Here is a 139992-nt window from a genome sequence, read left to right on the forward strand (position 1 = left end):
GCAAGCGCCAGCGCGCAAGGGGGAACGGTGACAAAAAGCGGCACTTCCCTCAGATGTGCACACATGGCTTTATCGCGCCTGGACTGACTAGCAGCAGGAGGAGGAGGAGACGCAGAGATTCCCTCCGTGTGTGCAGGAATGTCCCCAACAAAGGTTCGCGGCGCAGGTATGCGAAGCGACGGGCGCCGCAAACCCTCTCCTCCCTCCCGGATGCCCCTTCCCGCAGCTCCCCGGGACCAGCGCATCCCTCGCACGGGCAGCCCGGGGCGGCTCCCGCGGGGCAGCGGCTCCGGGAGCGCCGTTCCCACGGGGCTCAGCCGCCGCCGCCCCCGCCCGCCTCGGCGCGCGCCGCCCCCGCTTCTTCCGCCGCGCCCCGCCCCGCCCCGCCCCGGCTGCCGCCAGGGGGCGCCCGCGCCGCGGGGACTGAGGGGCGGGGACGGGGCGGGAGCGAGGCCGGGAATGGGAATGGGAATGGGAATGGGAATGGGAATGGGAATGGGAATGGGAATGGGAATGGGAATGGACCGGGATGGACTCGGGATGGGGAAATGGGGGAGCGGGGCTGAATCCGGGGATGGACCCGGGGATGCACCTGGGGATGGATCCGGGCACGGACCCGGCAATGGACCCGGGGATGGACCCGGGGTGGGGAAATGGGGGAGCAGGGCTGGACCCGGGGACTCAGGTGATGGGGGCAGTGGGAGAGCGGGTCTTCAGCCGGAGTTGGGGGTGAGCTGGGATTAGGGCTGGACCCGCGGATGGAGGCGATGAGGGCGATGGGGACTGAGGGGCTGCCCCGTGGGGGTCACGGAAGACGGGAGGCAGTGGGGATGGGAGCGGATGGCAGCAAGGGTGGGGGAGTGGAGAGTGAGGGCAGCAGGACACGTTGTGCCCCAGCGCGGTGGTGGCGGCGGTGGCAGGAACCCACAGGAGAGGACTGTGGGGCTCTCCACAGGACACGCCGCGCTGCCCTTCGCTCAGATGTGGGGTGCAGGCAGCAGATCTGGAGTGTGCCCAGCCGGATGGGAAATCCAAAACCAGCCCTGGCACCGAGGCTCACCCCAGTGAGCAGGGGAGCTTCTGGAGCAGACGGATAAGCTCACTGCCCCACGGCTCACCCCTACAGCTGCTCCTGCTGCAAAAGCCCGGGAGGAAACCTGTGTTCCCACGGAAGAGGTCTCAGGAGGACAGCAGCTGGATTCAGCCTCAAGATCCCTCCCAGTCCTCGGCTATCATTTAAAGCGTTAAAAATCCTTCAGCCCTGGCTCAGGCTCCGGAGGACTGAGAGCCCTTTGTGTGCAGTGCTGACACGGCAGCCTGGCCCGTGAAGGCAGGATTGTACCGGGTCTGGGGGAGAGAGGGGCAATGAATAAACCTCACTGTTTTCCCCCTGTAATTCTCCAGATCCCAGAGTCCCTCCCAAGCGTGGGGCTGGACAGTCAGTGCCCTAACCCCATTATGATTTTTCCAGGTATTCCAGTGTAACCCCTTGACAAGTCCCCCTCCATCTTGCACAGCTGCCAGAGCCTCCCGTTCTGCTCCAGCAGCTGCTCGTGGGCAGGCAGTTGTGTCTCACAGCCATGATGGACATTCCATGGGATTGCTCCTGGCCCACCACCCTCCCTGCAGTTCCTCACCTGCTGAGGTGGAGGCCAGACCCGCAGCATGCCCCAAAACCTCCCACATATCCAATTATGGGTGGCACTGACTAGCACTTAAGTTAAAATGATGACAAAGGCAAGCTGGGAGTTTGAGGGACAGACAGGGAACGTGACTACAACAACAAGGGTTTGCTCTCCTGAATGCAAATTCAGGAGGAATTCTGATGCTTCACCAAGAGCTGCCATTTTCAGCTCCCCTCAGCACTGAGCACTACTTATCACCCCTGACCCTGAAGTGGCTCATCCTCCACTTTGTTTCACTTGGCCTGAGCACAAGCCTCCGAGCCCCAGCGCAGGGACAGGATCCATGGCCTCCCTGGCACAGCTCTTGGGAGCAAGCAGCTCCAGCTGGCAGCTGAGGCTCAGTGGGAGAATCCAGCCAGGAAGAAGGAAGGCGTTGGTTCCCTGCTGCAGCTCTGGGGAACCTGCTGATTGAACCTCTCTCTGCTCTGACCCTGCCCTCATGGTGCACATGGACTCAGAGCATCCCACGGCAGCTCTGTTGGGGAGATAAAAGGGGTGACAGCACACACCGATGGGTCCTCTACATGATAGAGGCTGGGAGTGACTGACTCTGGATGGACAGAGCGGATTTTGCTGCTAGGAAGGTGAGGGCCAAGCTTCTCTGAGCTGCCCTGGCAAGGTGAGCTGCCTGTGCCAGCAGTGAGCGCACAGAGCAGAGCAGAAAGGGGACAGGGACAGGTGCCCCACTGTGTCCCCACACCAAATTAGCTCCTCATTATCTTCATGATCCTGTTGTTAAGCAATAAATCCTTTACGGAGGAGTTAGAAATGTGTTTCAGCATTGCTTCATCTTCATGCAGCCCTACCACACACCACCTCAGCCCCAGTTTCCCACCCAGAGAAGACCAGCAGCTGACACAGGGGTTGGAGAGCTCTGGCAAGGTTTCCTGCAGTTCTGTGGTTTCTGACCATGCCTTGCCCCTCTGCCCACGGAGTGTCTCACCCAGGTGTGGGAAGCAAGCCCCAGCTGCTGGCTGGGCAGGATGCCTGGCACAGGGCTGGGTGCACTGGAAGTGATGCCAGGTGAGGGATTAGGAGAGCTCAACAAGCTCCATAACCACGACAGAGTTTGTTGAACGGCCCCAGCAATTAGGGAAATCCTGGCACTTTGTCTGACAAAGACTGGGAGATCAGGCCCTCCCTGTGACTCCACTCAGAGTCTCACTCTGCCGTGATTTTGGTTCCACAGAGGATCCATGCACTTTTCTCAGAGAGAAAGCTTCCAGGGGCAGCAGCTCCCCAGATGCCCCACCACTCTCCAGCCAGGGAATTCTGCCAGGCAGATGTGCTGGGGACTCTGCAGTGCTCACCCCTGCTCCTCTCACGGAATTTGAACATTCTGAGGTGCCTTTTGTGTGTCTGTACCTGGTCAGTGAGGACCATGGCACTTCTTTGTCCCTCACCTTGGAGGAACTGCTGATTTCAACAGCTTTGTATTGGCTTGCTCAGAATAAATTGTGTTTTCTTGCAGTAATTTTCAGTGACATTGATAGTGGTTCAGGCATTCAGACCTCAGCTCAGCCCACACCCCAATGCCTGCCTTGCATCCTTGGTTTTACATGTTGTCCCAGATAAATGTTGCCTTTATACCAGATAACCTGCCCTGAGCTGGGGGTCCTTAGGACAAACATGCTTGAGTTGTATGTTCCAGCTTTCTCTTTTGTGATCTGGAAAGCTGGAACCCCATTAAAATGGGAGCTGAGGGTGTTTCATAGTTACAAGTGTCAGCAGCCAAGAGGTTTAAGAAAAGCAGGAGAGGGAGAGGCTTCCAACAAAATCCTCAGGGCTGGCAGCCTTGTGCCTGTGCCGCAAATAGCTTGTCCTGTGGCTCATCTGCAAACTCTTAACATCCACATGACTTGGCTTATGCCATGATTACTTTACCTGCCAGCCAGTCTCGTCTTAAAAAGAAACAGAGAAGTGCGAAGGCATTCCTGCACCAAACCCTGCAGGAATGCTCTGGGCTCCCTGTTCCCCTCTGTTGCTAATCGCCAGGGGAATGTGTACCCTCTGCCTTAGCTGCCTGCTCTCAGCAGCCCCTGGAGTATTTAAATTGCAGATGGAGTTGCGCAGCTTTTAGCAAAGTTGGTCTGACCTACAGAGCGGCCATTAAGCTCCCGAAATGCCCCTGGCTCTGGGCACGCAGTGGAACAAGAAAGGGATTTGCAGTCACCCTCCGGGTCACAGCCAGCGCTGTAATGAGGCTGGCACAGCGGCACGGCCGTGGCTCAAGGAAGGGGCAGATGCTCACCACAATCACTGGCTTCCCTGTTTTGGGTCTGTATCCAGGACCAGCTGAAGAAACGGGAATCTGTAACTCTCCTCCTGCCCTTGAGCAGCCTCTAGGCAGCTGCAGCAGTGACCGGCAGCAGGCAATTCCCGCTCCTCTCCAGCGCACGCACAGGCCACCCCTCCGGTGCCATGGTGAGCCACGGCCGTGCGGGCACAGCCCCAGCAGCCGGGCTCCCCGTGCCTGTAGGGGCACAGCAAAGCAGGATAGGGAATTCCTGCTAGTCCTGTGGCACCCAGAGCCCGGCCTCAGTCCCCAGACATGCTGTTATGTCCCTCCTGCCACCGGGCAGGAGCCTTGTGCTGCTCTGCAGCCAAACTGTGCCAGAGGCCACCCAGTCCCTGCTCGCCTCGAGAGTTCCCTCCTCTCCCGAGGTGGATGCCTGGAGCAAGATGCCATCGCAGCTGCCAGGGGCTCATGGCTGTGAAGTGGGGAACACGAAACTCCAGGAAAGGCCCTGAGGAGCTGCACACACCTCAGGGTTCCAGGCTCGGGCACCACAGGGACCCCGCAGGTCCCAGTGCATAGGATTTGGGGTCACTGTAGCTCCTGCAAGCACATTTTGTTCTGCTCTTCTATGCAAATCCTGTCCCTGCTGCCAATTTGGGGGCGCCCCAGCTGCGGCCATGAGGAGGGTGCACTTTTGTTCTGGGTGCTGTGCCACAGTGGGGCTGGTGAATCCCGTTTGCAGTGAGCATGGGCAGCGTGCCAGGGAAGCAGAGGGTGCTGGGGGGCTAGAGAGCTCCCGCACGGCTGCGGGGGAGAAGAGGGGAGGAAAAGACAAAATAGAGAAAAAGCAGCGACAGAGGAAACAGGTTTATCATCTCTCTGCAGAGCGCTGGGGCACAACCACAAGGGATTTTCTGTGGCACAATTCAAAGTTGCACTGGGCTGCTGCATGCAGCCATGAATGAGCTCTGAGAAAGCCTCGTGGCCGCGTCCAACAGCCCCTCTGGGGTGGGCACGGGGAGCAGGGACTCCCCAACTTCTGCTTTGTGCCCTGCGGTGCGTTTGTGAGCTCAGACACGAACGCAGCAGCTGGGAGCAGCCCTGAGACGCTGTGCAGGGCTCAGAGCTGTGGGCAAACCCCGGGGCTCAGCCCTGCAGGGCACCCAAAGGCTGCACAAGGCGGGGGAGAACAGGACAGGCTGGGCAGAGGAGGTGGCACGGCTGCTCCAGCGAAAGCAAAGCCGGGAATACATCTGTGCAGACGGGGCAGAGAGACTGTGCAGGAAGTGCAGGAGGGAAGCTGCGGCAGAGAAGTCAAGCCCCACCTCTCCCCAGTGCAGGACGCTCAGAGACCCTCAAAGAGCTCGGGTCTGCGGTGACCAACAGGGACAGAGTGGCGAGGGAGCCAGGGCTAGGCAGGTGCCCCCAGTCCTGCCCTGGGGCTTGCTGAGCGCTCAGGACCAGCCCAGCTGCATCACCGGGGACAGGGGAGATGGCACAGCTCAGGGGTGCTCTGGCGCAGGATGTGGCACCCACTCAGGCCAGTGGAGGAGGGTTGGTCCCACAGTCAGCTGTCCCTGGCCAGCTGCCGACCCAGCACCACACCCCCGGAAAAGCCTTCATTTTTGAGTGGCAGAAAATCAATATCCTCCTTTCCAAAAGGTCATATTCAGACAACACAGCAAAGTGTGAGGGGCAGAGGAGACCCCCCGAGCCCCTCAGCCTGGCTCTGTGGGACATCCCTCCCTGGTCCTGGTGGAATTCAGAGCCCTCCAGAGCTGTGGCAGCTCACATTGGCCACACAGGGAAGGAGAACAAGGACCACGGTGTTCAAAGGCTGAACTTCAAGCCCTGCCACCCTGGCCACTGCTGTCCAAGCACTTCTCTGGTTTTGAATGCTCTAGGCAGGTGCTGCAGGCACAACCCTCCACACCACTGGGACATTTGCACACACCTTCCAGAAACCGTCTGTGGCCAGACTGCCTTGGGGTCCCAGAGGAAAAGATGCTGGAACTGGATCTTTCTCAAAACCTACTCAAAAGTGGGGTTTACAAGTGCGAGGAGCTGCTTCAAAACAGAAGCAACTGGTGCCCAAGTCAACACAGAACCCAAAACCCTCGTGCTCCCAGAGTGGTGCCAGTGCAGAGAGCGGCCATAGCCTGTGCCAGGTGAGACCTGGTTTATACTTGACATGGTGGCTGGAGCACCCAGCCAGCTTTTGCCATCCTGCTGCACTCTTCCTCTCCACTCATGCCCCACCCTTTTTTTTTTGTTTTTCATCTGGGAACCAGCTCTGCCTGTCTGCTCTCGCTGTGTCACCCAGGAAGGAAACTCCCGTCACCCAAACCCGGCGTGCCCAGTGGTGTAAACCCCCCAGTGGGCAGGGGGGTGCACAGCCAAGCCCCTGGTACACAGGCCCTGCTCTCTGCATCAGGCACTGCTGTCCGCAACAGCACAAAGACACCCAGGGGTGCCCTGACCCGAGCTGAGGGGTGTCAGCAGCCAAAACTGACAGCTTTTGACCTCCGTGCTCACATGATGAGCAGAGCAGCTCCCAGGACACCCTGCATGAGCATCTTTTCTTTTACACTCTGCCTGTACCCCGTGCCAATATTTCCCCAGTGGCAATGGGCACACTGAGGGAGAAGGGAGAGCTCAGCTCAGCTCTGCTCTTTAAACCCACCCAAGCAGGGTCTCAGGTGCTACAGAGCCACCAGGAGCTTGCTCCCAGATCCCACTTCCCCTCTACTCCGCGTGTGCCCCACTCGGGACAAAACCCCTGGTGTCTGCCAGGCTGAGGGGGGCAGGTGCAGCAACTGGGGGATTGCCCAGCGGATAAAGGCTGTTCAAGCCTCTGGAAGCACAGGCGGACCTCAGAAACAGGAATGGAAATGGAAAAGGTGGTGGGTAGCAGGTAACAGACAAACGCCCTGAGGGAAGTGTCTCCCTCCGTCCCAGCCACAGCGGCCCGGCTGCACGGTGGGATGAGGCCGGGCAGCGCCGCCTGGTCCGGGAGCCCTGGCAGGAACATTCCCGGCTTCACGGCGAGGCTGCGGCTCTTTGGGGTGGCCAGGGCATGGCAATGAGCTGGGGGTGCCCTGAGGGGGAGCTCCCTTTGTGTCCGCAGCCCCGCTCCGCGCCCCAGCTCCGCGCAGGCACTGCCACCTGCAGGCAGAGCCTCGGGCCGGCTCCGGCCGCTGCCAGCACCGCGACCCCCGAGCCGCCAGGGACCGGCCATGGCATCCCAGGCAGGGACCGGCTACCGCGCCCCCGGCAGGGACCGGCCATGGCATCCCCGGCAGGGACCGGCCACCGCCCTCGGCAGGGACCGGCCACCGCACAGCCGGCAGGGACCGGCCATGGCATCCCAGGCAGGGACCGGCTACCGCGCCCCCGGCAGGGACCGGCCATGGCATCCCAGGCAGGGACCGGCCACCGCCCCCGGCAGGGACCGGCCATCGCATCCCAGGCAGGGACCGGCCACCGCATCCCCAGCAGGGACCGGCCACCGCACAGCCGGCAGGGACCGGCCATGGCATCCCAGGCAGGGACCGGCCATCGCATCCCCGGCAGGGACCGGCCATCGCACCCCCGGCAGGGACCGGCCATCGCATCCCCGGCAGGGACCGGCCACCGCATCCCCGGCAGCCCCTGCTGCAACGGGACCCATCCAGCCGAGAGCAGCCGTCAGGAAGCACACGGAGGGAAGGGCAGCGGCTTCTCCTCCCCTCTGCCCGAGCAGCCGGACGGGAGCTGAACTCACACTCGGCTGCGCAGGAGGCGCAGAGACCCCAGCAAAGCAAACCCCTGTCCACACCTCCCTCGCACGGAGCATCAGCAGCACCACTGCCCTGCTCGAGGGCCGAAAGGGGGCTCCGTGTTTTAAACGCAGCGAGTAATTGCTCGTAAGGTGTTCCCTGGAGGCCCAGGCTAGCCTGCGGGAGAGGAGGAATCCTGTCATCCCTCCAGGCAAGCGGCACTCGGTTCCGTGCCCTGCTCACACTGGCACAGCCCACGGGGGCTACACACCCCACTCACTCCCAGTTTGTGCTGCTTCTCACGCTGCCCCTATGAACAGTGTGGCCACAAAACTGCCCCCATAAAATTCTGCCCGTGCCGAGGAGGTTTCCTGCCAACAGGCAGGGATGTGCCAGCAGGGAGACACCCCTGCTATAACCAAAGCACACCTTCTCCAGCAGAAAGTGGTCAAGATAACATCTTTCTACTAGTTTCGCCTCCAAAAGGGAGCCCTTATCCCAGGTGGTTCCACCTATGGGGTCTTCACCCTCCTGTGTCCCTGGAAGGAAGGAAAACATCCCCCAAGGTCACAGGAACGAGACACAGGACACTCCACGCCGCAGAGGGGATTTTTCAGAAGCATTTATTTCACTGCTGACACTGGGGCTGCAGAGGGTAGCTGCTCCCTGAGCTGCCCCGTGCTGCAGAAACATCACCCCCTCAATCACAACAATCCACGGACGGCCGGTGTCTGAACGGTGAGACCTTCCAGCACCTACGTTACACAGACCTACATCACTGGGACATTCACCTGGTAGGGACACCACTTCAAAGGACTTAAAATCATTATAATAATTATAATAAAGCAACCTACAAAGTAACACTTAGAGGCATCATGCAGAAACCGGATTACTTTAGTCTATATGGCAGCTCAGAGTTGCTGGGTTCATCGGTGGACGAGTGCTTGACTGCATTCTGCCAGTCCAACAAGGTGCCCAGTTGGGCAGCATTCCCAGACAGGACAACAGCTGTGTTTCCTATCCCATGGCAGGAAACACTTCCAGGTCACAGTTTATACATCCAGAACTACACAAGGTTTTGTGCTTGTAAAAGGTGCTGGGAAGTTCTGACACTTCCTTCTGTGACACCACCTGCTTCCTCTACCAGGTGGCAGACATTTGAGTGCAGCAGACTGCCTGAGCTGCAGGGTTTCTTTTTTCTCTCCTTTTTTTTTTTTTTTTAATAAAACCAAAATCTGCTAAAATGTTATTCTTAGCACAGGTGGACCAAAAAAAAATTTAAAAAAAATCACATTACACTGGTGATAAAGAGATTGGCCCATAAGAAAGAAGAAGCTCTATACTATTGCCCCATAATGAGTTTTTCTTCACCTACAGTTTCAACTTCCCAAGTGAGGTAGGGAGAAGGTGACCACGGGTAGAAGAGGTGGTGTTTCTAAAGGATTCCACTGTTTTGAAGTTATCCTAGTCCTTCATGTAAAGTGTTCTTTACAGAAACACTGCCTTTTCTTCACAACAACAATCAGAGTTTTGGTTTTTTGGTTGTTTTGGGTGAGGAAAGAGGGAGAAAGAAAACAAGGATCCCAGAGATGAAATGCTGGCAGTTTTGACACGTTTTGGAAGGAAAGCACAGTTACAAAAAGGAAGGAAATAATGTAGTGAATCTGCAGCTAGAAGGGAAAAATAGAGAGTGCTGACATAGTTTGCACTGTGCCCGTTCCAACAGCATTGAATTACACACCCTGTTCATGTGGAAACATACTGTCACACACACAGCTGTCAGGAGAGGGAGAGTGGACACTTAGAAACCTGGAGTTTAATTTTGCAGGAACCAGTTAATACAGAAGCCTTCCACTGCCCCTCCTAGTACTGGACAGAATGTGTTTTAAGGCATAGTTTAACATCCATTTCTTCCTAAAGCAATTTAAAGTGTAACAAGCCAGGATGTCAGACACAAAACACTCAACAGGTACTCAGACAGAGGTGAAAGCTGGTTTATGTACAGTGAAATACTTGCCTGCAAACAGGGGAGTCTTGAAAAAGAAAGAAAGGAAAAGTACTGCAGACCCAGATTCTAAAAAAGCAAACATTACCAACACAAGGAATGTTCATTAGAGTCCAGTTCCCACTAGAGCTACTCAACAGGAGGATGTACAATATGATTATGCTAAACAGCACTGATTGACTGTTCCCAGAGTGCCCCGGGATGGGGAAGAACCTTGGGAGGCCAAACTCTGCAGTATCCCAGTGCAAACTGCCTCAGAGGAAAAGCCTGCAGTCAACAAGCCTTCACACCTATTGTTAGGCTCCACTAAGGGATGCAGCAGCCAGGTGTCACCTAACAACTCCAGGACACTCCTGCCAAGGTGATGGTCCTGTGTGGATTCTAATGCACATCCCCCATGAGCAGTGTCCTGCACACATCCACCTGCCAGGCTACTGGCTTTCCCTCTTCCATGGCTGGGCCAGCTCACAGCCACCAAAACCTCACATAGACAATCAGCATGATGAAGAACACGGCTACGGCCGCCAGCTTGGCGTACGTGGAGCGCATGTTCAGGTACTTGGCGTCCTGGCGGTACTTCTTGGACAAACTGGACAAGTTGTTGGCCTTGGAATCAAGAGCTGTTCAAGGGAAAGGGGAGAGGAGTTAGGATTAACTGAACGTTCCCCAAATGTTACATTAAGTGTACAAGTTTGTCTTGGCAGCATGGCCTGTGCCCCCTGCAGCGCTCCAGGGCTTGTCCTGCTGGGGTGAGAGCCCCCGACCTGGAGAGGGGCTGGGCTCTCCCACAGCAGCACCAGCACCTGCCAGCTGTTCCAGAACACAGCTGATCCAGCTGAAACACAACACCTCCTGCGTTCACTGCTTTTCTCAGGAGGGTCAAGCCTTCCCCTCAGGACGCTCTGCCCACCCAGCTGCCCGAGGAGCCAGAACTGTGTGCCAAACACTGGCCATTCCAGTACCTGACAGGGCCTCTCCTCGCTGTAAGACCTCCTCGATGTTGGCCACCATAATCCTCTGCACATCTTGAAGCTCTGTGTTGATGGAGCCCAGGTTCCTCCTTGCCCGGCTATCAATGTAGAGCTTCTTGGTTTTCTGGATGTAGGTGTCTGGAAGGAGACAGGGCTGTCAGGGGGAGTGTCACCTAGCACAGAGCCGCCTGGCTGCAGGAGTGGGAGCATTGCTGAAGACTACATGAAAATACTCACTGGAATGCGGCCAAGAAACTAAAAGCAGAAAATCTGAATCTAAGGACATGCACCATTTCCATACTTCTCTATTCTCCTGCTCAGAACACCTGTGTCTCTAGTGCCAAGAAGAATCTGAGCTGTCAATTCCATAGGACAAGCTGCAGAGAATCCCATGGCTGCTGCTCCCTCCCAGAAAGAAGTTCCCTGACTAGCCACAGGGAGAGGGACCTCACCAAATTCAATGAAGGAATAGGGCCTGGAGACTGTCGGAACCTTCTTGCCATGCTGCTCATCAAACTCTGAGTGCAAGTCTTCCAGGTATGCAAAGGCCAGTTTCTTGGGGAATCCAGCTTCACACAGGACCAGGTAACATACTCCTTTCTCGATGATGTAGCTAAAAGAATGGCAGACTGAGCATTAGTCAATCAATTTTGAACCTATCCTGTCAAATACCACCCTGCACACCTTTATTCCTATGAGGCAATGAGAACTGGGTAAAAGAACTTCTGGTTTCTGGATCAAGTGTAAACCTTTCTGCAAAGCAATGGCTTATCTTTTGTTTAGCCAAAATAAATTTTCTTGTAGCCTCAGACCCTACACCCATGCCAACAGCCTTGGGCTTTGACTTCAGCTGAACAAAAGGTGGCCTGTGAATACCATTAGCTGAACAAAATACCAGCAACAAAAGAGTAGTAATTTTGGAGTATAAAAAAGAGAACACCCTGCAGTCAGGAGGAGGGGAGCACAAGAAAGTTTGCCAGCAGAGGGGAAGGTGGCCAACATGTCTCTAACTAGCAGCACAGCCAAGTACCTGAGGCCCACGAATGGGAAGCTGAGGCACTGAGATGAGCAGGCACACACAGGAGTTTGGTCTCAGTGTGCTGGGAAGGCACCCAGTCCCTGCCAGCTGCCCCTCTCCATTTCAGAGGGCTGGACATCCCCTTCCTCACCACCAGCAGCCTTTTGGAGGGGTGCTGCTATGCACATGCATCACTACAGGGCCAGCTGGGGAGGGGTACTGCTGCTAGGTGGGTTCTGGTGACCTCATGGGCTCGCCATGGGTGGGTGTGACCGTGCCACCAGTTCCCTGGCTGCAAGGTGGGGAGCTCCAAAGCACACAGTGACACACCTGCTGCTGTGTAAAGCTGCCTGGTTTGCCCCTCAGCTGAGGACATATGGGCCCCCTTCTCACCCACCACCAACCTTGACACTATTTGGGCTTCACTATGTCACTCTGCTGTTCCACATTCCCAACTGAATTTTCCTCCTCTCTTAGACAGTGTAAAAATAAAGGCTACAATACTCCCACCAAAACCAAGGGGGTTCAGACAATAAACAGCCCTGTAAACACTTTTGAATGCTTATCTATACTCTTCAGGATGGAGTGTGAATGCTACTTTTAGGTTACCTTCCTTTGACTTTCTGCATAATGCCATTAAGCATTAGTCTGGTTAGCATAAAGATTAGCAGTGTATTAAAGAAATGATCCAGTCCTGAGGGCACTGTAGTAAAATAAGCAGCTTAAATTTTGTTAATAGACACATCAGGCTTACAGAACAACTTCACGCCACTCTGCACTGTTTTTCCAGATACCCCAGCAGGGCCATGTCCTTTAAACTAGCCATCCTCACCTTGTTCCTGGGCTCAGGAGTATCCATTTCTCTTGCTTCTATATGGCCCGTGTGTGAACCCTGGCAGCCTTCAAACAACAACAGATTTACCCCAACCAGAACAAGAAACTCCAGCTGCCATCACCCATTCCACAGCATGGCCCACGTGCCTGTGGCCTTTGGTCCTTTTTACGTTCCTCAGCTTGGACTGCATCACTTCCCTTACCCCTGGAGACCTGCTTGCCACATAGGGGTTGCTAAAGATCATTGCCCAGAGCTTGATTTAGCCACTGCCATGATGAGCAAGACTTGAGCAAATCTATTGAAATGAGGAGAACCAGTGTCAGAAGGGAATTCTGACAGCACTGCTGGAGCAGCACTCTCCAGGTGAGAGCACTCTGAGGAACATGTCCCATCAGCAGAGCTCTGTTTATCTCTGCCTGGGCCAGCTGGTCCTGCCTGGAGCTCTTCAGCTGCATTTGCCACTTGCTTCTCCCTGGAGTGATATTCAGTGTGTTGGATTTGAAGTTGGTCTGCCAGCACCACAGGGAGCAAGCTCACCTCACTCTGCCCCAGATTCAGACAATTTAGTCAACTTCAGACCAGAGTTCCTGCACAGCTGGGCCTCTCAGTTTCATACATTGTGTGCACCCCCAGGCTTCAGGACAGCACCTGCCTGCATGTCCTCACACACGGGGCAGATGTGGCCACTTGCCACGGTTAACTCTGCACAGAGTGCAGCCAGCAGGTCTCCTGTAATCATGTTGGACATTTTGAGAGAGAAAAGCTTTATCCTGCTAACAGTGGCACAGGCCAAGGGTTGCTTTTAAATGACAGGTAGGACTCACTTCAGCCATTCATCAGCCAAAGGTCACCTGCTCACTGACAGCACAGCAGAGCCGTCGGTGTTCCTGTACCTGCGCAGCCCAGTGCTGCTGCTGCAAGGGTGACACAGCTTCTGCAGCTGAAACCTTGGCACAGCCTTTGACAGAAATCACCCAAGGGCTCACAATTTAAACTTCAGGTTTCAGGAAGGCTTGGCTCTGCTTTGAACTGATGAAGCTGAAGATGTTCAACAGCACCTCAGCAAGTCCAGCAATACCCTTGGCCGTGCTGCTGCCTCCCCCCACAGAATGCTCTGTCCTGCTTTGTGCTGCCCTCAGCAGCCAGAGCTCTGATCTGGCACAAAAGATTGGTGAGCAGCATGGCCATAGGTCAGCGTTATTTTAGACTAAATCTCCAATTCCCCTGTCACCTCCCCTTCCTGCAGAGGAAAGTTTCTGACCTGAAATTGTTCTTTTCACATGGGTCCTGCTGTAATGCCCCACCTCAAAGGAGGCAGAAGCAAATGCTCTGCAGCAGCAGCTGTCAGTGGCCAGCAAAACCTATCCAGGGACTAACTCAACCCAGGAGGAGGAATACTCCTGTCCCAGCCAGGTAACCTGGCTGCTCCTTTGAGACAGCTGGCAAAACAGGCCTGCCCAAGCCCTCCCTCCTCGTCACAACTGCTGTCATTACAGCCACCACTAAGAGGCTTTGATTTCCTGGGCAAGTGTTGCCACCTTCCCAGACATCTCTCTGCTTGCATCATGGAGGTAACTCAAGAAGGGATTTACTGGGATCTACACAGGCTCTTTCTCAAGCTTCACTGCCAGGCAGAGCTACACCCATGCTGTGCCAAGGAGACACTCAGAAATGAGGCAGTTTTTAAAGCCTGTGAAGATTTAACTCGTAGAAAAAGCAAGAGGAAGGGCAGCACTTAACTCCAGCAAAAACACCCAAAATCCAAGAGGAGATAAGGATGGCCAGGCCAATCAGGGCCATCCTCTGACACTGTAACTCCCTATCAAAGGCAACCAGAAGCCCAGAGAAAAGATTTTTTAATAAATCTCGCCGAAGTTAGCAGACATAAGACAACAAGGAAAGCATCTCCAAAAAACCTCACGGCTTTTGCCAGAGATTGCCCATCCAAAAAACTCCTGTTGCCACCTCTTCGTGCCTCTGAATCTCTGAAGAAAGGGTTGGGGTGGGAGATTTTGCTCCTGTGCTAGAGCAGAGGCCCAAAGCCAACCCTGCCCTGCATGCAAAGGCCACCTGCCCCTCCGCAGCCATAAACACACACCCAGGCACAGGGAGTCACCTGGCACTGAGGGATCCTGCTGAGGTGGCACCGTGGGGATCCTGGCACACTCCTGCCACAGTGCACAGCTCTGCCTGGAGAGCTCACCTGCCACCTGAGCTCTGAGACTTCCAGCAGGCATTCCTGTCATGGCACAATTCTGATTCCTGGCAGGATCCTGACTCAGTGCTCAAGCATTATTCTGCCAGGTAATGGCACGGCACAGAAAGAGGCATTTCCCTCCTCACACACAAGCTTTCCTGCCCTCCAGGGACTGCCAGCTCCCCCTCTGTTCATCCACCTCTCCACCTGCCCTGCCTCTAAGGAGTAAGGACGTCTGACCTGTGTCAGATTTCCTTATTTCACAGCCGTGCTGCCTTGCAGGAGTACTACTGGAGAATGCCAAAAGTGCTTTTAAGATGAGAGCTCCCAAAGAGTTAAGGAAATTAATTAAACAAACCCAACAAATCCAGCAACAATAAGGCTGAATTTACTGGCTAAGAAAAAGAAATCTGTCGGGTATTAGGACAACAATAATAGAAATATTCAGAGATGCTCAATGTGCTTGTGAAGCATGAAAGCTGAGCTCTCACAGGGCACAGAGAGGACAGTCCTGGGCAGCAGGAGCTCACAGAGGCACTGCCACACTGGCTGTGCAAAGACAGACCTCTACAAAGACACAGGCTGCCCAGAAGATGCAGTGAAGGCATATCAGAGTGCAAACACACAAAAAGGCAGGGAGGGAACAGCACCTGCACTGTCTGCAGCAAAGGCACAGCCGCGAACCTGGACGAAAACCAAGGGCCAGCCACCCGTGCCAAGCACCGACAGCTCACACACTGTCCCTCTGCAGCAGGGCTGACAGGCAGCCCCGTTTCTAACAAACGCTCAGCCCGACTCAAAGAGCCCCGGGCGGCTCCCGGGGCAGCGGAGCCGCGATCCCCGCGGCGCTGCCGGTACTCACTGGAAAGCCATGGCTCCCGCCTCCAGCGTGCATCTCGTCGGGGACTGCTCGTTCAGCTTGCGGAAGAGCTGCTTCGCCTGGCTCTGGTACTGCTGCAGGTCGCGGCCTGACTGAGGAGGCACGGAGGGAGGAGAGCGGGCTGCTGGGCCGGTACCGGAGACACACCGGCGGGGCTCCGGGGCTGCCGGGACCGGCCCGACAGCACCGGCGGGCTCTGCCCGTCCCGCCCGCCACCACCGGGAGGCAAGCGCCGCTGCCAGAGCCGCCTTCCTGTGAGAAGGGACTGCGCGGCTCCCGGTAGATCGCCCCCCGCCCGCTCCTCACGGACGCACCGGCCCCTCCCCGCCCGCGCCCCGCCGGCCCCACCTGCTCGTCTTCTTGCATGGAGGCGGCGAGGGGGAGCCCGTCCGCCACGCGGGCGATCATCGTCAGCAACACCATGGTCGCGCCCGCCGCCCGCCCTGCCACGGAGCCGCCCGGAAACTGCCACCGCCGCTTCCGGTGCGCGGCCGCCGCGCCGCCGGCACTTCCGCCCGCCCGTGGGCAGCGCTGCCGCCCCGCGCGCCTGCGCCAATGTGAGGCCACGCCCCCGACGCGGCCACGCCCTCTTCGGGCGCCCCCCTTGGAGCAGACGCGGCCTCTCGCGCGGCCACGCCCACCAAGCTCTGTACGACCACGCCCCCTCAGCAGCACCGCCCCGTTCAAGTCGCGCCAAATAAGCCCCGCCCATCGCTCCTCCCCCCGCGCGGCCCCGCCCCGTGACGCGCCCCCCGCGGGCGGGGCGGGGCGGTGGCGGCCCGGCGCGGGGGGCGCGCGCCAGGGCGGCGGGCACAGCCATGGCGGCGGCGGCCGAGCGGAGCCGCCTCAGCTTCCCCGGCGGCACCGGGGCCCTGGGGCGGCCCGTGCCTATGAACCTCTTCGCCACCTGGGAGATCGACGGCTCCAGCCCCAGCTGCGTGCCCAGGTAACGGGCGGGCGAGGGCGCGGACCGCACCCCCTTTCCTCCCCAGCTTCGCGGCTGCTTCCTCGAGCCCCGTTCCCATCACCTGTGCGATCCTCCCCGCAGTCGCAGGGCTCCTTCCCACCGCTGCCGCAGTGACGGGCACGGCTCCTCCCGTCCCTTCCGCGGCGTTTGGGATGGTGGCGGTGCGGGACCCCCGGCCCTGCGGAGGGCGGGGGGCTGCTGCCGTGTGTCAGGCGTGTGCGGGGTCACCTTCGCGGTGCGGGTGCCCCGCAGCCCCCGCGGGCTGGCTGCTCCGGCACGCTGTGCCGCTCCCCCGGCCCCGCCATCCCCGCGTTAACGGCGCTTTGCCCGGGCAGTGCCCCGCAGGGATGGGCTCGGGGTGCGCATCCCTTTCTCCAGTGATGGTTCTTCGCCCTCTGCCCGTCTCCCTCTGTTTCCCGGCCTCTGCTGTGTGTAAACACGCGGCCGTGCTCCCTGCCGCCGCTGGTTTTAGCCCGCATCCAGGCATTCCTCTTAGCTTTTATAAATGTTGCGCTCTTCAAGCCTAGCTCAGAACAGAATGCCTCTGAGGATTTAAACGTGCCGGAGACAAATCTTTGAAGCGCTTCTCTTTATCTTTGTTTGTTTGTTTTGTTTTAAACAAGGGCATAGCGAGCGAGCAGAAAGGAAACAGAGTCATCAGGCTGACCTGGCAGGAACGTAAAGCTCTGCAAGCTTTACAAACCCCCCAAATCCCTCTGTCTTCTGCGCCATCCATATAGCAGGTTGGACTTGGTGGCCATGCCCCTGTATTGCAGGAGTAACTATCATAAACACTGTAGTGATCTGACATCGTGGGCAGGAAGATAGAGGGGTAAAAGCAAACCTGAGGCGTGCTATTCCAGGTAATCTGGGTTTATAGCAGTTTGTCTGTGCTAGCAGCGCCTCGGGAAGCAACTTTCTCAGCTTGTGTCTCGTTCAGCCTTTCTTTTCTGCAACGGGAGGTCTTGGAGAGGCTCTGGCACCCGCGGAAATGTGCCCTCTTCAAGGAGTCCCTTTGCTGTGGAAGTTGTCGCCTGGATGGGAATAGCTGGAGGAGCAGTTGGTGCTTTGTCATTTTTGCACTGGACAAGAAAGTGTCCCTGCTCCTGGCAGGGGGTTGGACTTAAATGATCTTTAAAAGCTCCCTTCCCACCCAAAGCATTCTGTGGTTCCAGTGCGATTGGCACTGTCCCTGCTGTGTGGAGGACATGGGGGCTCTGACAACAATTCTCTTCACTACACCCTTTGCTACAGGAAGGCAGTTGAGAACTGGCACTGTCCCTGCTGTGTGGAGGACGGGGGCTCTGACAACAATTCTCTTCACTGCACCCTTTGCTACAGGAAGGCAGTTGGGTTTCCATGCCATCCAACCTTGTAACAGTGGCTGTTAAACAAATAAAAGCCCAAATGTCCGACTGTCAAGGACTTTTCATTCTGCATTATCATTTATGCTGATACTTGCAGATCTGCAAACGAGCTCACAACATAGCCTGCTTGTTTGCAAATCTGTAGATGACCAGAAAATGCACTGTAAGGACACTGACCCTGCCTTGGTGTGGCAGGGGGTGGGGAGCACAAGGGTGGGTGCTGGAATTGTGGGGGACAACAGATTGGAGGCAGCTGGCTGAGGTGCCTGGAGGAATGTGGGGAATGCAAAGCACATGTGGATATCTGGGCAGGTGGGGCAGAACTGGGGTTTGAGGGGGAAAGTCTGGAATTGCTGAAGCAAGCTGTGAAGCAGGGGATGATGAAAGTGCTCAGATTGCCTGCCCTGAGGCAGTGATGGAAGAATTGGGGCATTGGGACCTTGTAGGAGCAAAGGTTTTGTTTGAGGGACTTTGGTGTGGTGGTTGGTCCCTCTGCTCTGGCCCTGCTGTTGCCCTTACCTTTGCTTGCTCTTCCTGGGTGCCCTTTTTCCCTCGAGCCAGGGGGATGAGCTCCATCCAGCTTCTGCATCTGCTGCTGCCAACCCTATGAACCAGTCTTTCCACAGATGGGGAGTTTTCTGCTGGACACAGAGTGCACCCACGGGCTGGGCTCAGGCTGCAGCTGTGGGTGCTGGGTGGGTTTGTTAATCCAAAGCGAGGTCAGGAGCAGCTGAGGTTGCAGGTTCTGCAGGGATCTTGGCCCTGTGGCACGGTGAGGTGTGTGCTGGGCAAACACCAAGTTCTGCAGCAGTCAGTGCTGCTGTTTCTTATCCCTGATCATCATGCTTTGCATTTCATTACGGGCTTTGCAACAGACCTTTCTGTTTGAAAGGAGTTTGAAAACCTTTAAGTTATGCCACTGTCTCTGCCTTTTAAATTTATATGGTGATGAATTTTATTATGGCACAATGACATTTAAGATTCTTTAATCTTAAAGCAAGAGGTATTAGAATGTAGTCTTCTGTGTGGGAAACCATATCCCGAGAGAGCTTGTTGTCCCAGCAAACGTCTGTTGGGACGTGAGAGGCGGATGTGGAGGAGAGTGGGCCTTGCTGTGTGGTCAGACACTGTGGAACTGCCTTCTGAGATATTCACCAGTTCCCTGCTGGGTCTCTGTTGGCAGGACAGGCTTTCCAAGTGGAGAAGAGATTTGAACTTGGCACAAAGTCAGAAGATTCACGAAGAGGAGCGCATGCTTGGGGAGGGAACGTTGCTTCCTTCCCTTTTCCTTTTGGTTCAGTAAATCTTAGCCCGTTTCTAAGGTGTTTCTCCTACTGTGGCCTGGAGCAGGAGGGGCTGGGTGGAAGCAGTGCCTGGAGTGGTCTGCGCCTGCACTGCTCTAGGTTGTGTGCGTGGGTGCTTGGTGGGTGTGTGTGTGCTTCAGCACGTTCTGGTGGGTGATTTACTGGAAGTCCACTCAGCTTGGGTGCGGTGTCAGCAAAATCTGGAAGGCTGCCTTGGTGCATCCATGGAGTTTCCTTGTGTGAGAGGGCTGTGCCTAAACTTAAGGAAGAATAGTAGGGAAGAGTCGTGGTGTGTGCAGCTGTTGCTTACTGTGAAAGATGAGGTGAGGTGGTGTTTTGCATTTGTTCTGGTTTTTCTTACTCCTCTGCCATCTGCAGAAGTGATTTTATGACTTATTCTTCAGCACACGTAGCTCCTGGGAGGTTTGACCATAGCATTTCTGAAATGCAGCTACTTTCTTTTAGTCATCCCAGAAATGTGACTCAAAATGTCTCACTATCTGGGCGTATCCACTGCATACCAGAAGGGAGAGATGCCACCTTCTCTTGCTGTTTCTTTCTTCTGTGCACTGAAAGATTTCCCTTTGAGGAAGGCTACATTATATAAAGTTCTCCCTACCACCTGTAAACGCTGAGAGTGATCTTCTTGCTGCATGGCAGCAAGATAATCAACACTTTTTCCTCACACTGAGAGAGTGGAAGTAAGAATTGTCCTGTGGGTTTTGGTGTTGGTTTCTTTACCTTCCAATCTTTTGATGAATATGTGGGTGTGAATGGCAGGATGCAGTACTGTCCCATGTTGAAGTAGTCTCATGAGGAGATGGCACCATGGGAAGGTTGTCCAGAGGAAGAGAGGTCTTTGGGGGAAAGGTCTGTTGGAAGGATTTGCTGAAGCAAGGCAAGGCAGCAATATTCCCATTTGGAGTGGGTTTTGTTTCAGGCTACTGCCTTAGCTGTCACAAACTTGTAAAAGTTGCTGCTAAGCTTTGAACTGTAAAGTGGATTGAGAGCAAGCTGGATGTGGAGCAGGTGTGAGTCCCAGGGGATAGAAGGAAGAAGTCTGTGGGACAGACCAGCGCAAGGGCGCTGCTGGAGGGCCGCTTTGCTGACGGGGCGCTGCCTGAGCATTTCCGCGCTGCCTCACCTCTGTAGCTTGCCTGCTGGGTGAGGAAATGCAGAGGGGTTCCACACACGTCCCCTGGGCCCACAGGAGGCTGGGTGTGTAGGGATGTGACTGCTCAGTGCTGTGCCATGGCCGTGTAGCCCTCGGACATTCACAGCGGCTACGGACATCCCCGGGGCAATGGAAAGCGGTGGGGTGAGATTTTGGATTCAGGCTGCTGAGTGGATCCTGACGGTGTGCTCGTGCCCCAGGCTGTGAGCTCCTCTCTCTGCCAGCTCCCATCTTCTTCCACTGGCCTCCTGTGGGCTAATGAGTTACAGAGGGCTCTGTGAGCATGGAAAGGTGACAGCGCTGCAGATGTGTGACAGGAGGGACGCAGTGAGGACTGCTGGGGCATGGAGCCACTCCAGCAATCTGCAGGTTTGCACCCATACTTAGTAATTTTCTTTGCTAGCAGAGTGTTGAGAGGCTTGTGACCTGTGTGAAGCCCACAAATCCTCCCTATGAGGATTTGCTGCAAATTCACTCAGAAGTGGAACACTTTGCCCTTTGGTGTGAAGGATGCATGTCTGCACTGGGAATGGGAACTTCTCCTGGCCAGTGAGAGCATGTTCTGACCTGGCTTGAGCAATGCCAGCTGTGCATCATATCATCAGAGAAAGGTGAACAACTTGCTAGAGTAATAATTATGATCAGGTGATGCTATGCAATTAAAAACACTTATTAATCCAGCTAGGGAGAGACATTAATGTAAGTGTATCTTAAACCTTCTATTCTGTCGGTATGCTAACACTTAGGAGAGAACTCTTCCTGGTTAGGATAACTGCTGGCACATTCATTGGGAGCTGACAATAGATTTTCAGTACATTTGGAGCTAGGAAAATGTCTAATTACTCAGATGACTAGGTACATTTCAGAAGTGCTTATTTGGAGGCTTTGTTTTGGCTTTGTTTGAATAGCATGAAATGCCTAACATTTTACCTCGAAAGGCTATTGAATACAAATGAGGGCACAGGACAGGCTTTAAAAATATCACTGAGATGATGCTGAATGTGTGAGATGCATGAGGAAAAGCATCCACGACTGAGCAGTGGAGATAAACTGCTTGGAAGAAAGTGCAGTGGCCAGAACCAACCCTTCTTCTTGGAGCTAGAACATCCTATTTCTCCTCCTTAGTCTTTGGGGAAGAGATCAAACCCGAGGGATGCCTAAGTGTTCCCCATGTAAATCCTATCACTTTGTATGATCCCGCTGAAAGTAACTTGGATGCTTGTATTATTCAGTGGAAGTGTTCTGTCTAGAGGCTGAGTGGTTTGTTGAAGTCAGAGTTCCAGTGACACCTGTTTGGAGTAATTTTTAAGGTGAAGCTTGTGCATGTCAAGAACAGCTCTGAAACAGATCTTAAAATCTCAGTGCTGCTAGCCAAAGACTCTGGATGGGATTTTACACGGTTTTCACCTGGATGCTTTGTGCATGCCCAGTGCAGAAGGGTGCTGGGAATGGAAGGAATGGGCTGCTCTTTTGCAAGGCCTCTTTCATTGCCTTCCACCAAGTGAGGGTGCCCAAAGCATCTTCCTCTCATATCCCCTGGCAGGTCTGGCCTGTGCTCCTGCAGCCCTGCTTGGCAGGAGGTGACCCTGCAGCTGCTTGTCCAGGAAATGAAAGCTCTTGTTAAATGAAGCTGTTGATGCTCCACCTTTCATCAGCTCTGAGCAGGCGGACAGTTTCTGTGGCAAGCTTGTGGCTGTATCAAATTAGCTATGAAATGATTTGCATAATAGATTAATCAACCAGCAACCAAGCATCCCTCTTTTCTGCCAAGAAAAGAAAAGCAACAACTCAGCTGTTACAAGAGGCCATTATGTTCCTCGCAACCCTTAATCTTTCTTTTTTCCAAGAGCGCTCCGTGTTTTGGCCTCACGCAGGAAGCTGGCCTGCTCACTGCCTTTATTTGCGTCACATCTTGGCAGCTTTTTCCAATTCTTTTGGGCCAAATTTTGCCACCGTTATGGTGACCTTCTAGGGAGGGTATTTCCTATGGAATTGGTGGCTGGCTGCCAGACGACTCTGTGTTGCCAGGTCCTCTATTAGCTTTGCCTTTGCGTTGAAATTCCTCTGGGCCCCTTGAGCTCCTTCAGAATTGACCCATTTCCTTGGGAAGTTGGGGAGCAAGTCACCTCAGCCCATAACTGTGAGTGGGCAGGAACTGGTCACTGTGGTTTATTTCTCCTGTGTTTCTATCTCTACATAAGCCAGCAGTATGGTACAGCAATCTGTACGGTCCTCCTGCTGCTCCAGATGTGACATCTGTGTGTCCTTGCCTGGCTGAAGGATGCCCGGTCAGTGCTGGGGGAGTTTTCAGTCCGAGTGGATCCTAACGTGCAGATGATAAGAGGTTTAACTGGCTAATTGAATGTGATAGCGTGAAGCTTCTCTCATGGTGAGGTTTAATTGGATTATGATACTGTACAGTGATGTGGAGGCTTGCAGGGCATGCAGCCAGCTTCACTAGGAGAGAGTGGATCCTTGCTAATCACTCATTTGTTTAAAATAATGAATTGCCTGGAGAGCTCTGATGGGCGTGCTCTGCTTGCTGCAGCCAGTATCCCTGGAGAAGGGATCCCTAAAAATCTAGGGGCTACCACACATGTAGACCCTGTCCTTGGGCTGGTGCAGCAGTGGTGGAGAGCCTCGAGGTGAGGAAGAGACGAGCTCCTTCTGTTGGGAAAACAGATGTGTGGGCTCTGTTTGTGTGCTGGAGTCTGGAACGCGTTTCCTCCTCTAGACCCACCTCAGCCTTTCCTGCGGCCGCTCTGTGGCTGTGTCACTTGTCACAAGCTGTGCCTTTCTTTTGAGGTGGCCTCCTTGTTCCTTCTCGCCTAGCAGCTGCCAGTCTGCAGGCCAGGCTGCCTTCCAGCACGCTTACTTGCAGGGCAATAACTATTTTTGATCAGGAGCTCAAATGCTTCCCCTGCCCCAGTGGGAAAGCAGTCTAATTTTTAAAGTATGGAGAAAAAGTAGAACTGGGAGCAGCTTTTGTGTGCTGAGAATTTTGTTTGGTGGAGGCTCTCCTGTGCATAGAGCAAAGCTGGGCTCTGCAGGCCAGCCAGTGTTCAGGTGCTCACCTGGCTCAGGGTACGTGTGTTTTGGGTGCAGTGCCTGGGGGTTGTGCGCTTTATGGAAGTCACTGAGCTGCTGTTCCTGGCAGTTTTTGCACTGAAAGTAACAATGTTTGGTTTACTGATGTTTCAAAAGGATTTGAAATGTGCATGGTTGCTCAGATCTGATTTCAGAAGAGTTGTCAAGGAAAATAGCATTTGTTCTCCTGTAAGCAGATGGATTAGCATAAAATATCAGCTTTGATGTAGTGTGAAGTGTGCTCCTCATCCCTAGCCTTTGTCCTGGTTTGGAGAGTTAACTGTTTGGCTCCTCAGGGTTTGAATGGGCTGGGAAATGCCCCGAGGATGGTGTGTGCTGCAGGGAGCAGCGCCTGGGCACTGCAAGCTTTTCATTAACTTGTCCTGTTTCTTGCTGTGGCTCATCCAGACAATCAGATTAATGTGATCACTTTGCTGTTTCTGGGAGATGGCAGCTTAGCCACTTTCCCCCCAGTGCTCTAACGTGTGGGACCTCCCTCCCCGGGCTCTAATTTGGTGTAATGATAAACCCGTTCCCCTCTCCTGCTTCTTTGCTTTTTTGGCAGTCAGGTGCTCTGGAGCCTTCAGAAGGAAAGTGAAAGGCAATAGCCAAGGGGGAATGGTGGTGTTTAACCAAAACCTACATAGCTTGCAGGTCCTTCTGGACCTCAGGGAGGTAGTTGGTTTTGATCTAAAAAGGAAAAAAAGGGAACAAACCTGGTGATCCAGGGTGATCTTTTTTAATTTTTTTTTAAAGTGTGTATTGCTGGGGAGAAGTGGAGGTTTGAAGGTGGGAGGCTGTGAAGGAGCAGGGCATAAAGGGTATGCCTGTGTGTGCAGGGTGAAACATGTTCACTGCTCAACAAAGCACTTTATTTTGCTGTTTAAAATCTGAAAAAGACACTGTCTGCTTTCATCAGATCCCTTTGCTCTGTTGAGCTCAGTTGTTCAAAATCTTTTCCTGCTCTTTTTATTTTTCTACAAAGCCATTGCTGTGCAAGGGCTTGGAGGTGCTCCTCACTGCTGGTAAATAAACATCACGTGCAGGAGAGGAATTGCTAAAGGCATCTTTACCTCTGCAGGGGACACGTGGAAGGCTGTGAATGGAGACATGGGAAAACCGTGGAGCTCATAACGTGGCTCTGGCCTGTGTTTCGGACTTTCTGGTGCAGGGCTCTCATTGATGGCTGAAACGAGCTGCAGCTTGCACATGCGCTTGTCTGGTACGCGTTTCCCAACAGGCGCTAGGCCAGATCTAGATATAGAGCAGAGAATAACCCCCGTGGGGAGATTCTTAGGAAGCCTTATCTATATATAGTCCATATAAGTCTGTATCCCCTTTCTGCTGAGAGGACAGCCTGCCCCGGGAGCGTGGTTAATGCGGACACGCCCCAGCTTCCGAGAGCCAGGCAGAGATCCACGGGATCACGTCTGCCGTGTCCTGGCTCCCACTGCGCTGGGTGGCACCGGGAATGCTCCGCTGAGAGCCCCAGCTGTGCTGTCCCGTGCTGTGGTGGCAGGCTGGTGGCACGCTCCTGTGGCCAGCTAGGCTTGTCCTGTGTGGGAGCACGCGGCAGAGGGAACAGCTGCGGGGCTGGGACACATGGTTGGTGTGGGGATGATGGTGTTTGTGCCTTCCAGCATGCTGCTCGGCTGGGTGCTCTCATGAAAGCAATGAGATTGTAGCTTGGCAGTGACTTGTCACAAAAGAGCTTATGCAGGGTTTTCGTGCCTGTGCAGTTCCCTTTCTTGCAGCTGTTTACCAGGATGTTCTGTCAGAGGGACCTGCACGGACATTCTGCTGCTTTGAGAATGAGAAGCAATTTGCAGTGCTCAGCCCACCTGCAAAAAAACTCAAACAATAAACCATGAGCAGGTGTCTTAGATCAGAAGTGGGAACACACAGTGAGGTGGACAAGGTGCCCTTTCACACAGCAGTGTGGTCTCCTATTAATTTATGTATGGCTTCACCATTAGGATGTCTGAGGCCATTCACAGCCTTCCTTTCCATTTAGTACGTGACTTTTCCAGCTGGTGCCCCACCGTGTTTCCTAGCTGTCCTGGCAGCTGCTGAGTGCCAGCCTTGGAGGAGCACAGCCTTCTTTCTACTGCAGAGAGTTTGCTGCCCGCTTAGCAGTTCTGCAGCACATCCTGAAATCACAGAAGTGAGACTCTGGGGAGCTTTGCACCAGCTTGAAATGTCAGTGAACAGCTCGCAAGGTTCTGTTGGACCAGCTGGAGATGTGGCGCTCTCTTTGGATTCATTTGGCTTTGGGATTGTGGGCCTAGGTCTTCAGAAAGCAACCCTACTTTCTACGCTGGAGAAACAAATTTCTTTCTCTTTTAGGGAGCTGGTCTGGTGGTGTAGCTCCTATGAAAGTCATAAGGTTGTTGGAGACATCTCCTCACACGATTTTACAAATATAGCAGGATCGTTTGAGGTCACTCAGTCTTGAGTTTCTTCAGGGATTGCACACTTCAGCTGAAGGCTGTGCTGGACCTCAATTTGATTGCTTCTGGAGGGGCTGTGCTGAAAATGGGTGTCTAATCTCCGTGCAGTCCTGCAGACTTCCCAGATCTTGTGTGTGCAGTGTTCACTTCAGCTTGTCGTGCATGTCCTGATTTCAGTGCTGCCTCAGCCGTGTGACCGTGGAGGTGTGTAACACAGACAGATCCTTGCTGTTCTTAGCAGAGCAGTTGTGGTCCCTGTCTCCCAGCAGCAGGGCTGTCTTCCTACTGTTCCATCTGGGCAGTGTGTGTTTGGGGGTGTAGGACACAAGCATTTACCTCTTCTGCCAGGTACAGCAAGGCTCCAGCAGTTTGCTCCCTGAGGAGCTCTCTCGGGTGTGTACAGAGCTCTTGTACTGTCCTGACACCATCCAGGTGAAGGTTAGAGGTGGCTTTTACCTGCTCCTCCAAAGCTGGTGTGTCTGGTGGCTTTTTGTAAGCTACCCACTGGGGCTGCTGCTTGCCAGCACCTTCTGTCTTGTGCCAGTGCAAGCATTTGAGAGTTCACATGGTAAAGGATCATCAGGGTGGAGGTTCCCTGGGGACAGAGGTGAGGAGGTGGGCTGTGCTCAGTTGGATCAGTTCTTTGCTGTGCCTTATGTGATGGTCCAAATGGTTGTGCAGGTACGGTCTGCAGGTGAGCATGGAGCCAGTAACTCCCTTAACCTAGCACTGCACCACCTTTCTAATTTGGTGCAGTTTCTCTTCGGGCCAAGGAAATGACTTTGAATGACTGTGGGAGGAGAAATCCAGCCCCTAGTTTAGAGGCTGGTGTTTTAGCTCTGTGCTATAAACTCTGGGTGGTCCGAAGGCTTGTTTGTGTTCTCCAGCTCGGGGCTGCTGCTGTCAGGGCTGAAGAGATGGTGGGAGTGGAGGGGCTCTGGTTTTGGCTCTGGTGGGAAGAAGGCTTTGGGAGCTGGACTCTTTGCGGTGAGATTGTCAAATAGACACTTTCTAACTTGAGTATCTGACAGAGTAACCAAAGCTACTGGAGATTGCTGGGGATGTAACTGAAGCTTTCACACCGATTCTTATGCAAATTTAAACATGCGCTCCTGGCTTCCAATGGGACACCTACAAATACAACCGGCTCCATTCAGAAATCGGCATCTGTGCCGATCTAGATCTTTAATTGCTTGTGGCTTTATAGTCAGGCTCACAGAACTGCATCTGTGGTGCTTTCTCAGTGCTGTCCTTCCCTGTACACGTGAAGTTTCCGGGTAGATTTTGCCTAAGTCACCTGTTCTGGTGGTTTGGTGTGTTTGTTGTTGACACTGCCCATTGCCACACTGCTCTGGCTCAGGAGCAAATGAGCCTGAACGTTTCAGTGCTCTTTTCCTCACTGATGTGTTGGGGTTCATTAGAGGTAAATTAAATGACCTTGAGGTCTGCAGAAAATAATTTTGGTCTATTTAACACTGAGTGCAAATCATCTTAAGTTTCTGTCCAGTAAATCATCTTAAGTTTCTATTCAGTAAATCTATAACTGTGAGTTGATGAGCCCATTAAAAAAGTATTATTTATTGGGGAAGATGGGTGTCTGCAACCTCCTGGTGTAGTTTTGAATTCAGGCTTGTTTTTTTTTCATACATGTGCCACGTGGTAATGGAGCAGTTGGTCAAAACCATGTGGACTTAATTTCTTTAAAGTACAAACAGCCTAGAAATATTTGTTTATGTACAAAATAATCTGCCAGCGACTGTAAGCATTTCCATGTTTCTGCAAGAAATGAAGGTAATTATATAATCAGCAAAGATTCATATGGCTTAACTTGTCTTCCATCTGGCATTAGTTAAATTGATGTTTTCATCTGCATGACCTTTCAGGGTGGGGAGAAATTATGAAAATGGAAAACGTGGCTGAAAAAGACCTTCCTTGCACATGTAGCCCATGTAACTGCTGGAACAGGTCCCCAGAGCAGCCCCTGACAGCTGCTGAGGGGGGCACCTCGCTCTTTCCCCTCTGCTGTGGCCCATGTTACTGAGTAGGTATTTCATGGGCTTTGAAGGGGGTGGTTTTACTTGACTTGAGGAGTTGCCTGTCCTGTGTGCAGTCCTTCCCCAGTGCATGAAAGTATGGGCAGGCTAACTAGATTAACTACAGCAGGAAGAGCTTCCTTCTTAAAAGAAAGCTATTGTTAGAGCATCACTTATCATAAATCTATAGCACTTCTAATCCTGCCCTCCTCCCATTTCCGCTCTTCCATCTGCCTGCTGGTTTACAGTTTGCAGGGTTTGCTCTGAGTTTCTGGGGGCTGTCCTGCAGCCTTTCCCCTGTGGTCTCTTCCTCTCAGATGGACAGTTTTCAGCATCAAAAGGATCCCTCCAAAACGACCTCTTTAATGAAAATATATCTGCGTTCTTTCTTGGTGGTAGAAAGATGATATGCTGCTTTCCTGATCAAGTTGCACCCACTGCCTCAAAATGAAGGATTTGCAAGGAAAGCTGAGAACTGCAAGAACTGGATCATATATATTTCATGTTGCTAGTGGCTTGTTAGGGGCTGAACTCCCTTTTATTTGCTCTTCTACCTTTTCCCTATGCTGTGCCTGAGAGTGTGCCAGAATTCAAGGTGCTCCGATTTCTTTCAGGCTGGGGGGATCAGTATCTTCTTTCTGCCATGATCCTGCTTTATTTTGCTTAATAGAGCTGAAGACCATTAGTGTAGACGTTGCCCTTGCTTCACAAATAGAGTGTCTGCAGGTACTTGGATAAGCTTTGCCTGTTCATGTTCAGTCTCAGTGAGGATTTGAGACAGCCACTGGCAGATACCAAAGCAAATCGGAGGATTTTTTTCCTCCCAGCATGTAGCATTCAGTAGCTCAAGTGTAAAGCTGCTCACTAAGACAAAACTTTGGTGGCCCCTTACCCTTGGCCCCGGGGGATGTGCCTGAGGATCGGAAGCCTGGATAGTGATTAGTTCAAGCAAACACATGGAGCTTTTTCCAGGGAGAAGGGATTTCAGAGCTGGATTTTCTCAGTTCAGCCTTCAGTCAGCATGCTCCTGATTTCTGACACCTAAATGGCAGGTCCTGCTGGGTGTCTTTAAAAAAACCATTTGTAATAAGCTTTTATTGTTCATTCAGTTGTTTCCTTGTTCCAGGATGTTCCTAAATGCCTGAGTGGCTGTTTGTGTTCCTGCTGCAATTGCATTCAAGGCCAGCTTTCTGCTGCTGGCCCCTTGCTGTGCATGTGTGGAGAGCAAAGTGCTCAGCTCTCCTCGCTCATGCTGATGCATTTGGACCACACATCTGCCTTGCCTGGCTTTGCCTGCTTAGGTACCATTGCTCTCCTGCAGTTCCAGTCGCCTGATTGCTGGTGTTTCCACCTTTGCACAGCACTTGGGATCCAGGGGATCTCTGGATTAAGAAAACAGTTGCACCCAGGTGCTGGAGCAGAGGATCTGCTCTGGAGCTGGGTTGTGGGTAGGTTTAGCCCGACTCCACCAATGTCTCAACCACGTGCTGCCTCCAGTGTTCTGTGGTATGTCCTTCTGCCCTGGCCTCTCTCAGCATTGCCACTGGCCCCTGCTGTGGCTTTCAGTCCCAAAAGCAGAGCAGAACGGACAGCAAACCTGCCTGATGAGCATCAGTGAAGTTGTACTGTTCTTCACAAGCCTTCTGAGGAGGCCTGGAAAGGTGCTTTGTATTTTGTGTACTCCTATCTTATGTAAACAGCTCTTGTCAGGAGAGCAAACAGGACTCTTGCTTTGCCCGTGCTGGACCCTGGGCAGGTGAGGCTGCCACCACAGTGAGCTCTCAAAGGTGCCTCTTGGCTCTTGGGTTTACACAACTCTGAGGTTATTTCACTGTGCTTTGATTTGCATCCACCAGGTTGTCGTATTTCACTCTGGCGGTGCTCACATTTGCTGACGGTTTGTATTTTAGCTGGGAAAAATGCCCCTTGTTGGGATTCTGGTATGTCTGTATACAGAAAAAAATGTTGAGTGGGTGGGAATAGCTTCCAGCAAAGTTGTATCAGTTTCTTGGAGCTCTTTTGTTTGGTAGGAATTCCTTTCTTTTCTCTCCCCCTTCGCCCTGACAGCCCACCTCTTTTCTTCAAGGGCTTGCTGAGGTATAATTCACAATTGAGTGATTGAAGTGAAATATGCACAGCTGCAAATACATTTTTAAAATGATGCTTCATCGTTAAAGCATCTCTCTGACCAGATTGGCAGCTTCAGTGTCTATCAGGGTGCAGTAACAAAAACGATTTTGTTGAAAACACTTGACTTTGATTTTTACCAAGCTCTGAGAATGTATTGACCACTTGCTACTTTTGAGTGCAGATAGAAAGTATCTGGAGCAGGGGAGATCTATGCTGGGGAAATAGGTTAGATGTGTCCCTGAGACAAGGGGATGTAGCTGAGTTTTCTTTTGCTCTCCCCACACATATTGTCATATATCATATGACAGCTGGGGTATGATAAAAGACAAAAGTTAGAAAAATGCTACATGCTGCAGCTTTCCTTTGCTGTCCTATTGAATGGAGAATTTTTGCAGCTCTCTTTCCCTCTTTGGATCCATCAGATGCTTTTGTGATTCCTTGCTTTTCTTGGAGTGTGACAAAGCCCAGGGAGTGGGACTGCAGGCACGCAGTATCCTGTTACAGTCACAATGGCCCAGTGCTGCCAGGATTTGTGTGGGGCTGCCTGAATCTCAAACAGACCAAGATCCAACATCTGTTTATCAATAAAGTAAAGGATTTATCAGTATCTAGGACAGCTCAAGAAGGCTTGAATCAGTTTAGTGGCAGAATTCAGTGTAGTTTAATGTAAACAATTCTGTAATATCTGGAAATTCAACATTTTGTCTTGTTTCCTGCAGTTCCTGACTCTTGAACAGTGAATTGAGGCTCCTCTAGCTTTTTTTCCTCTGTCCTCTGCCAGCAGACTGCTGCTGCTCCTGCTAAGTCTCCTGGGCCTATCTTGGTTCCAAAATTATCACCACATTTTCCAGGCTATTGCATGAGTAACCTTGGGCTTTTCTCCTGCGTGCGAATTCGCTCTCCATCAGCTCTCCAAGAGGACCTGCTCTGAGTGGAAGCTAATCCGAGTTTGAGGTGGTACATCTGCAAACAGAGGGCCCCACTGAGGATCAGTCATGGGGAGCCCTCTGTGTCTGCAGTGTTCTTCTGATTCAGCTGTGGAAACAGAATGGCTTGGTAATTTGTAATTAGATGAACATTTATGTGTGATTACTTAACAAATGATACACATAAGACACCGTGTCTTAGTGAAAGGTCATACCTGTACTACTGCTTCAGTTGCAGTGTTTCCCTTCAGCCAGTTTCAAGGTGCTTGCTGAGAGCAGACCTCTGCTTCACGGGAATGGAAATGAAGGCTCAAAATAAACACCCTGGCAGTGGTAGAAGATCTACACTGGTGCTCTAGAGAGGCTGGGCTCACCAGGATTGTGCTGGAAACATATAATGCACGTAAATACATTTCTGTTGTATGATTAGCCATAGATCCTGATGCAAAGGTTGATGTGCTTGGTATTACCTGTATTGATTACATGGTGAAAATCAGATGTGGAGTGGTCCTCTGAGTGAGGACAGCATAAAATCAAGGATAAATCCCATCCTGATGTTGTGGTACTTGGCCTTGTCTCATCCCCACTGATGATCCTCAGCTGTTTCTGTGATGGAAATGCTCTCTGACAGCCTGAGTAAGTGTGCCTAGTTCTAGATGTGCCATGCCTCATCCACGAGCACTGACCACAGAATGATGCTGATACCTATTCCTTGCTCTTAGCATCACTGTCATGTTAGCATTAGCTGATTGCATCAGCAAAGGCATTAGAGGAGAAGGTTGTCAGGGGGCTGGGACTGCTCTGGCTGTGGAGTTTGGTCTCCATGAATGATCTGATGGTGTGATCTTGTTCACAAATGGAGTAGCTGTCTCTTTCCTGTATAGGCCTCTTGGTAATCTCTCCCTGCTGTGAACCTTAATATCCTGCTGGAGAAGAGCAGCCTCTCATTCAAACTCGGCTTGTTCATGCCTCATTTACCTCAGTCTGCTTATTTTGTAGAGCATCTACAGTTTATCTTGATAAATCCAGTTTCAGTGAGAACTCACAGACCTGATGAAAGGTTCTGGAGACTGAATGGATTAAGATTGTTATAAATTGCTTTTTGTTTTATTGCTTGTATTCAACATTTTAAAAATCCTACAGGAGTCTGGAACAAGTTCTGAGCATCTTGGAGCACCCTGTGTCTTTCAATGCCCACTGTTTTGCTGGCTTACACAGGTCACACTGATGTTTTAATAAATATTCTTGGCAGATTGAACTAGCAAGTTCAGGCACTTGGTTTGCTTTGCTGCTCCCTTATTGCTTTCAGGAATGAAATATCACCAGCAATAGTGCTGAAGAACTGTAATCTCTAAATAATATTGAATCTCTGCTTGCCAGCTCAACTTCCCATGGCTGCTGAAGACGTTTAGAGTATTAAGGAAATGCAAATGTTTTTCTGGAGCAAACCACTGTATTCTGCCTGCCACTGCAAGTGTTTGGCACTGGGATTATTCTGTACTTCTTTAGTAAAAATTTTGGTTGCTTCTTTCCCTGATAAACTTGAAGGTGATGTTAGCTTTCAGAAAAGAGTGTAAACAAAGTCTGAGTTGCCAGGTTTTTTCCCTTTTTCTTGAGAAACGCAGAGAAATCTCAGTCATGAGGGGTTTTCTACAGAGAAGAAAACAAACAGAAAACCTTGTTCTGAGTTATTTCCAAACAAGTGCTTTCTTTTTCAGTACTGATTCTTTAAACTAGAGCACACAAGGTATATTTAGATGTAAAGAGACGTACTGTGGGGGAAGGCATTTTTCAGGTTTTGTTGAGAGACATTTTGAGATCACCTGGAGACTGGGATTTTCCCTAAATGAAACTGCTCTTACTGAGAGGTGATCAGAGGTGGTCTGAAAATTAGAATTATTTTCAAACCAGCTGGAATGCATGTCCTGGCTGTCCCCCAGGCCATAAAGTTGGCCTGGTGTTGCAGGTGCCTCCCCTCTCAGGGCATGGGAAGGGTGTTTCTTGCAGGCTTTGCCAGTACAAAATCTGTTGCTGCTTCAGTGTAAGGTCACCCCCATGGGTCAGCTTTAAAGCTTACAAGAGATCCCAGTTTCTGTTCGTTTGTGCACTTTGGTGGGTTCTGCAGTTTTCAGGGCTGTATTTGGAGAGCTCGTGTTGTGCTTGGCAGCAGGCTGGGCACTGCACCCTCTGTGAGCCTTTTCAGTCCAGTTCAGCTGATTTTGGAAGTTAAAATCCTGCTTCTGGTTACTGCTGAAGTTCCATGCCTGGCAGCAGTGCTGATAGTTTCACTTCAGCCATCTCATTCTTGCAGCAGCTGGGGTAATGTGTTCAGCTGTTTGGCTTTTAGACTCTCTCTAGATCCCTTATTTCTGTTCTCTGGTGATTTCCTTCCCAGCTTATCTGTGCTCTTCTGAGCAGTGTGCAGATGAGCAAGTGCTGCCCAGAATATTTGATGGAAAAAATGCAAGGGATATGTGATGGAGCACAATGTAGCTTCCATCAGAGGCATTTCCTTGCAAGGAGTTCTGAATGCTTTGTCATTTTCAGACCTTTTTTGACCACTGTTAATATTGGAAAGCTCCTCTCAGTTTGCCCCTTCTTTGCTGGGGAGACAAATCTGCAAGGGACAGTACCTTTCAGCTCCTCTACCCTCAGTGTTTTGTTCCAGTTTGAGGGCTGTTCATCAGTGTTTCCAGCAAGTTTAATGCTGAATGCTCCAGCTTTAGTGGCAGGATTTAGAGCTCTTTGTGAATTATATTTAGTGCTGATGGAGGCTGCTTTGTCGGCTGTGTGTCGTTGCCGTGTAAAAACCAGCGCTGTTCAAATAAACGTTTCTGGGAAAGAACCACCTTTCTTTTCTAACTGTTTTAATGTGTTTGATTTGGGAACAACCGTTTGAGCTGTGGCCGGAGAACAAATGGGTTGCCAGTGTTGCAGTCCCACGGTGACAGCACCTGTGCACAGGTGAGGCAGAGCCGTGGGGCTCAGAGGTCAGAGTGCACAGCTGAGGGGCTGTGAGCATTACAATGGGTGTTTGGCACAGCTGTAGCAATTTTAGAAATTGCTCTTTGTGGAGCTGGTGTTTCTCCTAACCTTCCTTCTTGACCTGCTGTTGAATACATTGGGGTTTAGAGTTTCAGTTCTCCTCCTCCTTCCCTGTAGTTCAGGTTGTTAGTTCTGTATTTTTGGACGCTGGAGAGAAATCATATTTTGAGGTGCTGAATAGTTCTCCTGTATTTTAGGCACAATGGGAATTATGCAAAACAATTAAGTTTCAAACTTTGGTAACTAATTTTGATACTTCTTTGATTGTCAGACCATTCATCTCTGGAGTCAGGGGAGAAGGGAGGCAGCATTAAACATGGGGCAATTGAAGGAATAGTGCAGACCGTTGGCTCTGAGAGGTGTTGGGGTGGCTGGCTGCACATGCCTGTCTGGAAGAAGGCCAGAATGGCAGGCTTGGACAGCCTTGCTGCAGTGGGAATGGCATTGGGGTCTGTGAAGTGTTCTCCTAGCCTGAAAGCAAGCCTGCCAGCAGCATGCTTTGCATGTTTGATTGCTGTGCTGGCTAATACCAAACGTACCATCAAAGTTCACAATGGTTTTCACTGCTGCTAGCTGCCCTGCCTTTATTCTTACAGGACACTGAGTTCTCAGTAAAGAAGCAAACAGCATTTTGGGGTCTAAATTATGGCTGTGTGGCTCTCCCAGCTTGTATATGTTGAGCCACAAGGCAAAGTTCACAAACAAAAGCCTCTTCACTGGTACTTGATACAGTTGGTTTAAATCAAGGTTACAGAAAGTGGTTAGGAATGGTCCACCTGCTCTGGCTTTGCTGCCTTGGGTCCAGATGGGTCAGCAAAGGAAAAATCAAGTTCAACCATAAAACCCATCCCCAAAATTCATTTTAAAAAACTCCTACACCAGTTTTGAGACAGTCTGTTTATTTGAAACGGTGTAATGTGGCTGTCTTCCAAAGAAGCACCAAGTCTTAAGAATTACATGACATCAGGATCTTGGCTTTGAGTGGGAGGGCCATGTGCCTGACTTGCTAGTGAGCTTGGAATTGTTCTTGGATGGCTGAGTGAGAAGTAATTTGATGTGACCCATGGTGTGAGCCAGTCTGGTCTCTGGGGTGACAGGTTGTTCAGCTCGCCTCTGTGTCAGGTGATGCTGTGGGAGCTATTCGAAGTAGAGAGAAATCAGGCAGAGAGATGGCACACTGTTCATGCCCCGAGAGCAAGTTCAACTTTGGCTACACCAAGAAGTCATCTGTTTTTTCCTTGACTGCTTTCCTAGCCGGAGGCTTCCTAGTCCTACTTTCTTCTGCTGAAGAGAGCACAGTGACGCGTAACCCAAGCAGAACCGAGCCTTCTTTACAAGCTCTTCTGACATGAGCCTGAAGTCCAGGCTCCTCTTGGAGCTTTCTCCTCTTGGTGGCTGATTTACAGACAAAGGGGAAGATCAGAATGTTTGAGGCAGAGTCCTTTTTCCCTAGGGATTTGTAGGCCCTGGGGACAGTGACTGGGAGTGTGCTGTCTCCCCAGGGTACCAGGTGGGGAACAGGAGTGCGCAGAGCGCAGCGGGCCCTTGCTGTGGGCTGTTCAGCATTGGGAACAAAAAGCAGAATGACACCAGGCATTTTGAAAGTAGAGTGCAAGAGTACTTGGAGACCTGTGCTTCCTGCTGTCAAGAGGAAAATACTAAATACTAAAGCAGACTGGCTGATGCAGGGCTTCCCTCTGAATCGGCCGGCGCTGCAGCCGCTGCCGGCCTGAGGGGAGCTGCTGGGCCGTGGCTGTTCGGAGAGCGGCCTTCTTGCCGCAGCACTCAGGGGGGCTTTGCCCTCCCTCAGGCGGCTCCGGAGGGATCGAGCAGCCACAAGCCGTCTGTCGGAGGAGCCTCTCTGTCGCACGGCTGCGGAGAAGTGCGGCTGTGACAGCCCCAGTTGCTGTGGAGATGTTCCAGCTCTGCTGTGTTTGGGGATGCTGGGCTCGGGGAGGAGAGTGAGGGTTATCCGGGCAAGGCAGGTGCTGGAGAAAACCTGTGCCTTGAGGCACTTACTTTAACCCTTTCATCTGACGGTGCCTCTAACAGCACTGGCTGCCACAGGGAGGAGTCCCTTGGGTGTGTGCTGGAACGCTGCGTGCTGGCTTTGTTCTTGCAGCGGCTGCAGCACTGGCAGCTTGGGAGGGGGATGCTGCTGCAGCAAAACGGGGCAGATGTGCTGCGGCTGCTGCAGGCTGGGGCGGTGCTGCTGCAGCAAACCCAGGCAGATGTGCTGCTCCACGCCCTGAGATGCACTGGACACACCAGGAAGCCTTTAGCTCCACTGGTCCTTCTCAGCTGCTGGTGACTTCGTGTGGCTCCTGCTAGTCCTGGAGGGCTCAGGGGCAGTGGGAAGGGCTGGGGGCAGGCAGGGAGTGCTCTGTAGTATGCCTGGAAAAGACAGTCCCGGTGGTCAGCCTGCTGTGTGACAGGCACTGCTGGCTGGGGCAGCTTGCGTAAGGGAGGCACGCAAGTGTGAGCCAGGGAGTGGAGGGCTGCTGGGTTTATTCCGGCTGCCAAGGTCTCTCCTCTTCATTCCCCACCCCCTGATTTGTTTTTTTGAGTCTCCTTTCGGTCTAGGGCGTGATTCATTTGCTCATTTGTGTATCTGTTTCTTTGCCAGTGTGTGAGGCGTGTGGTGGGAGCTGCCCTCCAGCCTGGCTGGCTCACATAAACTTTGTGAGTTGTGTCTTTGCTTCGTTGCCGACTAGCTGAGAAATGAAGCCCTAGCTACAGAAATGGCTTGTCCAGCCCACATCCTAAAGGCTCCTCCTCCCCGACAGTGGTGTTTTGGCAGAGCTCAGTAGGTGCTCAAATGGGAGATTGGCGTTTCTGGACTCTGCTGCAGTCCATGGGTGTCTCCTGCAAGCTTGTGAGACTCACAGCTGCTGCAAGCCTTTGATCTGGTGGATGTGGCTGTGCCTGGTCTGCCTCCATCTCCTTCCTTGGTGGTGCCTCTGGCTGCTCCAGCTACTACTGAATTAATACAATAAATACCAAATGTGTTAGTGTCATTTGTAATATAGAAAATGTCATCCTGATGTCTGTCAAAGGAGCCTTAACCGTGAATCAGCTTTTCATTACTTGCTGACTTTATCCTTTAAAGCTAATAAAGCATCTTCCTACTGCCTCAAAACTTTGAAAACATTGATCAAACCTAATTCACCAGTACCACAGGCACTTTGACTGATGCTCACTTTGGTATCAGGATGCTGTGCAGTCCTGTTCTAGATGCTGGGTTTGGAAGAGGCAAACCAGGAGAGATGTATTTAACTACATTTGTGCCCATGCCTGGCTTTGCAGGCAGCATGGTGTGAGCATGTATGTGAGTTTGACTGACTCCTTTATACTCCATAGCCTGTCTGAGAAACAGACTTAATCCCTGTTTTGTCATTGGTTGGGTTTTTTTCTTCCTTTAAGTCATCCTATAAAGGGATTTGAAATCATCAAGTTGAAGAGTAAGAAACAAACGTATAACAATGTGAGTGGGAACTGAGATCGACTGAGGCCAACAGATGTGTGAAGAGCTACCCCTGTATGTGTGAAGAGCTACCCCTGCTCTTGCTGAGATGATTTCCTAAAGGGAGAGAAAGCTGCTGTTTCTCAGTAGCACAGTTCAGAGCACATAGCTCTGAGCAGTTGGTGTCAGGCTGATTTCCTGCAGGTGTGACTTGGAACACGTCATGTCTTGGCCAGGTAGTCAGAACAGTTGTGTGTGACACAACTGCCACCAGAAATTCTGCTTGGCTCCCTGAAGAGTGTGTGGAGCTGTGGAGGTTTGGCTTTAACGCCTGTGTGTCTCACAAGCAGTGCTGTGTCTCAGCAGTGCCCTTTCCTTCCCAGATTACTGAAACACGAAGTGAGAAGCGCCAATGGAATATGTAAACTCTGCTTTTTGAGTCTGGGTTATTTGGCTTGCAGGTACCCTGATCTCTTTGTGCCCTTGCTGAGTCCCCTAGAGCCAGCCAGCAATGTCTTGACCTGCTGAAGGAAGACATCTCTCAGCATTTTCCAATTGTTATATTGGATTAGAGTATCTAAGCTCAGATGTGCTTTACTACTTGGTCATATTAACTTCAAGTAGCAAATGTGCCCATGTGGAGTTCTAGGATCTTGTAAATATTCTGCACATCTGCAGAATTTTAACATGCCCACCCCCTTTTGCTTGCTCAGTTTGGAGTAGGCATAATTTATTTGAAGTGAGCAGGATGGTATTTCAGCTATAAAAGGATAGTGTCTGGCTGTACATGTGTGTCCTTGTGAGGTCCTGGGTAGAACCTGTTGTGTGAGATAAGCTGCCATCCTCCTACCTGGCTGAACAAGACCTGCTTACTCCAGAATTTTTATAGATCTTAGTCTAGAATCTTCAGAGCTTAATTCTCTGTATGAATGCTGGGAAGAGGATTTCAAGATCCTTGAGAATAAGAACAATGAAAATACTGGCTCTGCGATTGTTTCCTGGCTGCTTAAACCTTACTCAAATGGATCTATAGCCAGAACAGCTGATTAAAGGTCAGCTTAGTGGGAAATGTGAATGAAGGACTATTAGGTTTCTTTGCAGGTTACTCAGGTTATGCTTCTGTCATGTCAGAGGCTGGGGTGCCTGACCTCTGCCTCCTCTTTTGATTTCACCTTTCCTGGGAGTTTCCCTGACAATGAGACCAGGATTAAATCACATTGAGGGAGTTGTCTCATTAAGCTTTGGAAAGTGAGGAATCATCTTCCTGAGGCTCCTGCTGCTGCCCTTGACCAGAGCCCAAACCTGATGTGTCAGTGACATCAGAGGACTGTACTCCTGCCCTGCTTTCTCCCCTAGCTAGCTCCTAGGCCAATACAGAGCCCTGCCTTTGGCATCTAAGTGCAGCAACAGGCTGTTCTTTTCTTCCTGAGAAGCTGCTGATGCAGCTGGCTCTTGGTGTGCTGCGGACATCCATACCTTCCTGAAGCAGCTGTCTCCCCAAAATGCTGGGCAGGGCTCTTGGCTCAGGCCCCTCCTGCACAGACACCTCCATAGCTATGTGCAGAATGGCTCTGTTTGTCTGGGCAAGCGTGTGTAGGTGGGTGTGTCCCTCCAGTTCTCCTTCCAGTGGCTCCTGGTTTATTTTGGGACTGATGTGGGTGTAAAGTGTCAGCTTGAAGCAAAACACTCAGCGTGGACGTTGAAAGCACCGGGCTAGGAGGCTGCTTGCTGTCCTGAAATGCTGAAATAACTTGGATGAGGTGAAACTGTCCAGTGGCCAAACGGAAACCAATTCCTTCCTTATAGCCATCGGCTGATTGAGGTTTTCAGACCCCAGAGGAAGGTGCTCCTGGCATGAAACACTTTCTCTAGGAACAGTTCTTCACAGCTCTTAACCTGGACAAAGGGTGTCTGTGTACTACAGTCTTCCTGCCCCAGCTCCCATCTTGTACTTGGAGTCCCCTATAACTTTGGATGCATCCTGTTATTATTCTCTACTTCTGTGGGGTTTAATTAAAATGCAGGTCTTTAATTTTTAATTTTTCCTTCCTGTTGATTCGACTGTCTCTGCTTGAACGAGGTCTCAGTGCAATTACTGTGCTCCCTGTGGAGAAACAGACATTTAATTCAGCAAAGCAGACTTTTTCTTGGAGGGGGTTTATTTTCCTGATCTTCCTACTCAGAGGGATGCAAAAGCAAAACATCCAGTGAGCAAAGAATGTGACACTTTATTTGGTTGTTCTGGACACGTTTGCTGCATCTCAGTTACCAAAATATTACGTTCCTTGCAGAGAGCTGCCTCCTTACGTAAAGGGCTTGTGATGAAGCTACTCAGCACAACTTGCATTAGCAAGGGGAATTGAAATCCTTGGGTCAGGTTGAGGTTTCTCCTCAAAATTCTGTTCTTGCAGCAGTGATGTAAAAATACAGAGTTTTATTGTAGCATTAGCTGTTTCATGATTTGTTGACCTGAGAAGAGGACCAGGCAAGTACCTGGTGGCTGCTTGCTGTGGGGGCACGTCCGTGGCCAGAGGAGACAGAGGCTCCTGCTGCTGTTTGGGACCCAGCTGAGCTCCTGGCAGGGAGATCAACTATGAACCTTTAATAAAGGGTGGAAATACTGGCTGTCAGATTCCCATTGTCCTTATTTAAGTCTGCTTCAGCTAACTTAGTGCTTTTGCTAGCTGAACTCTCCTTGAGCAACTGTAGGTCACTACTGAAACATGCAAAGACAGGATTTCTCTGCACCTCCTGAATTGCAGTCCCAGGCTTTCAAAATACTTCAGGTTCTTTCAGCTCCGGACCTGAGGCTTCCTTGTGTGTGCTAGGTTATTTTCTGTATGTTCACAGAGATCATATCTATATGTATCCAAATGTAGCCTTGTTCTTTCTCCATGTCTTTCCAGCTCCAGCCGTGTCTGTTCTGTTTGACATACCAGTGTTTAACCTAACAGGCTTGTTGATAGAAGTGGCTGGTGAGGCTGAGCCCTGTTTTGACCCCTGAGGCTTGCTGGGAGCACAGTAAAACCGTGGTGAAAGATAAGTGCACTGTTATCAGAGGCAGTTCTGGCTCACAGATCCTTGCTGTACCTGTGAGTAGTTTGGGATCCTCATGCTGGTGGCGGGGACACACTTGGCATGTGCCTTTTCCTTGTGATTTGAGTAAGGTATGGCCCCTTTCTGCCACATGTTCTGAAGATTGCTTTGATTTGTAGGCTGCCAACTTACACTGAAAGCGTGTGTTGAGGGTAAGATTTGACGGGATTTAAACTGATTTTTATCCATCCCCCACACACCCTGCCCCCCGCCGATGGAGAGGATAAACATTCCATTGTTTTTTGTGTGAAGTGCCTTTTAGTACCAGCAGCCCAGCAATGGGGGATGAAGAAAGCAGATGTGTCCCATGTCTTTTTAAACTGCTTTTGTTTTTCTGATCACTGTAAAGGAGGCTTTTAATTTTTTAATTTTTTTTTCCCCAAGCAGCAAGTGCTCCACAGGGTTTGATCAAAGCTCATAAATGATGAATTGAAGGAATGCCCGGCGGAGAACAGAACGCCCTCCTTGTGCTCTGCTCTGTGTGCTGAGAACACCATTGTTTCTTCCCGTACCTTTTCCATCCTCGGGCTCGGGGCTGGAGAGAAAAGGCCTTTGTTCCTTGCCTGTCAGCTGAGACAATGCCAGTGTGTTGTCCTACCTCTGCTCTCAGCACCTGACTGGCCCGAGCTCTGTGGCTTTTGGCAAGCTGAGCACAATTGTCCTCCAGCTACAGCGTTACAAAGAAAACAAACAGCTTCACAGCCTCCTTCCTCCTGATCCTGGCCCACGTGTGTCTGTCTGTGCCTGCTGTTTCATTTGGGATGCAGAAGGAAAGCCAGCACCCTCTCCTGTTCTCCAGGTTGAGAGATGCTGCTTCACCTGACTCCCAGCGCACACAGAGGGACAGGAGGGGACAGAGGCCCAGGCAGTCCTGGTTTTTCTACCTCTTTGTAACTTCTGCAGCATCTCTGGTTGTGCTGTCTTGTGATGCAAAGCTCTGCAAAGGAGACAGCTTGTAGTCAGTCCTCTGTTTCTCTTGGCTTTTGGGGGGTTTAGCAGGAACAAGAGCTTTGCAAATGAAGAGGGAGAGCAGATGGCATGAGCTGGGGTGGAGAAGAGGCTGGCAGGGACATGTTTGGGGAGGTGCTGGAGTGCAGACCATGAGCCTGGCTCTTCCCTGCTGCTGGCCCTGTGTCAGAGACCAGAGTTCAGGCAGAGGCACGGGTGCTTCAGGATGAGACCAGCAGTACTTGCTTCAACACCTGCCCCCACTCCTGTTGGGAAGAGCCTTTAGCTGCATCTCTGCTGCTGTTTTGCACCCAGGCTGATCCTGTCTACCCTCAGGCATTGCAGCAAATCGGTGGAAAAAGTGGTGGAGGTGCAAGTCAGCCTTGCAGTGCTGCATTGTCAGGCACCTTGCACCAGTGTGAAATACTGTAGTTCAAGTGCAGGCTTGAAACTCAGTGGCACTTGTGCCAAAATCCAGCATCAGCTCCTCTTTCATTCCCATCTACTGCTGGACTTCACCCCTCCATGAAGGGCCCTGATGTTACACTTGATCTGGGAGAAAGAGCTCGGCAGTGGGTTTGAGAAGAGTAATGCTGATGCCTGCTAGCATTCCATGCCAGAGGCCAGAGATGCCCGTGCCATGGAGTAAGGACCTGACACAAAGGCAGTGCTGGCTCCTGGCCAGCGTGACAGATGATGTCTGGTCACTACAGCCTGCCCAGCAACTTTCTCTGGCCTCTGCTATCCTCAGACTGAGCTCTCTTGGCTTCAGGTTTATCTTTGCCTGAAGTTTGTTTATGGGTATGCCTTCTGAATTCCCCCAGCTGGTGGTAACTTCTGTGAAACTGTGACAACACCAATGTTCCTGTTACCCAGAGCCTGAACTCGGCTGCAGAGGCCGAATTCCATCTGCTCCCAAGCTCCCTGTGCTGGGAGGCAGAAGTGCAAACAGCTTTAACCAGAACAATGTAGAATTGCCTGGGTGAAGAATGTGGTTTACTTGCATATGTGTGGCATGTGAGCACCAGGGCCAGAGGGCACCACTCCAGTCCTCTCCTTTCTCTTTCCTTTTTTTCTCCCCGCCCTTGCCTGAGCCACTTGCTAGCACTTTTGTTTGGGGGTGAGGAGAAGAATGTGTGGGTTGACAAGAAGAGGTGGGAGCGAGATCTTTGGGAGCCAGGAGTCTGAAACTGAAAAAGCCAACAATCTAAGAAAGCCTTGTAGACAAGTTTAAAATTAGATTGACCCTATGCTTTCATATTGCTGGAATTTAACTCCTCTGACCCTGAAGCTTTTGGTCTGACTCAAAGCAAGGGTTCCCAGGCTGTGGTCAGTGGAGGCCAGTGCTGTCTGGGGCTCTCGTGTGGCCATGGATCTGTATCAGAGGCACATGCACCTCCTGTCCACCTCCTTGTATTTATGGAAGGTTGGAGAAGTTCAGTCTTGAGAAGCCAAGAAAGCCTCATATATTTCTGCTGTCTTTGTCTGTATCAGCATGGGGCTTGTGTCTGGAACCTGTTCTCCCTCCAGCTGGGATACTGCTGCATATGAAAGCTGATCAGAGCTTTTCCTTTTTCAGACGTGATTGTAACTGTTTCTCTTCTGTTCCGTTTGCAGGTTGTGCAGCTTGACGTTAAAGAAACTGGTAGTCTTAAAGGAATTGGATAAGGAGCTTATTTCCGGGGTCATTGCTGTCAAAATGCAGGTAATTACTGCCCAGTTCTACGAATTGTGATGTTTGACTAAGAACACTGGCAGGTGCCCAAACTGAGCTTTACCCCCACGTAAGGATCCACAGACTTCTTCAACTTCTGCAACTTCCATGTTGCATCCACAGACTTTTTCCCAAGTCCATCAGGGTGTTCTGGATCTGTGTAGTCTCTTTTCTTACCCTTCTCCCACATTCCAGACTCATTTCACTGTTATAAGCGAAGAATATTGTTCACCGATGGCTCCGCATAAGCTTATCTGTATGTAAAAATGCTTTTCACAGATCACATGTCCCCTTTTCTTCCTGAGCTGGCACTAAATCCGAGCCCACATCTCTATTTACTAGTCTGAGGCTGAATATCTTGGTAACTGGGTCTCAGTTTGGGGGAGTCTGGGCCTTCCTCTGCTGCTGGGCAGCTCTGCTATTGAGTCTGTAGCCAAGCTTGTCAGCGGGTTTGCAGGGTGCCTGTACAGACTAATTGCTTTTCCTAAAATACAGCTGTCATCCTAGGTAAATAACCCACTTCACAGCAGATGTTTGTGCCATTTAATTAGGTGCCTCCATGTAGGTCACTCTGCCTGGAGGGGGGAAGGAAGGGAGCTCGGTTCCACCGTGCGTCACAGCATCGGCTGGGCTCACGTGCTCGCATCTCTGCAAACCCTAAAGTGCTTAACCAGGAAAAGCCTAGCAGACCTGTAAGTAGAACATTAACTGGGCTGAAAAGCTGCTGCTTTTCAAATGAGGAGCTAGGCAAACCCCTGCAGAGAGCTCTGGTTGTGTCAAAGCACACAAATTCTAGTTTGGAAGGTAAAATCAGGAAGGAAAACCACATAGCTGAGGATTTAATTGGTATCTCTCATCTTTGAGTGGTCCAGCTGGGATAAAAATGCGCCCCTCTAAGTCGGAGGGGGTTTGTGCACCCACAGCAGAGAGCAGAGAGGCAGGGAATTGCTTCACACACCTGGATTTGTGGAACCTCAGAAGAAGCACTGCTGTGGGTTTCCAGGCTGTCAGATACTGCTTATCAAGTCTGAAAGCTTTCCATATGTTTGTACTCCTCGACGATGAATGCATCACTGTAAGCACCTGAGGCTTGTCAGAGACTGATCTATGCCCAGAGAGTGCCAGACTTGGCTTGAAGAATTCAGAAGCTTTTATTAGAGCAAGACCTTCTTTTCCTGTCCAGATTACTGCTGCTCACACTTCCTGTAGGTGAAAACTTGCCCCAAACCCACAGATCCAAAGGGAATTTTAACACGTGGGAATTTCAGGTCCCATTTTGTGTGTGTGGTGTGGTCTGCATTGCTGCGGGTTCAGACACTGGAACCTGAGCAGTCCTCTCCACACCAGGCCCTGCTATTAAAAATCCCTTCAGAGCTTGCAGGTTATGTTGCTGATGCTAACAGGCTTTTCCAGGGATGCTTTATTTGCCAGCACTCAGGTTTCTGACATGGCTGTTGTTTGAGGCTGGTGGTACTGGATCATCAAATACATGGTCTCCGTCAAATGGCTGCTGTTGTGTGGGGAATTGCATGTGAGTTGTCAGACACCAGAGCCCTTCCAGAGGGGATGACTGAATTCAGACCTAACGAGAGCATCTTACCTGCGTCTCCCATGTTTCCTTGCAGCCTCCAGAGAAGAGATGTTCAAAGAGTTGTCAGCTGTATTTCCCGAGCCGTTGCTCTGTTTATCTGCTGCGGTCTTTTAAAAGCAACTATATTTGGTCTTTCATTAGATTTTGGTTGCGTAACCAGTAAAGCAAGATTGCTGCCATTAGGAGCTTTGCACAAATGGAGCAGCTGCCGCTGTTGCCAGCGGCCAGGCTGGCTGTGCTTCACTTGCACATGTGCTGCTTGTCCTGGGGGCAGCCCCTGGGTGCCAGGCTCTGCTCTGTCGTGTGCTGGCAGATCTGCTGGAGCTCAGGCACCCCGGTGTTCCCAGAGAGGAGCTGGAGCTGTGCAGGGCTGAGGCACCGCTGCAGATCACGGCCTTTGCTGGGGCTGCCTGAGCTGTGCCTTCGGGGAGGAGGGGATGTAGACGAGGCTCTGCTGCTGTCTCATCTTCTGATGCTCTCTGAGACCGATGGGGCAGACCACATTTCCCCCTGGATGTAGCTTGGAGGTGTTTACGCCCCTCCAGTCTGTCTCTGATTTCCCAGATGCTGCTTTTTTGAGAGCTACAGTTCTGTGCTTCTGGGAGATCAGCCCGTCTGGACAAAGCCAGATCTGCAGCCTCAGCAGAACGTTGAGCCAGAGACCTCTGAAACTTGCCACTGTGTTTGAACAATGCAGAAGGGTTTGCTAGGCACCAGTCTGTCGTGTTTTCCTGCTAGTTTTCCTTTAAACATTCCCTGAAATGAAATGCTCACACAGTAAATAGCCTGGTAACTCTGTTAGCATAAGGCAGTCCACACACAGTGTTGGTTTGGAGTTGCCCTGTGATACATTGAATCTCCAGATTCCACTGAGTTGCTTAGTGATTTTTTTCTTTAATATTCCTAGCTACTGGCAATTGTTTAAACAGGTTAAAGTCCCCATTTCCCCCAGGGAGGGTTGTGTGCACAAAAAGAAAAGCCCAGTCTGTCATGGCTAACGCAGGAGATTTAAGCATGATGCTGCAGCCTCCAGACCCAGGAGACGAACGGCCCTGTACCTACTGGCTGAAGTGAAAATAGGAGACTTGGACTCCGGGGGTGGGGGTTGACTCACAGCTTTTCAATGCTGGGGCTTGGCAGAACAAAAGCTGCATTGTTGCAGTTAAGGACAGTAAATATGCCCAAATCTTTATTAGTCAAATATCTCCCTTTCATCTCATTAATATTTCACAGAAGTACAAGGTCAGAGCCATCCGTTCACTTCTCTGTGGTAGCCCCTGACAACGTTTCCTGGTGTGCAGTAAACAGGGCTGGGATGGGATGTGAGAGGTGGCTTCGGGGCAGTTCACCCGGTGCTGGACTTTGTTTCCATGCAGGGCTCCAAGCGCATCCTGCGCTCCCACGAGATCGTGTTGCCCCCGAGTGGACACGTGGAGACGGAGCTGGCTCTGACCTTCTCGCTGCAGGTAGGCTGGCACCGGCTGCTGCTGGGCTGCCGCTGCTCCCCCGGGCTTGTTCGCAGGGGGAGGTGGTGGCTCCGAGGTGGAGCAGGGCTGGCTGCGTGGTGGCTCCCAGGTGCAGGTCCTGGTGAGCAGCAGCACAGCTTGTGTGAATGGCCTCTCAGCGCTCAGGGCTGGTTCACAGCTCCTCCACAGTGCATCCCGGAGCAGGAAGGCTTTGCAGGCTCTCCTCCTCAAGGCATAGCTGTGGCAAGAGCTGAAGCAGAGCGAGTTGGCTCCTTTTTTGCCTTTTGTTGCCTTCTTATGAGCAGGCAGTGGAGGGTGGCAGCCGTGAGGGTGGTGTGGAGTGTCAGGCTGACAGGAGGCAGTAGTAGGAATGAGTCAGGTGAGCCTCTGATTTGGAGTTGCTGAGGGAGGCACCATTTGGGGAAGCAGGAGCAGTGTGCTTATAGTTACTCCTGGCTCTGGGGTCACAGGAATAGCTGTGAATTGGAACAACTGCATTTTTTGGTTCCTTTTTCTTTAAAGTCTGCTGCCCTGGTGCTACCTCCTGAGTAGGGAAATAAGGTAAATAAGGGCTTGCTGAAAGTGAGAGAGAGGATCCTGCACACATAGAGCAGAGCCAGGCAGACCTCAGGAGCATTCATACCTGGATTACCTTTGTTTTGTGACTGTGGGTTAGATCTTGACTTCAGGACTTTGATCTGGTAAGGAGAAAGGCTCAAGTGATGATGTGAGGCTGGTTGTTACTCAGACCTGTGCAGAGCTGAAGCAGGTAAGCTTTCGTTGCAGATAGGTGATAACCCTGCAGCTGCCCAAGCAGATGGCTGGGTTTACTGCAGCATTGCATCCCCTGTTTTGTGAACAGGAATAACCAAGCTGCATGCCAGGAATATCTGCACCTGGATCCTGTGGCTGCAGTTTTCCCATGGTTGGGAGCAAAGCTGTAAGACAAGCCAGGTTTCCCTCTGCCAGTCCTGTGTCAGGAAGGAGCAAGTCTGCAGATCTTTTGGAATTCATTTGGATTATGGTGTTTTGGGTTTTTTCCTGAGGCTCAGAGCAATGCTGCAGCAGGATGCAGCCTTTAACTCTGCTTCCCTGACGGGGCTGAAAATTGAGCCAGAGCAGGGGAGAGGAGTGTCTGGGACACTGAGCCTTCAGCAGAGGTGAGTGAGCTTAAAGCAGAGAGGTGCTGCTGGTCTCTGACTGCAGGAAGGGTTGGTGGTCTTGGATGCAGTAAGGCCTGGGAAGCATTCTTGAAATGACACAGCTGGATTTTTATGGCAACTTTTACTGCTGCTTAATTGGACAATGGCTGAAAGCTACTTCTAGCTAGCAACCATAGCTTAATTCAGCTGCAATCTGAATTTATTGCCTGGGATATATTTGAGAGGGGTGGTAGGCCACAAAGTAAAAGCATGTGGGTGTCACAGAGCAGGTTTTGTTGTCTTGCAGCAGTCAGTATCTCCGTATTGCACGGTCAGTTCTCAACATCGTGTGCCTGGCTTTGTGCTGCCTGCCTGGATTTGCAGCCCCTTGTACCTTTGTGCTGCCTGCCTGCTCAGTTCCTTCTCCTGGGTGATACTCTTGTCCTTTGCATGGAGTGTTCCCTTGCCAGAGCTGAGCTAGGGGTGTTCTGCTGGCTGGTACCACAGTGAGCAGCCCCTGGTGTCTGGCAGGCCTCTGCTCAGACTGAAGGGAGGAGTTTCCTGCTGCCCTGTTGCACAGCTGAGACTGGAGTTTGTGCCCTGTGCAGTCCTGCTTCCCCTCCTAGCTGGGGCTAAAGCTGAACCAGCAGCAGCCCTTCAGGCAGGTGAGCTGACATCACCCTTCCTGCTGGAATTCCTGCTTCTCCTGACCCACACTTCTGTGGGTTTCACAGAGCCCAGGGAAATTCCCCACATGTTCCAAGCTCAAGATCACACCTCTCTGGCATTAATTAAGAGCTCTGCACTTAATTCCTGTCTTTAATCTAATAACCTTTCCAGATGGGAGAGATTACATTATTGAGGCTTCAGAAAAAGTCTTACCCTGACTCTCACTATTCTGGTGTGTGCATTTTCTCACTCCTCAGAGGTACCTTGAGGTTTTTGGTGCTCCCTCTAAAAACTTTTGAGCCAAACTGTTTTCTTCTCCATTCTCTGCCATGGACTGACAATCACTGAAAAGTTTGTGTTGAAGCAATTCTGGAGAGCTGGTAAGTCATGGCTGGTGTTAAAAAAGCTGGACTGTGCTGTGCAAATAGCTCATCTTTTCTTCTGGAGGGCATTGCTTTTGATGGAGGAGCTGAGTGGCCTGAGTCTCTCTGTTCCTTCTTTTACCACCTCTGTGAATGCTCATCAGAGGTGGCCAGGCAGTACACCTGAGAAAAACAGAAACCCGTACATCTATGGACTTGAGGTGTTTAATCCCAGAAAACTGGACACGTTCAAACTGAGCTGGCCTGGCACCAAGGGTGACTTGGGACTTCAGTTCTAGGTTTGTACTTAGGCAGCCTAGGTGTGGCTCAAATGCTGTGAACTGAGAGCAAGGAGTCCCTCTTCCCTGCTGCCCTTCCAACATGTAGAAGGGCCCCAGAAGAAGGAAATGGTAAATTTGAGTGTGAAAGGTGCCTCTGGCTTTTTGAGCCCCTCTTGCCCCTTCTCTCCAATAACTTTCTGCCATCCTTTAGGGATATGGCACATCTGTAGAGTCACAGGCTCTGTGTGTTTTGGGATTGTCTTTTAGTGGTGTGGATTGTTGCTCCTCTCTTCTGCAATGCCTCTGCCTCGGGTAATGAGCAGTAGATCTTGCCCTTGCAGGGCAATCAGCTAATTAGTATTCTTCTTGTTTGGGTGGCCGCTGCTCCCAGCTCCCTGCAGAGCAGTCAGGCTTGCTCTGGACTGCAAATTAATATCTCAGGGTTTTCTGGTGGTGTTTGCTGATTTTATCAAGTGTTTTGATGGGCAGGAAGTTAATTTTCGTAATGTTCCAAGGAAAAAAAAGTAATTCTTCTCTGCAAGAGAAGCATCCTTTGCTTCCGAATGTCCTCTTTGAGATCCCAGCAATTAGGTTCTCCTGTCTGCTGGTTATTTAGTACTATTTATGTTGTATATTTGGAGCACATGTCCCATTCTCCTCTCTTCTTGGGATGAGAACTGGCCAGGTTGCTGCTTTATCTTTCTTCCTTTGGACAGCTTCTCCTTCATGGTTATGGTTATGGTTAGCCTTATTCCCTAACAGTCTCTTCTTCACTTCACAGCTTTCTCTTCCTGGGGACTTTCTGGAGGAGGTGTATAAACAAATGTATTTTCTAGTATGGAACATGCCTTGGGAGGATTTATGTCTTTGCAACATAACCTGGCAGTAGGACAGGTTTTTTTTTCTTGACTTAATTACTTAAAATACAACCAGTTGAGAGGTGTCCTTGTGCTGGAGGGAAGGCAGTGTCCTGCCAAGAGTGTGGGGGTCTGTGGCTGTCCCTGCCACTGCCCACTGCTTGTGCAGAGCAGCCCATGCCCAGGGCAGCACTGAGGGCTCCACTTCTGGGCATCCTCTCTTTAGCTTTTGGGAAAGTGTCTCCTAGAGGCTGCTCATCTCCCTGGGCCCAGCCCTTCCCAAACTGAGCAGCTGCTCTGTGTGCCTGGATTGTGTTTTTGGAGTGCCTGGCTGAGCTGTTTGGGCAGAGTCTTTCCCAGGGTAATGAAGAATTGTGCGCTGAGTGTGAGCGAGCTGCAGGCACTTAGGAAAGCCCTGGGCTTGTTCCTTAGGAATGGAGGTTATCCATGAAGCTGGGGAGCTATTGCCAAGAAGCAAAATGAGTTTTTCCACTGTGTTTCCCACCTCAGTACCCTCACTTCTTGAAGAGAGAAGGCAACAAGCTCCAGATCATGCTGCAGCGGCGGAAGCGCTACAAGAACAGAACCATTTTAGGCTACAAGACCCTGGCTGTGGGATGCATCAACATGGCTGAGGTGAGCTGCTCTTCCAGAGTCTGCTTTCACACGTGGACACCTTCCCTTCTCTCCAAACACACTGTTGTCACTTGCCTCATTGAGAAAAACCTGACAGGATTTCAAATAGCTGTCTTAACAGCTGCAATCAATATTCACAGGGCAATATTTTAACCAGATTTTATTACTGAGTAATAATATAGAGTGTTTTCTGCCTCATCTCTTAATAGCTAAAGCTTTCACAAGGATAGCTTGTGACATTTTGAGGGCTTTGTTATTGTTTTGTGGCTTTATTAGAGTTAGGGGGTCCAGATAAAAAAGTGGAGAACAAGACAGAGTCACTTGGGCAAGCCTTCCCACCCTGAGAAGTGGTAAAGTTAAAGCAAGATTTACTGTGCCTCTCCGTGCCACAGTATGAGAGTTCAGGATTAAGTAATTTCTCTCATTTTGCTTGAAAAACCCTTGGCCATTGTTATTTCGTGGCTGTGGGTAATTTAGGTGGAGCTCTATTCATGAGAAGTAAATGATAAAATTAATGCTGGAGTCAAGTATGGATAAATTATTCACCAAGGCTTTCTGAATGGCATAGCTCCATGCTTTGTTACTTGGTGCCCTGTTTAATCTCTGCTGTTTCAGTGTCTGAGTGTTTAGAAATGGGCTTAGCAGTAGCAAGTTCAGTTTCACACCAATATTTTTCATCAGACTGCATTCTGTCAACAAATTACTTTTATCCAAAATAAGCTAGTGTTATGCTGTGGTGAGTTATTATTATATTAAATAATTCACTCTAAAGAGTGCTTCTCTTGTGTGAGTGCAGCTTCCCTCAGCCTTGCAGTGAATGGTGAGCTCCTTATTTGAATTGGCCAAGTGCATGGTGTTGCAGCTAACATTTTTCCTGTACTGTTTGATTTGTTGGACTACCAGAAAGTAAATACTGCTGTAAGGCAGAAAACATTTGGGCCCATTAATTAGAGTCACTGGTCAACTTCTAAGTGTGGGGCATTTGCTGCTGCTACATGTGGTTTTTCTTATGTCTGTTTGTAATGTCAGCTGACTGGGGTTAGGAGGTCAAAAATGTTCAAAGGTTCGCCATGTTAGGAAATAGTTGCTCCCCAGCTCATCTGGAATATTTATGAAATTGAAGTCTTCAGGAAAATGGATTTTACAAGCCCTCCCCTCCCCTTTGGAGTTTATAGGATGATGACCCCTAAACTCCACTGACTCATTTCTTTAAAAAAAAAAAAAAAAAAAAAAAAGTTCTCTTAAGCTGTTGAAACAAAACAGTGAATTGGAGTTGAGAGTGAGCTGTTTCAGAGCAGGGGGACATATGTTCCTCATCAGCTCAGATCTGTTTAGGTCCCTGTGAGGAGGGACAGGGCAGCCTGGTGTGTGTTGGAAAGCTGCTGTGCAGGTGAGGGGATGGGCTCACTCACTCTGGTGGGGCTAGAGAAGATCACAAGATTCTGGGGAGAAACCTCTGAGCTGGGAGTGGCAAAGGGAGGAGAAATCTGCACCAAGGTGTCCCTCTGCCTCCACCACTGACTTGTGTTTCATGAGCTGCTGCTGCTTCATTGTCCTGGGGTGGTGGCTGGTTCCTCTGAGATTCATGTGTCAGCTCTCCACAGCAAGGATATTTGGCTTTAGGAGGCGCTTTTTTCTCATCAAGAATTTTTGCTTTTACCGGCTCTTTTGCTTGGTTTTAAGGCACTATCAAGTTCCTTAATTTGGTGTTCAGAAGGTGGGTAACTTGATAATTCAAATCAATACTGTGCTGGGGAAGCAAATACATAGTAATGAGGTAGTCAAGTACTCTGCTTCAAGGGTGAGCTAATCAGCTGTTAGACTCAGAATGTTTTTTGTTTTCTTCCATCACTTTCATTAGCAGTAGGATAAAATCTCAGCTAGCCTTGTGGATTGCCTGCAAGTGGCTCCTGTGGTTACAAAGTCCTGGAAATGTAGAGTAACTCCATTAACATAAATAACTCTTGTAGTATGCAAATGACACAAGTTTAAATACACTTAAATGCAGATTTGTTCTGCTTAATTTCTGTCCCAGGTCATGCAGCACCCTACAGAAGGTGGCCAGGTTCTGAGCCTTTTCAGCAACATCAAAGAGGCTCCAGTGAAGGTGGCAGAAATCTGGATCTTCTCCTTGTCAAGTCAGCCAATCGACCATGAAGACAGCACAATGCAGGCCAGCCAGAAAATCAAGTCTACAGGTAAGAGTCCAACCACATTCTCTGAGGACCAGTGCCTTCCTGAACTAGCTGAAGTTGAATTACCCTACCTGGGACAAATGAGGACTGGTTTGCACAAGTTGCTATGTCTGTAAGTGATCAGTGCAAAGAAAACCCACTTTGCAAAAGTGCTGCTGAGCAAGCAGGGAGTGTGACAGGAGCAGGGCATTGAATTGTCAGAGCTTTTCCTGCATGCCACACCACACCTGAGCCATCCAGCAAGGGTTGGCTGTGTCCTCACCAGTGCTCTCCCAGCATTACTGGTGGATGTTTTGAGAGCCTGTAGCTTCTCACCTGGCTATCAGTGATGTATTCAGGAGATTCACACTTAAGCTACTCTTCCATCTTCTTTTTCCTTTGAGTATTCTACAATAAATTTCATGAACTTTAGATGAGACCTGCCAACCTGCAGCATGTTTTGCAGGGTGTGATGGCCTGGCTTAAGGAGTGTAAATCCATGATGTTGTGCACTGTATAGGGAAGTCATTGGGTTCAGGCTTGTGGTGATGTTTTTATGTGGTACCAGCCTTCTGCTCACTGCTGTAGGAGTGACCTGCTGAAGGTAGTGCACATAGGTGTTTGTGTGCTGCTGCCTGGGGCTGGGCAGCTCACCTGAAGACTCATTTCCATAAAGGTTTTGTCGTGTTTCACTTGCCCCTTTAAGTCAGTTATGCACATGTTAGGGGGAAATGTAATTTCCCTTGTGGAGAAACCTTTTTACTTGCTGCTGTCTACCAGGTGGTTGGTATTTTCCAGAGGAAGTTTCCTCCTCCTACTGAAAGGAGGAGCCTTATCTGTGTCCTGGTCCTTCTTTCTTACTGGGTGTGTTCCTCTTCATTCCTTTCCTCCAGACAATCCCTGTCTCACTGGTTCTAGCACGGATAGATGCCTGCTAGTTTGTCTTCTCCTTGTGTGCCTCCTTTCTTGATTTGTGCCTTTAGCTGGCCTTTTCTGCTCCTGAGATGAGACCGTGCCCTCACCTTGAAGGAGTTTCACAGGATCTTTCCCCTCTTTCCTTCCCTTTCAGACAACTATTCCGAGGAAGAGTACGAGAGCTTCTCTTCTGAGCAGGAGGCCAGTGATGATGCCGTGCAGGGCCAGGTACTGTTCAGGGCATGGCTTCTCCCTGAGAGGGCTCAGTGGAGCATGTGCACTCCCAGCTCCTGCTTGAAACTAAAAGCCTATTTCTGTATCTAAACCACACCAGTGTGAGACTGTTACCAAGTGTTCAGCTGCAGTGGAGAGGGCCTGCACAGTAACCCATTTCTTCTACCATGCTGTGATTTATCTGTTCACGTGTTTGGACTTGAGCTCCTTGGAAAAACATTGGCATCCTTGTGCTTCTCTGCTTAATGATCAGGGTGTCATTTGATGGCTTCTATAGTGTTTATTGGTTTCAAAGAGCCCAACTGGATCCCCAGCTGTAATTAAAGGGCCAGTGGGGTTTGAGGCAGCCTTTAGTCTTTAATACCTTTTGCACGATAGGTCCTTATGGAGAATCCCCTGACTAGATGTGAGATGCTTTTGAGTTTGGATCTTACTTGCCTTCAGACTCTGGCATCACCTGTCAGAGGGTACCGAGAGAGGGACCCACCAAAATGTGGGGCTGTGACTGTCCTTGTTCCTTGAATGTAGAGCTAGGGCTGTTTTGCTTCTCCAAGCTGTTGTTCCTGTCCCTGCAGACCTGTCTCACTTCCTTTTCCCTCTACCATCATAACTGCAATTAAGGCAAATGCTGGATGCCTGGAAGACACAGCAGCAGGTTCATCTGCATAGAAGGAACATATTTACATGCTCATGTGTCGCAGAATGACGAAGGTAACACGGGAATCCTCTTTCTGTTCAGGATTTGGATGATGATGAGTACGAGATGGGGAAGCCCAAGAAGCAGCGGAGATCGATAGTAAGAACGACGTCCATAACCAGGGTCGGTGGAAATCAGTTTTACTAACACTGATGGGGTTTGGCCAGGATGTGCAGTGCATGTGGCTTGTGGGAAACCAGACACCCTGGCCCAGCATGGAGCTTGGGGGCATGGTCACAGCATGTGAAGAGCTAGAAAAAACAGCCAGTTCAGGCAGTGGGACCATCCAAGGTGTGTGCATGTCTTGAGTGTCCCTTGGCTGCAAGGTTAAGGAGTTCCAAAAATCATGCAAGTGTATGAAATTCCATCCCCATGAAGAAACCAGTTCAGGATCCATGCTCATGTAAGTCCTGAAAGTAGCTCTAAGTGGAGGAAAGCTCTCCTATTTGTGATCTGCAAATCTGTGATGGGAGAGGCCAGTGGGAAGTTCTCAAAATGAAGTGGCTTAGTCAGGGGTTGGAGCTTGATGGATAAACTTCAGGTGGTGCATGTGGTGCTGAGGCAAAAGAAGTAGCTGGATATGATATATATAGAAGCTTTATAAAGATGCATGTGGCTGTCCACGCCTTCCCCCCCCCCCAAGCATGGATGTACCTCCAAAGCTGCACTTGTGTGGAGCAGGGACTTGCTCTTCACCACACCATGGTCTAAGGCTGTTTCTGAAATCCGTGTTTTGACGAGGTCTGAAATAAACCCTGTTTTGACCTGAATCTGTCACTATAGAGATCCTTTCTGTGAGGTCAGGAGTGTGCTAGTTTGTACCCTTGGTGTCCATATTGTTTTGAAGTGTCAGTGACAAGTCAGGACAAAATCCACCCCTTGGTGTTAAGCAAGGAACTCATAAGAGGAATGCCCTTCCAGCCCTGCCCTCTGAACCGATGCTGAAGGTCCAGCTGGTGCAAAACTGGGTTTGGTGATGCCAGTGAAGTTACCATCAGCCCAGCTCCAAACCAGATCTGCTGTCTCTGAAACCGTTCAGGCCAGCAAACAGCTCTTGCCTTGTCACCCTAGCTGCTGCTGCATTCTGAGTGTCTCCCCTCGTGGGCTGCTGAACTGATCCCAGGTGTTCTCATGGATGGGTTTGCTTGACACCCTGAGCCAAAGGAGAACTGTCACTCTTGGGAGGGCATCTCAGCCTCAGGGATGCATTGGGGACAGAAACAGGGCTGTCTTGGGACAGTGTGCTGGATTTATTTCACCTAAGCTTCAGCTGTCTGGAAGTGGCTGCAGCTGCAGGACAGGAGCTCAGAAATAAAGGGTGCAGTTTGGGGTCTGTGTGAAGTGTCTGAGGCCAGAGCTGGGAGTAGGCAGTTGGATTTGCAAGACCTCATGAGAGTCAGCAAATGAGCAACTTTCTTCACCTCAGAGTGGCCCAGTGCCAGCCATTTCCTTCTTCCCTTTCCTCCTGACACAAGGATGCCACCTCAGATGCTCTGTACCAATACTGAGACCTGGGCCCTTCTTGAGGATGTGCACATCAGGTTTGTCAGTGACAGGCAGAGAAGGGCTGGGCAAACCTCAGCTCTTTGATCCTGCAAAAGGGGGAGCACCTGGGAGTGAGCAAGCACAAAGGGAGAGCAGCAGTTTGCCTTGTGCTGTTCTGGCCTTGGTTTCTGCTGCGTCCAGGATCTGGGAGTATGACTCCAGAAACGTTTGTGTGATGGGGCAAGTGCTGAGGATAAATGCCACAGCTTTTCACCAGTGGTTCTAGTGAAATAAATGAACCTGCCTTGCAAACTCCTGCAAAAAAGCCCCCATCACATTTGTTCTTGGGGTCAGTGTGGTGCCACAGCTTTTCACCCAGTGCTTCTAGTGAAATAAATGAACCTGCCCTGCAAACTCCTGCAAAAAAGCCCCCATCACATTTGTTCTTGGGGTCAGTGTGTAGTTGTCTATGTTGGCTCGGCCTTGTTAAGAATGAGAAAAGTTGACTGTCAGGTGTTTTCCAGGAATATATCAAAAAGGCACAGGGAGGTGATCTGGCAGATAAATTGTTTTCCAATGTGTGTCCAACCAAAAGTGGAGTGCCATCTTTCAGATTTACAGTGCTCATTGGAGTGGGACCTACCATTGGTGGTAATGAAGTTACCGTAGGTGTGGAAAAGCTGATTTCAGTGTAAGGACAGCAGGGAGGTGGTCTGTGGTGCCAGATGTTGTTTGATTTTAAACAGCAGCATAGCACCAGTGTCAGATGTGTCTGGCTTCTTGCAGGCTGGGAGAAAACAGCTCACTTAATGCTTTACTTATATAAAAGTGTCTTTAATTTGCAGCAACAAAACTTCAAACAGAAGGTTGTGGCATTGCTGAAGAGGTTTAAAGTGTCTGATGAGGTGAGTGATTCCTTCTGTAAACCTGCCTGCGTTGTGTGCTGCCCTCTGCTTGGGGCATCTTGCTTTAGTCTTCAGGAACACTCCCCTGTTTCCTCCTGTTCCCTTCATTTTGTTTTCAAGTCCACAGTGGATGTGACCTTTCCTTACACCCTGGCCTTGCAGGGAGGCTTGAGGGCCAACTTCTAAAGGTCAACAAGCATTTTGTAGATTCAGTTTTATCCAAAGCAGATTTTGGCAGCTGTGTGTTTACCCATTAGTTTTGCAGATTGCTTTGAAATTATCTTTGACCCGTTCAAAGGCAAGCAGTCCAAATGTTGTGTATTGCTTGTGAAGTTAAAGCCCAGCCTGTTTGATCATCTTACTAGAACAGCCAGGCAAAACATGAAAAACTTGGATAGGGAGCTCAATCCACAAGAGTCAGCTGCTTGCTCAGAGCAGAAAAGGATGAAACAGGTCCAAACCCCAAGAAACCTGCGTAGCATTAAGTATCTAACACAAAACCAGTGAACATCTCCTTTGGCTGCGCGGCTGTGTGCCGATTCTGTGGCTTGTGGGAAAGGGTGAGTAACTCCTCGTGCTGCCTTACCCTTCCAAGCAGTCCTGTTAGCTTTGCTGGTCTTCCCAGGTCAGCTCGGCACAGCCAGCAGCCACAGCTGAGAGCTCGGGCAGCCGAGCTCTGCTTTTTTCTGGAGCTGCCAGTCCAGAAGCAGGCTCCGGGCAGGGCACAGCCCCTGTGTGCTCCGGGGTGTGTGTAAAGCAAGTTCAGAGTGAGGTTTGTTCTCCCTGCCTCGGCCGTGGCGGCGGATCCTCCTCCAGGTTTCAGGCGCCTCCTGTGGACATTTTTGGGTATCAAATCAGGAGGCGTCAGGGCAGCTTTTTCAGTAAAAACCAGTACCTGCTACACTGTTGGGAATACTGGAAATAACCAATGGCACGCTCATGGATGCCTGGTCCAATATGTAGCTCCTGCTTAACCAGGCATTGACAAGCTTGATCCAAGACAAGCATTTCTCATATGCTTGATGTTCCTTGGATATAGTATCCTAGCACCAGGAATAGAATCTTACTCCCAGGAGTGGTGTACTGCAGTCATGGGGGAGCATGGGTGATGTGGGATCGGTCTGGCTCCTAGCAGAGCTGGTGATGCCTGTTTTTGTCCTGTGTAGGTTCTGGATTCAGAGCAGGACCCAGCAGAGCACGTTCCAGAGGTAGAGGAGGATTTGGACCTTCTGTATGACACACTGGATATAGAGAACCCCAGTGACAGCGGGCCAGAAATGGAGGATGATGACAGTGTCTTGAGCACTCCAAAGCCAAAGTTAAAGTAAGTGTGAGGCAGCTTATGCTGGGTTAGAGAGAGACCATGTGCAGTGTCAGATGTTGGTTTTATTCCCACCCTTCCATGCTCCTTTTTCCCCTCCTGACATGGTGGTGTTAGAATGGGAGTGACAGCTTGTGATCCAGAGGTGTGTGGGGTCTGACTTCCCTTCAGTCCCAGTTCTTCCTTGTTCCCTTTGCAGGTGTTCTGCTGCCCTGCACGGGGAAGATAGTAGAAACAGGCAGGAAATGTGTGCTGAGGCAGGGATGAACGAGGCACACTGTCTTTCTGGAAAGACCTTTCCTGTAATAACACCCTGTGTGGAAAGAGAGTCTTTGCAGGGATTAAGGAAGCAGAGCTGCAGGAAACAAATGGATTCCTGAGGGCCCAAAGGCATTGACTGCAGCACACGTGGATGTGCTCAAGCCTGTTCTTAAAGTGCTCCTGTGGGTCAGTCCCAGCACTGTGGAGCTGAGCTGGGGGTTGCTGGCTCGGGGTCTCGAGCAGATGCAGAGCCCTGAGCTAACAGAGCTGTGTCACACTCTGCTCAGTAAAGCCTGAAAATGTGAGACTGGGCTGCGCTCCTGCTTCTGTCTGGTGTGTGGCTGCATGCTCAGGCCCTCCGTGTGTGATGGCTCTGGAACAGAGAATTACAGCACTGACCACTGCAGCTGGTCAGTACAGCATCTGCTAAATCTGCTAATTACCAGATGTCATTATGGCCTCATTAATATTGAATAACCTCGTTGGGCTAAGAGTAGATTCTGGGTGTGGAGAGAGCTGTTCCCTGTCGGTGAGCCAGGAGATGTCAAGGACAGACTGGGGCAGCAGTGGAAATGGTGGGGCTGCTAGCATGTAAAGGTGTTTGGTGCTTAACCCAAGATACCAGCCAGCTGGTTGGCCCTGCCTTGAAGGGATTTGAAACTAGATGTGTTGTGGTAAGCAGCTGCTTTGAACCAAGCCAAAATGTTCTACTCTGCACACTGGGAGTTCATATCGTGTTCCCTGGAGCTGAGGAGCAAACTGTGCTGGGATATGTGATTGCTGGAGCAATGCTAGAATAAGAACTTAATGTGTGTGGTCCTGGGGAGAGACTTTGTAGTTTCCTAGGTCCAGTTCTGGTGTTCATATCTTGAACAGGACGTGATAAATGTTGGTGGCTTTGAGGCAGGTTTTTCCCATGACAACAAAAAATCAGTTCCTTATGTTGTAATTGAGTCTTGTAGCCTGATATGATGAGCTGCCTTTTGAGTAGAAGCACAATCTGATTGTGTGTGGTACCTTATCTTAGTGAGCAAATGTGTAATTGGAGCCTAGGGCTTGCAGCCAAATCCAGATGCAAGCTGGAAACAAAATGTATATTAGCCCAAGAATCACTTACCCAGGAGCAAAGTGTTGGGGTGTGGGGGAAGCAGTAATTCTGCTTGCTGTATGTCAGTCAGAAGCTAGATTCAGGAATGCCTGGACTTTCTGGCCTCTCTTCCTGTCCTGGGCACCCTCCTCTCCTTTTAAAAGTATTTTTACTGGAACCATTGGAGAGCACTAAGTTCTTCTAACTGTTGTGCTGCTTTGCTGTGAGTGTGGTGGACTTGCCCTGTCAGTGTTTTTTGTAATAAGAAATGGGTTTTACTTTTCTTATTCAGACCTTACTTTGAAGGACTGTCACACTCCAGCTCTCAGACAGAAATTGGTAGCATCCACAGCATCAGGAGCCAGAGAGAGCCACCAAGTCCTGTAAGTCACATTTCAAGTGTTACCTCTCTGCACTCTCTCTAATTGCATGTGTAAAATAAACCTCTCACCCCCCAAAGATTTGGATGCAGAGATACAAATTTTCTGCTAAGAAAACCCTGCTAAGAAAAGTTTGGACTTTTTGGGGATTTTTTTGGCCAGTTTGGGGTTTTTGTTTTGGTTTGGTTTTTTTTTTTTTAATGCAGATATCCTGTTAACTCAAGGATGCATCTTCAGGTTATGTATTGAATACTTGCTGATGGTGTGAATAGCTTCAGATTCTCATGTGCCTGAAATGACTGCCAAGATGGAAGACGTTGCCTGGGAGTTTTAGGGACTTCCTAGCACTCTGGAGGAAGTTTTTATTTGCTGTTGTTGGACTGTTTTTCCTGATGACTGACAATGAATGGTCAGGGACAGCTCAGCTGCTTTTCCATTCCCTCCTGAATGGGCAGAAAGTGTCAGTCCCATCCCAGAGCATTTCATTGCCTCTCCTGTGTGCTGTGCATCAGCTTTGCCACATCTCACAGTGATGTGTGCAGTCCTGGTGTGAGCAGGGAGCACTGCTGGCCATACTGCAGAGCTGTGTGATGTTTAAAGGGAGAAGCCACTCTTCTGAACAGCCTGACCCAGAGAACATGGCTGGAAACTGTGCTGGTGCTAAACCTCCTGAGGATCTTTCTTCTCTCAAGCAGGTAGAAGTGCCTGAAAAGACAAAGAGTCTTGGAACCAAACATGCAGGCGACAGTGTTTCTGACACTGTCCCTTATGTAAGTTGAAAATGCACTTGTTGACCTTCCTCCTGTCAGTTTGGGTGTCAGCTGTGGGCTGCATTCTGTGGGGTGCATCTGTCTGTCCATATAGCTGCACATGCAACACAACTTCCATGGGTAACATCAGCTGCAGTGAAAATAGCACTGAGTTCTCCTCCTGGCCTTAGTCTGGAGCTTCTTGTCTTTCAGCCTTTTGCAGGTGAAATGCTCTATTTGACCTTTTGTTCAAACAGCCTGAGGAGGAAGGCTGGCCCAAAGTTTGCTACTGAGCACATAAAGGATGCTCAAGGCTGTTCCATTTTATCAGACAGAAGTATTTAAGCTGAGTTGGCAGAAATCAAGCTGGTCCTGAGGTAAAAATCCCAAAGCTCATGTTGCTCTGCTGGGAACGTGGGGTGTGTAACATTTCTCTCATGTCTTTCTCTCTTAGCTAGTTCGTTTGGGTAAGATGAATTCATCTGCATTGCATGAGGAGGCATGTCCTTGGCTTTGAGCTGTGAGAGTGCCTGTTCCAAACAGCATCTCTGAACACCTTTCCTACCTCCAGCTCCCTTGTGAGGTAGAGCTGGGAATGGGTAGCCCCAGATAGCCACTACTGGTTTCCCCCTTTTGGCACTGAGCATGATGTCTGGAAGAGGCAGGCTCTGGCCAAATTGCTCCAGCCAGAGCTAAGCTCCCATGGTGAGACAGAGGGGAGGGTTTGTTCCTGGTAACTCTGCTCGCTGTGTTTGTGCAGGAGTCTAACCAGCAAGCTGAGGTCCAGGAGGCTGAACTCCCCACTCCAGATGTGTTTGTGGAGAAGCTCCCACCCAGTGGGAAGATCACGAAGACGGAGTCCCTCATCATCCCATCCACCAGGTACAGGGCTGTGCATGCTGCAGCCTGTCAGGAGGTCATGGACAGTGTGCTAGGACTTTGTCAGGGTGGCTTTAAGGCAGTGAGCTGCAAGGACACCCTCCCTGTGTTTGGGCACTTAAGTGATCAGTCTGGAGCACTTGGTAAATGAATGCCCAGAGGACTCTGTGCTGCTCTGGGGTGTGTGACTGCAGTTTGCCTGGGTGAATCTTGTGATGCTGCTGTAGCAGCAGCAGAGAGGTGGTGTGGGTGTTAGCACGGGCTGTGGAAGTCATCCTGGGACTCCTGGGAATGTGCTGAGCTGTGAGCTGTGCTGTCAGAAGCAGGATCACCCGGGCTCAGGCTAGCTCAGGTCTCCGTGCAGAATTCCCCAGTGCTTCTGCTGGCATCACTGAGGCTGCCAGGTGGGCTCTGGGGCTCTGGGGGCTGTGTCTCACTCACAAGTGTGCCTGCCCTGGCAACGCAAGCACGTCTCTGCAGCAGGTCTGAAGGGAAGCAGACGGGGCGCCGGGGCAGAAGCACATCCCTGAAGGAGAGGCAGCCGGTGAGGCCGCAGAACGAGAGAGCCAACAGCCTGGACAACGAGCGCTCCCCGGACACCCGACACCACCTACAGGTGGGCATGACACTGCTGGCCCTCCAGCCACTCAGTTTTCCTCTTCTCCGCTGTCTCCTTTTCCTTCTGGTTCAAGCTCTGTCCCTGCTGGGAAGGAACTGGGCCCCGCAGCTTCAGGAAGGAGGGAATTTATGTCTTGGCTAAAATTTTATCTTCCATCCAGTCTGCTGGGGTTTGCCAGTTTGTAGCTTTGTCAGCCAGCTGTAAACTCAAAACACAGGACCAGATTGTTAGAATGAGAAATGAATAGGGGTGTGTTGAGGAATTACTCCTTTGAAGTAAGGCAGATTGCTAGGGACTGTCTTGTGCACAACATATGTGCCATGCTTTTGTTAGCTGTGGGACTCGCTTATTTCCCTCCTTGAAGGAGATTGTTCCTGGCTTTTATGAATCTTAAGTTTCTGGGTTGCTGTTAGTTGGTATAAAGTGATGTAAATAAAAGTGCATGGCAGAAAGAGTAGTGGCCAACAGGTCCATGGTGGCTAATGCTGAAGAAGCTGCAGAGTGTCAGCAGCCCAGTGTGCCTTTGCTGATGGGGTGACTGGCCAGCATGCACATCAATTGCAAGAGCTGGAGCTGGTGGCTTGATGGCCAGAGCTGACACCTCTTACTGTTCCTTTTCTGTGTCTTTATTTCCAGATCCCCAGGAAAACAGTGTACGATCAGCTGAATCACATCCTGGTTTCCGACGACCAGCTGCCAGAAAACATTATTCTTGTCAATACATCTGACTGGCAAGGCCAGGTAAGGGCAGGCGACATTGCCTGGAGCACAGTTCTGCTGCACTGTCCTTCCTCAGGAATGGACAGGCAGGCCTTGAGCTCTGCACTAGCCAAGCAGGTTCTGCTGCCTGCAGAGTGCTCAGTGCCCACAGGCTGGATTTCATCTGGCCAGAAGATGCTGGGATCTCATAAAGCTTTGCCACTTGAGCCTTTCCACAGAGGTGTTTCCTCCTCCAAGCAGTGACATTCCTTCTGGTTAGCAGCACACTGGGAGTATGGCTAAACCCTTGCACTCAAAAGCCTCCTAAACTGTGGTAGACTGGGACAAAGGAGGCAGGGAGGTGTGACCTTGTCCTGGCTTAGGCTGAGATTTCTGAGCACAGGTGGTGAACAGGAGAAAATATTTTGTATCAACTCTGTGGCCATTTCCGTGTGCCTGTGACTGCTGACTGCAGGAATCACCCCATCCTTGCTGAGTGATGCTTGTTTTAAGGAGAACCCTGAGCAATACTTTCTTTTGCTGACAACATGGAGTGGTTTGTTATGGGTTTGGAACAAATTTTGCTCCTTTTGGAACATTATTCTGAGAAAGCAATAAAATATGTATGGAAGAGGACCAATGAACATGTGCTGGGTGGCTGCTGCCTGGGGAACTTGTGCCAGACTTGTGGAATTACATTGTCTGGTTTGGCTTTCTGTTTCTGGAAGAACTAGGGTCTCAATGTGTGAGAGAGCAAAAATACCATCTGAGCTGCTGGTTCCACTTTCTCTATACTTGGAAGACAGAGAAATGCCTTCTAGAGATGGACAGAAGGTGTTGCAGATCATCTTCTAGGGGTTCTGGCAGCTTGTTCCTGCAGTATCAGAGAGCATGAGGGATATGGACTGGGATGTATAGATTAGTCATGGAGAAATTGAAAGTGTGAGATAATTACCGAGTGCCATAATTATGTCCATGTGTACCTGAGGTGTGTGGTGTCCCCATCAGCTGCATGGAGGGGAAACAGTCCCTCAAAAGGAACATGTGTGTGGTAGCACCCTTCCCTTTCTTCAGTGTTGAAGGGTGGGCAGAGCATTGCATTTCTTTAAAATGGATATCAGAGAGATGCAGCTGCACTGCCAGAGGCAGGCAGGTAAACAGTGTCTGCTCTTTCCCAGAGCTGTCTGCTCAGTGAATGGTCTGCTGGCCCTGCCCTCTGTGGCTGTAAAAACTGCTGCATGTTTGGGACATGGTGTTGTGTCTGTCAAGAAGATGTTGCCATTTTTATAAAAGGGGAACTTTTCTTGTCTGCTGTGCATGGAGGATGCATTTGTGAAGTAGCCATATCACCTTCAGACACAGGGAGGGTGCCCAGGAGTGGGTGTGAGAATACCCAGGAGGTTGAGGAAGGCACATTTTCTTCTTTTGACAAACTGTACTGGAAAAAGGACTAAAAAGTGTTCTGTTCTCTCCTCAGTACCTTTCAGATGTCTTGCAAAAGCACACCTTGCCAGTGGTCTGCACATGTTCCTCTGCTGATATTCAGGCAGCTTTCAGCACAATTGTCTCCAGGATACAGAGATAGTAAGTTCTCACCTTGCTTGTGTTGTCTCAGCCCTAAAAGCCTCTCAGCTCCTGTGCCCCAGGATTCAGGGAGTTAATTTCTCAACTCCTGCATGAAACCTTTCCAGTCTGCTGTTCTGAAGTCAGAATTGAATTATGTGGCTCTTCAAGAGCTGTGTGGCTCTTCAGCACTCGCCACCCCTGCAGGGGACTGCTCTTGTGCCTCGTGTGAGGCATGCAAGTCACAGCAGCATGAGCAGCTCAGAGACTGTTCTTGGAGGCTGCCTCATGGGTGCAGTGCATGCACCACTAAAGCATGCAAAACAAATAAAGGGGTTTTAAATAGTTCTTGCTCTCCCTTCCAAGCAATTCCCAGATTAATTCCTCAGTTCCTAAAGGCACTCCCTACTTATCTGCTGGGGGCTGTGGGTACCTGAGTTTGTTCTCTGACCCAGCAGTTAGTAGGTACATCCTAACCTAGATAGTTAGGAGCCAAACCCTTTAGAATGTCAAAATGTGCAAAAGAAGGAGCAGGGAGACCAATTAAGAAATTACTGAAGAATTTTGTACTTTATTAATAATGTTTTAAGCTGCTGAGAATCGTTGCAGTATTGCCTTGTGTATTGAGCAAACTCTCTTCTGCTATAATTGTTATTAACCAGTTGGGGTTTTTTTTGCTGCTTGTTCTGAAATGCGTGGTTGAAGGCACAATTACAAATATGTTTCCTCTTTTTCTGTCTAGCTGTAACTGCAATTCACAGCCTCCAAACCCAATTAAAATTGCAGTGGCAGGAGCCCAGAATTACCTCAGTGCTGTGTTGAGGCTCTTTGTAGAGCAGCTGTCTCACAAAACCCCTGACTGGCTTGGCTACATGAAATTTCTGATCATCCCTCTAGGTAAATAAGGAATGGTGTTTCTTCACAGGAAGGGGAATGGGTGAAATCTGCTGTGTTCCCTCAGGAGAAGCTTTTCTGGAGCTTTGGCTATAGGTTAAATGAGGCAAATTGTTACGTGACTGTGTAGTGCTGGTGTTGCTGCTCTTGTGGGAGTGAATTTCATCTCTAAGTTCCTGGTGCCAAAGTCTGCTTGTAAGTCTTTTGTTTGAAGCGAGGGGTTAAGTACTTCCTCCCCATACAGGGAAGCTCTTGTGCACAGAATGTTGTTCTGGAAACCCTTTTCCCTGGCTGAAATGTTAAATTCAGTGGTCACCATGTTTCCCAAAGCAATAAATGTTCTGGCCTCCCTGGGCTTGACTCAGAAAATGTTAAGAGGAGGGGTTGAAAATTTTTAAAAGGCTCTGAAACTGCTGAGAATTTGAATTATTCAAATTACATGCATCTCTTGACCTTTACTTTTTGTGCTGGTCTGCTCAGGTTTTTCCCTCAGTTTTCCAACACTTTATCTCTGCCCTTTCAGCAGCCCAGCAAGCCTGCCTGGCTGGAACATTCTCCAGCTTGGATTGCTTGTGGTGAGGGAGGTAGAGTGCACTGATAGCAGCACCAGGTTCCTGGTGTAGTCAGGAACATGAGGAATGTGGTGGTGGCAAGGCCTGGAAAGCAGGGGAGTCACTGGTGCTGTGGGCAGTGACATCTGGGCACTGCTGGTGGGGTCCAGGGCTTGACTTGTGTGGACAGAGCACTTAAGTGGTGTAAGCAGCAGAACACTTGAAAAGCACTTTTTGGCAGTGTTCTCCAGTTTTCTGGGTTTGGGAGCAGCTGATGGAAGTTCCTGTAGGAATCAGAAGCTGCTGCCCAGCACCATGAACACTGGGGTTAGGCTGTCTATTCAGTTGTGGCATTTGCAAAAGTTAAATTTAAAAAGGCAGAGGAAAAGAACTGGATCCTTCTGTAAAAAAAAAAAGCATTTAGTTTCCAAAGTGGTTGGCAGGAAGAGAAGAGAAGAGAGAGCCCTTTAGGGAGTAAAAACAAAAAAAAAATTAAATTTCTGCAAGGTTAAATGTGCTTTGAATGAGAATCTGTTTCTGAGACTTTGCTGCTCACTTGCTGACTGTCTCCTGGCCTCAGAAGAAGAGTTTTCTGTCCTGCAGTTTTTAATGAGCTGAAAATACTCTCTCTTTGGAAGTGAAACACAACATTTAGCTAGTGTTTGCATTTGGGTTGGTTTTTTAATCTTAAAACTTAGTTTTGTAATCAAAAAAGAAAAAAATTAACCAGGCACTTGGATAATGAAATGCTTTAGAACTGTGAATTCTTTTGAGATTCTACTTTAAATATAGAAACTTCTGTAACAGGATCTTTTCCACAGAAGTCTGCAGTATTTCCTGATGGGATCAAGTGCTTATTTCTGGCCAGCTCTCTGGCAGTTCATTAAAGTGATTGAGGAGCCACCTCTCATTTCTGACAATTGAAAAAGTACCAAAGACAGAATGGTGACCATGCCATAAATGTCTTAAAGGAAAAGCCTCTCTGCTGCTTGCAATACCTTTGAAGTAGGGTTGGTTGGTGGTTTTTCCATGGGTTTTTCCACAGCTACACACTCCAGTGACAGAAGGGTCAACCCTCAGTGGTTTATTAGCAATCAGAAATGCTCAGTGTCTGCAAATATATGATTTAGTCCTGCTCCATGCCACTGATTCCGTGGCTGTAAGACTCCTCTGCTGTCTAAGACACTGTATCATAGCTGAAAAGGGGAAAATAAAATGTTGAGGGGTTATTTTGGCCGTTTGGGGTATTTTAACCTTTTATATAGCTCCCATGGGTAGGACTTCTTGGGAGGCTTTGCAGTTGACTGCTTGTTTCCATGTGCAGTGTGTGGGAAAGCTTCTCCAGTACACAGTGCAGAGCTGTGATGTGTGCCCTGCTCAGAACTGCCCTGCAGGGAAATGATGGGGCCCAGTCTCTCCTGACACTGAGGGCAGCTCAGGGGGACCTCCAGCTTTCACCTCTCTTTGAAGGCTGGAAATCAGCTTGGAGGTTTGGAGCACTGAGACAGTGGGTTTATTGTTTGGGGTTTTTTTCCCCCCAGAGCTTTCCTGGACCATGGTGAGTACAGTTAAGCAACTGGGGTCATCTTGAAGGGATTTGTCAGGTTTCCAGTTACCAGCTGGTGACTCAGCTGTCTGGAAGTGTGGCTTGATGGGCAAATTTGGTGTGCAGGAAGGATGAAAATAATGTGATTAAGAGGAGCTCCGAGGCTGCTTCGTGTCTGAGTGTAAATGTACAGGGCTGGTGCTGAGCATGACTGCCAGGTGGTGGCTGGGCAGGGTGATCCTGGCACACCTTTTCTCCTGTGTTCAAAGACTGTAGAGGTAGTTGCTAGGGGGTGTTGTCTGTTTTGGGGACACAGATGGCCTGAAATGAAGGTGGCAACTTTTTGCCACCTCCCAAGGCAGATTTTGTCACTTGAACACCTTCCCTGTCCTGCTCAGTGTAAATATGCAGTCAGATCTCTATGCAGGGCTGGAGATCTGCACACACAAAGCTTCTGCAGGAGGTCTTTCCATGCTCATGGGGGAGCTGAGCCACGAGGCTCAGCCAGAGTAAGCAGGGACCTGCTGCACATGCCAGTGTTCACTGGGTACTGTAATCCTGGGGCTCTGCTTTCTGCCTCAAATTGCAGCGTATTTATTGAGCTTGTAGCCCTTCTCCACAGATTAAACAAGCCTCCCTGGGTTATTTTTCCTGCCTGGGGGCAATTGCCTCTTCTCAGTGTTGCAGAACAGCTGTGGGGTACAAATGGTGCTTGGAGGAAGGGGTCTGGCCCCTCCTGGCAGAGGTGGCCTGGCTGTGGTGCAGCCTCTGGGCAGGAAGGGCTGTTTGGGAGAGCTGCTTGCAAAACTGAGAGACATGGAGAGCTGTAGAGCCTTTGTGCCTTCCAAATAATTTATTTCCTCGGCAGATTCCCAGTCCTGTTTTCTTTGGCCTTTTAAAATTTAATTTGTTTGGGGGAAGGTGTCAAGTAAAAGACAGCAGTTTGGTGAAGCAAACAGTCTGCACTGGGAAGTCTATTTGCATGCTCTTGTAGAGATAAGCTGGACTAAATGACTTGGTTATAATTGAAGAAGTTTATTTCTGAGGTGTCAAGTGTGGTTTTGATTTTGGAGTTTAATTCCTTACAGATCAAACCACGCTTGTGTTCAGTGCTGGAGAGCACAGCTGTCATGTTTTCCTTTCTTTCTTAGGCTCTCATCCTGTGGCCAAGTATCTGGGGTCTGTAGATTATAGATACAACAACTTCTTCCAAGATCTAGCCTGGAGAGATCTGTTCAACAAACTTGAAGCACAGACCACTGGTAAGAGTCTGTGTCTGTCTGGCCTGTGTGGGATGAAAAGCTTGAGTGAGTAATTTTAGCAGAGGTCAAGTAAATACAAGAGGAAGCAGACAAGTGTTTTTGTTCCTCTTTTCTCCTCACTCCACCACATTCCCATTTCAGATGCTGACCTTTCTAAGTCGTGCCCATGGTGGTTTGCAAACAGTTATTGGCTCCCAGAGGCACTAACTAGCTCCTGTGAGTCATGCTGTTCTTACCTAGCTCTCAGCTTTGCTCTTTGATGTGGAGGTCTTGCTCCTGAGTTCAGTACATTGCTTTCCTTCAGGAACTGTGCAGCCTAAAACGTTTGGAAAACCAGAAGCTCTGGGAAGATTAACTTCTGTTAGTTGTGTGTGAGATAGATCCTGCCAGCAGACTTGAAAACATTCTTATTAAAGAAGAATTTTGTTCCTCACCAGTGTGGTAACAGTGGGAGCTGCCCTAGGTCAGACCAACAAGTTCCTGTTCTGATCTGAGTTTGTTCTAGGCCAGACTAAAGCCTTACTCCAGTTAAAGTACTGATCTGTTTAAAATGTGAATGCTTACAGTATCTTCCTCCATTTCTTCATGAATGGAAAGAAACAGGAGAAAGGAGGATTTGCCACATTCAGGGCTACGTGAAGGCTTGAGATTTGATGCAGTAGTGGGCAGCATTGCCCACACAGAAATTTCATCAGAAGGAAAAAGCTTTGGACTTTGTGCAGCACCAAGAGTGTGGGGAGGTTGCAATGTGGTTCTCCCTGTTGGAATTGCAGAGTTCTTGAGACTCCCAGGATGCTCCTGGAAGTCCTCTAGCCATGAGAGGAGGAGGGAGACCTCTTCAGGAGTACTCGCTCAGAGCTGTTTCCAGCAGATGGGAGCAGGGCTGGACAAGGCCTGGGGCAGCCTGTTCTCAAGGTGAAGTCAGCCCTGTTTGGAGCAGGAGGCTGGACTAGATATCTCCTATTGTGCTATCCAAGTTACACTTTCCCTTAATCCTGAATTCAGGGAAGAACTGGTGTATGGAACTGGTTTCCTTTAATTGCTTGGTGCACTTGAAAATGCAGAAAAATGTCAATACAGACTTGATTTTTGTGTCTGAATTAGGAATACTTCATTACCTGTAGAAATCCAGAAGGAGCCATATCTGTTCCTTAGTTGGTTGTATGAGGAAACCATCCAGCTAAAAGGAAAAATCCACCTCATTTTTGTGTAGTGCAGACTTTGTACATTCTGCATTTTGGTCTGTGGGATGGCAGCTGCACAGGAACTCCGTAATGGCACAAGGAGATCTGGCAGAGAACCATAATTCTTACCAGTTAAATGTTCAAATACAAAGAGTCTGGGTTGAAATGCCCATTTTAAAGTATGGAAGTGCCTGTTGAAGGTCACTTGTGTTCCTGGGATCTCACAGTTGAGGCTCTTTGGTTGAAACCAAAAAAAAAATATGGAAAGCATTTAAGAAATGTCCTTGTGTCAACTTGAATGAACCACAGTCTCACAAAATCACGGGATCTTTGTGCTCTTCCTACCCTTGTGTGTCCCTCTGTCTTTTTGGTCAACTCAGCAAGGCCATGAGTTCAGTAGAAACTCAGGTAACTCAGTGCTGGTGTGAGCAGAGCAGCTCACCTGGGAGACATGGCCAGGCACCTTCTTCAGCAGATACCTACAGCCAAGGTGTGAAAGAGTCTAAAGCTGACTCGGGGCAGGGGCAAAGAAAAGCTTTTAACAAATCTAAAAGACCCCAGATTCAGTCAGAAATGCTGAGTACAGATTCAGCTTTACTGTGCTCTGGGGTAGGCAGAGCTTCCTGTACAAGGTGCGGAGCTGGCTGGGCAGCACCAGCAGGTGGAGGACAGGGCTGGCAGGGGTCTGAGGGAGGACAGGGCTGGCAGGGGTCTGAGGGAGGACAGGGCTGGCAGGGGTCTGAGGGAGGACAGGGCTGGCAGGGCTCTGAGCAGTCACTTGAATGCTTTTCCATCTGTTCTCTGCAGTTTCAGAGGCCCCCGACGTCGTGTCCCGGATAACGCAGTACATAGCAGGGGCAAACTGTGCTCACCAGCTGCCCATTGCTGAAGCCATGCTGACCTACAAACAGAAGAGGTATGACCCCCTTGTCCTGCTGGCTCCCAGCAGAGCAGCTGCTTGAGAGAAAAGTGCTTTTCTCATGTCTTGCCAACAGTCTGAAAACCAAACAGCAAAGACCTTGGGAGCCTGCACCCAGTGGTGTGCCCCACTCAGTGAATCTACAGCAGCAAGATTACTTTAGGTGCAGAGATTCTGTTTTTTGAAGATCTAAGAGGTTTGGGGAAGTGCAGGCTAAACAGGATGGGGATGGACAGGTTTTATGTGCTTAGGTTCCAGAGCTCTCTCACCACAGCGACCTTAGGTGTGTAAGACTTGACCGTGGCATTCTCCCACCAAGTATCTTCTGTGAGACCTGACCTTTTTTACATTGGCATTTAAGGAACTAAGCCCCTTCCTTTTTGGAGTGTAAATAGCAGAGCTTCTTGCAGGAGAGACAAAATCCTTATTGATTGGCAGTTGCAAGCTGCCACGACTCCTGCTGAGGAGGGCTGACATTCACCAGATTTCATTTCAACTTTTCTTAAGGGATAAGCAGGCTGTAGGAGGGAGGACTGGGGCCTGAAAACAAGATTCAGGAGCAGGTAGGGCTTCCTGTGGCTATGGTCCAGGAAGAAGAGTAACTGTCACTGAGGGGTAGAGAAGCACTGTTATCAAGGGACAGAGGAGAATGATAGATTTGAACTCAGTTGATGTGAGTCTCCTCAGTTAGAGACTAACAACTCCCTATGAGACATGGATGTTGTTAATTTTTAATTACTTCTATTTGATTTTTCATTTTTGGTCCATTAACATCCCTTATTAGCATCTCCTTTGCCTAAGAATTTGAGAAATTGAGAAATTGAAAGCGTGGGTAGCGTCACTTTCCCTCCTTCTTTTTGGAAATTCTCCTCGTATATTGCTTTTGCATTCCTGTGGAATTCCTGTCTGCTCTCATATTACTGTGCAGAAATGATTCAGTGAAATTTCACCCATTCTACCTGTATTTCCTGTATTTCCAGACTGACTAGTCAAGTAAAAGAGACTAGTCTAGTCTCTTCGTGTATTTGTGGACTTCTGTTAAAGTTAACATGATAATAAGGATGAAATTTCAAGAGCTACAGAGCACTTGAAGCTCTTGCCTTCAGTTTTGCATCTTGTTTTTGGTGTGAAGGCTTACCTTGGTTACCAGCAGGGATCTCAGACACCCCAGGGCAGTGGGAATCCCTTCTGAGGCTGCCTGGTTCTTCCTCTGCACCCTTCAGGTGCTGGGTTCTGCACTGCTTTCCACTGCCTCCTCCATTCTGTTACAGCTTCATTTTTGTCATTATCACACATTTAAAGGTTTTGAGTTTCTAATGTGTCCAGAAGGTCAATTCTGCATTTGAAAAGAGCAGAAATGTATTTGAGCAACCCTTATCCCTCCCAGCAGCGTGCAGGACTGCTTTACCAGGCTGGTCTGATCCGTTTGGGTTTGACACCCTTTGGACTCTGATGCCACGCCTGAACTGTTCCTAGTTTTCATTTAGGAGGTTGTTTGGAAGAGACATTGCTGAAACTCATGCTCACACTCTGGTATAACCTGCAATCTCTCAGTATTTCTGTGTGTCTGCCTTAACTTCTCCTTTCAGGTCAGTGCCCCATGAGCAAAGGACAGTGAGTAGGAGGCTCTCAGTAGGGCATGGACAGTTGTGTCCTGTGTGCCTTCCTTTAGCAATGGGGGTCTCTGTCACTGGCAGCAACTTAGGAAGGGTGTTGTTAAAAACAACACAGTAATTGTGTCCCCATTAGCACTGTCTAAACAAATGTATCACTTTGTTACAAGTATAATAACACATTTATCTTTTTCTTTGGTTGCTTGCTGAAAAGGAAAAAGAGCTTTCATTTTGATTTTACCATAAGGTATCAGTTCTTTTTAGGTTCCCTCTCCCAGCTCCTCTCTCTTTTCCCAGTGAACTGGTGATTTGTGCCTTGTTTAACAGCTCCTGCAGGTCTGGGATGCACAGTTTGTGCTTTAGGTTTAATTCTGCTCACTGCTTTGAAACCATGGCATCTGCTGGCAGAGTGCATCGTTGAAAGTGACTGCTCTGCCTTTGGATCACACATTTGGGTTCCCAGGATGTAGATTGAGTGGGAATGAAGGAGTTGTTCAGAGAGTAGCTTAGAGCAGTACAACATGGAGAAGGTGGGGTTTTTTTCCTTGCCTTTTCCCTTAGCCATCAGAAGAGAGAGTGTAGCTCCAGAAGGATCAGGACTGAGAAAAGGCTTTTCAGTTCCCATCTCTTGGAACTGGAGTGCTGTAGGTGGCACTCAGTGCCTCAGGGTGGGGATCAGCTGTGTAGTGTCCAAGTGCAGACCAGCAAATCTCCTCCCTGTAATCAAAAATTTGAGGACTAGCCTCTTACTGGCAGAGCATCCCAAACATGTGGGACTTCTCTAAGCTTAAGAAAGAAGGCAGATGTGTGCTAGCAGTGGAGCTGTGCTGTCTGAGCTGCCTCCAAAACCCCCATGCTCTGCAGGGTCCCCTGCTTTGAATCATATGATATTGGGCATTTTTTATTTTGTATTCAGCACACAAAGTTACTGCAACTCCCTCCCCCTTGAGGCCAGAGGTGAATGGCTTCTCCAAGGCCTGCTTTCAAGGCAGTGGTCCAGGTAGAAACAAGCAGCACTACCTACAAATTCATTGCAAAAGATATCTCCCAGAATCCTGACATTTGCTCTGTTAAACAAGTCCTAGTAGTGCAAGGAAAGCCAAGCCAGTCTCTAGGATGTAGCTGTATGTGGTGAGCTGCTTTACAACTCTCTTGCCAGCTGTCCCTGTTCTGACTGACCCCGCTCTCTCCCCGTGCCCTTGTTCTGTTTGTCATGGCAAAGGTTGGCGCATGAACTGCCTGTGATGGACTGCAATGGTGCCAAAGCTTTGTCCTGGTCTTCTGGAGCATCTGCTGACCTTACCTGAAAGCAGAGGGGCTGGCTGTGAGGAAGGGGGTTCACGAAGGAAATGAAGTGCCATTGCAGCTCCTCTGAGTTACACTGGGTGACTGACTCTGTCTGTGAGCTCTGGGAGAAATCCTGGTTACTGAATTCTGAAGGAACAGTGCAATCCAGGCAACACCTGGGGAGCTGAGACTCTGGGGATGGGGTGGGCCTCTCACCAGGAGGGGCATGTCACTGATGTCTCTCTGCACTGCTTTCTTGAAAGAAGCACTGTGGCATTTGAGGTCTGAGAGTCAGCGCTCACACATTCCCAGTGCAGCTGCTTTGCTGGGCTGGTGTCACCCACTGTAATTCAGTGCCCAGCACAGCTCATGCCCTGTGGCTTCTGGACAGCCCTTGCATGAATCTGGGGAGCAGCCTGGCTGTTGGAAATGGAAGCTTTGTTCACTTGTCAGGGCAAGGGCTGGATCACTGCCTGCCTGGTTACGTGTTTACCAAAAGCTTTTGGGAGCACTTCCCAGCTCTTGCTCCCAGTTCCCTTGGATTGGAGGGCTCCTGGGCAGTAGGAAGCACAGGTTACACTGATCCTGCCTGCTGTGTGTCTCAGAGGCCCTGCAGGGCAGTGGCTGAGCAGAGTCCAGGTCATTGCTCTGGGCGCTTCTCCTCAAACACACCCTGCAGCAGCTGCTGGATGTGAATCCGGCTGGCCAAGAGGGGCCTGGTCCCTCCTCTGGCTCAGCAGAGCTCGTCTGATCTGCTGATTACTGCAGGAAACTCCTTGGGCAGCTTCTGGAATTGCAACAGGAGTACAGCAGAGGAGAGTCAAGGCTCAAGAAATTATGGATGTCCTGTTGATTATATCCAGCCCACCACAGCAAAGTGAAGAGTGCTGGAAAGGAAAGGCTGAGAGGAGATTCATCTGATGTGTCATGAGGACCTGGTGCCGCTTTGTCCCTCGTTTGGTTTGGCCCTGGTGGAAGCAGGACAGTGTTAGCCAGCAGACAGCTGGAGTTGCCCAGTGGGCAGGACAGATTTCATGTCATAGCTGAGTGAAGAGCTGGTGGTGCTGGTGCCTGGCCTGAAATGGCCCAGAGTCCTGCCAGTCCTTCAGTGACAGAAGTCCCTCTTTTCTGTTGCCTCCTTCAGGACTTGAGTGGAATAAAGGTGGTGCCTGAGACCCTTCTGGTTAGAGAGATTGTTGTAGACACATCAATAACTGCTAAAAATCACAAACTTGGGCCAGGTCTGGCTTTAAATTACAGCTGAGGTACCACAGCCTTCAGAAGCCCTGTGGGTAAAAAAAAAAAAAGCCTTGGACATGTGGGGTTAACCCTCTGCAGCCTGGGAATCTGTGCAGCTGAGGTAATGAGGGGAAGCTGCCTTTTCAGAGATGGGAGATGTTTTAGTTGCAGGGCTGTGGTAGGAGGAAGAATCAAAGCAGCTGTTACCAAGGTGAAAGGATTCTGAATTCATGTTTTGGGATCTTGAGATCCTGAAGAACAAAAATTGGGAAGAGCATGAAGGAAGAAATGAAGAACAAGCATGGTCATGTCATCTTTTCTCTCATCCACAAGAAGAGCAGCTGTTTTGATAAGCTACATTTCCAGAGACACACGTGCAAGAGCAGAGTTCCCAGGAGGACGTATAACAGGACTAAGCTAGCTGAGCTGAAATCCAGCTGGATTGCTTCAGGAACAGCCTGTGCATCGCTGTGAGCTGTGATAAACGGTGGCTGAAGCAAATGATTATTTCAGAGTTGCCCCTGAGCTCTCTGCAGTGGGAATCAGAGCTCCCAGGGGAACGAGAATGAGTTTTCTGCTGGAACTGGACGTGGTTGGTTTGTTCAGAGCTCGGAGCAAAGCCGTCCAGTAGCTGAGAGATGACTGGATGGCTGTGGTGCTTCCCTCCCTTGGTGAGTGGGACTCACTTTCTGCCAGCCTCCAAGCCCATGGAGCTGAAGGAAAGAGAAGAGAGCTGAGCCTCTGTTCTGTGCCTCTCCCAACAGCTCTGTGGTTTTCTCCTTTCACTTTGCAAACCTGGAGCTGGAAACGTCCTGTTTGTAAGAGATGTGTTTGCTGGGCCCAGCAGTTGAGTTGTGTTTGCAAAGATGGGACCTTCCTACCTTCCAGCATGGAATCAGGGACTTGGTCACTTTGTCCTGTGCTTTAGGAGGACAGCGAGGGTGCAGTGCCAGAGGGTGTGGAGGAAGGGAGCAAAGGCCCTGGCTTTGCCTTAAGGATGGATCAGCAGAGCTGAGCCAAAGCAAAAGGCTGTTTGCAAAATCATGTTCTGCTTTGGACCAGAGGGAGCTCTGGCTGAGTCATGTTCACTGCAGTTTTATGGCATCCTTTCCTTAGAGCTTAGAGGAAAGTGTCCAACCTGTGCTGATCACACAGGTTAACAACCTTTGTGCATTTGGTGCATTTCTGATTCGTGCTGGAAACAGCACAGAAACACCTGCAGTATTTATGCTACTCCAGGCTAAATTCTGGATGAAAGTAATGCTGGATGGATTTTTCTGAACACTGGGGGATGCACAGGAAGAGAAACATGAGAAGTCTCAGTGTTTGTCTGCTTCCTACCTGTTTCCTGTGCTCAGTCACTGAGAAATGTGTGTCTTGCCTGTGCAGTCACTTCCCTCTGCTGAACTGTAGTTCCTCCAAACACGTGGATGTGCTCCTGTGGTCTTCTCCTCACGCTGTGGTCCGTCTCTGATCTCTGTTGCCACTGAAGGGAGCAATGGCTCTGCAGGCCCTTCCGGCCTGCCTTCCTCCTCATTCATCTCTTCCTCCTCTTGTCTTTGCCGAATCTCCCCCTAATTCCTGCTGGGTTTGACTGTGGCCTTCATTGCCGGCCTTTCTCCACCCTCTGCTTCGTGGCGGGGCCCGGAGCAGAGCGGCGTTCCAGATGTGTGCGGTGTTGTCCCCAGCTGTTTCTGGGACTGCTGTGCCCTTTGCTGGGCTGGGTCCGGCTGTGGCTGCGTGCCCGCGGAAGCCGGCAGCAGCAGGGAGGGTGTGCGAGGGCGCGTCCGTGCCGCTGCTTCGCCAGTAACCGCGTGTCACGGCTTGTAACCCGCGGCAGGGCCGCTGCTCGGGGACGCGCAAGCGCTGGCACACGGCTCCAGGGGGGGACGCCGGAGGCCGCGGGCGGAGCGCCTCGCGTTCCAGTAAGTAACGACACCAGGTGCTCTGTGTTGTGGTGGCACAGATCGTTTCCTCGCCGTAGGAGGCCGCGTGTCTGTGGTGACTGCCATGCCATCCAAGCATGTTTCTCTGTGGAGCGCGAGGGAGGGAGGAAGAGCCTTTCCCCCAGAGACTGCTGTAGGCTGTGCTCCTCCCGCCCTGCAGGCTCCTGGTGCTGGCAGGGGGCCTCGAAGGAGCCTTGGACTGGCGCTTGCATCCTGTCCGTCCCTGCTGCATGCTGGAATGCGACCTATGGAGTGAGTATGGTGCCGGGGTGGAGGCGAGCTGCTAACAACTTTCTTCTCTTTGCCTTTAGCCCCGATGAAGAATCTTCACAGAAGTTCATTCCCTTTGTCGGGGTGAGTGTTATCGTGGCGATGCTGTCTTAAGCAAGCTGGAATTTGTTCTCAGGTGTTAACCTAAGCCTGCCAGGTTTCTGGAGTTGAGCAGAAGCCATTGGGTGCTCTAAGGCAGACGATCAGCATGACAATCTGTCCTGATGGTTGGATGCAGCTACCTGATATTTAAGCAAACCTCTAAGACACCTCAACAAACTAGAGGGTGTGTTTTACTTCTCAGACAGGAATACCATGTGTCCCTGGAAACCTGATCAGAGGGATGCTGTGCCTAGCATTGCCCTGGTTGCTTGTTTTGGCCAAATTTGCTATTCCCATGTCATTTCTCTGCATGCTTGTCACTGATGGTCTCCCATCCTCTTAGCATCCCATCTGTTCCTGGGAAGTAAAGAGTACAACCTGGCAGGAAGGCGATTTATACCACTGTTACTTATTTGGGATAGTCCCTCGTTTTTCCTCCTGCCCTTAAGTGTTCCCATCTGAGGTGCAGAGTGTCTGGACAGGGCCGTGTCTGTTCTTCTGTCACTGTATTTTGTGCACTGTGTGCTCTTTACCTTTTCTAGCTTCCTTCCCCTTATTTGATCACACTCTTCAATTCATTAAGTTTTAGGCGTAAAGTCATTGAGCTGCAGCCAGAAGAAATCCCTTGGCCGCTCTTCAGCTCTGGGATGTCCTCTTCCCAGTTCCTGCTGCTGTCTTGCCCGCTGGCCTTGCTGTGCCTGCTCGGTGTGATGCTGACAGGTTCCCTCTGTGCCCCCTCTGTGCCCCCGTGGTGCGTCAGAGCTCCTCTGAAATCCCAAGGCATTTAAAGAGCTTAGTCTCTCTTGCCCTCAGGCTGACCCTGCTTTCACTCTGGTGTCTCCTCATAGTGAGAGTGTCTCTCTGCAGTATTCCTGAGGTGACAATCTGCTTTTGTTTGCGGATGGAGAGATGCCTTCTGCAAAGGTGGAGAGACTCATCTCCCCAGTTTGTGCCCTGCTGATGAGCTTTGCTGGGAACAACTTGTATCTCCCATGAACTGCAATTTCTAGTGATGGACTGTTCTTACAAAACAGCTGTTTCACCTTTCCCAGTAACATGGAAAGCCTGCAGGACTTGGAATATCCCAGACTGTTGGTGGGCTCTGCAAGCTATTTTTCAGGACTGATTTAGTCCTGTATTTTGTGCAAGCAAATGGGGCTCAGAGTGTTTATCTAGTTTCTCTAAAATGATTGTCGTCCTGACATTAGCACTGCTTTTCCAGTCTGGATTTGATTATCTGAAAGTGGTGGAATTGCTTTGTTGGGTACATACCATTGCCAACCCCCCAAAAAACTTGCCTTGAAAGCACAGACTGACTTCCTGTGTCACTGGAGATGAGGGTCAAATCAGTCTGCTTGCTCCTGATTCTGGAGCATTCCTGACACAGTTGTGGAACACACCTGGAAAGAGTGAAAGGCCAGTTGCAGGTGTCTCACAAAGTCTGAGGCTGGACATGAGCACTGAGGCTCTTCCATTCAGCTGCAGCCTGCTCAGAGCTGTTGGACAAGGAAGAGAGGGAGCCAGTGACTTCTGGGTTTGCAACCTGATGCTGGCTGCACTCTTGGCTTTTGGGTGCAAAACCTGGTGTCCTGCAGCTGGACTGTGCAGTCTCTGACCCAGAAATGGTCAGGGCAGTGCCGTGCTGCTCAGCTGGGCTCACAGTGATGGGAGTGGAGCCTCACAAAGGGCCAGGCAGGCACAAAAGCCAGGCTCAGGCTGCCTTGGGCTGACAGCCAGTTGCCAGGAGAGTTAACAGGATGTGCCTCTTCCTGGAGGGACAGGGGCTGGCTGCTTTCCTGGATGGAGGCCTGCTGGAACTGCAGTGTTCTCATGCACCTCCCCGAGTGGAGGGAAGGGAAAGTGTTTAACCTTGTGTTCCTCCCATGTGTCTGAACTTGAGCATCTTCAGTCAGCCAGCAAGGAGGGAAAGCCAGAAGAGATTTCCTGCCTGGCTTGCAGACCAGGGTGGCTGCAGGCAGTTTTCTGTGTTGCTTGTCCCTCCCCTAACCCTGCTCCCCTTGTTCACAGCCAGTGACACTTTGTGGAACATTCTCTTGGTGTTTAACACATAAAGCACAAATGGCTGCTGCACTCCAGAGCCTAACTTGTTGCCTTTTGGGTGGAGACTGGCCAAACTGAGCTGCAGCCTCCTTCTCCCAAGCCAGTGAGCCCCCAGGAAGCCTGTGTACACACTGCTGAGTTCATGGTGGCTTTTTCAAGACCGGATCTAAATGAGAATCCACCAGAGAGCCTGACAACTCTCCAAGATCTACTGTTGAGCATAGCCCTCCAAATTCTTCTAAGAATTAACTTTTTTTTTTTTTTTTTGGACTGTGTATTACAGAAACGTGCTCCCTAGAGATGTGGTCCAGACATGGTCATGTCTGAACTTAATGACCTTCTGTTTTCAAACCACACAGCCTGTGTGACATCGTTGCTCATTCTAAAGCAGTTTTTATTGACCCAAGCTCCCTTGGCAGCTCTTTCCCATTTGTCAGCATTTGTGTAGGGTAGGCATTAGCCCTGGAGACAAGTTTCTTAAGGACCTTAAAAAGGCTCTCTTCTCTGCAGTGTTAAGAGTGGTGATCCCTGTGTACCATAGCAGATTATCACTGCAGAAGGTCTCTGTTTTTATATCACCAAGGGCCAGTTTATCTTTCTAGGCACAGTGTGTTCTTGGGAGTTTGTTTGCAGCATGTTCTGTTCCACAAGCTATTGCCAGTGACATTTATCATTAATCTTGATGTACCAGCTGGTGACTGGCCACACACGTTTGTGCCCTTATTGCAGTGTGGTCTGGATCGTTCTGACCTGTCCATGTGGTGGTTTGTCCCTGTCTGCCTCCAGAGGCTTTGGTAGGGGCTTTATCTTCTTTGTTGGACGCTTCCCCTGTTTAGAGAATAGATAACTCTGATCAGAAACTGTACTTTGTTGCTTCTGTGGTTTCCTAACAAATCCCAGCTATGCTGCACCCTGGAAGTGGCTGCTCCTGAGCAGTGGAAGCAGCATGTCTGTAATTTGCAGGTGCATCAAAGCAGTGCTGAAGGGATATTTCTGACCTTTCTCCACCCTGTAGTTGGCACAGCTTGGAGCTGGTGGGCTGTGCAGAGCTGGGCAGGTCTGTGACAGCTCTGCAGGGTCTGTGCTGTCCTTTGTGTGGGTCAGGTAAGGGCTGTGAGCTGGCACTGCCAGGACATTGCCAGGACCTGCCTGGCTCTTAGAGGACTCCTTAGTTCCTCTGACTGCAGGGACAGTGCCATGGAGAGTGCAGAGATGAGCTCAGTGCTGGGGTTTGGGTTCCTGAAGTTCAGGGGGCTCTTGTTTGATAGAGCTCTTCTGTTTTGCCTCTTTAGGTGGTGAAGGTTGGAATAGTGGAACAATCTTCTGCAACATCAGGTAAGGAACACCCTGTGTGTGCTTTCTGTGTCCTGCAGCAGCAGGAGCCTCACCTCACAGGCTGAGCAGACTCATTCATTGCTGATGCCTTGGAGCTGGGAGGTGGAGTTGGATTTTATTGGCTCCCAGTGGTTTGTCTGCAGAAAGAGAGCCCTCTCTCCTGGGAGAGGCCCTTTTTTCTTTGTTACTTTGCATGGAGCTTCAAGCCAGCTGAAATTCCCACACCTACATCCAAGGAAGCTGCACCCACGTTTGTGGAAACGCCACTAATGTTGTCAGTGGGGTGGATTCACTGTTACACTTGTTTGAGGTTCCTGCTTCAGCCTGAGGAGGCAGTTCATGAGAAGTTCATGCTGTCTCCCTGCAGTGGGCTCAGTTGCTGAATGAAATTGATCTCAGTGCCTGGGAACTTCAGGGTGGGCAAAATTTTAGACCCATTTATTTTTTATTGGAGGAGTGCAAAGCTGATATGCAGAAGGATACTGTCTGCTTACATACACAGACATGGAGTGGTGATGTTTTGTCAATGTGAACTTGCTTTTTTTCTCCTTCATATGCACAGGAATATTGTTTTCCTTGTGTTGGGATTGTTTCTTGCTTTGCTTCACTGTCAAACCCAGATTCTTGTGGCCTGGGTGACACACAGGTTTGTGCATGGAGGCAGCCCTTCTGTGGGTCACTCCTTGCTGCCGCAGTGCTCCCACCATCCCAAAGGGCCAGCAGGAAGGGGATGAAAGCTTGGTTGTGGAGGGTGGAGGCAGATGGAATGAGGAGTTCCCTGTGGTCACCCAGAGGTGCTGGATTCCAAGAGTGGTGCTGCCCTGCAGTGGTTGCAGGGGGAGATTCCCTATAGGAAGGAGATCAGGGCTGGGCTGTGTGCAGGAGGCTCAAAATCAGCTGGGAGCAAACCCTAGGAGAGCAGATGCCAAAGGAGGAGCCTCGAGGAGTGTCAGTGTCTGTGCCTGTCTCGGACCCAGACGTTCAGAGCCCCTCGGAAGCGAGGAGCCCGTCAACTGATGGGCCAGCTGACCTCAGGATTGAATCTGAACAAAAGCTGTGCAGCAGGAGCGTGGACAAGGAGATTGAGCTTTATCCCAGTGTTCTGTGCTGTGAGACAAACCCAGACAAACAGTTTGACTTCCTTTTTTTAAGGTGACTCTGATGACGCAGCTCCCTCAAGTTCCGTAGTCCTTTCTTCCACTCCGCCTTCCGTGTCTCCTGCTGTGAAAGAAGCCTCCCCCACGCCCCCTTCCTCACCATCTGTTACAGGCAGCTTCTCCCCAAGGTAAGCCATGTTTTGCCTCCTTACAGCTCCATTGGCTGGTTTATCTGGCATACACGTGGCAGAGAACTCCAGAGGAAAACCCATAGTTCTTCCTCCATTCCCTTGGAATTGTCACCGTTTCCCTTCCCTTTTGCCTCTGGAGTGACTGTGTCCTTGCTGAGGCTGCCAAGGGGCTGGGGAGGGCAGGGGGGATTTTGCACTTAGTGGGAAGGCTGCATGTCTCAAGGGCAGGATTCTCTTGGGAAGATATGTATTCAAAAAAGTACTGACTCTAAGTACACGTGGGTGCCAGGCTAATCCCTCGTGCTTGTTGTGTTTGTAATGGCAAGTGAGTGGAAGGACAGAGTGACTTTTGAAGGAGCTGATGACTTTCTCTCTGAGGGTAATGCTGGCAGTTGCAAGGTAGAACTGCAGCTCCCATTCATGTGTGTGCCTGAAAGCATATCTGAACAGCAAGGGGGCTGCACCTACAGGTAATACTAAGCCCTGGTTTAGCTGAAATTTTTGGGGGTGAAGGGAGGAAACCCTTAGAAAGCTGCCAGTAAGACTTGCCCTGGCCAGGACTCTTCATTTTGTTGTTGCACAAAACATTGGTGTAGCTAACTTTGTGTGCAGCTCTAGTACTCAGAGGCAGTTGGGTAAGTGCCCCTTGATTTTGGTAACTCCCCTGAGCCTCTAAGGGAACATAGCAGCAGTCTTGTGAGAAGGGGAAACTAGAAGCATTTGGACTCTGTAGTTTAGGAGAGCAGAGGAAAGCAATAAGCCACTCGAGGTGTGCAAAGTCAGGGGGGTTTGGGTTTGTAGAGGGTGGCAGAGCACTGGGACAGGTGCCCTGGGAGGTTGTGGAGTCTCCCTCTCTGGAGACGTCCCAAACCCACCTGGATGCATCCCTGCATCACCTGCTCCAGGTGACCCTGCCTTGGCAGGGGGTTGGACTGGCTCACCTCTAGAGGTCTCTTCCAACACCAGCAGTTCTAGGGTTCTCTGGAGCTGTGGCATGAAAGCTGCAGGCACACAGTGACACTGCAAGAGCTCAGTTAAAAGGGAGAGAGGAAGGGACCACATCTGCCCCTGCTGCTTCTGTGGCAGCAGCATCAGCAGGTCAAAGAGGGGTCAGACAGATTCATGGACAGCAGATCCATTAATGGCTACTGAAGGATGTTTCAGGGACCTCCCCTCTAGCATCCCCAGTCCTGTGATTGTCAGGCTGTGGCATGCCCTGAGGCTGAGCTTATGTGCTCTCCCAAAGTAGCATCCCCTGCTGTCCCTGTTGGAGACAGGGTGGAGACCTTTCACCCCACCCAGGGTGCCCTGCAGTGACCTTTAACCTCTGACTTCTTGAAGTGGCATAAGAGTTCCCTTTTAACAGGAGGCAGTGGAGGTGTGAAAGTGCCAGTTTAGGTGCCCAGCACTGGAAGGTGTTAGTGCCTGTTCACCTGTGCCAGGGGCCCAGTTCCCCAGGCCCCTCCTGGTGTGTGCCTGTGGTTGGATGGCAGGAGAGCCCTGTGTGCCCCAGCAGCAGCTGGCTGGCAGTGCAGAGAGGGGGGGCTGGGCAGGCTCCGGGGAGCAGAGCTGAATTCTTGTGTGTGATCTTTGTGTATGGTTTTTCCAAAGGTGGAAGTGGTTTGGAAACTGGTGCCCCCAAGAGCGTAGGGTATTAAAGCTGTGAGCCATGGATGTGATAAATCTGAAACTGACACCCCAGCTCTAGGAATGTGGTTCTTTTTGGTTACATTCTGTGTGGCAAAATCACCAAAAAATGAGGAAGTGCAGGTTCAACATTGTTCCATCTCCCCTGCTCTGTAAGTGACAGCACAGGGGGTGGAGGGTGACCCAAACTGATTGATTAAGCTGTGTGTTTAACTGGGAAGGGAACATTGGGATGCTTTGTCTTTATGACTGAGTTGAGAAATGTGATGCAAAGGAGCCTTACAACTCAAAGCAGCATCTCCAAAGCATCATCCTTAAAGAGTCTCACTTCTGAATATTGCCCTGAGAACCAAAAACCTGGTCTTAGTCATCAAAGATGAACTCTGCTTTGCGGTCTGACTTTTAGCTGAATAAATGGCAAAGAAAAGGAGATTATTTGCTGAGAGGACTGTAAGGATGGGGCGTCCTTGTTTTACCTTGAGCTCCTTATTAGGCGGGTGCTGCAGAGGGATGCATATTTCATTCAAGATCACAGATTTATCTTCCTTAACAACTGCCATTTCTCAAACTGGGGACACAGACTGGTAGATAAATTTAGGTTTTTGTCTAGTACTTGTGTATTATTCAGCGCTGTGTAGGAATAAGTATAGGCTGTCACTTGTAGGTCTGCTGAATGGTGAAGCCCTGCTCCCCTCAGGGTTATCACTGAGAGGCAGGGGCAGGAAAGGGCTGGAGCTTCCCAAACTTCTCATCTTACTTTTGCTGGCTCAAGAAAGGGCTGGCAGCATGTTTTGGTGATGCACAGCTGCTACCACATGATGCACAGGAGTTTTCAACAACAGAGCATATCCTGAAATCTGCTGTTGTTTAGCAAATGTCACAGAGCTAACAGAACATTTTTTTTCCAACGGTGGAATTCCCCAGTAAGTGGCAAGGCTTGGGAATAGGCAATTGCAAGAAGTAAGTCAGGGAGACTGGGGAGCGAGTGCCTGATGTTCAGGGACCTGCCAAGTCTTTGTTCACCCCAGCTAAGAGTTGGTTTTGGCAGTGCTGTGCCTGGACAGAGTCACTCATCAGTGCTCAGGGGACAGCAGCAAGGTGCTTACAGCCTCTTTTCCCCACTCAAAGGTGAAGTAATCTGGGCCACCTTAGGAGCTGCCTTTGCTGCTGTGTCACAGAACTCAGCACTAAGGAAAGTGCTTGTGTGCTCCCTTTCCCACTGCTCGGCCTTGTGACTGCAGCAGGTGAGCTTGTCTGGGCTCACTGAGGTTCTGTGCAGTGGGACCCAGGCTGCATCTCTCAGGGGTGACTTCTTGGGCTTCTATAATTGCTGAGTCTCACTATGAAATGTCACTGCCTGATTGCCCAAAGAGCCAGCTGTTTATCCTCTGAGCAGCAATGCAGCCACTCCGACAAAACCCTGCTGAGAGGCACACAGGAATTACCCCCTCCTCTTGTTTCCCAGCCAGGGCCTCGGTGCCGAGTTGATGGGCCTGCAGGTGGATTACTGGATTGCAGCTCCACCCGTGGACAGGAAGAGAGACCCAGAGAAGAAGGACCCCTCCACCACCAAAAACACACTGAAATGCACTTTCCGGTCCCTGCAGGTCAGCAGGTTACCTGCCAGCGGCGAGATCGCCACCACGCCAACCATGTCCATGACTGTTGTGACAAAAGAAAAGAACAAGAAAGGTGAGGTGTCCTTTTGTCCCTGTCTGCTGCTCCAGAGCTGCCTGACTTGTCAGTGCTGGGTTACAGCACCTCAGTCCTATCTTTATCCCCAAAATCCTGATCAGTTGGTGAGGGGTGACTGTGTGAAGTGATAGGGTTTGAAAGGGAGGTTCCTCTGCATGGGGTGAAAAGGGGATGTGTTCACCCTGATGGCTGAAGCCCAAAAGGGCAAAGGTGGGGACGGGACAAGGACATGCAGAAGGCCATGCCTGGACAATTTCCCTGTGTTCCTTGGGAGCCTGCTAGTGCTGTGTTGGGATATTGGATTAGATAAGAGGCAGTTTGTGCCCCAGCCACCAGTGAGGGTAAATGAGCCCCTCCTTTCTGACAGTGTGCTGAAAACTTGGGATAGCTTTACTTTCTGGAATGATATCCCCATCCTATGAGCCTTTAGCTCAAAAGAGCCACAGAGAATGAAAGAGGTGTGTAAGGGAAAACAAAAGCCCAGCAAGTGTCACAGATCCCTGTGAGGTGACAAAACAGGAGTACCCCCTGAACTGGAGTCTGGGGCCTCCCACCCTCCTCCTGCACCCATCACCCCACAAGAGCCAGTGAGGGGATTCAGAACCTGGAGCAAAGTCCTGGGAGGAGCAGCTGAACTGGGGGTGTTCAGCCTAGAGAAAAGGAGGCTCAGGGTGACCTTGTCACTCCCTACCACTACCTGAAAGGAGATTGGAGCAAGGTGGGAGTCAGTCTCTTCTCCCAGGTAATGAGAGACAGGGCATGAGGAGGTAGCCTCAAGGTTTGCCAGGGAGAGATTTAGATTAGCTATTAGGAAAAATTTCTTCACCAAAAGGGTTGTGAAGCCCTACAAGGGGCTGCCCAGGGCAGTGGCGAAGCCACCATCCCTCCGTGCTTGGAGGTATTTAAAAGATGTATAGATGTGGCACTTGGGGACATGGTTTAGGGATGCAGTTGGAAGTGTTAGATTAGCAGTTCAATGACCCGGAGATCTTTTCCAACCTCAGCAATTCCATGATTTTATAATTCTTATGCTTTTGCACAGAATGCTTTGTGGGTCAAAAGAAAGTAGAAGATAAATACTCTCCTGCTCTTAAACTCGTGTCTTTGCTTTCTCAAAACAGACTAAAAAAATGGCATTTTGAATGTTGTCACTGATTTTATATTTGCTCCTGGCCTTGGCAATGTGAAACATTTTAGAAATTGAGAACAGCTCTGAAACAAATTATTTTCAAGGAAGCACGAGGCAGTTCTGCATTTACATTTTGCCTGCCAGTAGCTGTCCTTCACAACATCCTCTGCCTGTGGGCCTGGGAGTCACTCCTGGTGGACTCTGGGAGAAAGCTGGCAGAGCCTCCTGGGCTGCAGGACATGGGTGCACAGCCCTGCAGCCAGCTCACTGCCAGGCCAGCACAGCTGTGGCCCTGCTGGTGCTGGAGCTGCCAGCCCTGGTGACACCCTTTGTAAGTGTTGTGCTGTTGGGAGAGGCAATCCTGAGACACTCCAGACGTTCTTCCCTGGGGATGACCCAGCCTGCAGCAGAGGTGTTCAACACCACCAGCTTTTGTGAAACCAGTTTGTACATCTTTGTTCATGCATTTGGACAGTTCCTGGGGAGCTGGACCTTTTTTTACTTCTCCTTATGCCTTCCCTACCCACCAGCTGCCCCCATTTTGTAATCCCTCCTGCTGTCCAGGTGTCTGTGCAGCCCAGGCTTTGCTGGGCCACAGTCAGTGCAGCAGGCCTGGCACTACAGATGCAGTGCTGCAGATGCAGCACTGTGTTCCCTGCATGGTGTCCCAACAGAGGAAGGTGCCCTTTGGGGTCAGGATTATGAGCTGGGAAGTCTTCACAAAGAGACATTTAGGAATAAGATGCTCATGTGCATCAGTGATGGTGCTCAGCACTGACAGACTCCTGCCAAAAAGGGAGGATCTTAGGAGTAAGAATTTTCAGACAGGAATGTGTAAATGCAAAAGCTCAAACAAGAATCAGTTCAGCTCCTGTGAATGGCACAGATTGACCTTGTGCTGGTTTGCTTTTCTTCCAGTGATGTTTTTGCCCAAGAAAACAAAGGACAAGGAGGTTGAGTCAAAGAGCCAGTGTATTGAAGGAATCAGCAGGCTGATTTGCACAGCGAAACATCAGCAGAACATGCTGCGTGGTGAGTGCAGCACTTGCATCCCTTTGGGTGCTGGGGCAAGGCTCACATGCTGTGATTGTCCTCCAGGCAAAGGGCTGAGCTGGTGTCCTGCCCTGTGCCCTGGAGCCAGCATGGTGGGGATATTCCTGGGGAACGGGCTTCGGTGTGTCCAGCACGGGGGAAGGCTTTAATAGGTCTGGGATGTGGGAAAACCCTCCTTTAGCTAGCTCTGAGTCAATGCTCTGGCTGAAGACAGGGGTTGGACAGGGCTCCATTCCCCTCTCTGTCATCCCCTGCTTCTCTTGCGCATCTGGTGCAAGTGTTGGTTGGTGGCAGGATGACATTGTGGCTGCTCCTCTGGGCAGGACACTGGCACATGCTCATGCCACAGCAGGAGCCATATATGCATCTTATAGACAGACCTGGAGTGTCTGTCAGTGGAGCTGGGCATCCAGGAGCAAAAACACCCTTGTAGCCTGTTCAGTTAGTAATCCCCAACAGAGAGACCTGCTTGGGTCACCTCTTTCATCTTGGCCTGATCCCTGTGAGGCTGGCAGGCATGAGGGACACAGGACATGTGTCACCTCTTTGGGAGACATGGATGTCCTGGTGAGAGTGCCAGTGAGGAGAGACTGATGTCCATCTCTGCAAGAGTGCATTTGCCCAAAAAAGAAAATGAGGTGTGCTCAGGAAATCTGAGAAGCCGGATCAGGTGACACTGAAGTCAGCAGTGTGGGGTGTGGAGTGTCAGTGAGTGATGCTGGAACAACAACTTGAGCTGTTCTCCCCAGACCTGGTGTGCTCCTCAGCCTTTCTCCCTGTGAGTGCAGCTGAGTGGGGCAGAGCAGCTGAGCATGGCCAGGCCTCCCTCTGCTGACTGCAGGGGAATTCTGGCAGAGCTGCCTCAGGCTGGCCACTTCCCCTCAGCGTTTTCTAACTCTGCTCTCTTTTTACCCTCCCCTGCAGTCCTGATCGATGGGGTGGAGTGGAACGATGTCAAGTTCTTTCAGCTGGCAGCACAGTGGTCCTCTCATGTCAAGCACTTTCCCATCTGCATATTTGGACACTCCAAATCTAACTTCTAGCTGTGCTCGGCGCAGGGACCTTCCGCCCATCCCGAGGACTGCACACCAGGAGCCAGGACCTGCGTGCCAACTCTGACTCGCGTCTCTCTGCCCTCTCCTGCAGAATTAATTACAGATGTGCTTGGATTACTTTTGAATTACTTTTTTCTATTAACTCTTAAGTTTACTACAGAGGAAGGAAACCCCTTTAAACAAAGGCAAAAAAAAAACCAAAACCAACCAACAAACCAGTCTTAAATATAGATGTGCTGACAACGTGAAGTCGTGGGGGAGTTGGCAGGAGCAGGCAACCTGCCCAAGAACACCTACCACTTAGGAGCAGATAGCTGAGTAACTGCACTGCTTATTAACCTGAGACCTCATTGGTGTGAGTGGGCTGGGGGAGCCCTGGATCAGCTCAAACAGATTTCGCAGAAGATCACGTGTGTTACGGTGCGTTTGGCCCCCGCTCTGTATTTCTAGGAGAAAAGGATGGCCAGTCTTTCTTCCTGCTGCCAAAGGATGAGAGTCTGGAGGGAGTTCAACTGTCCGGTGTGGAAAACAAAGCCACTTGCAGAGTTAGGGAGGTCTGGAGAGGAGATCCCCTTTGGAGCACGGAGCCTGCCACGGGCACAGGCAGGTGTTGGTGCTGAAGCGATGCCTGAGGAGGGTTGGGCAGGAACAGGAATTAGGGAAACACTAAGTAAGGAAACTCCCGTGTGCCAGGTCTTTGACAATGACCAAACCTGGCCACTCTCTGTGTTCTCCAGCTGGCTGTGCTGCTGAGGGGCACCACGTCAGTGGGGTCGCTGCTATTTACATACTCACACCGATTATTTACCTGTCAATAAAACCTCGTCCAGCCTCGAAAGGGAAAGGATTTTTTTCAACAGCTGCAGATTTTTTTAATGCTTTCTAAAAAAAATAAAATAAAATAAAAACAAAAAGTAACAGGAAAAATATTAATTTGCCAAAAAAAACCCCCACAAACCCGGGAAGATGAGCCGTTGTCTGTGGAGTGATGCATCACTGTAGTGGCTGGACTGGGAGCCAGCCAGGCACTCAGCGTGTCCAGCTGCCTTCCTGCCCATGTGTCACTGCACACCTGAGGTGGCACGGGCTGCTCTGTCAGGTGCTGGGTGGGATATCGGGAGCACGGTGTTGTTGCCATGTGGAAGAAGAGACATCTCTGGCATTTCAGGGTAAGGGACTGAAATTTCTGATGGGCCCTTTTGGGTCCCCCCTTGTGGGCAGGCCAGGCTCTGTGAGCATTTCCAGAAGGCACTTTCTGAGGGCAGTGATGCTTTTCAGCTGTTTTCTTTTTTTTTTTTTTATTTCCCTGATCCCTTACCCTTGGGTTACCCAAGGCTTGGGGAACCCACTTTGCGCTGCACGGCAGGTCCTGCTCTGCGTGGGGACCAGCCGGGTCCCCAGGGCAGGTGCTGGTGGTGTGCTCTGCTGGCAGGGACGTTCTGAGGTGAGAGCTGCATCTTGTGCCTGTCACAGCTTGGGCTGCTTCACCAGCTGATGTCATGAAACCCTTTTCCAGCACAAGGGCACCCTGCATGGCCAGGGACTGGGTATTCCCTTCAAACCACACGGGTAGGAGGACACTGTCCCCAGCCTGGTGGCACGCTGCTGGGCAGGACACACGTCTAGCTGCAATTCTTTGTTCTTCCTGCCTGCCTTGGGCTGGCTCCTGGCTGTGGCAGAAGCTGGGCTCTAGGGGGGTGTTGTTGTGTCCCTCAGCTGATGTTTTTGGGTGACCTGAGCTGATGCTCTGGGGCTGTACAGCGTTGCCTAGCAGCAGCAGCGTGGGAGAGGGTGTATGAGCGCATCACATCTTCATTGAGGCTGTTGCATCAAAAAAAAAGGCTTTGTAAAGGAGATTAGTCAGTGTGTGATTTCCCCCTCGAATCTCACGCTGGTGTGGCAAGGGTGATTGGGCTGGGTTCCAGCCTGGGGCAGCCTGGGCAGCTCTGGTGGTGCTGCTGCTGCAGAGGTGGGTTGGACTGATCGACTGCAATAACTTTGTTTACTGGGGGGTGAGGGGAGAACCATCACTGTGCTCCTCTTTGTATTTCAACCTACTGTAAAGAAAAAATGTGGTAGCTAGGACAGGGTTTCCAGAGTCCTGCCTATCAAATGTGTGTTGCCCTGCTGTACTCTCTCTGTGTGTGTGTGTGTGTAGGTGTGAGAGGAACACTTCTGCTCGTTGCATTTCATGTTGGTTTGTGTTTTGTTCTAACTTTATATAAGCAATTCATCGGGAGACTCTCTGTGCACCTGAGGGCTTGATTTCCCCTGTGTGGAAAGCTGTTGTTGCTCTGCACAGCGTCTTCCATGCAAGAAAACATCCCAACTCCTCGGCCTTGTTATCCCAAAGGGAGTCCAGCAGAGGCAGGCTGGGTCTGCCTGTGGGCAGCTGTGTGCCATGGGGTGGCTGTGGTGTTTCCTGGCCCTGGAGGCAAGGGCTGGCATGCAGATTTGGTGGCACAGCTCTGATCAGGTTGTTGTGCCTCTGTTTTTTCTCCTGTGGAGCCACTTTGCGCAGATGTTTCTTTCCCTGTCTGGAGTAGAAACAGGTTTCTGTCTCTTAAGAAAAATGAGTATCAAAGCACGTGGCTCAGACTGCTTTGGGAAGGAACTTTAGGTCTGGTCCCATGAATGACTGATCTCAGGTTTCCCAACTTCCCCACAGTTTCTGGGGAAGATTCTTGCCAGGAGTGAGCTCCACTGACTTGAAGGATCACCAGTGTGGGATGAGGAAAAGTTTCTGGGGCAGCAGAGGGCCTGTGCCTGCAGAGCTGTGCCAGCCCGTGGGGTTGGTGGCCGTGGCCATGTCAGCGAGTGCAGAAGGATGGCTTAGAGCAGAGACAACACTGCTCTGTGTTCAGCTCTGGAGAGTTTGGGCAGGGAAGGTACATTTCAAATGAAGAAACTCAGGGGGGCTATCTCCCTCATGCTTGCTTTGGAGCTGTGTGGTCTGACAGCAGAGGCAGGGCCTGGGGTGGGCAGCACCTGAGTGGATCCCCAGCCAGGAGGTGCTTTGAAGGTGGTGTCTCCTCTGGTGTGTCCCTTTCTCTGTGTCCCAGAGCTCACCCCAGCCCCCGCAGGGCTGGTCTCTCCTGCCCCTCTGGCTGTGGCTTCTCAGAGCTCTGGTTTCTTTCCCAGCTGCTGTGGGCAAGGCCCCCGGCTGGCTCGGGGGTGAGCTCTGGGAGCGGCTGGCTCCGCGCTGAGCTGACCTAGTTCAGCAGCTCCGGAGAGCAGATGAAAGATGGAAGGGGTTTGTGGCATCGTGTTGCACCCTGAGTGCTTCCCCGTCCTCTGGCTTGAGTTTCCTGGAGACAAAGGCTGGGCTTCAGCCCTGCCAGCGCTCAGGCAGGGCTGGCTCTGCTGTGTCAGGGACATCTCGTGTGGCTGTTCCAGCTCCGTGCTGCAGTTCCCATCCAGTTCAATGGACACTTCTCGTCGCAGCGGTGACTGCAGAGCCCTCCTGAATTACACATGAGTTGGGGACAGCCATGGGTCTCTTTGGCCGTGTTTTGCTGCTTTAGTTAAAACACAAGATAAAGCTCGTGGCTTTATCCTGCAGAGAGGGCAGGAGTAGGTGACTGGCAGGTTTCTGGGGCTGAGGAGATGTGCCTGTTTGCTTTCCATCATCACACTCAGCCAGGAACCACACTGCCCTGTGCTTAACCTGTGAGTGCAGCAAAGGCCCTGGCACATTTCTCACCAGCAGCGTGTGCTGGCAGGAGCACTGGAGAGCCAGGGCAGAGGATGTTGCACCTGGAGTCTCCAAATTTAAGAGGGAAATCATGTCAAGAGGCAGCAGAACCAGTGGTCTTTTCCCGCTACCTGGTGTGCTAAGGGATTGGGAAGCTGGGATTAGGACAGTGGGGCCATGCAGCATGCAAGTAAAGGGCTTGGGGCTCTGGAGATTTCTGGAAGTTAGGTTGGATGGGTCCCCTTCATCCGGGGGGGGTGGTCTTGATTTCAGCAGATATTTGAGTAGTGGCATTCTAATGTAACATGCCCTCTAGGCTTAACCTGGCAGGAGAAGGCCAGAAATGAGCAGCAGCATGTCCTGGAGATTTCCTGGAGCCTCTTCAATGGTATTCTCATGGGAGATGTTCCTGGCAGGGCTGGCTCCTGCAGGAAGGATCACTCTGGTGCTTTGGGACATACTGGGGCAGAAGGGGACGTGCCAACTTGTAAAGCAGCAGGTCGCTGGTTTCCTTAAGGAAGAGCGCTGTTCTGGGGCCACATCCAGTCAGCTGCTGGCTGCAGCCTTGGCTGGACAGTGGCCGGAGCGCGGCCTGCCCGGCTGCGGACGTGCCCCAGCCGTGGGGAAGCGCCTGAATCCTGGGGCTGCGTGCCACCAGGCTTGTCCAGACCGCGGCATGAGAGGGGACGTTACCACTTTGTAGATTCCCGAGCTGTCCATCTGTTTCATTGTTGTATTGTTTGGGTTCTAGGGTTGTTTTTTATGAAGACAGATTAAATGTAAATAGCCTTTTTTTTGGAACAAACTGCAACGTGCTCGACCTCGTCAACTATTTTATGGTACTAATGCAACACTAATAAAACTGGACATGAAAGCACACACCCGTCCCCTGAGTTGTCTCTCAGCAGGGGCTGCTCTGGCATGCCCGGGGCAGTTGTTTGCAGGAGGAAACAGCAGCATGGCTTTCTGCCGTGGGGGTTCTCTTCTGTTATTTATCCAGCTGCCACTTCCAGGGCAGAGCTGGTGGATTGGCACATCCTTGCCAGCACCGAGCTCTCCTGTAGTTTTTGCAGCCCTGCTGCTCTCCCGGACGCCTCCTTTCCCAGAAGGATCTGTTCACCTCCTGCAGCTCTCCTGGATGTGACAGCCCTCTCCAGCGCTCAGTCGTCACCTCTGCACAGCAGGGAAGGACCAGGCTGGTGCCTGTTTCTGATCTGGGGGCTGCGTTGGATGGACACAGTGGTGTTGGAGTACCAAGGGGGGCATCTCAGGGGGGAAGACTGAGGCTGTGGGAGCCTGAAGTTGTGTGTGCTCCTGGGAGGACTGTGGGACAGGGATGTGTGGGATTCCAGAACCTGGGCTTGGTGCTGGGGAGTCAGAAGGTGAAGAGATGAGGGAAAGAGGAGAGCTGAGCTGTTTTGAGGAAGGAAAGTGAAGAAGAAATTGTGAGAAGTGGGCCCATGGCCACGGTCCTTACAATCCAGGATGCTGGAGGCAGAAATGGGAATGCTGTGCTGGAGCAGCCTGTATCCTCATGCTGTCCTGACCCAAGGGTGAGGGATGGAGGGGTGACAGCTGGTGGAGCAACGAGCTGGGGTGAAGGGAGCCCCTCAAAGCAAGCCAGGCTGCTCTCAAGCGACACAGATCTCAGTGATAGCTCACATGCTCTACGTGGCCTGGCCAGGTGCAGATGCATTTATGGCCCAAGCCCTTTGCTGGAAGAATCCACACATGGTGGCGCAGAGCCAGGCATTGGATCATTCCAGGTAGGAGGAATGGGGGTAGCTCAGGAGAGGGCAAGCTCAGTACTCTGGAGTACAGAAACAGCACCAAAAGCCATGAAGGGGGTCTGCCTGGTGGGGAAATGGGGGGGCGGGGGGGCACCATGGGAGAGCTGGGGGGGACAAACATGTGAAGGCTGTGTTCTGGCTGTGTATTTTCTGCACAGGTTCAGCTGAAAATGAACTTGCACTGATGGCCTGGCTGTATGAAAGTCACATCCTGAGTGTCACCTTTTAGAGCCCATGGAGGAATTAGTCTCAGCAAGTGAATATGGGTGTGAGTGGAGAGGACTGGGGTGGTGGGAAGGCTTGTGTGCTGCTGGGGGAGGCAGAGGACCAGCCCCACATCAGCAGGGAGAGCACCAAACCAAGAGCCCTTGACACACTCTCCTGTTACCTGGAAGAGAGGAGAAGGAAATGAGGGCTGGGTGGAACAAGAATGACTTTGGGTCGGAGTGTACCAGGTTGCATGCAATGGGCCTGGAGAGCCTCCCTTGTTCACGTGCACTGGGACAGATGAATTTCTGCCAGGCAGCGTAGGACTGGGCTCTCAAAGCACTGGCATCTTTCTTTTGCAGTTTGGGCCTTGCTCAGACCATGTGCTCAGACCCTCACTACCATGGGACAGGTGCCAAATGCAAGTGCTGCCGTGCCAGGATGCACCAAAAGCCCTCTGGGAGGTCTGGGTTTGCACGGTGGGAGTCGGTGGCAGCCATGGGAGGGGGGTTTGGTGGTGGGAGACGGGGCATTGCAGGAGCCCGCTCCTTCCCAGGCTGAGTGTGGCAGCTCCAGCTCGCCTCCCTCAACGGCACAACACCCTGGCCCTGACCACAGCTGTTGCTTAACCTGGAAGAGGAACAGCAGGAAAGACCCAACACGTTTTTCTCGCTATCATTTAAAACACGATTTAGCATTTGGAAAAGTAATCGATGCCGTGTGACCGTCTGCTTCTCCGTGTGCAACTACCGAGTGCGCTGGGATGTGATTTGTAAATATTTGCTCTGGATAATTTTTCTGTGTCCTACTGGATTATTTTCATCTCGGCAGAGCGGCTGCAGCAGCAGCAGCAGCCTGGGAAGGCCAGCCCTCGTGTCCTGCGGTGTGCCCGGCGCCTGTGCCGGCACGCGCTTCCCTGGATGGCTCGGGAAGGAGGAAACATCACGGCGGTGCTCCCCGGCGCACTGACCTTTTTTGGCTGACCGATTTTCACCCCCAGAAGTGTTTTCCTCACTCAGCCGTGCTCCTTGTGCATATTGGGAACATAAAAGCAGAGCCCTGTGCCCTCCTGGGATGTGAGGACTGTCAGATTCGGTGATTAGGGTTGTTTTCCTAACACACAAAGGAAATTTTAACAAGAACCCTGTTCTTTCTGAAAAATATATGTATTTTGGCAGACGTCAATGTTTTGGGCGGTCTCAGGTAGGTGTTTCAGTACTTTGTGAGAAGCGTGTTCAGAGTGCAGGCAACAGCTCTGCCCAGCCCATACCCAGTAAAGGGTATGACTGTTTGGACTGTTGATCACATACTCCAGCAAAGAGTTTCCTGACAGATATTTTTTGGCCATCCTGACCTGTGTGACTGTGCGGAGAGCTCCTGGGTTGTCACCTGGTTTGGGTAACACCAGGTGACTCTCCAGCTCTGTGCTGGAGCCAAGGGTAGTCATCCTGCCTTGCCTGAGAGGCCAGGAGTGCTCCAGGTCTGCTGCTGCTGACCATCAGAGGGGTAGCTTTTCACTGAGCTTCACCATCCAGCCTTGGCCACATGCATGGAGAAGTCCTCAGGGGGATGGTCTGTCACCTTCACTGCTGCACTTTGTCAGCTCTTGCTGGGGACCCACTGTAAAGGTGGTATGTGCCACAGAATGGTGGTTTCTTGGGGTGTTTTTAGGCATCAGCCAGTTCCTGTAGGAGAGGAAGTGGCAGTGGCAAAGTGCAAGTTTTGCAGAGTGATCTGGAGCTGATAGCTGTTCAACAGCTGTGTAACTGCAGGGCTGCCGAGGAGACACCTGGAGAGGGGCTGTGCAGGGCTGAAGGGATGTACCTGCGTGGTGCAGCCCTGGTGTGCCCAGGACCAGTGACACCCACGGGTCAGTGGGCAAGGGAAAGCTAAAGCCATCATTTCACCTCTCAGGCTGACTGACACCTGAGGAGGGGAGAAGGCCCCAGCGTGGCAGTGGGAGACACAGAAGCACAGAAGGGACCCAACTGAGAGAGTGCAGGAGTGGGGAGTGTGAGCAGGAGGTGTGTGTAGGGCTGGAGGGATGTGTGTGGGAAGCACATGGATGTAGGTGTGAGCAGGAGGGGTGTGCAGCAGGAGGGCTGTGTCCGTGCAGGGACCTGCTGTTCCTGCCCGGGGTGTGCATGGCCTGTGGGTGTGTGTGAGGAAGACTCTGTGTGTGTGTGAGGACAAGTCAGCATGAGGGCCGTCCAAAACCACCAGTGGTGCCTGTACATGATGGAGGCTGTGTGTGAATACAGGCACATGAGACGGACTGTGAGCACAGGCACACATGTGTGAGCACAGGTGGTGTGTGTGTGTCAGTCTGTACCTAAGGACAGCCTGCTCTGTGTGTGTTGGGTTGCCCATGCTACGTCAGGGCTGGTGTATGAGGACAGCAGAGCCTCTGTGGGGCCTGTGTGTGTGTGAACAGGCAGTCAGTGTGTGCCGCAGGTGTGTACAGGTGGTCAGTGTGTGTGTGTATGTCACTGTGGTGTGCACAGGGAGTCAGAGTGTGTGTGTGTGTCACTGTGGCATGCACAGGCGGTCAGTGTGTGTGTGTCACTGCGGTGTGCACAAGCGGTCAGTGTGTGTGTCTGTGTCACTGCAGTGTGCACAGGCAGTCAGTGTGTGTGTGTGTCACTGTGGTGTGCACAGGCGGTCAGTGTGTGTCTGTGTCACTGCAGTGTGCACAGGCAGTCAGTGTGTGTATGTCACTGTGGTGTGCACAAGCGGTCAGTGTGTGTGTGTGTGTCACTGTGGTGTGCACAGGCGGTCAGTGTGTGTCTGTGTCACTGCAGTGTGCACAGGCAGTCAGTGTGTGTATGTCACTGTGGTGTGCACAAGCGGTCAGTGTGTGTGTGTGTGTCACTGTGGTGTGCACAGGCGGTCAGTGTGTGTGTGTGTCACTGTGGTGTGCACAGGCAGTCAGTGTGTGTGTGTGTCACTGTGGTGTGTACAGGCGGTCAGTGTGTGTGCGTGCCTGTGGTGTGTACAGGCAGTCTGTGTGTGTCACAGCGGTGTGCACTGGCGGTCAGTGTGTGTCACTGTGGTGTGCACAAGCGGTCTGTACAGGCAGTCAGTGTGTGTGCGTGACTGTGGTGTGTACAGGCAGTCTGTGCGTGTCACAGCGGTGTGCACTGGCGGTCAATGCGTGTGCAACAGGTGCACACAGGTGGTCAGTGTGTGTGCGCGCCACAGGCGTGCACAGGCGGTCAGTGTGTGTGTGTGAGGGCAGGCCGCGTGCGTGTGCAAGGAGAAGCTGTGTGTGTGTGTACAGGTGTTGTGTGTGTGTGATCAGAGCTGCTCTCTGTGTGTCTGTGTACAGGCAGTCTCTGTGTGTGTGTGTGTGTGTGCGTACAGTTGATCTCCGTGCGCGCGTGTGTGTGTGAGGAGGCCGTGCCGCCCCCAGCCCCGCTCGCTCCTGTCCCGTCCCTCCCCTCGCAGGCCGGAGCACCGCCCTCACACGCCGCGGGCGGGCGGCTCTGGCTCGTTCCCCTCCTTCCTTCCTTTCCTCCCGCCGCCGACGCCGACGCCGCCGCCGGGCCCGGGCCACCGCCACCACCGCCGCCGCCCCGCCCTCCGCCTCGCTCCCTCCCTGTCCGCCGGCGCGGCCCCTTTAATTCCCCCGCTCCCCTCCCCCGCCGCCCGCTCCAGCCTCCATTTTCCAGCGGATCCGGCACCTGGAGGCGGCGGCGGGAGCGGCCCGCTCCCCGCACCCGGCCCGGTCGCGGGCATGGCCGCCAACATGTACCGGGTCGGAGGTAAGAGCGGCCGCGGCGCCGCCGCCTGCTCCGCGCTGCTTCCCGCGCGCGAGCCCGGGAGGGGGCCGCGGGTGCGGGGCAGGGGCCTCGGGGGCTGCCCGGGGCAGGGAGGCCTGGCGCGGGGTTACACGGGGTGACGGGCTGCGGGGCCCGGCGCGGGGCGAGCTGGGGCGCCGTGCCCGGGGCTGGGTGAGCCGGGGCGGTGGGCGCAGCGGGATGGCCGAGGTGAGGGGGAGCAGCCGCGTGGGGCCCTACGGAGCACGAGGGTGCGGGGAGACGAGGCGTGTGAGGTTCCAGGTGGGGGGGCTCGGCGGCTGGGGCAGATGCGGGACTGGGGCAGGGTGGGATGGGTGAGCGGGGCTGGAGCAGAGCAGCCATGGGGCCAGGCCCCGCGATGGGGCCCGGCGTGGAGAGGCTGCTCGGATGGGGGTCATGCGAGGTTGTCGGGTTGTGGGGAGCCAGGAGGAGTTGCTGAGATAAGGAGCACAAAGATGGGCAGAGGCTGCTGGTGGACCAGGGGGCTGGTGTGAGGCACGTCCTGCAGATCTTGGCCTCCCCTTCCACTCTTGCTGTTTTGTTGTGTGCTTTCCCATTAGTCTTCTGTTCAGGGTTGTGTTCCTGTCTGATTGTCCTTTGTTTTGGCTCACGTGAAGAGAAAGGAGAGGCAGTGGGGTTTGGGCCTGTGTTTTATGGAACATAAACTGAGGGTGGTCTGGCATGAATTTGTGCTCAGCCATTTTCCTTTATAAAAGCTGTTCGGTGGAGCTTCCTTCTCCCCAGGACTATAGGCTGTACAGGAAGGTGTTTTTGTAGAGTTCCCTCCTTTTCAAAATGCCCTGTTTCTTGTGGAGTTCTGTAAAACCAAAGTAAAGTAAACAAGAGAAAAAATATAGCGAAGGTGGCCAAGCCATCCTGTCTGGCTGCTTTCCATCAACAACTACTTTCTGTTCTTTCTGCTCTTCTGGCCTGCCCTTACTTTTTGAAAAATGCAGCTTCATACTTTTTTTCTGGTTTCGCAGAGGTATAAGAGCCGAGTCTTGGCTGTCCCACCTTTGTGTCTTTGTGCCTGTAGCATTATGTTGGTTTGGGGATGCTGAGAGTAGGATGGTAGGCAAGATGAGTTGTGGAAATTCACCCTGGTGTGACTTGCAAAGGGAATTGTTTCCTGGAAATTTTTGTTCAGCATTGAATGGCTAGGTCTTATGGGGAGTATCATCTCTTAGCATTTTGTATGGCTAAATCTGTACTGTGGATCCCACAGAACGTGGGAAAGCACCTCTGGAGGTCTCTACGTTGACCTCCTGCTAGAAAATGCCCTGGTAGATCCGAGTGCTCAGGACTGTGTCCATCCCAGGCTCTAAGAATGGTGATACCACCCTTACTTTGGGCCCCATCCAGTGTTTGACCATGCTTATAGAAGATATTTGTTTCCATGTGACTAGATGGATTTTCTCTTGTTCCAGCCAGGGTCTCCCCTCCCGTTGTCCCCCATCCTATCCCTGGTTCTAAGCAGGGCTGGCTGATCCTTGAGGGATGCCATTAGTAACCAGCAGCCCACTGGAGGTTGCAACTGCTGATTGTGATCCTTTAAACCTGATGTTAGTTTTTCCCCTACCTTTATCATCCAGTTTTTCAAGCATTTTTGTTTGAAGGATGCTGTGGGAGGCTTAGCGGGGCATCTGACATGAAGTCAAGGTGTCCAACACCCCCTGCTCTCCTGTAAGCCACAGAGCCAGTCTCTTCGTCCCAGATGAGGGATTCATGTTGGCCAGGTGTGATTTGCCTTTGGAATATCCATTTTGGCTGGTCTCAGTTACCTTCTTGTCCTTCCTGCACTTGGAAATGTTGCCCAGGATTTGCTCCATAGCCTTTCTGGGCAGAGGGCAAGGCAGCTGGCTGATAGCCAGAGTTGCAGTGCTCTGTTATGGTCCATATGGATGAAGTCTTGATTTGATGTATTACCAAGACCAGCATATGGATGGATGCAGCTGTTTCCGTGCGAGAGCGCTGTTCAGCCTGAGCCCAGGAGTGTGCGGTATCGAATTGTTTCTGACCTCTGGTGCTGCTATCTCCCACTGATGGTTTTGTGCGCTGAAGTTGTGTGTGAACTCCAGGGCAGGATTAAATCTGGGATGGGATTTGTGCACAGTCATTTCATACACTTCCCACTGGAAGACAAACACTCAGCAGATAATCTCTTATTACACTTGTGACTACCGGATGTGCTGCGTGAACTCCAGACCTAACAGCTGCCAAAAGCAGCTTGCTCACGACGGATCAATACTGCTCCTGGAAGCCTATGTTCACTCAGAAAGGATGGTCACTGCTTTAGGTCTGGGCGTGAAACACCATGAATTTTTGTTTTCAGAAGCCAGTGGTGGGTTGACAACAAGTGGACATGAAGTGCGTTGTTCTCTTTGTGTGTTCCTGGGGAGAGGAGCTGAGGAGCCTGTGCTGATGGGGCTGGAGTCTTCCCCTGTGTGTTGAGAGTGACTGTGCTGCCCCTTGAATGCTTGTCAGGCTCTGTGGATAAGTTGGCTGGTGGCATCCAGCTGTTTGGAGAGAGCAGCTGGTTCTGCTGGATCCTGCTAAGTTTCTCCTCGTGGGAATTGTTTTCCAATACAAATGGGACTGTCACAAGCTAGCACAGTTCAGGGGGGATGTAAAACTTTGGAAATGCGTGGGGAAGGATGCCAGGGTATCAAATTCCAAAATGAAATGGGGGATCTTAGTTTTTGGCCTGTAGGAAACCCTGGAATTGCCTGCCTCCAGTGTAGCAGAAGTGAAGATTTTCTTAACAGCTGCTGTACAGCCATGAAACAAATGGCAGCATGAAGTGGACTGCTTTCACTTGGAAGGAGTCATGGTGGGCTGGTTTGCCTCTTCACGGAGCAGACTGGCAGCCTGCACGATCACAGACCGTATGGGAATGTTGGATAAACACCAGACCGGAGAAGCTTGGGACCTCTGAGCTGGAATTTGGGGCCTCTGATGAAAAAATGCACGTGGGAGAGACATGTTCATTGTTCTAGCTAGTGCCAGGCTCTGCTTTCAGGAGAGTGCTGTGTCAGCTGCCTGGAAGGGAACAGGTCATCTTGGTATCTAGAGACTTTCCAGCAGGTATTCTGTCTCCGCCTTCTCCAGGAGAGTTTAACTCTGGTGTGACAGGTATTCCTTTGGTGGTGGCAGTTGCCTGAGCCCCACTGCAGGTTTATGACCCTATGGCATTCCCTTGATGCAGTGAAACAATGATTTTTTTGCATTTTCATCTTGCACTGATTTGAGGAACTTAATTTTTTCAACCTCCCTCCTCCTCACTTTTTGTTTTTTCCTGGATTATTTTTAATCTTGCATCAGCTACCCAATCTGGTTAACTGTGGGACTGTGTGAACAGCTGAATGGGCTCAGTGGGAGGGCAGGGAACAAGGGGATGGGGAGAGAACAGATAGGAGGGATGGAGGAAAAGCTACTGAAGACAACACTTTTGCTGAGATAAATGTCAGTTTATGCTTTCAGATGGTGTCTTTTATGTGTTTTTTACTTTTATGGGTTACCCTCTTGTTTGGGGGCATGCTTAGCTACAAAATTATCACTGTTTTTTGAGTCTGTGGTACATTTAAGGTATGTTTAAATGGCATTGGGAGATCTGATCACAAGTCAGTTAAGCACAGAAGTACTTGCTGCATCTAACACCTTTGAAGTGAGGGAAGTGATGACCCACAGTGCCTGACGTGGGCACCCAAGGTTCACAGTAGCGTTATTCCAGTGTGCTGGAGATTAAAGCTCCAGAACTTACTGGCTACTATATAGCTGATGGTGGTGTGTCTGCTGCAGTCACACATCTTTTATCAGTGTAGTCCCTACAGTTTTTAAGAATGGCAATATGACATCACCTCTCTGCTACCATAGGATGCTGTTAGTGCGTGGCTGGGGACTGTGGTTTGAGCTGTCCCCATCCCATCCCAAACTCCCACTTGGCATCCAGGCTCTTGTGGCAGCCTACAGCTCTTGGCTTCCAGAGTGCTGCCAGAGAAGCTGTGAGCACAGGGATGGTGCATCAGTCCTCTTGAGATCACAATAATGTCAGTAATAATTGTTTGAGCTTTCCTGGTGAAGAACTGAGAGCTATTAAGGAGCCTTGCATAGATCTTGTTGCTGGAGTCCGAATCTGGAGCAAATTCAGATCATTTAACTGCAGGATCACTTGTAAACCTTCTCCTGTCCCCTTGCTTTGCTGTCAGTGTGTATGTGTTTTGGGTGACAGGAGGGCTTACTGTGCAATATCCTTGTTTTGGTTGTGCTTGCTGGGTTTTTATTTTCTAGCTTTGTAGGTAACCTGAGCTGAGAATGCGTTTAGTGGGGAGGTATTAAATAACCTGTAAAGATAAAAATGAGAGTTTATTCTTGAAAATTTATAATAGACCTCTGCGGTCATTGGCCCTAATCAATTTAGGACAGCTCCTAGCTTATCACCTTTCAGCAACAGCTAGACAGTGGGTTTCTTCATCTTTTCCTTTCATTGTTTCTGGTTACACAAGTTTATCTTGCATGTTTTGCAGTCTCCCTTTCCTTCCATGCCCTTTCCCCTCTCCTCCATATCAGAGTGCTTCAGCGTTCGTTAGCCTTTTATTGGGAAATGCTGCATGGGGGAGAGTGTTGTCACCAGCTTAGGTGTGTTTGGGGGCTGGAGCTGTGACAACTCTGCATCTGTAATAGCTGCAAACCGTTTGCAGCTGGCACAAGGGAGTGACAGGACTAAGTTTGTTTCTGCTCTGTTGGTGAGTTGAGGCTGTTCCTGGGCTGGTGGTTGGAGGCTGTGCCAGGGCAGCGTTCTGGGAGGGCTGGGCCAGGGGCGCTGCTGGAAGTCTGGGGAGTGGCTGGGGCACTCCTTGGCAGTGCACGTTTGGCTCCTTGGTGTTTTGCCTTTCAGAGATGGTGAATAAAAGATGCTTGATGAAATTGTGAAAAAAAGACTCTTAAAACTTGTTTTGTTTAACTAACAAGATTTTGGTGAATGTCAAAATGTTCCTTTCACTTGCATCTAGTTATTTTTCAAGCAACTTTTCATGTTTAAGCATCCTGATTTCTTTAAAGAAATGGGGTGCATAGTCTCCCCAGTAGGATGAGGAGAGAATTAGATGGTTGCTGTTACTGTTTTTACTTTGATTTATAAACCACTCCTGAGCAGTTTGGGGTTGCTTGAAAACAAAGGTATGAACTCTTGGAGGCTGGCTTCTGGTAGTTCTAGGCACCTGCTGGCAGAAAGTAACCTGTGAAATCAGTGTTGCTTCTGAACCAAGTAAGGTATTTTTTACAGTCTATCTGGTTGCTTTCCAAGCACATTATTTTTTTTTTGAATCCCCAAGCAGGTAAGTGACCAAACTGTGCAGCTGCTTTGCCTCAATTTCCCGTGAGGTTTGGGTAGGGGGAACTGTTGGGAGAGGTGCTCTTCTAAGATATTATGGTTCTGGGTCTTTGGAGCTCACCACCATAAATCCAGTATACAAAGAGGCCCTGCTTCAGGGTGTCTTTGAAGGTCTGGAATGGTTCCCTGTCCGCTCCTTACTTGTAAAACCAAGTCTGGAAGGACCTGCAAAGTGCTGGTCAGGCTTTTGGGCTATTGCCTCAGTCCCAAAGAAACTATTCATATGTTCTTCTCTTCCAGCTCTTTGGCTGGACCACCTTTAGAAAAGAGAAGTGTTTGTGAAATAATTTGTACTTGGCATTGATCAGTGAAGTGAAGCAAAGAAGTTGGTGGCTTTAAAGTGAGTTTGCAAGTGGAGGAAAGACTTGGGCTTCTCCAGTCCTTAACATGTGTGTTACTTGCAAGCTGTTGAGTTTTCATGTGGCTTCTGTGGCTCTGGTTCTGTGCATTGCCAGATCATGTATCAGATGTGGCCCGTGGTAATATTTCTGTTAAATTACACACAATGTGCTCTGATTAAATTGGGGACTTTATGCTTTCATGCAAGATGTAGGAGGAGAGGTGACACTTGACCAAGCATAAAGTTAGTGTGGCGTGAACAGATGATTCCTAATTTAGCACAGGGCTTGTCCTTACAGAGTTAAGTTGTCAACATCTGAGCAAATTTGAACCAGCCAAGTGACACAGTTTCTGTGGATGCTTCTTTTGGTAGGGTGTCCAATGAAGCAATTGCAGCTGTTCTCTCCTTCCCCTGCCAAGCTTAACACAGCTTGGCCTGGCTGTGCGATGGAGCTGGGCAGGGGTTGGTTTGGTTGGAGACAGTTTTCTGACCCATGTGAGTGCCTGTGTTTACCATGTTCAGGCCTCCTGCCATCCAGGGAGAGGCTGTCACAACTTGAGGGGGTGGTATGAGAGGGTGGAGGCTGAATCAGCTTCACTGGCACTCTTGTTTGAAGGAACATCTGCAGAAACGCTGGCAGGAGTTTACACTTCATCCGTGTTTTGCATTGTGAAGCTGTGATGTTTCTGATCTGGCACTGAAACCCCTAGCTTTGGACTTAATATACTGTCATGCCATGGCCTAAGCAGTTAATTCACGTTGACAAACTGAAGTTCGGTGTTGCCCTTAAAGAAGCAAGCAAACCCGAACAAGAAACACAACTTTTTTTACGTTGTTATTTTCTCGAGGTGATGCTAAACTTGGTGTCTTGAGTACTGCAGAGGTTCTTGTTTTGCAACTCTTGAGATTCTTGCAGGGAACACAATGCTAGTTTCTTGTCATCTTCTTTGCTGCCTAAATATCTTTTGGAAAATAATGCCTTTTCTTATCTGCCCTTAGCAATGACAATTACAACGGAACAAGCTGTTTTCTTGGCTGTTACAGATGGTGATTTTTGTTAGGGTGTAACTTGAGGATACTCCTCTTCCATTCCCCCTACCCTCTCCAAATACTCCCCCATGATTTAAGGAACTCTCTCACTAGGTTCTCTGTCTGCTCAAGTAAATCTTGTACTCTTCTGTAAATTAGACCATCCTGGTCTTCCCTTACAGCATGCCTTTGGGGAAAAGTTTTTCTTTTTTTAAGCCCGAACTATTTCCATGGTATTGACGCACAAAGAATGGCACTGGATGCAGCTGAAATTACATAGGCTCACAACTTTGCTGTTGCAGAAAATGTTTGTATGGCTACATTCTTGGGAACTGAAGTGGCAGAAGAGGCAGTGCAGAAGAGGCTTTGTGTCCAGAGGCCTTGAAATTGTGCTTTGATGTCTCCTGTAAAGCACAGAATAAAAGAAGTGGTTCTCCAGTAAAGTTTAGCATAGGTTTGTCCTGCAGGAAGCTGGAGGGAATTGACTCAGTGAACCTGAAGTGTCAGTGCCACATGCAAATGTGCCTTAGTTATAGCTGGGATATTGGGAGTGGATTAATTGAAATTGGTTTTCTTGAACTGCCATATAATTGATTTTTAACAGTAAAATTACTTCTTTGTCCTCAGGGTAGTGCTTTGGAGGCTTAATTTTATTTCTAGGATTCTTGCACAGTTTCTTCTCTAGTCTTTTTGTACAGACTTTTTGTTTCCTTTGGGGTGGCATCCCTAGTAGCAGTTACTCCAGTATGGCACAGCTCTTACCTATGAGTGACCCATGAGGTGCAGCTGGCACCCATAATGTCTTTGTCAAAAGCACCAGCACACTCCTGTCCTTTGGTTTTTTTCCATAGATGTCTGCAAGTGAAAACAGCCAACAGTGCTGTGAGGAACAGAAATAAGGATATTGACAATCTAGAAGTTGTGAGTTTTCTTCCTTGAGGTGGTTCTTCCCTTTCTTCTGTTCCCCCTACTTGGGAATTCTACACTTTTACTGGGAAAGGTACCATTGGTATGAGCTTTGGGCGTCATGCAGACCTGAGATCTTCAGTCCTTAGGCAAATTGCTGTGAGGCAGAATACTTGCCTTCTTCCCTGGCAGAGAGGGGAAATATCTGGGAGCACACCTCACCATTGTGAATCAGGTTAGAAGTAAATTGAGCCCAGGACCTGCCTTGAGCAAGCACTGAAAATAGGAGAGTTGAGAGGTGCATCAGAAAGCAAGGACTTCTGATAATTCCTCCAAACACTGTGGAATCTCCAGTGATTGCTTTAAAACCCAGCCTATTAATTGTTTTTGAAACAAAAACTATTTAATATCTCTGTCTTGCCTTTCTCACTTTCTTTTATAGTTGTTGTATCTATGCCTTTTATATAGGGAACAATGATCAGAACTTAATTATCTTTGAGACTTCTGTCCATCTGTGAAATGTCTGAACAAAGCGTTCAGGAGTTAATAGGGAAGAACTAATGCTTGGATAATGGAGTTGCATAAACCTTGTTTCACTAAGAATCAGGCAAAAAAAAATGATACAAGATGGCTGGACAGGAGTTTTTCTTGCCCCCTCCCTTGATGTGATAGAAAACAAAGAACAGAAGACATCTGGGAAATTCCAAATATCATGTTTCAGAGTTTAAAATGGATCAAGCAATCAACAGTTTGTCCAAGAAGTTGTGTGTCATTAACTTAGATTTATTTTTCTTTTTACTTCAAAAATATAGGTTATGTCTTACCTTGAGTAGATTTCTGTATGGAAGGTACTTTAATTTTTGTTTATAACTATTACAGGTCCTTCAGAATTTGGTGTTTTGGTGGGGTTTTTTTTGTTGTTGCAATAACTCTTGCTATAAGACCTGGCATGGATAAACAACTGTATCAACTTTTTTTATAGGCCTGTGCATAATCTGTAGTCCTGTTACGTGGATCTTGCCATGAATTGCTTCTCCTGTGACTTATGTTGTGGGTAGTATTGAATCTGGATTTTTGGAGGCCTGTCAGAAAAAGTGATCCATAGCTTACATCTCAAAAAAAGCCAAGTAATATTGTCTGTCCCTTTCTCATTCTGCACATTTGAAAGAAAATATAACATGAACATTTTGTTTACCATGTGAGTGTGTAGATAATCCTTGCTCAAGAAACAGAGCAAAGCTGGCTTGATGGAGCTGGGGAACTTCAACTCATCCTTGCTAAATTTAGTGATGGTTTGCTGTTAACTGTGTGGAGGGGGGATGTTTGCTTTTGCCATGTCCCTCACTCGCTGGCTATAGGTATTTACACATCTCTTTTAAGGAGCTGGGTGGTAGGGGTGGTGTTTGCCACAGCATGTGCTGCCTCATCCTCAGCTTGATGCATCCAGTGCATGCAGTAGCCACAGATACTGCTGTCCTGTAAATACAAATTGAGCCTGTGCTGACGGTATATCTTTAATACCTTTGTTGATCCATGAAAGACATTAATTTGTAAATGCCTGGTTTGTGTGTATTGCCAGATGTATTAGACCCCATAATTCCTTTAGCAATAGAAAGAACTGTTTCAGTTTTGCCTTTCTGGTAATGAAAATACTGTGCTGGTGAGGCTTGCTCTGTTGAAACTCTGTCTGCTCTGTAACTAAACCTTTCATCGGGTGACTGCTGCTGGGAGTGTTGCTGCTTTTTGAAGAGCCAGGAGGCAGTAGGACTTGGGCTCTGCCAGGTGAGATTGCAGGACTTGTGGAGTTGCCTCTCCAATCTCCTCTTACACACCAAGAGGAATTGTATTATCCAGATTGTAAAATGATTGACAGTTTAGGGACAAAGCTGGTGAATAATTTGAAAACTGGAATTTACTGAAGGAAATCGGCCCAAAGTTGGAGAGCCCAGAGTATGAGGAGGCACATATTTCTTGAAAAAGAAGTAATAAAATAAGCATCATAAGTTTATGCACTCTCTTGATGCTCATCTCTAATTCAGGGCAGTAGCTTTGTGGGTTAGAAAGGGGAAATAGTTACAACTGTGAAGTTACTTCTTTATCTCATGTCTGGAATTGCACATTGTACCCTGCAGTGGCAGTGAGTGTGGGACAAGGAAGGCTCCAGCCTCCCTCTTATCCTGGGTACATCTCTAGGCTGATGCAGTACTCACTGTGTAAGACTTCTGGGGGGTAAGGTAGGGAATACTCAGCCAGGTCAGTCCTCAGAAAGCACTTGTAGCTTGAAAGGCAAGTGTGCGTTGGGAAGGATAAAAATACTTTTGGGCATTTTTGCAACTTGATCACCTAAAAGCCCATAAGGTTATTAGGTAGCTCAGACATGTCTAATCTTATAAATATATGACCTCTAGACAGTGTGTGTTATTTATTTTGCTGTGCCCCTTCCTGATTTTCTTTTCCATGGACTGATGTAGACATAAGCAACAGCTGACATGAAGAAGACAGAGGGGGAAGCTCTTTTGCCATAATGTCTTAAAAGCATATGAGAGCAAAAAGAAATTCTGTTATGTTAATTGCAAATTGAGAACTGTTATTTTACTGCCTTTATGGGAAATTTTCATCTCCTGTGCTCTGTAGGCTGTCATTCTAGTTTTAGCTGCTGTACTTGTGTCTGTGTGTTCTAGCAGTTCAGTCATTACCTGTGTAATACAGCATTGCTTTCTGGAAAGTTGTGTTGTGCATATTCAGAAAAATTATTATGGGATGTAAAGCCTTTTTTTTGGATAGATTTCTGTATGTGGGTACTTCTGCTCTATAGGAGCACAGGCAAGGGGAAGAGCTACGTTTAGAGCTTGTCAGGCAGTGGTGATCTGTGTGGTGGTCCTTACTGCCTTCTGGTATTTCCACACTCCTCAGTGATTGTTGTAGCCTGATCACAGATAACTGTAACATGCATGAGTGATGCCATTAATTATGGTCGCGGTATGGATGCACGGCTGATTAATTCGGGGATGGTGAGCTGAAGCCAACAGCTGTTGTGAAGGTATGGGGTTGAAACTCTCTTCAGGTGGCCGGGTGGTGAGGGATTGCCTTCATGTGCTTTTTATGATGGTTAGGGGGCATGTCATGCTTGTGGGATGCAGAGCAGTTTTAGACTAGTCCTTTTCTTCAATTTTGTAAGTAGGAAAGCAAATAAATTGGCAAGGATAGATAGTCAGTTGTGTTTGAAGGTCCTGACTTGTTTTGTTTGCTATCAGGCTCTGCTTTTCTGTCCCTAGACCTTATTTTTTGTTTTAGTGAACTCTTCTGTCCTGTTCTTAGTAGGGGTTGAGATGTATATCTCCCTGTTGTCTAGAGACTTGCTAATTTTGTTTCCTTCCCCATCCCCTCTTTCAGCCCAGGGTAAGGACCCCTGGCAGCTGTGCACATACAGGATGTCTCCCATTGACAGCTGGATTGTTGGGAGTCTGTGGAAGGTTTCTGTTTATTGTGTGTGTGAGAGCACAGGCATCTGCAATTGTATGCACTGCCCTGAAAGCAAACTGGGAATCATATTGGTTGGGTAGGCAGTATGAGAAAGGGTGCACTTCTGTTGCATGGGAGGAAGTGGAGGTGAAGAGCTACTCCAGAGAAAGGCAGTGTTTTTGGAGTGTAGGGCTCAGTGGTGTGCCTCCTTTAAATCTCCTTTGCAGGAAACCAGTCTTCTCGGGCTAGGCTGCTCATGGAGTTTCAGGAGTGTTCTCACCAGCCCAAGCATCTGTTTGGAGAGTGGTTTGTTGAACTTAAAATTTCCATGTTGTACGTGTGGAACAGGAATTCAGACCGTTCTCTGTGCAGGATAACATTTTAATTTTAGTTCTAGTATTGAAAATCTCTATGAAAAATGCAGACACTTTCTTTTGATATACATTATTTTGTGTTATGTGGTTTGCAGTGTGCTCTGCATTAACTTGCAGAGAGGAAGAAGCCCTTTTCCAGGTAATTTGAGCAATGGGAAATAGGTCTCCATTAGTTGCATAGCTACTGGTGAAATGCTTAGCATAGTTGTGGCATTAGTCTAAAACATGGATGAGATGTACTGGGCTGTGGATTTGGCATGGTGAAGTCATCAAGCACTGGCCCAGGAATGCACCTCTGCACTGTCACGTGTCAGCTCTTGAAGCATCCTGAGGGACAGGTTTGGTTCTGCCTTTGTGCCAGCAGCGTGCAGAACATTCCTGTGAGCTTGGGTTGCAGTTTTTGGTCACACACTGTGGGTCTGGGGGTGGTCCTGCTGCTGACCAAGACAGTGGTGGGGGGGTTTATTATTCAGTACTGTTGGATACCACTGTCAGCTGTTCTTTGGTAAGCCATTCATCTGTGATAAGCTTTCTTTAAATCCATGCCAGATTTTACAATCAATAAACTGTACTTACGTGGAAAATCAAGTTAATGTTCACTTGAGGTATAAAATGTGTCTCTGAGAATATATGCGTGCACATGCACACAAAAAAGCTGATTACAAATGATGTCAACTATGAGCATTTGTAACAGCTACCTGAAACCCATGGGATTAAAATCAAGGTTATATTTTGAAGACATAAATTGACATTTTTAGTTTTAATTTATAATTTTCAGACACAGTGCTTACAAAAGTAATTTTTTTTGCATGCCTCAGTCAAAGTACCTGAAGTGAGGAGTAGCTGGTTGTCTTAGGAATTATTGGAGGATTGGAGGGAAAGAACTCATCCTTTCTTCACTTGTTGGAGCTTTCGAGTGAGAAGTGGCCAGTGAGCTTGGAGAGGCACCTTGAGGCTTCAGCATCCTCTGCTGCAATGCCCTTGTAGGTCGTAGGTGGTTCAGCTGTGGGAGAAATTCTTTCTCTTTACTCTGCTGATCAGTAAATTGCTTAATGCCCACCATTGTTATTTCAGTCAGCAGTTGTTATTGCTGAAGCTGCCAAATATTTGTTTGGTTTTGTGACTTCTGGTAGAGTTGGTTATAGTAATGTTGAGCCTGTTTCCTGTTTGATGTGCTGCACAGAGCCAGTATTTGAGAATGGAAATTTAGGATCTAGTTACGTGGGTGTTTTAACCATTTCTGGTACCAACCCACAAAGTTTTCTACAGACCAGATGTCCAACCTCTGTTCCTCACTTGAGATCTTCCACCAGTTTAAATGCTGCAGGGATGTGATATTTAAGAGGAACTGACTCTTGCAGTTGGTAGTAAAGTTTTGGAATCACTCAGGTGCTTTTTGGTGTGCTTGAAGATGGCTGATGATCAGTCTGAGAGGCCTGGAGCACAGAATGCACAAAAACATCAAAAATTGAGTGTGCTATTTCAGTGCTTCTTAGCCCTGGTTACACTCTGGCTCAGTAACCCAAGACTCGTGCTGAGCATAACCATTGAAACGCTTCACTTGTCACTCCATCCAAGACCAGGCTGGGACTTCACTATCAAGGTGTCTTGACAACAACACACTTTTTGACAAGACAATAGCTTGGAAAATAGGTTTGTTAAGAATTGTCGCTCTTGGGATTGTAAGCCCCGGGATTCCTGGGGAGTGAATCTCTCCTAAGGCAGCCAGCCTCGCTGAAGGGGCAGGAGGGCACTTGGGTTTTTTGCAGGCAGTGCAAGAGCAGCTTCCTTGGGGTCATTTGCGCGGTGGTCAGTGCTGTGCTCTTGTGTCCCACGCAGCAAGTAGGTGGGTCTGGAAATCCAGGGAGACCTATGGATAGCGGGCTGTAAGCAGCAGTCTGAAAAAAGGTGTGTCTGCAGCTTGAGTGGTGTTACACGGGGCAGGTAGAAGGGCTGTGATGGGTAAATAAATGCCCTGATGTCTCTCTGGTCAGCCCACAGATGGGGGTCCCCTTAACTCTCCTAGTGCAGTTTTTCCGGGAGCAGACACCTTTGGGGGATGTCTTCCTTCCTCTGGGCTGGGGAGGAGGGAACAGTGTGCTTTCCACAGCCCTTTTAACAAGGATTTTAGGGGGATTGAGGGTAACCCTCAGGAGCTGTCCCTGTTTACACAGCTAGTACTGCTGAACACCCGCTCATCCCGGAGCACCATGCTAATGTAGGCATTGCAAAAGATCACCTGAGGCGTGCCCGGGGGCTACGGGTGTTTTGCTCCAAACACAAATGAGCTGGGAAGTCTGGGGGGAAATCGTCTTAGATAGTCCTGGAAGGAATTGTTGTCAGATCTGAGTGCAAGGTCAGCACCTTGTCAGCGGGAGGTGGATTCAGCTCCCTCTTTGTCTCGGTTCAGGCTTAGCGTTTGGCTACTGGAGTACTGGGAAAGAAAGGCCGGTCCATTCAGAACTCATGAGCGTCTGTTTTCTGACGGAGTGCTGAAGCTTGGAGTTCTCTAATACCAAATAATTTATATGGGACTCATGCATGTTTCTGTGAGGTTTTTGTTTTTTTGGGTTTTGTTTTGTTTTGTTTTTTAAGACACTACCTTTGGTAAGAACTTGTTTTTTTCCTATAACTTCAGATGTTTATCCCCCTTCAAAATACAGGTATTAGTGATAAGTCTAAACAGCGATATGGAATTTTGTTGAGGGCATTCTAGGATCACATAAGTGTAAAAGATCAAGAAGTAGAGAAAAAGATGAGAGGGAGAAACTATTTGTGTTCATAGTGAATGAGCTGTTCCTGTAAACTGGAGGGGAAGAGAGAGATCACATACTGCTGGTGAGAAGTGGCTGGATTTTGATAAGAACAGGAAGCAAGTAAAGACAGCAGCGTGGTCTAAGTGGAAATAATCTGATCAGAGGAGGAGGAAGATCACGTGCTTTGCTTTACAGGCTCATAAAGGTTTTGTTTTGATTTCTAGCAGTTCATATTTTAAAGAGTCTTTTTTTCTTTTTATCAGATTATGTCTACTTCGAAAATTCTTCAAGTAACCCCTATTTGATACGAAGAATAGAAGAGCTCAATAAGGTAAACATTTTTTTCCATCAAGTCTTTGAAGTTAATTGAATTTATGATCTGCTTGATTTGATTAAAATCAAAACAATTCTTTAGCAGTTCTTTGGTAATTAGAAGCTTAAAAATACATGTTCTCTGATAATTTTCTGGAATGTTTTAAGACCTTTTGTTCTCCTTTGGTATGAAAGGACTGAATATCAATGGCATGTAATTCTCAAGGTGATTATGCCCACCTTTAGGGCAGGTTTCTGCAGTTCTTCACTTCCATGCCAGGATCACCGGATATGAAGAAAATACAAGCGTTTGCCTAGAGGATGGAGGGCTTTAATTTGGTTTTTCCTTGTGGGAGACTCTTGCTCTGGAGAAAGGTTTGCAGCTGTGATCTGCTTGCTCAGACTTTGTCTTTGATGGTTGTCCTTTTGGGCCAGTGAACTTGATGTGTCAAATTCCCTTTCAATGAATTGAACAGGGAAGCACGATGGCTTCTGTGTGGGAAGGCAGCTGAAGTTTGACCTGGCTGAGGGTGGACGAGGGTTCTGAAGCCACTGGCTGTCTCCTGAACATACCACGTGTTCAGGTTTAATACCAACATTAGGGCAGCCCTACAGAAGGAATGTCACATTGCTGGTTTGGATTTGGCTGTACATTAACTGACTGGTATCAGGTACTCCTCTTCACCTGCCAGCCATGGAAAAGCATGTAGTTCTCAAACAGTTACTTGGAAGAGAAAAATATATCAATTTCATGACCAATAAAAACCTGAGTGCTAGGACATCCTTGGGTAATCCCCTGGAGGTCTTTTACAGAAATACCTTTAGGTCTCTTTTGCCTTAAAGAAACAGGAGTGAATTCTTAAAATATTCCCAGTGGATCCCTATCGCTGAGGTATCACTGTCTGTATTCCATTCCATGACAGGGTGCAAGTTTGTTGATCACTTTCCTGGAAAGTGGTTTCCCCTCTTACTCTTCAGTTTCATTCTTCCTCTCACCTTTAAAAAAAGATGAACTTTCAACCTGGATCCCCCATCTTGGTGCAACTCTTGCTTGAGCTGTGATTTCTCTGACCTACACTTTAAAAAAGTGTGACTTTTAAAAAGTGTGTTTAAGGTTGAAATGAATCCTAGCTCATTTATTTTTAACTGAGTGTAAACGAAATTTTGGAAATTAAATAAATCAGATCAATTTACATGGAAGCTGTCTGGTTGAACAAGATGGTTCCTGCCTTTGTATTTTAGTTCCTCAGAATTTAAAAGTTTTGAATTACTTACCAGAAGAGGGTGGAAATTCTGAGAAATTACTGAAAACTTTTGGTCTGTAAGGAAAATATCTGTGCATGTATATGGTGTCTGTGTTGTTTTTTGGTTTTTTGGTTTTTTTTTTAGATTTGTGTTAGGAAACGTATATGGTGTCTGTGTTGTTTTTTGTTTTTTTGGGGGTTTTTTTAGATTTGTGTTAGGAAAATTGGTATTAGAAAAGTTGAAACTTTTCTTTCATTCACATCTCAGAAATGAGCATGTACACGAATTTTTATTTTGTTTCCTTGAGGACACATTGCTGGTTTACTGCTCCTTTTATTTGTGTTAGGAAAACTGGTATTAGAAAAGTTGAAACTTTTCCTTCATTCACATCTCAGAAATGAGCATGTACACGAATTTTTATTTTGTTTCCTTGAGGACACATTGCTGGTTTACTGCTCCTTTTGGAGACGTCCCTAGCAGGAAATTTGTATCTTCTGCTTTTGGGAACTGTGCCTTCATTATAGTTTTCAAAGAGTCTTCAGTAGTAAGACAACTCTTGAGTTACTTTTGCATTATTTGATTTATTTTAGAGGTAGTAAGTTGGTTGGGGCTGTTACAAACCAGGAGGTTTATTTCCCCTAGAATTTGTAAAAAGCCACTTGCACTGTTTGACAGGTGCTATTTGATCACCTATCTAATTTTAAGAGTTTTAAGTAAATAATCTTTAAAAAATTCTGACTTTCTTTGTATGTTGTCACTGAAATAGAGTTATTGTCTGGTACAGCTTCTTTGGATCTCCTTCTGTAATGATTTTTTTGTGTCTTGGTCATTATTCAGCTCACCAGTGCTTGTCAGAGAATCTCATGTAGTTTCTTTTGCTGGATTCTTTCTTGCCTTTCTACTGCCCTGCAGCGTTTGGAGAACGGCTTAAATCTGAATTCTGTTATTTTTCACAGGTTTTTAATATTAGGTTTTTAATTAGATTTTTAAATTCATTTGAGTGCTGTTTAATATAGGCATCACCTCAAAAGTAGCGAAGTGGCTTGTTAATAGGTTGCAATGGCAGGTAAGTGTGTTTTTCTCTGTTTGAAACATCTGTAACTTAAAAGTGGTGATTCCTCAGGAATCATTGGGAGGGCAGGGCCAAACTGCCTGGAATTTCCCTATCCCGGAATGGATCTTGGAGGAGTTTGTGTGTTAGGTAATGTGTGCAGCTGGAGACGCTAAAAGCAGATGCTGTGTAGCTCTTGTGCAAAATTCCCGATAATTTATCAAGTTCCTAGTTCAGTGTGCAGTTCTGCTCTTGGTCAGGGGTCAGTTTTCTCTTGTGTTCCCTGTTTCAGACGGCCAATGGAAACGTGGAAGCAAAGGTGGTGTGCTTCTACAGGAGGAGAGACATCTCAAGCACGCTCATTGTACTGGCAGACAAACATGCAAGTAAGCTGCTTTGTGTTCAAATGACATTGCTTCTGCACAAAATTGTCAAACTTGGGGACAACTTTGATATTTCAAGTATCAGTATTTTAAATGTATTTTTTTCTGTAGTCATTTTTAGCAGTTTGCATTACTTATTTGGCTGACGTTTCTGTCTTTCTACCTGGCTCTCTTTTTTACTTTTTTTTTGTTTTGTTTTGTTTTCCTCTGTCCTTGACCCTGTTACTACCTTGTTTCTGTATGGTTGGATTTTGGTGGGGACAAGAGAGAAGTTTTCAATTAGGGCTGAGTAAAGACATCTTATTTGCTCCACAGAAATTAATTTTTTAATTTTTTGGGTGAGAGAATGTATTCTCCCTGTTAATATAACTTCTCATGAATTGTTTGGTTTGGTTTGTATATTAAAAAAACCCTCAAACATTATGTAAGGGAATCAAGTAGACTGGATATGGTGTAAAGCAACTTGAAACATGGCCAGCTTGAAACCTGACTAACAGGATTTCTCTTTAAATTTCAATATTAATAATATTTCTTGCAGTGACACAGCTTTTGTCTGAACATGTTCAATAAATACACTTTGAAAACAGAGAATTTGAGAAACTCCTATCACTATTTTGAATACTTAAAGCCCTTTTGTTGGGAAGCAAGTGGAGTAACTGAACTGTTTTGTTTTTTTTTTTTTTTTTGTAGACAACAGACTGTGAGGTGTAGCTGTTCAGATTGCTTAAAATTTAGCAAAAAGCATGGACAGCCTTATGAATCCTTGTAATTCAGGGCACATCTGTTAATGAGAGAGAAGCAATCAGATATGGCATGTCAGAACTGTGAGCTGGCAAGCATCACTGTCTTCTAATGCTTCTTGGTGTGTGTATCAATAGAGTGATCTGGGGATTGATTGAATCAGATACTCAGTTTTAGCAAGGAATATAATGGCTTGCTGTGTTCTCACTGCTTTAATGCCATTGGGGAAAAGATGCAGCAAAACGGGTCCCTTACTGATAAATTGGAGTATTTTCTGTTGTAGTCTGTCCAAATAATCCCTCCATTGCAGCCATACCTTGAAAAGAGGTTGTGGTGTTGAGGGAGAGTTTGCTGTGTCACAGAATTGTGATGGCAGGCAAAGCTTTTTTGAGATCTCTTCAGTGCAGCAGAATTCATTTTATCTGATGATCCTGAAGCTCAATAGGAGCTTCACCACAAACAACGTGGCTATTGATTCCTTCATCTGTGTCTCACTTCACTAGGTTCAGTAAAGAAGCAGGTGGGAAGGATTCACAGGAACACACATATCTGAGACTGAAAATGAAAAATAATTTGAACACACATAAATGCTCTTGAACCTGCAAATGCTGATTTCTCTTTGTGATAAGAAATCTAAGTGTTGTTTTTTTTTTAATGCAGACAAATAATTCATTGTTCGTATGTGTTGTTTGAAAGATGGAAAATTCTCCTATAGCAAAATCCTATTAACAGAGCAACCAGAGACAACTGAGTCTGCCTCTTAGAGTAAATTTCATTAGTAACTAGCATTTTCTCCAGTATCTATCTTTCTGGTGCAGAATAAATTTGCTACTGAATGACTTCCATTTATTTAGATAGATGTGCTGCTCTGTGGTTTCCGTTCTTCATAAGAAGGGAGAAGAGAGAGCAAAATTAAGCTTTTTGGACAGCCATTAGTTTTTTACTCTGAAAAGAAAAAATCAACATCCTGCATGATACAATGAAATTAAATTTTATAGATGTTAAGATTCTAGCACAGATATTGCACACTGTCACTGACTTTGAGTTCATTTCCATAAAGTCTCCTGTTGCCTCATTTTGATGCATTTGCAGTAGATGTACGTGTCTGCATCGCTGATCTTTTAACTGCTTTTGTTCAGCTGATTAATGGAGCTTTCTGACTGCAGACGTTTCTGGATTCACACAGTCTTCTGTTTAAGATGCCTTTATTTTAGACCTACTGTTGAGATCAGTGCAGTGAGAGAGCTAAGCAGTGGGGAGATACAGCCAGGGCATGAATGGAAAAATTATATGGATATTTTGGGGCTTTTTTTTTTACTCTTCCAGTAAAGGAAGGAAAAAGATGTAATTGTGAAATCAATGTTTGGAAGTTAAAAAAAAAAAAAACAAATAAAAGACCAGTTTAGCTTGGATGATCCCTCAGATACCTGAAACAGGCAAGTCTGAAATGTCTGTTCTCATAAGTCTGCATACAGAGAAATGTGTTGGAAGAGCCTTATTCTGTAGTTGGTGACTATAAATTGGTACCTGATGTATGTAACCTGATTCTTGGATTTAATCTGTGATCTTACTATTTTTATCATATGATGTAAAACTTGTCTGGGCTGTCCTATAAATCTTTCAGCCTTATGATGTCTTCCATGCATTGTTAGTGCTTTTTATTCATAAGCCTCTTTAATCACCTCACAGATTATTCTAGGGAATTTCTCCAACTGTTTCTGAAATGAACTTACTTCACCAGTAAGATACTGTTTTAAGTTCTTGCTGAGAGACTTAAAAAAAAAAAAGTTGCAGGCAGGAATTGATGGAAGAGAAATAGGAAAGATACTTCACTCCTCAACCTATTGTTGGATGCTGTCACTATGTATTTTCTTTATATAATGTCTTACACTGGTTTTTATAATTATTTAAATATTTGCAGCAGCGACTGACCAGTTGGTAGTGGTTGGGGAGCTGACATAGTGCTGTCTGGATTGGCAGATTTATGGTTGGTTTTCAGCAGGTGCTCTCTGGCACACATGGCAGCTTGGTTTTGGAAGTGCCAAAGCTTCTGAAAATGTATGTTTGCATGGTACCTCTGTGCCTAAACAGGTAGGGAATTTATTGAGAATTTTTTTTCATTTTAAATAACATCAATCTAAATGAAGTTTGGCAGTAGCTTCATGAATTAGCTCTTTTTATTTCTTCCACTTTATTCCCATTCTCTATTTTCTCCCAGCCCCACACATGCAGATTGAAGAGGAGTCCAATTCATATATCCACTAATGACACCTTGGCTCAGTTGTTGCTGAGAGGAGGGAACTGTGTTTTTTCTCTTGGGGAGTGGTGCAGTGAGGGAAGTTATAGGTGTCCAAAATAGTGTCTGTTTGCTACCTGACACAGTGGCCATGGTTGTAAGAGAGGACCACCAGAGCTTCGTGGCAGGGGATCCACACTGATTATGTGGAAAACTCCTTCTCAGGTGTCAAGGTGGAAGGATTCCTGCCTGTTAAAACTTTCTCCATGTTTTCTACAGCTGCAAGTCAATATCTGGTTTTTGGTAGAGAAAAAAAGAATAAGACTACAGCTTCATACAAACCCTTTGAAACTGAACCTGGAAGAAGGAACCTGGTGTTGTATTTTAATTTATTCAAATGCAATATTTCTAGAACGTTCCTCCAAGGTCCTTAGTTAAGCTGTTAAAGCAGCCAGAGGTGCAGCTTCCTTTGCTGCTGAAGGAGCTGTTGTGCAGGTCAGTCACATTGGTTTTGCTGTGTTTCCCAATGATTTCGCCCCACTCTTTTTATTCTTTACGTTATTCTGTTAGTTGTAACCATGCTAACTAATTTTTTGTAGCTGCAGACTGTTTCCCAAGCTGATAAACCTTGGCTGCTCTCTAAACCTGATTTCTGTGTCTTGTTTACCTTTGTGCATTTCTGAATTCTGTCATGTCACTCGTATGACACCCATAATTCAGAGAAAGGGCTGCTGCTTTCTGCTTTTGATGCTCTGGAGAGCCCAGTCTGATCTATAGTAAATTGCTATTCTTTCTTGTGTCTAGCAAATATTGATGTTTAATTTCACATCTCACACATCCAGTCATTTAAAATTACAATTACTGCCTCTTGGGTTTTTCCTGCCAACTCCAAGTTTACTCTTTCTAATTATTTTCCCCATATATGTTAGCTTTCACACAAGTCTTGCTGTTTGTGCCTAATCTGCCTATCTCTTGTTCCCAATATAAGTAATCTTCAAGCTTTGTTAATGTGCTATTAATGATTCTGCCATTAAATATCAAATCATACTTAATCTAATACACTTCTTGCAGCATTCCACTGGCTACTGCTGCATAGCTGATATATTACTGTTTGTATTAAGATTAAATGTTTAGTTTTGAATCTGCACAGGCACATCTATCAAGCAGAAAGATTAATTTGAAATAAGGCTTTATGAGAGCACTGAAATCCCAATGTACTGCACCTCCTGTATTCCCATACCACTTATTCCACAGTACTGTAAAGCGTGCAGGCAAATGTTTCTGAAAAGATTCCTTGCATATTTTATAAATACGTGTTTCTATTTTTTTAAAACTTTTTTCTCTGATGCCAACCTTCTTGATGGAGATGTTTGCTCCAGTTAGTGTGAGTGGGTGAGCTGTGGGAAGGTGAAATGCAGATATGTCAGACTTGTCCTGGAGCTGGGGCTGGGACAGCCCCTGTTGTGCTTCATGGTCTGACTCAGCCTGAGCTGTCTGGGTGAGGTGTTAGTGGGGTGTGAGGTGCTACTGGGTGCTTTTTGTCCAGCAGCTTTTGCTTGACCTCAGTGAGGGAGAGGTTCCTGTCCCAGATCCAGTCCTTTTCTCCCCCATCCCTTGGCTCCCAGTACATTGGTCAGGACTGGTTTTTTCAGGGTTAAATCATGGCTGTGAAAAAGGAGGGACAATGTCCATATAGATTGTTTGTTTGTTATTTCTTGGAATGTTCCTGCCTCTGTCTGGGGGTGCTGTGACAGTTTTACTGCTGAGTGTGAGGGAGTTGTTTGTTACCTGTAGAAATGTCTGTCTGTTTTTAAAAATAAATGTATTGTGCTTTTTGATTTTGAGAGGCTGTTCATAGCAGAGCTGCCATAAGAACATGTGTGCTCTCCACCTTCTGTATTTTATTACAAAAGCAAGACACATAAATAAAATACTATTTGGAAGGCGAGCCTACCTGAAGGGGTGCAGTCCCTGGAATTAGTTTGGTTGTGCTGAGTGCTTTCATTCTGTCTGTAGATTTCATTGGCACAAAGGAGTTGACATACTTTTTAGAAAAATGTAATTTCTAGAAGCTGTAGGCTATCAAATATACTGAAGATACAAACTATTTTAGGTTGCTCCTCATAGTATTTTCCCTGCATTACACAGTGCACTACTGTCATTTCCAAAAGCTGCTGTAAGTACAGGCATAAATTCCCTTTTCCTTTGTGCATCCTTCAGTTTTCAGGCAAACAAGCTTGGAACTTGCTGGATTGTTGTGGATTGCTACTGGTATATTTACAGTGTAGGATAGCAGTCACAATATTAATTTTCAACTAAAACAGAATCCACTTCAGTAAATAAATTGCAGACCCATGAGAGTGTGTAACAAATGTAAATTTGGTGTTCTAGTTCCCAGGAAAATATTAAAAGCTAAGTACATGCTGCTGTATGGTTACCAGCTCATGTGGTGTAGCAGCTATTGTATGTTGAAGTCTGGTTTAATTATGCTGCTCTTTTTTTCCTTCCTTGCTGGAGCAGCCTACCTGACGGGCAAATAAACTGCAGGTCTTTTTTCAAGGCAGTAAATTGGTGATAAATTGTGGGCAACCTGAAGGGTACGTAATTTTTTGTCACCACCTTTGGCATAATGGTGGCCTATTTAAAACTAAATGCAATTTTAGTGTTTTATAAAATGGAGATCTGTGTTTGCTTTGTTTTTGGGATAACTACAGGGATTTTAGTTAACTAATCTTAAGGGTATATAAATCATAACTGTGTCTTTATGCGTTTCTCATTGAAATGTTTTTTGGCAACAACTGTTGAATTAAGCTGCTTTGAGAGTAATGCTGCTGTAAAATTGAGTTTTACAATTCATGCATGAGGCTTTACACCTGATTCTACTACAGTCTGGGAAACTTTTCCTGTGGTTTTGCAAAATACAGGTACCTGCATTAATTTCTTAGAGAAGGGAAAATTCTGATCTCTTCTTTCTCAGTCATTTGTTGCAGAGGATCTTTGGAGTTTTTTCTTTGAGTATTTTCCCCTTTACAGCTTTAGCTGGCATAAGTGTCAGGATACTTCTTAACAAACACAAAACATACCATTTATTTTCTAACAGAAAGATGTTTGAAGATGTTTGGGATCAGTTGCATGTCAGTGTGGGTGGGATTTCATGTATTTACTTTGGTGTGTGTTTGAAACTGGTTGAATGGAGATTGGATAGCTCCAAGGCAGTGGTGGATCCTGACTGCTGCAATGCAGGAGTGCTGCAGTGGGGTGTGTGTGGTGTGGGTTGGGTAACCAGGGTGGCAGGAGTGGCCTCAGGCACTTGGTTACATTCCATTTAATCTTGCGTCTGTGGTTGGGGTGAGGAGAGTACAAAATAACACTAATTAAATAAACTGCCCTTTCCAGTGGCCATTTCCTGCAGAAGCTATTAAAGCTGGAATGGGACAGTGTGATGTCCTGGAAGAGGAGCAGGGTTTATGGTAACTGATGCCTGGCAAAGAGGAAAGACTTCACTTTGCCTCACTCATCATGTGTCAGCTTCTCCCGGGTGAATCTGATACACTGATGGTCTCCAAAAGCAGCTCTCTCTCTCCAGAACTTCTCTTTTGGTAGCAGATTTGTGTGAATTTCAGCTTGGTGTGACCTGTGTGTGCTTGGGGTCATTTGATGGTGGTGGTGAATAAATAAAATTCTTCACAGGCATAATTTCAAGAGTGTGTACTAATTATGTAATTGTTCAATTGGCTGAAATGTTACATTGAATCTGATTAAATTTTGTTATTTTGCAAAGGTTTTGGAGCAGGTCATTCTGACTTGCTCAAAGTCAGTACTTGTCTTGTTCTTGATCAATTTTGTTTCTTTATGACTAGGAGAAATGGAAGAAGAGATGGAAAATCCAGAAATGGTTGATTTACCAGAGAAACAGAAGCATCAGCTACGACATCGTGAGTTGTTTCTCTCACGACAGCTGGAATCTCTGCCAGCCACACACATTAGGTAATGACTGTTTTCTGCCATTTTATTTAAAAGTAGCACAACACTGTTATTTTTCAAGTACTCTTCAATGTAAGATCAAGTTCTGTGTTCACCTTCAGTGATACCATCTTGTGAATCACACGAGCATTTAAGATGTTTTTTTTTCATGAGATGTGTTTCTCTTTTTTTAGAGGCAAATGCAGCGTTACTCTGTTAAATGAGACAGAATCCCTTAAATCGTATCTGGAACGGGAGGTAGGAACCGTTTTGTGCATTGTAAAGCTTGAACAGTTTATTCTGGCACAATTTAGGTTTGGTGCCTATTTGCAAGTTTTCTAAAAGGTGTTCTTTCATTTCTGCATGTAGTGGGTGTTGACAGTGGGAAGCTTTAGGCTCTGTACAATCTTCGTTGTGCATAAAACTTTGTGGGTCTGGGGGCCAGACCTTGTGTTTACATCCCTGTGTGAGAGTGAGCTGCCTCTCCTTCTGTAAAGAGAACCCAACTTGCTCAGTTGTGGCAGAGCAGAGAGTTCCAACCTGGAGGTTGATGCCCTGGGAGATGCAGTAACTGCAGAGAGAGCAAGCCAGCAAGCTGTGCTTCTCTATATTTGCTTTATCCTGAAATCATACAGATTTATGTTAATATGCTTTAAGCTTGATCTTGCCTCAGATTTTTGATGAGCTTAGTTCCCTGTTCTTTGAGTTCACTGGTCAAAATACTTATCTGGATTCCTTCATATGCCACCACTGACACTTAAATCCTTGAAAAACTGCTTGTCAGGTGACATCTGACAGAAATTTACCCAGTCTCTCTTTAAAGATATATCAGACCAAAAACTTGAAACTGAATTGTTTTGCACAATTAAACACCATTCAGAATATTAATATTGGGCTTTACTTTTTCCAGGTATTTTGTGATTTAAAAAAATTACTAATGTGTTTTTTAGAAGTTGTATTTCTATACCTTTAATTGTGGCTAGACCTCTGGCTGATGGCTGGGTTAGACAGTCTTGGAATCTGACAATCTGTGAGAGATTTACTGTGGAGATTAGCAAAGAACTTCAGGATATTATTATTTGAACACATCTGCAAGCAAATAATTTGCATTTGAAAACATGGAAATGTTATACAAGAGGGGAAATCTTGTAATTAAAACCAGTAGGGTGATGGCCGTTACTGGCCCTTACGAAAGGAGAAAACGCCATTTTTTGCAAGGAGCATACTGCAGTCTCTCTCATAGCTGGGCTTTCTTTTTAACTGCTTTTGTAGCTTTCTTCAGTATTTATTTAAACAAAAGATTAGTTTTAATCTGATACTTTAGTTTAAGAGAATTTTAAACAAAGTAGAGGGATTAAATAGTTGAGTTTCTCTTTGGAATGTGAAACCAAAAAATGTCGGCTCTGCTGAAGGCTGCCAAATGGCAGAGCATCAAACAAGGGATGTGGAATTCAGCAGTGCTTGTAACCAGCTAGCAGCCCAGGATATGCCAGTCTGAAAGCACAAGTTAATCAAACTGAAATGATTTCAGATTTTCTAGTACCCAGGTCTTAAGTAGTGATCTCAGTTGCTCCCAACATATTTTTATTATCACTGGTGTTACAGGTAGGTGTGCTGTGACTGAAGGGAGGTGCTTTCCTCTGATCATGCAATGCTCAGTTGCAGATGTAGGCACAGAAAGAGAATTCTTTTTTCCATCCTTTTGAACTTTCAAAATGCAAGATGAGTGATGTGGATTATTTTTAGAGCTGAGCAGGCACTTAGAGATTTCACAGAATGAGAGAGTTCCCTGAATGTGTCCTGTCACTTAGCATGGCATTTTGCTTTGGTGCAAACTAACTTGGACAGATGGTAAAGAAATTAAAAGCTGAGGAACACAAATATGCTTGGGTGGAGGGTAAAGAGATTAAGAAAAGGAGATAGTTGTTGCCCAGTGGGTTCCTAACACTGGATGGTATTGTTTTGAACTGTTTCTTCTTTCCCCATGCCTCCTGTTCTTAATCCAGTCTTTGCTTTCAAAATGTTTCAGAGTATTTCCTTTTTTACTAACCTGGCTTCTGTCAATAAAGCCTAAGCAGTTCTAGGGAACCTAGTATTTGATTTCCTAAATGTTATGACCAGTAAAAATAGGCTTTCAGCCCAAGGCTGTCTGCCTTGAAACAGGTTAAGCATCCACACAGAATTTTTTAGGGAGATAGTAAGCAAAGCAAAATTACATTTTTGCTATCTCTGTTGTTGTCCTCCACTCTCTCTCTGTCATCTTCCTCAGAAAGATTGCCTTGCACGTTTGGAAAGCAGGCTGAAGGGGACCAGCACCGACTCTTTCACTGTGCATGTAAAATTGGGTTTGTAGCAGGAAAGAGAGGGGGGAAAAAAAGCAACTGGAAAACCTGAATTTTCTATAGACATCTAATTCCCATGGAGATCATAGTCAATTATGGCAAAAGCACTAGATTTCCCTATTCTGCAGGAAACTGTTTTGAATGTATGTCTATTTTACTGCTCTGCCTGGCTATATCCAGAGGCTTGTGTGAATTTGCCTGTTGAGCAGATGTCTGGCATATCTGTTCCTTTTGGTAGCCCCCTAAAAATAAATTGTTCTCTAGTTAAAATATATCAAATACATGAAAGTAAGTTTGCAAGCTGCAATGAAGTAACCATTATTTCTGTGGTGTACTTGGACTTTTCTTTCTGCAGTTTCTTGGTGACTTTGGTTCTTGGCTATAGCTATGAGTAGTTTAGGGACTTTGGGTAGGGGAGCTCTGAGCAGATATGTCTCTCTAACAGTTGAGAGAAGCAGGAAGTCATGATTTAATTTTAACTCTTGGCAGGTCATGTTAATTTTTTCTGAACGTGTTGGATGTTTTTTGGGATCTGAAATGAAAAGAGAAAAACCTTCTCTTTTTTGACTGCTGCAAACCCAGCATACACAGTTTGACAGCACAAATGAGTGTGGAGGATTTTGAAGAGCAGTGTTATTTTGTTGTGAACATCACTCTTGTGAAACATTGTTCTGATCACATAGTGGTGGTCAGAAGTTCACACGTGCTTTAGAGTACACAAGGATCTGGTTTGCTTCTTAGTTTGCCTTGGCACTAAGTTGGCGTGTATTAATGTTTTCAGCAGTCCCACTCAGTGTGAAAGAATGAATCCCATGTCTTAGGGAAGATGGCAGTGGTGTTGAATTACCTCTAGGGGTTGCAGTCTCTGTAGAATTCACACTTGAGACCCCAGACTTCCATCTCTCCTCTGCTGGGGAGGCTCTGGATGGGGAGAAGAGACCAGAGGATTTTCATTCTTTTCTTCAACCTGATTGATTTGAGACAGAGCTGGACGAGACGTAAATGCATGACCTGAGACTAATAGAGATTTTGTAGACAAAATTCACAGTGAAAACCAATAAAAGAAAAGCAATAGGGCATCTAACAGTCAGATATCATGGGAGAAACCTCCTCCACAATGTATGACTTTCCCTGGCCAAAAAAGATTAAAGAAATTGCCTGTGGAATTGGTCTTCTTTGCGGGTCACTGTGTTGTTACTCTGCAGTGTGTTGCATATTTGCTGGGCAATGTGCCTGCAAAGCATTAATGTTGCACTGCATATACCTTGTCCTGCAGTCAGGTATTTTGGAGCTGGAACAAATTAAACACTGTATTTATGACCTGGAAGCCTGTGAGACAAAAGCTTTCCCTATGCTTTATTTCCACAGTGATACATTGTCAAAATTTTGCAGAATCTTGAGCTTTGAATGTGTCAGGGAGCAGGAGACCCAGATTTCTTTACATAGATGTGATATAAATGAGTTTTCCTGTCCTCTGAAGCTGCCTTCTGCCCGTAGGTTGATGTAACTTGACCCTGGTGTCTGTGGGAGGAGGAGTTTTTTCAAAAGTATAATTTGCTTAGGATGCAATCAAATCCTCTGACCCTAAACCCAACTACAGACAACCTTCCAGTTGAAGTTCAGTTGTCTTCCAGAATTTTTGCCATGTTACTGTGGAAACTCGCAGCAATTCTTTTTCTGGGGCTTGGCATGACAGATTGGGAGACTCTCTTTTCCTTTGCCACCTCTTCATAAAGCTGAACAGGGCTTGAAACTCATGCTGGTTTTATCCTAATTTTTGTTTCATGCTGTTGACACATACAAATATAGGGAAAGGGAAAAATGAGGTGAGCATGAAATGAGATGTATTTAAACAGGGTGCCCGTGCCACAGAAATAAGGGGAGTGAAAAAATAAGCCAGAAAGCTGAGATGTGGAAAATGGCACACTGCACATCCTGTTTCTGTTCAGACAATTCTCCTTCCTGATGACCATGTTGCTGTGGACAGAGATTACAAAAGGTCTGTTGTTCCATGTTGTAGCAGAGCTTTAATCCTGCCCAGAATGGCACATTATACTTTGATGGAGCATACCTGGTCAACAGCTATAGCTAAATACTTATCCATGCAGAAAAGTTTAATTACTTAAACTGTACAGTTTTAGGTAGTTAAACATTTTGGCTGTTTCCTTTCTCTGCCCTGGCAAAACATTCTCATTCTGGAATGCCTTCTTGCTTTAATTTTACACACCAAGGTAGCGGAAGCCAAGCAGCTATTTTAGCCTTTTCCACATCTACTTGAACAAAAGCAACAAATTAATGGATTGCCACCTGCAGCTAATTACTGCTGCTGCCAAATCTGCTGCCCCTCTCCTAATAACAAGCAGAAAGAAACGTGGTGCTTTAAGCTTAGATGGTAGCAGGCAAGAAGTTGGTCAGCAGGGCATCCCTGTGCCAGGGAAAGCTGAGCATGTCCTGGTCTCTATTAGCAGGAGTGTAGCCAGCAGATGGAGGGAAGGGGTTCATCCCCTCACTTCATCCCTTGTGAGACCACTTGTGTAGGTTTTTGTCCAGCTTTGGGCCTTGCAGCGTGAGAGACATTGACAGATTGGAGCAAGCCCAGCAGAGGCCATGGGGTTTGGGGCTTCACATCTCTGTGGGGTTGCAGTGGTCTGGCTGTAACACTCTGAAGTTATGCTTCAGTTTGTGCTTGTATTTCTGTGTGGATAGGTCACTGATGTCTAATCCTCCTGGGTTGGAATATGGGGATTGCATGGCATGTGACAATTTTGTGTTCTGAAACAGCTGATGTGACTAAAAATTGTCTCCTGGCTCTTCTGAGCCTTGCCTGTGCAAGAGGGGCTTTGTTCACTTCAGTTTGAGAGGCTGCTGTTGAGAGCTAACACTTGCAATGTAGAAGAAAGTAGCAGCACTTAAACAGAGTTTTTAAACCGATGGTTCACACTTTTTGTTCACCCAGTTTTAAAATCTATATGGATGTAAGGAAACCACACTTAAACTGTAAAAACTTGGTACTATGGTCACAAAGCTGAGAGTAAAAGCTAATAACACTGTTTACCTTTTTGCTCTTGTTTTTTTTTTTTTTTAGGATTTCTTCTTTTATTCACTAGTGTATGATCCTCAACAAAAGACCCTGCTTGCTGATAAAGGAGAGATTCGAGTTGGAAACAGATACCAGGCAGATATAACAGACTTACTAAAAGAGGGTAATTTCTGTAATTTGTTTAAATCTGTCAACTGTCATGTTGAATGTGGCCACTTCTCTATGTGAGGCCTGCCTAGGTGTGGGAGATGGTTTCCACTGCCAGGCCATGTGTGCAGCAATGGCTGGGTTTGTAGAGGCTGTTGCCCACTGAAGGCAATTAGTTCTCTTGCAAACGGGTCTTTAAATGGGCGTTTGTCCAAATCATAAAAGTTGTTGAAATAAATTGAATTAATGGGCTCTCTCGGAGCTTGCACTCTTTTTATTAAGAGATTTCAGAATTTCCATGGGAAATACAAATTTCCATCACATCTGTAAAGCCTTTTGTGTTTTTAATCAAGCCTCACTTCCCTATAAGAGCCCCTCCCAAATTACTGCCAATTAAATGCTGTCTGCCCTCATCAATTTGCCTATTACTGCTGGGTGCCTTTTCCCTGGAGCCCTCTCCCCATCCCAGGGTTGGCTGCCAGCCTAGACTTCTCACCTGCAGAACAGGCAGGAGGAAGAATTTGCTGGCTGGAGCATGTGTTTGAGATTTCTGCCTGCCCTCACTGTGTCATGGAGCAATGGGACCATGAGGACACTGGCCTGAGGACGAGGGAGAAGTAGCAGGAACCAGGAATATTTATCAGATAGTAACTAACTTTAGATTTGTCTCTGCACTACCCTACAGATCCAAAAGTGGGTGGAAAAACTGAGAAGGATGAGGAGTGTTGGCATCTAATTGTTATTTCCTGAGCCCTGTGTAATGCAGAGGGAAAGGTCTATCCATAAGCTTCTCCGAAGAGAGAGGGGGTTGTGACCTGTGTTGGGAAGACCACATCCAGTCTGGATGGGCCAGGATGTGGAAGCAATGAGATGCTTCTGTCTTTGCTTAGGAGCTCTGTTGCCACTGTTAGTCTCATGTTAAAACAGGTGACAAAAAGGGTCAGGATTCTTGTTTAATTTGTCTATGAAACCAGTATTTATTCAACAGCTGGGCAAGTCTCTTAAGTGAGGATGAACTAATCTGAAAGGCATCCTGTTCCCTCAGTGGGCCAGCGTGGAGCTTCAGAGAGGGATAATTGCCAGATGTTTTAAAGGAAGCAGAAAGAAAAAGTCTCAGTAGCTCCTGTATTTTACCAGGGTATTCTGGCTTGTTTAGACTTGGAAAATGAAGAGTGTCTGATGCCATGGTTTCCCCCGCTGGAAAGCAGCTGAGATGGGTTGAAGCAGCTACCCTTCGCCTGCTTAGGGCAGCTTGGAGTGTGTCTGTTTTCCTGGAACTGCTGCAAGATAAAGGAGGAAGACAGACGAGCTGGGGAAAGAAAATGAAAAGAAACTGTCTAGTTTGGAGAAAGATGCACTCTGTTTCCCATGACATATCCTCTGACACCAGTTAGTGAAACTCTGATTGCCCAATTCAGATGAGCTGTGTTGCTGTGTCTGTCAAGCTGAAATTGTCACATACAAATAAGTGAGTGAAGTTTTCACAGTGGCCTGTCAGGCAGAGTAACTGAGATGGGCTAACAGTGACATTATTGTGAGATAAAAAAATAATCTAGAAAGTACTCCTATTTTAAAAGAGTCATACTTAATACTTCTGATTTGTTTTTCAACCAGGTGAGGATGATGGAAGAGATCAGTCAAAACTTGAAACAAAAGTTTGGGAAGCCTTTAACCCACTAGTAGACAAGCAAATAGACCAGTTCCTGGTGGTAGCACGGTAAGAGCATTTCACCTCTCCTTTGAAGAAGTGTCTGTAACTCTTCCAAGCACTTTCTCATGTTCTTTTTTTGTTTTATTAGCGTGAGTTGCTTGATTCTGGTTGCTTGATTCACTTGCTCCATTTTAAGATGAGGTACATTTTACATGCCTTCGTGGGAATGGCATGGCTTTAGGAGCAACTCCTCAGATTTACAACTTGGTTTCATAAAAGCAAAGCAAGTTCCATGTGAAAATGATGCTGTAGTTGGTGGGGTTTTTCAAATACTTTGGTCAGCATGCAGAAGACTTAGTGAATTAAATTCTTGGCAGTTCTTTCCTCTGTCCATTTACTGTTTCTTTCAAAACCAGTGGCACTTTAACATCCATTAATGGTTTGCTAAGAATTCTGGTAAATGCTTATGATGGGCTGAGGATACTTTCTAATGTCTGGATTCCAAGAGGAAGGCACAGTAAAATAAAACCCTGCAAATCTCTACTGATGTTGTTTTATTTAAGCCCAAAGCAATCTTTGTTGATCAGCTCTTCCTTTATAAAAGGTTCTTAAACTAATTCATTGGTATCCATTTCTGGAAACAGAAGCCTGTATTAAATTTTAGGCTCTCATAGCAATTGATGACTGAATAATTTAGGGGAAAAATACACAGTAACACAGTAAACACAAATTGTTTGTATTTTAGGTGGTACTTTTATAGATGAACCCTGGTTCTGTCTGCCTTTTTTCTTTTCCCCTCCCCCTCACGTGGTTTGGTTTGTAGTGACCATGGAGCTGCTTTGTGATGGGTGTTTCCACCTTCTGGTGGCAGAGCTGGTTTTAGTGGCTCTTTCTGGCAGTTCAGTGCTGCCCACCGGGTTTGCTGCTGCGAGGTGCAGGCTGTAGTGAGAATCACTGCATAGATGAGTGCAGGAATTGTTTCTGTTCAGACCCAGCAAAGCATTCCAGTTTATAATTAGTTCACACACACTGAAGTATCAGTTCAGCTAAAGCTGGGCACGGGGGAGCTGCGGGGCACGGGTGGGGATAGTGACTGGGAGGCTGGGAAGAGGGTGAGGTGTGAGTCACCACAGACACTTGCATGGGGGAGGCTGCTTTGGATTTCGGCCAAAATTAGATGTTTGATGACAACTACTTCTCGCACATTTACCTTTCCTACTCCTGCACTGCTTGGCTCTAGTATGTTCCTCTGTGCTCCCATCTGGTTTGGGGAAGTGACCTGAGTGGAGGGGGAAAAGCCCAACCTGCCTATTTTGTTGTTGTAGTTGCTCAGAGGAGTTCAGCTCCAGCTCACTGTGCAGAAGCACAAGTGTTTCACCCGTGTGGTGTAGCAAGCAGGCAGGGGAGTAGGAATTTTGAGAACCAATGCTTGTTACAGGTTTCTCCAACTAATTTCTTTAGGAATAAGGTGAAGAGCGTGGGGCTTGTGGTCTCAGATGCAGAGATGATGAGTTGTGAAGTATTTGAGAATTGCTGTGTTATGTAGGCTTTGTGAAATATATATAATACAATGTTAAGTTGTAAAATAATACTGTTTCAAATTTTCTGAAACTTGTAGAAAAACACTCTCATTGCAGCATTTTTTGTGTCTGATCTTGGCATCTGTTTCTGTACCTTTTGGACAGTGCAGCACTGCTCTTTGCCATTGTGAGGGAGACTATTGTCATTCATAAAGCTTGCTTGTGTTCTGCTGCTGTTGCAGCTCAACTCTGTTGGGAGATAAGGGATAAGAGAGTAGCTCAAAACTCCCCCTTGGTGACCCCTGAGTCTTTCTCTGTTTCCTCTGCCATGCCTAAGCCTCCGCAGTCATATGAACTAAGTAAAGTGTTCACAATAACAAACCACATTTGGAGAGAATGGTCTCTGGCTCAGAATGAGTGCCAAACCATGTAATCTTGTAACTGGGAAATGGAGTCTGCTCATCTCAGAAAGTGTTGGCTGGGTGTTTGTATTTATGCTGGGTTTGCACGCGAAGTTAACGCTGTGTTTAATTTCTTTCAGGTCTGTTGGTACGTTTGCCCGAGCCCTGGATTGCAGTAGTTCTGTCAGACAGCCAAGTTTGCACATGAGTGCTGCAGCAGCCTCCAGGGACATCACACTGGTAAGGTTTTCTTTAGAGGACCTTAAGTTTACGAGAGATACAAAATATTCACCTCAGCATTAACAGTTGGCAAAGAGAAAGGGACAGATGGATTGTAGTTGTGGCTTGCTGTGAAGCAGACCCTGCCTTTCTAAAGGAACCCTTTAGTTACAGATGAAGTAACTTTTTCTGGCCCTGTGCCTCTTATGATCCATCATGGATAATACTATGAGGCAATTTTTTTTTTCCTTTTGCTTAGTTTTATTAAAATAGTTTGATGACATGTTTGACAGCTCATCCCTTGCATGGGCTCAGTAGCTCTCTCTTGAAGAACACAAATTGTTGTCTGCCTGTCTGTAATATTACAATGCCAGAATGTCACTTCCCCAACAGCAGACTGTCACTGGCATCCTTGGGTGAGATTGACCAAGGATGTCTGTGGGGAAAGCTTGTGGTCAGATAAGAAATATCAGTTGTTTATTGTTCTCTTTGATGACTTCCAGTTTAGAGTACCTGAGGAGTAGTGATATTGTTAACATTTCATGATCATAAATGTTGCTGAGTAGATCAAGGAAAGGGAGAAAACTTAACTTAAACTTTCATGCTACAGAAAGTTTAATGAAAATTTGAATAAAATATCTGAAGTCTCCAGAGAACTGTTATCAAAGCCTCACCTCGTTACTGGAGTAATGTAAACTTATATGTAGAACAAATTCTAGTCTAGAACAGTGTAGGTTAATTATGCACATACACAAAACTGGTATGATGAAAGACAAATAACATCCTGATTAAAACTGCAGAAACATGGAAATAAAGCCAAGCTTTCATTTACTAATAGCAATTCCTCCCTCGCAGCATGTTCTCAGCCCTTATAAATCACAAGCTGCAGACAGCCGTAGCTCGGCTTTCTGAGGAGTAATTGCCCCTGAGAGTCATTCTTTTTTCCTATTCAGCTGTGACGTGTGATTTAACTTGAATCTTTGTTGAGGTTTCTGCCCTTTGTGGGGGGGGGATGCATACATGTGTTGCTGCTCTTGTTTTTCATATACGAAATTTTTGTGGATTATTTGACAAAGAAAATGCATGGCTGTGTCTGTAAGGAAACGCCCTTGGACCTCTTATCTCCATGCCCCGTCTGGGGATGGTAGCTCAGTCCTGGGGGGAGTGGATCAATCCTGTGCATCATCTTACCTGAAGTGCTGCAGTGGTGGTGCTGGTGAGGAGCTGATAGGAATAATTGATACACAAGGGCTTGTGCTCCACAAACTTCACTGTTAGTGAATATTAGGTTTGTACACTGACAGGTACGGTCAGTGTGAGGTTGGAACCAGCTTTTACTGACTTTTCCTTAGGTACAGAATACCACACCTTCACATCTCAGTGCAGAATTTGTCATTGCTGTTTCACTGTTGAACATTTCCCCCCCCCAGATACTTGTCCTTACATTTCTTTCTCCTTTCCAACCCCCTAGTTCCATGCTATGGACACTTTGCACAAAAATGTCTATGACATTTCCAAGGCAATCTCTGCACTTGTGCCACAAGGTGGGCCAGTCCTGTGCAGAGATGAGATGGAGGAGTGGTCTGCTTCAGAGGCAAACCTCTTCGAGGAAGCACTAGAAAAATATGGAAAAGATTTCACTGACATTCAGCAAGATTTTGTAAGTATATAAAAAGTTGTCCCTGTGGTGACCGGCTCTGATTGGTGACAGAGCTGGCTTGCAGCTTGTCTAAACTGTGTTTTTCATTGTGTGTGTAAGGGGGCTTCAAACTGGAATGTGTGTCTTGCTGTAAAGTGGGGAAAGGCAGACCTCACACTAGTGACAGCCTGGTGTACAGTCAGAATTTCAAATCACAGATGATAGTTTTTCCTCTAGAAATGTTAATTTAGGATCATCTGTTCCACTACAGCTGAGGAAGGATGTAGGAAACTGTTGTGACAGCCGAGCTGCTCTAAATGAATTTGTGTTTGAAGGAAAATAAGTATTCGGCCTTCTGAAACATGAAAATGTAGTCACCTTTACAATGTGGTTTCAGAAAGGGCCTATTGAAAGTTTGCAAAAGGAATCCTGGGCATCCAAGGGAAGTGTCCTGTAGTTTGGCTAAAGCACTACCCTAGGTGCTCAGCCTGCAGATTGAATGGAGCACTGTAAGGAGAGCCAGGTTTCACTGTGTCGTTGTTCAGATCCTCTGGAACAAAACAAGTAGTTTCAGTGTTGTTTGTCCTGTGCTCTAATCTCTTAGAGGGACTTGGAAACAGCAGCACACTCTGTGGTCCTGCTGAAATCCTCATGCTTCTCACGCAGAGAACAGAGCTGGCAGGGTACAATTCTGTTGGTAGTTTGTTTTGGTTTGTTTTTGTTTTTTTTTTAATGGGCCAGCTCCATTGAAGCCAAGCATATCAGAACTGTGATACTGTAGTTGTGACTCTTGCTTTAACTGCTGCTGAAGCAGAGTCTGAGCCTGTGGACTTCCTTCCACATTGTGCCTCTCTGGAATGGTTTGCTGTGTGCCAGTGCAGCATGAAGATTTACCTGCAGCCTGTTCCACTTTTTACACTGAAAGCTCAGAGTATTTTGAAAGGGCATTTAATTTAATAGGGGTCCCATGTGCATCTTTGTAGATTCAGACTGTTTTTTTTTGAGGAGGGCTAGTAGTTGCAAGAGCACTGCAACCATCAGTCAGAAGAATCCTGTGAATTTCAGTAAGACTGTATGCCAGCTCCCTTCAATAAATGCTGCTTTTCCTTTGTGTCCCCAGCTCCCATGGAAGTCCTTAACAAGCATTATAGAATATTACTATATGTGGAAAACTACGGACAGATACGTTCAGCAGGTAAGAGAGTCAGAATCACTTCCTTCATTCTAAAAGAGGTTGTTTTTCTTGCCTGTGAAACCAAACTTTGTTTCTCTATTCACCCTCTCGGGGTTCAGCCTTTCCAATAGGTGAGTTCTGTTATGATCAGAGCAATCTCTTGTCCCTAAACTCATCAGCCTTCTGTAAATACAAACAGCATTGGCAAGAGTGCATTCTTTTCATGTTTGCTGCTACCCTGTTTGCTCGGACGTTTCTAATGTCTGGTTTGGAAGGTTTCCTCAGCAGAGGAAGGAAGGCAGGGCAATTGCATTTTGACTGTGGAGTTCAAGGTTCCCTTCAGTGACTTCCTGGGGGGACAGTTGCTGTGCAGGAGGCCCCAGCCCGATTCCCCAGCACTGCTGCCCCTGACTTGGATGGCAGATGAGCGAGGCTGCCCCGTGTGAGCTCTGTGAATGAAGTGTTTACCTGGGAAGTGTCACTGGCTCACATTCCCAGTCTTGTTATACTTGAGAATCAACTTTTGAGTAGTGTTTACAATCATTTTTATCTCTGCTTGTTTAAACACAAAGGCTGGCTGGTTCCTGAAATAAAGCAAGCACAATGCAAGCAGCATGCAAATTCTTGCAGAGTATCAGTTGCTGAAAACTACTCACAATATTTGACAGGAAAACTGAGTAAAAGAAGGGAGAAATTTAGAATGGGTTTTTCATTATAATAATCAGTCCTAAGATGAGGCATCTATTTGAAGTATTAGAAAAAGTGGAATTGTATAATGTCCTGCCTTAACTTGTTTCCTTGGAAATTCAGCCTGGAGTAAAGACTAGGTGCCTGAGGCATTGACCAATGTTTGCCATGTGCTGTAATGTGATTTTTACCATTTTCTTTCTGGTTGGGGCACTGTTGAAATGAGAACTACCCTCATGACAAATGAGAACTCTTTTATGCATCAATTATATTTCACTTTTAATAAAAATATTAGTGACATCCTCATTCCACTATTTCCCCGAGTTCATTATTTGACTGCAACTTTTCATTCTGCTTAGGAAGAGGATTGTAGGAACATGTGATGGTGATGGAAGCTGGCATGGTGGGGAAGAATAATGCTCATGTTTTTTTTCTTCCCCATTGCTTTCTCCATTTTCCTAAAGTTTGTTTTTACATAGGCAAAATTGCAGAGGAGATAATTATGTGAAGACTTTAATTATTTATTCTTACAGCACTTAAAAAACACACTAAGCCTAAAGTTTCTTATACTGGTTTGTTTTGTTCCTGGGCACTGGGTTTTCTCTCCTAGTTATGCTGCACCTTACATGTGCTGCCCAGAAGTTTACCAGGGTGTAGGATTTGGGGAAAACTTCCAATTAGAGACTCTGCACTTAGGGGACAGTATAAGCTGAACAGGTAGAAGTTGCAGTGCAGAGATACCACATTCAATTAAGTCTGAACTGAGCTGAAGACCTCATCTCAAATTCCCAGCTTGTACAAGCAAATAATACCATGAAACATTTATAAAAAGCTTGAGAGAGCTATGTAACCACAAAGAGAAAGCATAGGAAGTTATAGTTCACATAATGGTGTATTACATTTATATTTTACTTGATGAGTGCAATGTCTTTGACAAAGTACATCTGTTGCCATTTTTTCCATCTGTTTCTTCATAGTGTTTGTTCTATGCAGACTCTTCCCTTGGTCTAATACCACAAAATGTTTCTGAGGCTGGCAGCATTTTTGTATACAAGATATTCAAGGTATCCCAAGTAATGATATGCAAAGTGTGTACCTTGAGTTTTTGCACTTCCACTTCCCTCTTTCCAAGAATGTGATTAAATTATATTCCGAGTCTGTATGTTACATGGTTTAATAAAAGTATTAATAACTTGCTTATTCTTGTAAAACCTTTGGTTGAATGAACATTAAAAGTGCATTTAAATTGTCTGCTTCTGTGAGCTACAAAATATAGGAATGAAGATTTGTGCCACCAACCAATTGCCTGCTTGGATGAAACAGTTGGCAGCTGTTTGCATCCTTCTGGATTTCTGTATTTCTCTTGATGTTTTCTTGGCATGTTTTCTTGCCATAATACTCAATCACAATCTCTCTGTTTCTTGCCATTGAGGAAGGGACATTTTGAGTTGCCTTTGACAGAAGGCTCTTCTGATAACTGAGCAGTAACTTGTACTCCTGCTTGGTGTACCTGAGATCAGAAGGCTCGCTGTAGCACTGCCTTGTCTTGTGAGTAAGGCACAGAGATGGAGATGTGTGCAAACTGGCTTCTTCTGGAGCGTGCACTTGGATCTCTTATCCAGTAATTTTTATTTGGCTTTAGCTAAAGCATGCTTTTGAAGATTACTAGCTTGAGTAGGAGTTCAGTCATCTTGAGAAGGACTCACCCTCCAAGAACAGAACTGCTAGGACTGATTCTACTACGATGTCAACACAGGATTGGTGTTTTAGTGCAGGCTCCTGAATGTCCACGGTGATCCCAAGAGCTGTCCTGTCAGTAACAGCCTTTCAGAGCTGTCATGAACAAAATGAGGGTGATGCATTCCAAATTCAGTATCCTGGGTCTCCTCTGAACGTGTTCTTTTCCTGGGACAGATTTTCTGTGTCAGTGTACAGTAGTGTCTGTTTCTGATTAAGAAAGGTTTGAAATGGCTTTGACTGGTTGACAGCTCTTTGTTGGTTTCTCCCATTTATTTTAGAGCTCTGAGGGTTGATGGGGCGTTTGGCTATGCCTATATTTTCATCTGGTTAGAGGTTGAGTTCTTACGTAGTTGTGAATTCCAGGGTGATTTTTTTTAAAGACTAAATGCTTCTACTGTTGTGCTTATCATTACGGGAAGTCCTGAAAACTTTAAACCATTAAACTTTCCATGGGTTGAGACAAGCTTGAGACATGGCAGTGGCAGATGACTGTGTGAATTCTCATTCTTTCTGGGAGTTAAAGGCTTTAATTTACTTTTTCCATTTTTATTTGTTTCTGAGGAGCAGGTACATTGAAGGGGAAGATCAAATACTATCCATTTCTACTGTTCTATTTTTTATGTGGAAGTGGCATTAGAGGAGTATAGGAGAAATAGACAGACAAAGTTGGTTTTAAGGTTGGCATGATGAGAACACGCTGGGGAAAGTGGAAATGCCCTTACATTTGACTCCACAAAGTTGAGATCTCTGGGTCAGTCTTGATGCAGTAGAAAACATCTTTCTGAAGGGATGTAAGCCTGCTTTGTACTTAGCCCAGAGCTGTGAGTGATGTCTTAATGTACCAGCCTTCATAAAGTTCTGTGTGCTGAAGCGTAGAAATAACATAAATGAAAGGTTTTTCTATGTTTGTGGGATGTTTTATCCCCAAACACCTCCTGTTAGACCTATGGTAGTATGGAACTCAGTCACTCCCTTGCCAAAACTGCCAGAGACCACAGGTACAACCCATCCATTCTGAGATGTGTTGCCGGAGCACAAGCAGCTGGGAGCATTTCTCCCAAATGCATCACAGACTAATTCCCTCTTCTGTCCCACCTCCCTGACCTCCACTGTGTGTTCAACACTTGTATGCTCAGAGGTTTAAAAAAAGAATAAACTGTGAAAGTTCTCCTCTGAACCCAGAAGGTGTAATTTGGCTTTCCCATCAGAAACTAATAAAGGCTTAATATTTGAGGAGGTTTTAGGCATCCCCATGCTGTCCACCAACCCAACTCTTGTGCCGTGGTTGTTGAAATAACCACAGTGTTCCTGGATTACTTCTGTTCTTTCCTCTTTATAAGTGTTCAGTCTTTAGAAAATGACCACAAACATTTGCTCTGATATGTCACTTATTATACAACTCTTTCAGGCTCAGTGGGTAGGATGGCAAGTCTGAGAGAGGATAGAGAAAAGACAGATGTTTGCACCAACTTGAATATACAATGCTTAGTGTTTTAATCCCTTGGTCCCTGTGGGATAGATAAGTTGGTAGTATCTTCCTTTTATGGATGGGGAAATTATGATGAGGTAAATAAGAGGATATACTTAAGATTTGTGTATATAAATAACTCAGAAAAAGATTTTTTTAGGCCAAACTACTAGGAAAAGTTACAGATGTTCTGGGTTTTTCTTGGGAGTGAGGACATTCATAACTACATCAGACGGCATTAAGAATTTATAGCATAAATATGCTTCAGGCACAGATCAATTAATAACTGGCAAAGGAATTAGCAAAGCACTCTGTCAGGGAAGGGATTATTCTGAAATTGTGCACAACTACATTTCAGGCACCTTTCTTTCATACCTTCTAGGATCAGTCACTGTCAGGAAATAGGAAACCCTTCATATGTGGTCTATTGATTGCCCACAGCCACAGGTACTTAGTGCAAAGCTCTTCTTGCCCAGGACATTGTGCTACCTTCTGGAAACCCTCCATTTTCCTGGTGTGCTCTTTGTCACAGGGGTGTGTGCCCTTTGTTGTGTGCTGTGCTGCTCCCCAGGGCGGCTGTAGGAGAGGAGGGTGTTGTGAGGTCCAGGTGACTTACGGTGGTTCCTTGTTCAGGGCTTGTTCCACGGTTATCACAAAGGAATCTGTAGGGTGAGGTTAACATTCATCACCTGTTTATTAAAATACTGCTTAATTCCCTAAATTAGCCACGTCCCCAAGGTTTGTTCAGGGCTTGTTCCATGGTCATCAGTCACAAAGGAATCTGTGGGGTGAGGTTAACATTCATCACCTGTTTATTAAAATACTGCTTAATTCCCTAAATTAGCCACGTCCCCAAGGCAAGTGGCTTTATGTTGAGCACAGGAGAGTATTGTAGTTACTGATAATGCATTGTGCGTGGATGAAGCTCTTGCATTCATACATTTCCAAAACTGTCATAACATAATGATGCCAGATAGTCCCCATGGGAGATGTTGTCAAAAAAACTGCAGCTTTTTCCTCTCACAATCTAGAAACTTAAAAAGCACTACAGTCCTCTACCAGTGTAAGTTTCCTGAATTTCCTGTCTCGAGGAAATTGGATTCTGTTACTGGTCATCAAGCAGTATTTTAAGCTGTTTGGCAGTGTCTGATGTTGAATTTCCATGTATTTCCTGGGGGGACTATGAGCTCTGGAGCTGTTCATCTGCTGATCTAAGTGCCCGTGGCAGTCTGTGCCTGGAGCACGAAGTCCTCTTTTTCAGCTGAGGCTGTGTGTGGAACAGTCTCCAGTTCCTGAGCTGGAGGGTGTCTGAGCATGCATTTTGTTAAAACGTTAAAAGGATGATTTTTTTGTATAGTGTCTCTGGAAGGTAGAGGAGGGTTTCTGATGCTGTTTGGAGAACCATGGTGACAGCACTTCTTGGGGCCCCTCTTTGGGTGCTTTTGTTTCTTATATCAAGATGCTCAGTTATGGTGTCTTGGAAATGTTCAGTTTGAACATGCAGTTCATATTCAGGAGAACCTCTTCAGTTCCATGTCTGATTGGCAGCAAGATGTGTGTTATTGATTCCTGCACATCTGTAGGATTGATAAGGATTATCTCCAGCAGGTCTTTCTTTGGGTTCTCTGGAGGACAGCAGTTTTCAGGCAGCAGTTCTTGTCCTAGGTGAAGTTTAACAGAGGCAATCTGGGAAACTGGCCCATGCCAGCAGAAAGGAGTCAGCCAGGAGTGCAGCTCTCTGTAGGTGTAGCCATTATCTTAGGATAACTTTCAGAGGTTCTCTTTTCTCATTCCTTGCTCTTTAGTCTGACAAGTTCACTTTGATTTCTAAGACAGGAGGGTGACTGTTATTTGCAGGAAGAGGGAAGTTATTCAGTAGTCCAGAGAGCTTTGGTGAGGAGCTGTCAGTGTGTCCTGTGAAAAAATTTTTGTTTAAAACTATCCTG

At 48.3% G+C, this 139992-nt stretch overlaps 3 protein-coding genes across 16 annotated transcripts in view; 2 read left to right on the forward strand and 1 right to left on the reverse strand.

Annotated features, from left to right (window-relative positions):
• Positions 1-8288: 8288 nt before the first annotated feature.
• On the reverse strand, positions 8289-16122 carry SEC22B (SEC22 homolog B, vesicle trafficking protein). The gene is made up of 5 exons (XM_041420171.1): positions 15937-16122; positions 15571-15680; positions 11111-11271; positions 10650-10796; positions 8289-10307 (listed from the first exon to the last, which is right to left on the reverse strand). The coding sequence occupies exons 1-5, from the start codon at positions 16009-16011 to the stop codon at positions 10153-10155; spliced, it is 648 nt and encodes a 215-aa protein (XP_041276105.1). The 5' UTR covers positions 16012-16122; the 3' UTR covers positions 8289-10152.
• A 228-nt stretch (positions 16123-16350) lies between these two features.
• PACS2 (phosphofurin acidic cluster sorting protein 2) lies at positions 16351-89254 on the forward strand. Of its 11 annotated transcripts, none has more exons than XM_041420031.1 (24): positions 16351-16534; positions 43196-43283; positions 46260-46349; positions 50171-50296; positions 52332-52494; positions 53540-53613; positions 54359-54439; positions 56647-56706; positions 57873-58030; positions 59668-59758; positions 60448-60525; positions 61265-61386; positions 61864-61999; positions 62639-62743; positions 64179-64285; positions 65007-65161; positions 68407-68517; positions 70509-70617; positions 77017-77059; positions 80431-80473; positions 81626-81758; positions 84874-85100; positions 87151-87264; positions 88210-89254. In XM_041420031.1, the coding sequence occupies exons 1-24, from the start codon at positions 16407-16409 to the stop codon at positions 88326-88328; spliced, it is 2661 nt and encodes an 886-aa protein (XP_041275965.1). In that variant the 5' UTR covers positions 16351-16406; the 3' UTR covers positions 88329-89254. The 11 variants fall into 11 exon arrangements, with proteins under 11 accessions (XP_041275965.1, XP_041275966.1, XP_041275967.1 ...); XM_041420032.1 differs by having other exon boundaries at positions 61867-61999; XM_041420033.1 differs by having other exon boundaries at positions 60451-60525.
• Positions 89255-97578: 8324 nt separating this feature from the next.
• Positions 97579-139992, forward strand: part of MTA1 (metastasis associated 1) — a 74869-nt gene continuing 32455 nt past the window's right edge. For 2 of the 4 annotated variants that reach the window (XM_041420066.1, XM_041420067.1), the window contains exons 1-10: positions 97583-97795; positions 112351-112418; positions 114988-115081; positions 121916-122042; positions 122213-122276; positions 127446-127563; positions 129162-129264; positions 131260-131359; positions 132810-132998; positions 134098-134172. In XM_041420066.1, coding sequence (XP_041276000.1) covers positions 97768-97795; positions 112351-112418; positions 114988-115081; positions 121916-122042; positions 122213-122276; positions 127446-127563; positions 129162-129264; positions 131260-131359; positions 132810-132998; positions 134098-134172 — 966 coding nt within the window. In that variant the 5' untranslated portion in view covers positions 97583-97767. Of the gene's footprint in view, positions 97796-112350; positions 112419-114987; positions 115082-121915; positions 122043-122212; positions 122277-127445; positions 127564-129161; positions 129265-131259; positions 131360-132809; positions 132999-134097; positions 134173-139992 lie in introns of all 4 variants that reach the window. The other 2 variants (XM_041420069.1, XM_041420068.1) reach the window with 2 other exon arrangements.

The sequence above is a fragment of the Onychostruthus taczanowskii genome, unplaced genomic scaffold (assembly GCF_017590055.1).
Source record: "Onychostruthus taczanowskii isolate IOZ18803 unplaced genomic scaffold, ASM1759005v1 scaffold63, whole genome shotgun sequence".
Taxonomy (NCBI): domain Eukaryota; kingdom Metazoa; phylum Chordata; class Aves; order Passeriformes; family Passeridae; genus Onychostruthus; species Onychostruthus taczanowskii.

Coding starts and splice junctions, on each gene's coding strand:
- SEC22B (XM_041420171.1), bottom strand. CDS start 16,011: ATGGTGTTGCTGACGATGATCGCCCGCGTGGCGGACGGGCTCCCCCTC. Junction 15,681..15,936: donor CCATGCAAGAAGACGAGCAG/GTGGGGCCGGCG, acceptor GTGCCTCCTCAG/TCAGGCCGCGACCTGCAGCA. Junction 10,797..11,110: donor CTATTCCTTCATTGAATTTG/GTGAGGTCCCTC, acceptor GTCTCCTTCCAG/ACACCTACATCCAGAAAACC.
- PACS2 (XM_041420031.1), top strand. CDS start 16,407: ATGGCGGCGGCGGCCGAGCGGAGCCGCCTCAGCTTCCCCGGCGGCACC. Junction 52,495..53,539: donor CCAGAAAATCAAGTCTACAG/GTAAGAGTCCAA, acceptor CTTCCCTTTCAG/ACAACTATTCCGAGGAAGAG. Junction 62,744..64,178: donor CATCTGACTGGCAAGGCCAG/GTAAGGGCAGGC, acceptor TTCTCTCCTCAG/TACCTTTCAGATGTCTTGCA.